General features: G+C 42.8%; 9 protein-coding genes across 12 annotated transcripts; 5 read left to right on the top strand and 4 right to left on the bottom strand.

Annotated features, from left to right (window-relative positions):
* The first annotated feature begins 21,407 nt into the window (after positions 1-21,407).
* On the top strand, positions 21,408-23,016 carry ovca2 (OVCA2 serine hydrolase domain containing). Its single transcript, XM_084029520.1, has 2 exons — positions 21,408-21,777; positions 22,195-23,016. Exons 1-2 carry the CDS (start codon positions 21,624-21,626, stop codon positions 22,701-22,703), a joined length of 663 nt encoding a protein of 220 aa, XP_083885646.1. The 5' UTR covers positions 21,408-21,623; the 3' UTR covers positions 22,704-23,016.
* Positions 23,017-39,060: 16,044 nt separating this feature from the next.
* Positions 39,061-51,328, top strand: smg6 (SMG6 nonsense mediated mRNA decay factor). Its single transcript, XM_084029513.1, has 19 exons — positions 39,061-39,175; positions 40,017-42,402; positions 42,561-42,753; positions 42,893-43,003; positions 43,086-43,192; positions 43,611-43,689; positions 43,903-44,013; positions 44,111-44,323; positions 45,730-45,791; positions 45,915-46,060; positions 46,618-46,731; positions 46,831-46,999; positions 47,238-47,457; positions 47,630-47,806; positions 48,023-48,181; positions 48,355-48,499; positions 48,687-48,949; positions 49,124-49,205; positions 49,298-51,328. The coding sequence occupies exons 1-19, from the start codon at positions 39,085-39,087 to the stop codon at positions 49,426-49,428; spliced, it is 4,959 nt and encodes a 1,652-aa protein (XP_083885639.1). The 5' UTR covers positions 39,061-39,084; the 3' UTR covers positions 49,429-51,328.
* An 8,779-nt stretch (positions 51,329-60,107) lies between these two features.
* Positions 60,108-71,249, top strand: taok1b (TAO kinase 1b). The gene is made up of 20 exons (XM_084029515.1): positions 60,108-60,365; positions 60,538-60,609; positions 60,791-60,892; positions 61,008-61,053; positions 61,185-61,281; positions 61,372-61,485; positions 61,877-61,968; positions 62,340-62,433; positions 62,526-62,607; positions 63,486-63,653; positions 63,850-64,056; positions 64,257-64,394; positions 64,659-64,895; positions 64,984-65,112; positions 65,551-65,634; positions 65,762-65,881; positions 65,972-66,211; positions 66,322-66,534; positions 67,243-67,425; positions 67,543-71,249. Exons 1-20 carry the CDS (start codon positions 60,234-60,236, stop codon positions 68,047-68,049), a joined length of 3,057 nt encoding a protein of 1,018 aa, XP_083885641.1. The 5' UTR covers positions 60,108-60,233; the 3' UTR covers positions 68,050-71,249.
* A 413-nt stretch (positions 71,250-71,662) lies between these two features.
* Positions 71,663-74,272, bottom strand: LOC311026157 (protein ABHD15). Its single transcript, XM_084029518.1, has 3 exons — positions 73,358-74,272; positions 72,784-73,013; positions 71,663-72,673 (listed from the first exon to the last, which is right to left on the bottom strand). Exons 1-3 carry the CDS (start codon positions 74,105-74,107, stop codon positions 71,950-71,952), a joined length of 1,704 nt encoding a protein of 567 aa, XP_083885644.1. The 5' UTR covers positions 74,108-74,272; the 3' UTR covers positions 71,663-71,949.
* A 3,704-nt stretch (positions 74,273-77,976) lies between these two features.
* LOC311026156 (von Willebrand factor A domain-containing protein 7-like) lies at positions 77,977-86,534 on the top strand. The gene is made up of 16 exons (XM_084029517.1): positions 77,977-78,124; positions 78,787-78,980; positions 79,451-79,723; positions 80,556-80,649; positions 80,770-80,904; positions 82,016-82,202; positions 82,287-82,462; positions 82,535-82,647; positions 82,724-82,840; positions 83,181-83,360; positions 83,446-83,578; positions 84,275-84,424; positions 84,754-84,846; positions 84,929-85,200; positions 85,297-85,590; positions 85,733-86,534. The coding sequence occupies exons 2-16, from the start codon at positions 78,798-78,800 to the stop codon at positions 86,129-86,131; spliced, it is 2,799 nt and encodes a 932-aa protein (XP_083885643.1). The 5' UTR covers positions 77,977-78,124; positions 78,787-78,797; the 3' UTR covers positions 86,132-86,534.
* coro6 (coronin 6) lies at positions 86,208-97,204 on the bottom strand. Its single transcript, XM_084029519.1, has 11 exons — positions 97,011-97,204; positions 94,262-94,461; positions 92,025-92,147; positions 89,745-89,874; positions 89,450-89,628; positions 88,972-89,091; positions 88,753-88,857; positions 88,507-88,652; positions 88,088-88,145; positions 87,415-87,642; positions 86,208-87,029 (listed from the first exon to the last, which is right to left on the bottom strand). Exons 2-11 carry the CDS (start codon positions 94,457-94,459, stop codon positions 86,907-86,909), a joined length of 1,410 nt encoding a protein of 469 aa, XP_083885645.1. The 5' UTR covers positions 94,460-94,461; positions 97,011-97,204; the 3' UTR covers positions 86,208-86,906.
* Positions 97,205-97,495: 291 nt separating this feature from the next.
* Positions 97,496-114,694, bottom strand: ssh2b (slingshot protein phosphatase 2b). Of its 4 annotated transcripts, none has more exons than XR_014598453.1 (15): positions 114,459-114,694; positions 111,003-111,046; positions 104,700-104,812; positions 104,384-104,570; positions 104,221-104,286; positions 104,030-104,095; positions 103,634-103,828; positions 103,422-103,515; positions 103,196-103,324; positions 102,814-102,860; positions 102,495-102,641; positions 102,168-102,368; positions 100,857-101,910; positions 98,844-100,418; positions 97,496-98,805 (listed from the first exon to the last, which is right to left on the bottom strand). XR_014598453.1 is itself a non-coding variant. In XM_084029514.1 (14 exons), exons 1-14 carry the CDS (start codon positions 114,519-114,521, stop codon positions 99,120-99,122), a joined length of 3,705 nt encoding a protein of 1,234 aa, XP_083885640.1. In that variant the 5' UTR covers positions 114,522-114,694; the 3' UTR covers positions 97,496-99,119. The 4 variants fall into 4 exon arrangements, 1 of the variants encoding a protein (XP_083885640.1); XR_014598454.1 differs by having other exon boundaries at positions 97,496-98,976; positions 99,030-100,418; XR_014598455.1 differs by having other exon boundaries at positions 97,496-98,978; positions 99,052-100,418.
* A 1,858-nt stretch (positions 114,695-116,552) lies between these two features.
* Positions 116,553-119,417, top strand: nsrp1 (nuclear speckle splicing regulatory protein 1). Its single transcript, XM_084028807.1, has 7 exons — positions 116,553-116,603; positions 117,128-117,212; positions 117,405-117,461; positions 117,552-117,680; positions 117,850-118,057; positions 118,240-118,339; positions 118,445-119,417. Exons 1-7 carry the CDS (start codon positions 116,584-116,586, stop codon positions 119,226-119,228), a joined length of 1,383 nt encoding a protein of 460 aa, XP_083884933.1. The 5' UTR covers positions 116,553-116,583; the 3' UTR covers positions 119,229-119,417.
* Positions 119,418-120,261: 844 nt separating this feature from the next.
* On the bottom strand, positions 120,262-124,864 carry LOC311025312 (calpain-2 catalytic subunit-like; the record flags this gene model as incomplete). Its single annotated transcript, XM_084028163.1, has 21 exons — positions 124,610-124,864; positions 124,424-124,511; positions 124,227-124,342; positions 123,996-124,129; positions 123,683-123,875; positions 123,531-123,605; positions 123,340-123,437; positions 123,185-123,256; positions 122,883-123,040; positions 122,619-122,776; positions 122,451-122,462; positions 122,113-122,315; positions 121,970-122,027; positions 121,773-121,880; positions 121,505-121,562; positions 121,366-121,421; positions 121,129-121,197; positions 120,912-120,990; positions 120,696-120,809; positions 120,540-120,592; positions 120,262-120,288 (listed from the first exon to the last, which is right to left on the bottom strand). Exons 1-21 carry the CDS (start codon positions 124,847-124,849, stop codon positions 120,262-120,264), a joined length of 2,169 nt encoding a protein of 722 aa, XP_083884289.1. The 5' UTR covers positions 124,850-124,864.
* Between the last annotated feature and the right edge of the window lie 4,074 nt (positions 124,865-128,938).

The following is a 128,938-nucleotide window of genomic DNA, read 5'->3' as shown; positions in this document are numbered from 1 at the left end:
GAGCTCCGAGGCAGCCGCTTCAGTCCCCCTCCCACCGCGATGTGACTGATGAAAGCCAGAACAGCGCTCTCTCTCTCTCTCTCTCTCTCTCTCTCTCTCTCTCTCTCTCTCTCTCTCTCTCTCTCTCTCTCTATCTGTCTCTCTCTCTCTCTTATGTTGATGAAGCACTTGTAAGTTCTCAATAACATCATCTTGCACTCATTCACTTATGTCCAATAATTTACTGTTACAATTAAATTACTCTCTTCTTCTTCTTCTTCTTCTTCTTCTTCTTCTTCTTCTTCTTCTTCTTCTTCTTCTTCTTCTTCATCTTGCCCTTAATCTCTGTTTCGCAGCACAGTACAGTGTTGCCAAAGCAATGTATAATACAAGTATAATAATTCAGAGCCAAAAGAAGGACAGTGAATTATTTGCACACTACAAGATGGTATAATTAAAGGGGGGGAAATAAAAAAAATTCCAAAGAAATCTGTTTTTTTTTTTGTAGTTTTTTTAAAGGGAGGGAGAATATTTACAAAACCATGAGACTATTTAATATAATGGTCATGGTATCTACAAGCCCCATAATTACACCATTAAAATGCCACTCAACTAAGTTATATAATATACTAACTCTGAAAAGTACATTCTTCTACTCCACTTTACATCTTATTGGGTTTGACTAAGAGTGTGTCAAATAGTTGTTATATTTATTATAATTATTTTGGTGAAAAACGTATATTTGAATACAGACTACAGCCAGCAGGAAGCGTTGCATTCTCTTTCCAGTTGTTTACAGAACAGTCAGAGTTTGGGTTTGGGTTGCCAGGTTGGTCTGTGTCCACCAGTCTCAATAGCCCGTCAGTCCAGTCAACTCTGTGTCTTTCTCAGAGTCTAATTCACTCTGAAACTGCCCACCGCCAAGTCTTGTTTGAGTGATGTTGAATATGTAACAGAACACTATAACAAAATCATTCCCTCCATGTGAGGAGTCCTGAGAACGGTGCTGATGAGAGTAATTGCAGTTTCATGGGTTTCTCAAATGGCTTTCTTCAGTGGTGGCATGCATGCGCTGATATATTTAGCTGTCTCTGGGGAGCTTTTCTCTTTTCCGCGAGGCATTGCATTTTAATTTGGTCAGAAGAGTTTATTATATATATTATATGTGCTACAGTGGAGCAGAAAATGTTTTTCTGTCATCACATTTTGAGGGCAGAACTGACGCATCCTGTCTTCTCTGTGGTGCCAGGTTTGTCTTTGTGTGACGTCCAGTCTTTATACCCGTCCGCCTGCTCGCTCACTCTCACTTTGTCTTTGTCTCTGTTGTTTATGAGCGGTTTTGTCGTTTTTAAATTGTGACAAGGGCTTGAGAACCCAGAATATATTCTTTCTCCGGCTGTTTACCTCTAACAATCAAACTGATTGTTAGAGGTAAACAGCCGGTCCTTTTCTTTGAATTCAGACCTGTCCTAGTATAAGTATTCATATGGTAAGTGTACTGTTCATAAAGCAACATAACCTCAACAATAAGAATGCAAATTGTAATCATTCGAATGAAATATAGTGTGATACGACTGTGTGTGTATGTGTGTGTGTGTGTGTGTGTGTGTGTGTGTGTGTGTGTGGATGAATGTGGAGGGTTATGTATGAGTAGACTATATAAGGGGGTGTGTTGTTGCTACAGTACATCTGTTTATATCAATTTCCGTCCTTCTTTGGACCGTCCATCAAGTCCTTTTGCCCGCTCCATATTTAGACTTGCTTTGACGTTTCTCAGAATTTATGCAGACAAGAAAGCAAAAAAAAAAAAAATAAAACACAACAAAATCTCCCTGGAGGTCACCAATTATGATGAAACTGTCTCCTCAACAGACATAATCCATATCTTTGATGCCAAAAAGTGTCTCTTTTTTGGCATTTAGAATGTTTGATTTAATTGAAAAGCAAATGCAACATTCATCCTAGCTTCGTGTCAGTTGTCAATGTTGCAAACAAGGAAGGCATCCTTTACAGGAGAGGGGAAACTGGGCCCCATCACGACAGAAGAAACAGATTAACTAAAAATGTAAAGTTGTTCTTGTTTCAGCAGACATCCATCAGACTTCTGAGTGATTTCTAGCTACCTGACAAATGTAAGTCTATTAGCACGCTGTTGGTCTAAGAACTCCTGAGATATCTGGTGTTGTAGCTGCCATGTTCTCCACTATGTTCAGCTAACTTTTGCTGTTTGGCTTTGGGCTGCTCGTTGTGACTCAATGGTCCCCCAGCTTTTGGCCACGCTAGCTGTGTGGCTCTACAGATGGCATGGCAATGTTGGTGGATTGGTCCATGTCTTTGGTCTTGAATGAAATGTCTCAACTACTTGCCATGAAATTTGGTACAGAAGTTCATGGTCCCCACAGGATGGATCCTAGAGGCTTTGGTGATCCTCTGACTTTCCTATGGCATCACGAAGAGGTTCACATTTGAGAGAACCATCTCTCATTCATCACGTGCCGTCAAAATGTCCTTTTGTCCAATGTATTGGTTTATGGCTCGCTGCTGAGCCTTGGTACAACCTCAAAGAGAGTCTTTTTTCCTGGTCTCTGCTGACAAATCTGACTGTAGATGCATTTTAAAAACAATATTCTCCCCATGTAGAAACACTAATGGCAACAATATACTCCATTAGACATGATAGACAGGCCGTTTTCCTCACCAGTACCATAAACATAGAACTTAAATCAAAGCCTTTACATGGAGCAAAACTATGAATTTAAATGCATCAACACTGTAAAAATAATTAGAACACAAACATGTTAATTGTTAAAAGGAGATTCCCTCAAACCTTCTCTGTTTAAATGGGATTTGCACAAGCAATTTGCACATTTGCTACACCCCCCCCCCCCCCCCCCCCCCCGCAGGTGTTTTCAAGTAGTCTGTCTGATTAGACAATACTCACACTTTAAGGTTCTCTATATGGAGCATAGCAAGCATATCTGTCGCCTCCCTTTGCCCCTAAGAGACGGCAGAGCCGACTGCTCGCAGCTAACAGTGCTAACAGCACAAGCATGCAACAGTGCTGACAGAGCTAACCGTGTTGTGGAGGGAAAACTTCATTATTTCTTTAAATAGCAAATAGTTGTTCGCTGCTGTTTTAATGATCCGAATAACAAATGTAGCACCTTTAAATACGTATTTTAGCTCAATTAGGGACCAGGTGATGTCTGTTAACTCTGTGTGCTAATAGTCGAGTCAAGTTTTATTTCTATGGCTCAAAGTGAGAAATCCCAGATGTGCCTCAAGGAGCTAATAAGACTAATAATGGTGAAGGTTGTCCTACCCTGACAGGTGCAACCAAACAGGAGACTGAGTCCAAAAAACATTCCTTTCCCCAAGATGAAGATGTGTGAGTCCTCTCTCAAACACCGCAAAATAATAAGAAGGGAGAAAATACAGATGGAGAGCATGTCTGCAGATCCACACACTTCTAGTGAGTCATAAGTGATGATTGTTATTGTATCAGTCTATACACACTTTTTGGAAAATACTAAACCTTTGTGTGTAGAGAGTTGAGCTTCGTTGGTAACAGCAGTTTGATATCTGTTTCACTGTATATTGCTGTATAATAGAGGGAAATTAGACACTAGCAGATTTTAAAAATCCATCTATAGTAACTGACACTATAGGCTACTATCTGCTCCTAAATCATGTTCCACACTGTAAAAATGAACACATCAGCAGTGCTTGGATCAGTTCCTCAAAGCTCATTCAACTGCTGCACAAATCAGCTTTAAATGGACAAATAATCCTCCAATCAACAAAAAAGAATTGTGACAGAAAAATAAATACTTGCCAATTTGCAAGTAGCCTACTATTTATTGGCGGGCTCTCCTGACTACGCTAGTTTATTGAAACAATCATCAGTCGTGGTATTTATTAGTGTAGAAGAAGAGGACTACAGTATATGTATATATATAATTTGTGTTGAGGTTGCGCTGCGTTCTCTAACCTTACTTAGCCTCAGGGTCTGTTTGTTTGATAGCTACATGATCTGTGGTTTCTCTGAACATTTTAAATTCCAAGCTATTTTAAATGGCCTTTCATAGCATCTGATTAATATGTGAAGAGCGTATCGCTCTCGTATAAAACACTGGGCTACACGTGAAGCGAAGATCTTGATACATATATTTCGATTACACTGAGACAAGTAAGTGTAACGATTGTATAAGTGGCCTAATAAAATACGTTCTACGTTCCTCTATAATTCTAATACTTCTCTGGAATAATTTCCAGCCTTATGGGGCCATAAAAAAGGACTGTCTGTCTGTAAAAATCCAACTCTCTTGTGTCCAGGTTATAAACGTTATACAAGTTCAGCAGCTCATCATGAGCAAATGGGGAAGCGAGAGTGATTTGTATGGGGACTGGATGCATGGTTTAATACATCAATTTTATACTTGAAAGTAATGTGCTTTTGGGCCCTATTAGAATGAATCTGCATATTTTCATGAAATTAAGATGATGACGCATTTGAGGATTTACTGCTGTTATGCAATATCTAACGTGTGATATGCAGTCTACAGTAGTCACACTTCATTCAGATGGCCCGGTATTGATACTCAGTATTAAGTCACTCTAATATGTCATTAAAATGTGTGCAAATTGTTCAGCCGCACTCTTAATTGTGTAAAGAAGTTGGAGATGTTTGAGATTCGGGGGATACATGTGATGATTGGAATATCAGAAATGCAGTCAGGGTTAAAGCTACAGTACATAATTAATTTATGATGATTACATTTTAAAATAAATATGGCATTGAAAAGAATTCTGTGTTATGTAATGTATCTATGAAGTGTAGTATTTTGCATTGGAAAGGTCTTGGGGAATATTATTAAATGAGTGAAAAAAAGTTGTATAAAGGCTTGTGGCTTCAGAAGGAGCCGTGTGAAGTCTGATAAATTGCCTGAAGTGATGTCACGCGAAGAAGCGACTGCCGGGGCCTCGAGACGTTTGAAAATAAAAGAAGTGCGGAGGTGTGGAGTTGGAAAAGAAGTGAACTCACCAGACCTCTGTTGCTGCTCCTCATCTTCACGTGGATGTTTGAGCCCTACAGTGCAGAATGAGTTTGGACCAGCATGATTTATAACATCATAACTAGTTTTCAAAGTCAATCCTTGTCCTACAAGCACACTAGGAGACATCTAAAACTTTTAAAACAATTCATAACATACTAGTGTTTTTTGTTTTTAAAGAATATTCGACTCAAATTGTTATTCCAGGCATATTATTTTTAATATCTTACAACATGTCTGGAGGGAATCTTCCACTTCCACACCTGATAGTTGAGCACCAGCCAGTCAAAACAAACAGATCATCTCATCCATTTATTCATAACCTCCACACCTCCTGTCGACTTCTATTATCGGAGATGAGATCTGCATCCATGCAATTACAAAAGCAGATACATTACCTCAAAACTAAGTTGTACTTCTGTGTGGGAAATCTGTTGGCCAAACATGGTCTTCTTCCTGGTTTTGATGTCATCACCGGTCAGCCACCATCTGTCCATCCAGTCCCTCGTCTGCCAAATGTTGTCTAGTATTATCTACTTACTGGTCATTCTGGCAGGTAACCAACCATTGTTTGGGGATTGTATTTTATGATTAAACCTGGTCGCTGGGTAAATCAAAATCTTTAGTAAATACCAGAAAATATCAGATTCTGTGACACCGTGATGTTTTTATATATTCTCTGGGAGAGAATATATAATATATGTATATATATATATATATAATCATATCGGACTCCAAACTTCTGAATTTGTTTAATTGCAAACTTTTTGTCCTCCCTTTCCATCGCTGCTATAAATGACTTGCTTCCCTTCTTTTTATCTGCTCTTGTGAGGCTAATTTCTTTCCTGACCAGATGAACTGCTCTTATTCTCCGTAAACGTTGCATTGGTCTCACCTAAGCAAAATTAATGCAACACCTAGACATTAATAGACTCCTCTGTCTCGCTCCCTCGCTCACCTTGCAAGGATAGGTCATTTGCGGAGATGATGGACAGGTGACCTGTGCCGGGCGGCAATGACCTCTATAACCTTTTCGTGACCTTTCACGACCTTCTGACCAGCCGATTAATGTCCACCACGTCCTTCTCTGATTAGCCTGAAAATTGGAGCTATTTGGACGACCTTTTCAGCAGAAAGGTCCGCTCTCTACTCTGCTGTCCCTCTTCATACACTCGTACGTCTTTTCCACCACCTTCATTTGATGCAGAACACAACCCACACACACACACACACACACACACACACACACACACACACACACACACACACAATCCACACTCCAATTCAAGCAGCCCATCTCCCATCTCCCCTTTTTGCTTCTGAAGGGTAACATGATGAGGCTTATTGACCACCATGTTGTTAACCACAGCAAATTTGTATTTTCGTTCTCCCATATTTCGCAGTGTCCTCACCGTTGGCTCCAGCCCCAGTGTGTTCTTCAATTACTCTTCAGTTCCTGTAGCCGCATGCTCAATTCATACCCTTTTTTATGTCTTGCCTTGCTTCTTTCATATTGCCTACCGTGAAACTCCAATTCCAGCTACATTATAAAACCGGCAATTCCACAAAGAAGGCAGTGAGTCACTTTGTGAGCCAACCAGGGGGAAACGGAAACAGTTTTTTTTTTTTTTTTTTTATCAAATAGATGAAAAGAAAGGGTGATCAGATTATATGAAAAGACCACCGACGGAGCTCACAATGTACCACCGTCCTCTGCAGTCAATCGATAGCTCAGTTGGACCTAATTTCAGGCGGGAAAGATGCCATAGCTGCAGATGGAAATGTTCAGTAGATTATATAAAGCGGTTTCTATAGGCTAGATTGTAAACCACCAGCAGTTCCTGCCCACACACTGCATTTATTCCTCCGAGACTCAACCCAAATGAAGGAGTTATTTTATCTCCCCAATCCATATCTTTCACTTGTCGTATCGTTTATCTTTCTTTCCCCGTTGTATTTTATCACTGTCTATCTTGTTTTACAGGGTTTGTGGAAATGAGATACAGGGAGAGAGAGCGAGACGGAGAGAGTGAGAGCAAGACAAAGTGGTGTGTTTACAGTGGAGCTTCAGAGCGCCGGTTGGTCCCTCTGGGAGAACCCGGTGGCATTCACCTTGAGATGTGCGCATACAAACAAACATGCTTCTGCTAACACTCTGCAACATGTGACAGTGATTTAAGCAGTTGTGGAAGTCAAATGGGGGCAAACACGTCGTGAAACTACATCTAAAAGGGCTAAAGGCAATTTTATTTTAATTAACTGAGTTGTTCCCTAAAGGGCGGGTCCATTATGGTCATTATTATTCATTTTTTTGAGGTTGTTATATCATCTATTAATTATGTACATTTTAGCATCAAAATGCTATTTACCCAGCAAGCCTTTCTGAGATCATTTGACCATATGACCCGATGTATGTTCCTGCATAATGACATTTCTATATACAGTACAGTACAAAAATGCAATTAGCTGGTCCATCTTAAACACCAGCCCACCTTAACAGCCTCACCCAGCTGCAGTTGTAGCTAACTTCAGGGCTAATCCCTTTTACCTTTAACCAGCAGGTGACAAGCGAGCCACAGAGTTTTAGCATTTATCCACCTAAACTGGACAAACTGCTGCGTTCACGTCTATAACATCACGTTCATCTTATGTGTGTGTTTGTAATGTCACCACCCTCCCTCTTCTATTTGAACATGTTGTCTTCATTTGGTCCAGGCTTTTTGTAGCACTTCATAAATCACTGCTTGCAGGGCAACAGTGTGACAATTAAGGAAGCTGAAAAAAGACTGCTGGATGACAAAATGATCTTACCGGTATGAAAACTGCCTAAAAAAACTAAAAAAAAACCTTGCAAGCCGAGTACACCACCCACTACAGAGTGCAGAGCTTTCCTTGGCAAGCGGCCGCTCAGCACCTCACTGCTCAACACATTTATTCTGCTCATAAACAGCAAAAACTCACGGAGCAAAGCAAACAACTATAATTCACATAACTTCCATCTCCCTCCAGTAATTAGCCTTCCCACCATTTCATCCTCTGCCGTACCGTCTCACAAATTGTTTTAAAGAGCGCAACACATCCTTAACGTTTAGCGTTTTCAAATATGAAACTTCCTACATAATAAGATTATGGTCTTCACTCAAACATTTTAGCAATAATAAGCTTCATGAATTATTCAAAAGCATAGGGATATATAAATAACGTTTAATTGAATACCACAGGGAAATTACAAGCCAGCAATACCAAACAAAACACAAAGTTTCCTCCCTGATAACCTCTCTGTATCCACTGTACATGATTTTCTTATTGTTTTTCAATATCTTATAATATTTAAGTATTAGCTGAAGAACTGGATGAACTTGAATGCTAGTAGGCTAATATACAGAAATGGCTTTCAAATGATAAATGTGTATTTTTAATGTAGCAGTTTGAGGTAATCTATCTAATCTATGCATGACATTTTATTTAATGATCATTTTTTTACTTTTAAAATCTCATTTTCTAACATAGCTAGTAACAAAATCTCCCAAATATATGTAGCAGAATAGAAATATAAAGTTGTAGTGCTGAGCCATAAATGCCCTAAAACTCAAAGTGTGACATAAAATCAGCTTACAGTTTACTGATACTGTGAATCTACCGCGTGAATGCAGTAATTCCTCGGTGCTCATGTAATCCATGACATTCTTCTAAAAACTGTTAGTATGCTAATCAACAATAATCATTGCTCTCGCATCTTTCATGAAGTTCGGCAGCTCATCAATACCAACAACTACCCAGCTGGCTCAGCCAATGTGACTGGAAGCCAAGTCAGGTGAGTTACAATGTGGAAATAAAAATGTGTAGCCATACCAACAAATTACAAGAGAAGCTGAATATTGGCCGGTAAGAGCTCATGTTTCCACTATGTAGCTCTAATTTACATCTCTCTTTTCTTCCTGTCTCACCCCGCCTGTCTCACCCCGTCTCTTTCTGCACTGCTGGATGAAGTGGAAATTATTCAGGAAAACCAAGCCAGCAGCATCTCTACTATATGCAGTCATATAATGCATGGCCACTCCTAAGTTTCCTGCAACACCAGCCCTGAACCTTCACAGACCCAGAATACAGTAGAGAGCATACATTTACATTTAGGGCATTTAGGGCACATACCAAGTGGACTATACAGAGAACATTCTTGTTTTCTGTAGCCGAGACTCTTTAGAAAATTCTTCTATTCTATTCTGTCAGCCCTCCAAATGAGCGACTTCTCTATTTTCACACCGCCTTGTTTTGAAGGCAAGTGGTCATAAAATGTACACGTACGGCAAATTAACTGAGAAAGGAACGTCTCAGTTTTTAGGTCACGTTAGAATCCGTTCAGACGTTGACGATACAAAGTGGTTCATTTTTAAATCGTTACATGTGGTACCTTTTAAATTGGCTTAAAGTAAGAGGCAGTGGAGAGCACATTGGGAAGAGCAGCGTGGGCTCTATATCAGGTGTATAGAGGCTCTGAGGAGGTGAAGAGTGCTGAGTGAGCGGGAAACACACGGTCTTTAGCCTTCTCTTTTGTCAGTTGTATTGACCCGTAGGCATCGGCACCAGATCTGTATCAGGTTTAAAGTAATCAACGCTGTGTTTTCTGTCCAGAGTGCACCGTGAGTACAGATGGATACCAAAGGCTACTTCCAAAGATGGTGCAGACCTTCCAGCAGCGAAACTTTACACAAGCCCCTCCCGGCCGAGGAGCCAATCCCAACCGTTCCCTCTCCTCGTTGTCATTCTGTACTTTTTCTTATTTCGGTGGTAAAGTGAACCTCATTGTCACTCTGGAAAGAATACCATGAGGCAATTCAAATTCGCTCAGACGAGGGGAAGAGCCTGTGGGGAGCTTCTTTTTTTTTTTTTGTCACATATTGAAAGTTTTGACTCATGACTTTCTGCCCAAAAGTGGCAATGGACTATCTTTAAAACTGATTTCAAGAGGGTTGAAGTCCTAAAGCAAGTTCTTTCCAATCCCCAAGTTATTTGACACAAGTCAGAAGAAATAATCCCTCCTATATGCCCTAAAACAGGAAGTGTGATTTAAAATCAGCTTACAGTTGGAATCGATATACGGTGAATGTACTGTGTGCATACAGTCAGTCCCCAGTCTTTGTAATCCATGACATATGACATTCTTCTCCCCAAAGCTACTTGGATCACATAGCACTACGCCCCATCTCGTCTGCTAATAACTAATAATCATTGCTCTCACATCTTCCGTGATGTTAGGCAGCTCATATTGTCAGTGTGGTGTCCATGTATCACTCACATTCAGATGAAAGCAACATATAGGTATAGACTAGTAATATGCTCTATGCGTCTCTCTCCCTTTCCTTCTTTCCCTCCCTCTCTTGTTTTATAACCATCTGACCCAATCTGATAGCAACTAATGAGTGTGATTACTTTAGAAGCTGCTAATAGCTGTAGCTAATCCCTCCTCTGCCCCCTTTCATTTCATTTCACTCCACTCCTCCTGCATCACTCCATGCATCTCTCAGCTCTTTGACTTTGCATGGCATTATTTTTAGATGTATGCCCCCCCCCCCCCCTCCCCCTTCCTCATCACCTATTATCCATCACTAATGACAGGAAGCAACGTTGTAAATGTTTTACTTGAAGTGGAATTAGTTGGCATGCATGTATGTGTGTGTGTGTTGTGAAAGGAAGTGTGTTAGTGTCGGCCGGTTCTCTAAATGGGAATGCTGCACATGAAATCCACCTGAGTGGGAGTCGGGCTGGCTGACCTGTTAATGACAATTTGTCACGCCAGCACCAGCGCCCGAAAGTGATGCTTCACGCTGTGGGAACACCCCAACCCCCCCACCACCACCACCACCACCACCTTTTTTTTCAAATTTGAGGAGGAGTCAAAGTTTTTTCTTTTCATGACCGGCATTCATTTCCTCCCTCTTAACTGCAGACAAGCAAAACGGGACACAGAGTTAAAATCACGTTACCGACAGTTTCTGGTACAAGTTCTTGATGACGTTTTCAAAAAATGGAGGTGAAAAGGTGATGCTGACTGGAGGTCCCCAGAGCAGCCGGCGTCAACACACTGCCAGGAAGTTATGTACTACTAAAAATGTAAATGTGAAGTGAAATACCGATTGGTCTCTTGGTTCTCGTTATTCTCATTCATTGATATCGGTAGTAGAGTCCCATCTGTGTATTCGGATAGCAACATTTCTTCATTATTACTATTATTATTATTTCATTTGTGTTAATTTACATCCTGGAAATAACACACGCTCTTGTACCTGAAGCTCATTACTATTGTGTGTGAGAGTAATGTATCGAACAACGATGCAGCACACCGACGGGTATACAGCAGACATAAACATGTTGGAATGTGAGTTTGTTGGGTGGGGGGGAGGGGGGTGTTAGGTGAGTCATGTGTTGGTGCATGAATGAATGTGATAAGGGGGTGAAAGCAGGGATGCGGAGCAAGACTTCAAAGAGGGAAAGCGGAGAGAGTCGCGTGGAGAAACCTTCTCTCAAGGTTATCAGCCTTTTCACGCTGTCCTCCCATTCACTGCGTGCATGTTCGCCGGCGATAAGGTAAATGAATGTCACATAATGAGCCATGGATACATGTAGACGCGACTGCAACCGACGCAACCCGCAGCACACAAAATACCGGGAAATCCCGCGGAGAAGAGCTGCAGCTCTCACTTACTGAAATGAAATGGGAAAAGAAGTCTCAGACTGAGAAACTTAAATGTAGTTTCCACTTTCATTCTACGACCTGACCTATAAAGTGGCCGGCGCTCGAATGCAAAAAGGACACCATGTGGAGTCGTCGCTGCAAAAATTCATTCCAAAGACTCCCCGCCTTCACAGTGCAGGGGCAGAGCTAAGACATCACATGCATATGAACATGGTTTGTATAGACGGACGTCTTTGTCTGATCGGAAAACTTGTTTGTCTTCAGCACACATGAACACATTTTAAACCTACTTACTCTCCTCTTGCTCCCACTTCTCTGACTTGAACCAGCAATATTATAATATTTCTGTTCCTCATAAATCACCGTGACAGGGAACGGCCACATTACACCTGAGTACAGGAACTCCCCACTTTCTTTCTTTCTTCCCTACCCTTTTATCATGCCTCATTTTATTGCCCACGCTCTCTCTCTCTCTCTGTCTCTCTCTCTGCCTCCCTCGGGGATCGACACATGGCTCCTCATCAGTGCGGGAGAGCGTCAACAGCAGCCTTGTCCCCTGGGTGTGTTTTTTAACTCTCCCTAATTGGCATGTGCTCTGTGACACAACAGTAGGTCTGTGTGCGCTTTCACAGCGACAAAAAAGACCTTTAATAAACCTCCCTAAAACTAGCATCATATCTTTAAGGATTGGAAAAAAGAGCTGAAAACCATCACAGAGACACTGAGATCGTGGAATTGAAAACGCATGCGGGAGCTGCCTTGCCTTAGAGCAGGTTTTAGATCGCTGCCTAACAACCAGGTCCCAGCTGAGCTCTCGGGTAGCTTGTAGACTTGTCACAAGACATTTACCTGCAGGGTTCAGCCATCTGGTCAGCCATGTCTCGTTTTAAACATATTCATTATAACCATTTGTAACCACAATGGGAGGATCAGATATGTAAGGTGACGTGGATAAACCATATCAGTGTTTCTGCATGACTCAGCCAGAATATTCCAATTCATACCATCTACTATTTCTTATTAAGTGCAAATATCTGCTTGCAAAGACTTGAAACTTGCTTGTTACATCATGTGATCTGTATGTTTCTGGAAACCTCTTTTTTGCCACGAGAACAACTGAAACTGACATATTACCACCTTATAAAGGGGTTATGCTCACGCGTTGACAAATACTTTTACATTTAGCAGACATGAAGCAAGGTTTGTGTTTCTGGCTACCTCACTCTTGTTTTAGCTCCACCTTGATTTCCACTTCTGAGACAAATATCTACTTTCTTGACAAGCTCGTCACTCTGGCTCTCTGCTTTGGTGCCTGTGGAAACTGGGTTAATCAGCTGCTGAATCACACAGTAAATTTGGCGTAAAACCAAACAATATGTGCCGTGGTTCAATAAAGACACAGGAATCAAAACAGCTGTAACCCATGGCAAACTATCATATTTTTGTTGACCTATCCATCGACCTTGACCTCCTCCATCTATGGACTCTGGCCCTACAATAACATTACCTGACCTTGCTACCGATCGACAAGAGTCATCATTACTACAGCCACTAATAGAGAGCGTACTTGCAAGTAAACAATAATTGTTTTAGGGCATTTGCTAAAATTATTGATGCTGCCGTCTCATTTCTTTAGATGTCAATAAGACAAATGTATTAAATGAACAACATACAATCATACATGTGCTGTATTTCTAAAAAACTGACGAACCTGGGCTGCACAGTGGTGTAGTGGGTAGCACTGTTGCCTCACAGTGAGAGGGTCCCGGGTTCGATTCCTGGTTCGGGTTCCATCTGAGTGGAGTTTGCATGTTCTCCCCGTGTAAGCGTGGGTTCTCTCCAGGTTCTCCGGCTTCCTCCCACAGTCCAAAGACATGCAGGATCTGTCTGTCTCTACATGTCTCCCTGTGATAGACTGGTTACCTGTCTGTCTCTACATGTCAGCCCTGTGATAGACTGGTTACCTGTCTGTCTCTACATGTCAGCCCTGTGATAGACTGGTTACCTGTCTGTCTCTACATGTCTCCCTGTGATAGACTGGTTACCTGTCTGTCTCTACATGTCAGCCCTGTGATAGACTGGTTACCTGTCTGTCTCTACATGTCTCCCTGTGATAGACTGGTTACCTGTCTGTCTCTACATGTCAGCCCTGTGATAGACTGGTTACCTGTCTGTCTCTACATGTCTCCCTGTGATAGTCTGGTTACCTGTCTGTCTCTACATGTCAGCCCTGTGATAGACTGGTTACCTGTCTGTCTCTACATGTCAGACCTGTGATAGACTGGTTACCTGTCTGTCTCTACATGTCTCCCTGTGATAGACTGGTTACCTGTCTGTCTCTACATGTTGGCCCTGTGATAGACTGGTTACCTGTCTGTCTCTACATGTCAGCCCTGTGATAGTCTGGTTACCTGTCTGTCTCTACATGTCAGCACTGTGATAGACTGGTTACCTGTCTGTCTCTACATGTCAGCCCTGTGATAGACTGGTTACCTGTCTGTCTCTACATGTCAGCCCTGTGATAGTCTGGTTACCTGTCTGTCTCTACATGTCGGCCCTGTGATAGACTGGTTACCTGTCTGTCTCTACATGTTGGCCCTGTGATAGACTGGTTACCTGTCTGTCTCTACATGTCGGCCCTATGATAGACTGGTTACCTGTCTGTCTCTACATGTCAGCCCTGTGATAGACTGGTTACCTGTCTGTCTCTACATGTCAGCCCTGTGATAGACTGGTTACCTGTCTGTCTCTACATGTCAGCCCTGTGATAGACTGGTTACCTGTCTGTCTCTACATGTCAGAGCTGTGATAGACTGGTTACCTGTCTGTCTCTACATGTCAGCCCTGTGATAGACTGTCTGTCTCTACATGTCAGCCCTGTGATAGACTGGTTACCTGTCTGTCTCTACATGTCAGCCCTGTGATAGACTGTTTTGCTTTTGAAAATGGTCTATAGTCAGACATAATATATGTGGTTTGTATTTAATGGACAATAAAATGTAAAATCACAGGTGTGGACCTTCAATTTCACATTTTAAGAAATTCTTAGGAGCTATTCAGAGTTTAAGGTAAAACAAGGTTGCTGAGGAGGTTCCCAAAACAATTGTGAGAAAGAATAATATGATTCTTTGTCTTCACCCCCCTGCGAGCTTCCAGTAAGTTTCCATTTGCTCCGAGCAATTGAAATGCCAGAAGACCTTTCGCCAGAACTTGGACAGCGACGTCTTTCTCCCCGGTCTCTCCGAGTACTGATACACTACCTCTGTGTTCATCCCCTCAATCTTCATCTTCTGTGCCCACCGAGTCCATCCTCCTCCCTCCCTCTGGACACTTATCCTGCTGCAGCTACCTCCGTTAAGAGCTGGTGGAGATTCTCTACACAACCCAAATTCCCTAATATACAATTCTGTAAAAGTTCAGGGCCATTTGTCTCACTGAATGTTGGGCCTTTATCCAAAGACAACAGAAACACACTCTTTTTTTCCCGAGAATATAAGCAACACTAGCAACACTGGAGTCATTGCTGTGTGCTGACACAGCAGCAGGCTGGTTTAATGTTTAATAACATGTGCTGTGGTTACTTGATCTCAAAATATATGCAACATAAAATCAAATACACAAGCAGCATGCAAAGCAGGATGATGCTGTGAGGGTGAGGATTGGGATTTCCCATGTTCAATGTTTGATTCCCACACGTCTGATCATAAGATTTAATTTCTGGTAGCGATGTGGTTTATTCCCCCGTCTAGACTTTTATCAATTTGATCTCTTTGATCTATTTTTTGATGGAAGCCTGCAGCCAAAAGCATCAGGACCACTTGTAATCCACTGAAGTTCTGCTAGCTCTGCAGCAAGCAACGGCCTGAGAATTTGAACAGCGATGCTTCAGTGCATCGTTTTGAAACGTGCACCAGAGAATACTGTTGGGCAGCTTTCTGAAAAGAAACTTCACTGCCGATAAAGAGATGTTCTTGTTCCCACATGTGAGAAAGGATCGTTTGAGGCCAGAGCATGTTTTTCTCTTCTCTGAAGGAAATCTTCACATATTTTTACGACTAATTCTACACTCACATGCCCATAATTAGATTGAGGTTGTTTTTGATTCCCCCCTGCTGTAATTTGTTCTCCTCGATAATGTCACAGTCATCATTCAAGTGCTTTCATCTTACAACTTTAACCCTTTCACAGCCTCGAAATGTTTGGTTGTTTGGCTTCTGGTTGCAAAAAAAAAAAAAAAACAAGATGGCGACAGCAAAAAAACAACTTAGCGACGACCAAACTGCTGAACTTGAGGCTCCAAAACAGCGGTCCGGAAAGGAATCGTCACAATGACTAAGTCGACTTCTAATGTACAGTCCATGTTTTTTATTGTTTGTTCATTGGAGTCATATCCAAAGTGGTAAAATCCACCAGCCTGCTGTGACTCCTCCAGGTTTTGTGCTGGCTGACTGGGAATCTGTCTCGGCCAAGTTGGCTCCCCAAAGTAGTAGAAACGAGAATACGACTCGCACCTTTATCTTGTTCTGCCCCATGACCGGGAGACCACAACGCGGAGAGGACAGGATGAAGGTGCGGCATGTTTTCTCCTTTCTGCCTCTTTGAATTAACTCTAGTAAACACTATCAAAGCATACATCGAACATATGTTTAGTGGCACAAACACACAGATGGCCGGAGTAAATTATGGGCTGACACATGAAGTTATTTTGACCATCTGTGAGAGTTTCAGCAGTCTTTGAATCCTGAATTTTGTGTATCTTTGCTTTGTTGTTTAGTTTATAGTTGTTGTTTTTTTTAATAACTGATGGTGATGAAATTAAAGCCCCTTTTACGCTGCCTTTTCATCGCTGGAACAATGTTTTAAAGACGTGTTGTGTGCGCGACCCACCACCGGGGGATTTAAAAAGCTCAGATCGTGTAAAAGCTGTAAGAGCCAGTAGTTGGTCGTTCGAGTCCGCCATTCTATCATCAACATGCTGTATGTGATGCACAGCAACTTTGCTTGTGCTTGAAGAATCGTGTAAATGTGCACGACGAGCAAAATAAACTCAACTCTCAGTTAAGTAGTTCAGTATAAATGTGCGATTGCGGCATATTGAGGGGGTCTTCTATCTGTGAATATGGTGGGATCTCTGTGTAAACACCTTTAATTTGTATATGGTCCCAGTAGTGGAGGTGAAATCCTGCCCACTATTTCTTTGTGTATAGAGTAGAGTTTACTAGACATTACACATTGCAGCTTTAGGTAAAAATGTTTAAAAGTACAGAAGTATCACAAGTTTAAAAATAACTTATGCAGAAAAATAAGGCCCCTGTGTGTATTAAGTTATACTATTTTTGATTAACTAGAGGTTGTCAAATGTGCAATATTTTCCACTGAAATGCAGTGGAGAAGAAGGATGAAGTAGCATAAAGATGGTACTGTATTCATACCGTATACTTATATACAGTAGTTGCATCCTATAAGTTGATCTGTAGCTAAAATGAGGCTTTCAGCATTCGAGTTTGCCAAATTCAGTATTCCCTCTTTATACACCCATCACAAATCAATGAGCACAAACTGTCTAAAGACTTTCAGAATGAGTATTTACAAAAAAACACATACAAGAGACTGGAGAGTAACCGTGCCGTGAGGCTGAACAATGTGTGTGATATTAAGGGTGATTAAAATTGGCTGCAAAATGAAGCCACGCTCACACATAAATCAAAATACTCCCTGTTCCTGTTATATGACTCATAATGAAGTGACATGTGCCTCATTCCTGCTGGCTGAGTATCATAGTAAGGCTTGTTCCCAAACATTAGGAGTCCCTCCTGTATGTATGAGTCAATCAGTATCAAACCGAGTGTTTCAAAAATACTTCGTCGCTCTTAAATTACACGGCTGCTAATAAGAAATAGTCCGTGAGTCAAACGAGTCAAGAGGAATATTCCAGTGGTTGAAGGGACTACAAATCAGCTTCAGCCTGTCCATCCGTCACATAGCAGTGGTTCTGATTCGCCTAAACGTGGCACTACAGTCATGTTTACTTGCATTTTGCCAAAATAGTAGTCTCACGCCGATAAGCCCGATGAGAAAGCACGTCAAAATAATGACCAATGTGTCACTCACTGACGTTTTCACTTACAGTGAATGACATGTGTCCAACGTCTGCTACCTCACCTGTGACCCGCCTCGTGATGACATCTGCCAACGATATAACAAAACAGCCTTTTACTGCACTGTTTCTGCCCGTGTCCTGATATGAATCGTATCGCTGTGTCCCATAACACATAAACAGTTCCAACAAGCATAAAGGTGTTTTTTTTTCTTCCCTTTTTCTCACATATCGGCTTTTCTTCGAGGGCATTCACATTGTGTATGGCCTACATCGTCCGCTCCACTGAGGATCCAGAGCAGACAGGACATTCGTCATACTCCTCTCTGTCCTCCTTTATGTGCACATACACTTCACAGATCGCATGGCAGAATGACAGGAGCTCTAACGCTCTCGCAGCAGAGGACGGCAGCAAAGATCTGCCACTGGAGGACACAACCTGCGGGCCATTCTGGTTCTTGGCTCTGGCTGTGAAGCTTAACCTGTGTGTCCTCCATGATCATCTGCAGTGAGAATGAATACGGGACTGTCTTGTTGCAGATACTGTAATTCTCCATCTATGTGTATATGGCTGAATGTCCTAATTACAGCATTATGCATGACTCCACTCGCAGCCGTTATTCTTTGCTATTGCTTGCAGTGGATTTGTTTTCTCGTGTTCTCACCCACACACAAACACACACACACACACACACACGCACACACACACACACACACACACACAGGACCGTTCAGTTTGCTGGTAGTAGTTTGCAGCCAGGGAGGTGTGAGGTCTCCTTCAACCATAACCTGAACTTACAGTGCACCACTGCCCCCTTGTGGACTGCAGTGAAACATGAAGGGGACCTCGTTTCACCCCATAGCCATAATTGGTAACTTTTGTTAAATCTTCTTCTTAGACAGATTTGCTACGCTCTCTCTCTCTCTCTCTCTCTCTCTCTCTCTCTCTCTCTCTCTCTCTCTCTGCCCGTAGCCATTCTACAAATACTAATGCAAATCACTTCGAACGTGACAGTAATTTCAGTCGTTGGCGCACCTTTATTCATTATTACACGGAGTCATGTTTATATTTTGGGTGTTTGAAGTACTCCTGCACTTTTAATCAGCCACATTATGTTACAAATGGAATTGGAAATAATATAATCCATTATTCTTTAGCCATATGGAAGACTCATTATTCACCATTCATCTCACATGTTGACAAGTTGCTTCAGTCACGGTTTTGTACACATTTTGATGTATGTGGTATTTTATAGCGGTGTATATGATGTCATGCTGCAATTAAGATAAATAACACCGTGGCCCATGATGAAATGCTCATTTTAACATTTATTGAGTTATATGTCTTATGTTAAGATGTGATGTGCGAGTTATATTGTAATGTTTTACGATCCACGAGTGCTTAGAATGCCGAGTTTTGAATAACAGGAAATGTCTAAGTGTGGAGCTGGGACAGCCAGGGATTAATATGTTGCAGCAGCTAATACTGGAAGGAATTAAAAAAAAAAAGAAAAAAAGATGAAATAGGATCAGTTTGCCTCCACCAGCAAAGGTCTCTCTCTCTCTCTCTCTCTCTCTCTCTCTCTCTCTCTCTCTCTCTCTCTCTCTCTCTCTCTCTCTCTCTCTCTCTCTCTCTCTCTCTCTTGCTTTACCTCCCTGGGGGATGGACACATGGCTTCTCACCAGTGCTGGAGAACATCAACAGCAGCCTTGTCCCTTGGGTTTTTCTTCTTTTTTTTCATTTTCACTCTCCCTAATTAGCATGTGCGTCATGGCAAGGCAACACGTGCGCTGTCTCAGCAACGAAAGACCTTTACTCAACCTAATTGACGGAGCCTCTATGTGAGACCACTCCAGAAACATCATCAAAGAAAACAATCGCTTGTGACGGAGGAGACGGAAACAGTCTCCCTGAATCACAAGCTTGGCTTGAGGCGGCTCCTGAAATGAAACAGTCCTGCCTGCTTTATTATCACACCCAGCTAGGTTAACCCTGACCCTGAGCTTTTTCATAAATGCTCACAAAACATCTTCGTAAACATAGTTGCTGTGCCTCGGTGCCAAATTAACTATTCTTTTTTCATCAGATGATTACACTTTTTCCTTTTCTCATCCGTTTAAATAAAAAAAACACGTTTTCTATTATTGCTGTCAGTGCTTTTGGCCATCCCCTTAGGAGCACTGGCTAAATGCCAACTCCTAAATATCACTCTGAAGCAAGAATATGGTGTATTGGATATTGCCTTCATGTGTTTGTCAAAAGGGAATCTGGATCAAAGATAATGTCTGTATTTTTGACAGAGTCCTTTGGGAGAAGTGTGCTGCCACTGAAGTTGAAAGAGAGTCTGATAAGTGAGTTCCTGTGGCCTAGAATTAGCATTTCACTTTTATCTGCGTTGAAAATAAAGTTCCTTGTCAGTTTTTTTGTGTTGTTGCAGAGAGATGAAAGATTTAAGTACTGAAGGATTTTTTCCCCCCCCAATAGCTGCTTTGTATCACTGAGATGTCGCAGCAAGAGACATTCTTATCCGAGTCTTTGCAGGTCAGCCTCCCAACAGCGAGCAATGAGTCCATCCTCCTGCCCCAGAAATGCAAGCACACGCTGTAGAGCATCAGTCAGACGGTGAAATGCATCTGCTATAAATGTGAGGAGAAGGAAGGAGAGTTTGCCTGATCATGTCACCATTTCTTTTTTCAGAATGGTAAAGCTAATTAGTGTGAATTTGGGTCTTATTGTAAGTCACAAGTGAGAAACTAAGGCACTCGGACTATTTCTGGGCTTTTTGTAGCCTGTAGCCGCCCTTTAATCACAGAGTTTGGCCGTGAATGGCAGCTCCACCAGCGTTGATGTGTGAATGTGTGTGTGAATGATTGCGTGAGAGGTAACTTTTAGAGCGTTTTGTCCAGTAAGGCATTGTGTAAATGCAGTTCATTTTTCATGATGGTAGCGCAAGGCTAGGAAATGCATGTTACAATTGATTTGCACTTTTCTACAGAAATGTGTAAAACTACCAGATAATAGCCATAAAAATACTTAACTTCCTTTTTCAACTTAGAGTGATGTGAATGGCAAATAATGGACACAGGAGATATATTTTTTTCTCTGTGGGAACATTATGAGGCCAAATTCTTCACCTCTGGAAGTCAACCCTTCAGTATATAATTTAGTTGTGAGTGGCCAACAACAACCTGTATTTGATTAGATTGGTTTTTTAGTTGTCTGTTGTTTATACATGGTCATGCTGTTAGGAAAGCAGTATAAGAACGTTTTTGTTTAATTTGGCAATTTGTACTGTATATGATGCTTTCATGTTCTGTTTTGTTATTTGAAAGAAATACAACTCAACTAATCCCATCAGCTCAACTTACATTTTATTCATAGAATAAACTGTTGCTTTCAATATTTTACACACCTCAAACTTTTTTTTAATGTATACTGAGGTAATGTTCACTTGTATTTCACTGTATTCTCATTTGTGTATTCATTCTTTTCACAGTGGTATATACTGTATTGAGAAAAACATTAGTCATGTTTAGCAACAAGGTTTTACTTTGAAAAGACAAAACGGAAGTACTCTTATTTCCTTCCGGCTGACTTCATGAGTTCTTCCACATTCGCTGAACTTTCGGTATTTAAATAGCTAAGCAGCTACGGTCGTTCATTCATCCCGCCCAGTGTGTGTCTGACCAGTGAGAGTCGTGTGCTGTATGACAACGAGTTGTTATATTTATATGCCGCTATAAACGTAACTTCTTTAGCTAGCGTTAGCGAGCTAAAGTAGCTAAGGCTAACCCTTCCATGGCCCCTCTCCGGATCCTGTGCATCCACGGTTACCGTCAGACCGGCAGCTCGTTCCGGGAGAAGACGGGAGCTCTGCGGAAGCTGTTGAAGAAACAAGTGGAGCTCGTTTTCGTGAGCGCACCGCACAGTGTGCAGCAAGGCAGCAGTGACGGTGGGTCGTTCTCTCCACATGCCTCCAAAAAAACACACACAGGAGTGAGTAGAAGTAACTTAGCTGGTTGTAATGGGTGAAATTGAAAGTATAGAGGTGGACAGAAAGAGCTTGCTTTCACTTTCTAGATTACTGCTTTCATTTATTCTGAAATGACGCATTAATAAATCAAGACTAAGGTGCAACCAATTACTGTACTTAATAACGGCGTTATTATTATAACATAACTCATTCATTTCTATCATAACCTTAAATCATTATATTAAAACATGCCAATTTAAATCAAAATGTTGCCTAGTTCCATGCTTTTAATATGAAATACATGTTTCCTAATACGAAGATTAATTTTCAGAGGATGAAATAACTCATCTGTGGGGCCTCCCCGTTTGAATACTTATTTTTCTGCCCTTTGAAAAGCTCCTGAGAAGGCGAGTGAACCCGGAGGTGACGAGGACCAAAGGGGCTGGTGGTTCTCTGACGTCCAGGCGAGGACTTTCAGCGCTCAGCAGCAGTGTGAGGAAAGCCTGGGGCTTGATGAGAGCGTGACCGCTGTGAGAGAAGCCGTGAAGACCCAAGGTCCGTTTGACGGCATCCTGGGCTTTAGTCAGGGAGCAGCTCTCGTGGCCATGTTCTGCTCTCTTCAGGAGCAAAATCTGGAGCCGGAGTTCAGCTTCCGCTTCGCCATCGTTGTCGCTGGTTTCCGCAGCGCATGCAAGGAGCACCAAAGATTCTACAACACTTGTCTGCAGATCCCCTCCCTGCATGTGTTTGGACTGGAAGACCGGGTCATCCCTGACAACATGAGCAGGGAGCTCCTCCCCTCCTTCAAAGACCCTCAGGTCCTGACACATCCTGGTGGCCATTTTGTTCCTGCTGCATCTGCTCATAGACAAGCCTACCAGGACTTTCTGAAGAGCTTCCAGTGAGAGAGGAAATTCACTGGAACTCGAGAGCTGAATAAATAAAGATCAACAAATCTGACTTAAGCTTTGAAAAGGGAAAAATAATGTTGATTATTTAATGTTCAAACAATCCTGTAATATCATAATTGATTCCAGAGTCAATTGACATAAAAATGCCAAATTCAGACTCAAGAGTCATGACCTCTGTTGTCTGGAAGTTGTTTTTCCCCCTTTGATCTGATCCATATTGATCTCTGATCTACCCAAAACAGTGCAATGGCTGCTGTCCTTCTCAGGGAAGATGTCTTGTAACAAACAATAAAATGTATTTAATGAGTTCTGGTCTCTGTTTCCTTGGTGAGCTGTGTAATGTGAAGTTGCCTGGATTGAGACTCTATTGCTAATGCATGACTTTTTCTTTGTAACATATCTATTTGATTTATCACAGTAGAAAAAGTTTGTTTGGCAACTATGAATATCAGGAGATAGGAGTGAATTTACTAATTTACAGGAATAACCATGAATGTGTCTTCCCTTCTCTTTAATATCAAGGAGAGACCTGGTATTTTTAGGTCTGGAAAACACTGCATCATGATTGTGGACATGTATGTCAAGAATTGTATATCAGAGCCACATTAGAAACCTTGGTTTAATAAGTCAGGTTATAAATTACATAAGAGCCTGGCAAACTGCTTTACTGGTGTTGTGACAGCTGAGTAACGATAGAACCTCACACCGTAACAAATAGGTCCTAAAGAGTGTCTCCCTTCGAGCTTATACAATGAAAATGGTTGCAGTCATCTTTACACATCATCATGTGGTTGCCGAGTCATTTTCACCCACATTGAACGAATATATGAGTTTCTGCTGTGTGGAGCGATGAAGACTTGGTGTGCCATTCAGAGGCCGTGCATCTCAACCACTGGCTTTAGGTGCTTTTACTTATATGGAGGCATGAAAGTTGCCCCCTCACACTCACACTCAGATGCACAAGTTCAAGGACATGTTGTTCTTTATAACTGAAGCATGTGCACGTCAGGCTGCACTCCTTCGATTGTTTCCAGATGTGTGCTCTCTCTCTCTCTCTCTCTCTCCTCTACCTCGTTCTCTCCCTCCTTTTCCGTCTTGCTTTCATCTCCCTCTACCTCACTCCGAACTCTCCTCGACATCTCTCCCTCCCTTTCGCATCCCGCTTGTCACGAGCTTTCGGGCGCAACATGCTACGCTGCTATGTGTCTGCGACATTTATGATCTGGAGAGAAATAGTCATCTTCATATCTCCAAATCCACTCTTGATCTGAAAACATCAGACAGCTGTGATGCGTTTGTTTATTAAAAAGGCTATTTGCCTATTTGCTGAGATGAAATTCCACAGTAAAACATCCCACCCCCGCCACTCTCACTCACACACACACACACACGCACACACACGCACACACACACCCACGCACACACACACATACACACACACACACACACACACTGTATCTTCATGGCTATGTGGTGGTCTCGTTTCACCATCAAACCCCTAATATTCAGTATCTCCTGTGCTCCCCTGTGGCCCTTGTGTCCCTCCTAGACCTCACAGTGCACGCACACACACACACACACACACACACACACACACACACACTCATACACATGGTTTTGATAACAACAAATAAAGATGGAGAGTGAGAGTGAGCGAGCAAAGGAAACCATAAACGAAAAACACAGAGGGTCACTCTTGCCAGTAAGTTTTACAACAGAGCCGTGACTCCCTTCTCAGGAATCTGTTCCCCCTGTTGCACAACAACCGGGAAATAATGGAATGAGAGACAGAGACAGATGAGGGTGGAGTTATCCTTCCTCCCTCTCTGCCTCCCCCTTCTCCCACTCTGCCTCTCTCTGGCTGTTGCGGTGAAAAAGGGCACATTCAAGTTTTTCGCCACGCTTGAAGGATCACTTTTTCCCTCTTTCCCCCGGTGGAGTACGGGGGGACGGAGCGGAGGGGTGTGTCAGAGAGCACAGATGGGCTCTATTTTGATTATGGAGCGTTTGTTGTTATGGGAGACGGACGGTCGGAGGGGAGGGGCCACACGGTGAGTGAGTCTATATAAGACTTGGACTTAAACTCCAAAGAGCCTGGTCATCCCATGGCCCAGGCTCACCCAGCAGAGTTGACCAACACCGGCTCGTTACTATCGACTGACAGCTCTCACTGGAATAATCTGTGGTATTCGGCAGAGGACTTCAGATTGTATCACCTTGGCTTCCAACTTTTGGATTTACAAACATTTTTGAAACTATTCACCAGTATTTGTTCCAACACAGAGAAGATGCTGAAGACATGAAGTCTTTTTTTTTTTTTTAACTCGGTATTTCACACCATCTGTGAAAATTTGATTTAAGACCATGCATGTGTGTGTGCCTGCACCGTCGGTATGCAGATGGCTGTGATGTAACATCATGTTGGAGGTTTTCCAGATGTACGGCCTGTGTCCAGTACAACACGGGGTTTAACTGCCTCCCTGCTGCCCGTGTGTTGGTGCGTTTGTGACCCGTGCCTGCGTAGTTCACATAGAAAAAGAAACTAACGTCATGATGTGAGAGCTGGTTGGATGTGTGACGTGTGTTGAGACGTGAAAGAGGTAACCGTGGAGGTGATTTCGAGTTGTCAGTCAAATTGCCTTTTAAAGAACAGAAAAGGAAAGAAAAGCCTGTCGATGTCGGCTAAAGACCTGAAACCACACAGTGGAGATGTGGGGTTTAGTGTGTGATCCCGGCCCAAAGAGGGTGTTTATGTGTGTGTGTGCGTGGGTGTTTTTTTTCCTCCATATGGGTGTGATTTCATCATTTGTTATTCAATGCTGCATACTTCTGATTTCCTTCTGCTTTGTGGTTTTCTTGTTTGTGTGGACGACCTGTCCAGTTGTTATCTTTGTCCAGTAGCCAAGCATAGCATTGTCCCTGTCCGTCCCTCTCACTGACTTCAGACATACCGATACATCGGATGCTCCCGTCACCTGGGAAAACCTCCGGTTAACAAACAGCCACATATTTGATCTCCTGCAAACGTCCTAGTCTATCTGGTTAAAACCTTCTTACCAGATGTCGGCATGTTCAGAGCCAGCGTCGATTGTTGACCGAGGTGAACTGAGGACACAGCCGAGGCCATCTGAAGTTAGGGCAGCGGCCATTTGATGCATGAGGTCATCTGCAGTCGTTTGTCTGCTTGTGTGCTTTGCTGGACGGTTTTAGAGGCCGTGGCTGGGCCCTGGCAAGGACAGCTGTGGTTTGGCTGTCCTTATAGGTGCCTGACTGACACTGTCGGGGTAAATATTAGTCATCCTGACTGTGGAAGAGGGTGGATAAGACGGGGAGAGGGAGAGAGAGAGGGGGGGGGGCATGTCTTGGCGCACATATCCCCGAAACATTGTGAACCCTGTTGTGCAATCATGTTTAGTTTTAGAAAAAAATTATCAAGAGTTTTGGAGTGTGACAAGGGGGGGGTGTAGCAATAATGTCATCAACAGCTTAATCTCAGTCAGGTTTGTCGAGGAATGCTATCCAGACTAAGGAATCTACAAACAATAACAATCAAATATTTTCTGAATGAGTGAACAGCAATACAACTTTCATGTGTGTTCGTTTACGCCAGTTTCTTTCGGCCTTGTGGACAGGGTTGGAGACTGATCCATTCGTATTCATTTCAAATCAAAGCTTAATGAGGTTATATTTAGTAGTGTGTGTGTGTGTGTGTGTGTGTGTGTTTGTGTGTGTGTGTGTGTATTTCAGATAACTTTACTTCTCAGCCCTGAACAGTAAGAGTTTATGTGCTGTTGTTTATCTGTCAGCACATGAACTTTTACAGTGCAGGGAGGCAGAGGATAAACAATTAGTTATCCGGCTTTCTTTTTCTTTTCTTTTCTTTTCTTTTCTTTTCTTTTCTTTTCTTTTCTTCAATCAGCACACAGCAAATATGTTGCCATTTTAAAAGATCACAGACAAATAATTGGTGCGTGACAGAAATGTGATGTTCAAAAAAGCAGTGAAGAGTAACATGGTCTTTTTTCTCAAACTAACTTCTGTGAATCTTCAGTGTCCTCTGTGATGGCTGTGACAACACTATGTGCCTCATATGATTGCATGCCACATAGGTGCAGCCATGATCTGTGTACTGACTTTTTGTGTGCATTCAAGTTGTTCAGTGCAACATTGAAAGGTAGCTTCGTTAGCAAGTATCCACAAAACACAGGCAAATCTTTTTATATTCCACTTTATTAAATCAAATCAGTCACATGTTTTGCTCAAAAGCAGTTTCAACCTGGAAGAAGTTTAACTCTGTATTAAGCAGATGACAGACAAATTCTGACCTGTAGAGGGCAGAATAACTCTGGATATTACAGAGTAATAATTAAAGAAGAGGGGGCCGACACTAGTGCATACTTGTGTGCGTGTGTGTGTGTGCTTTGTGAGCATACTCAAGGAGTGTGTCTGCATGTGTGTACATGTGGGTTAGCCATTCTAGGTGATGTTTGTGTCTGCCTGCAGTTTACAGCGGTGCCTACTGGGAATTCTTGGCTGTGCTGCATTGAAGTGAGGCTGCTCTTGTTTGATAAATTGAGAGGGGAACAGGTGTTAGAGCTGGCTGACTCATCCGTTCAGCATGTGCTCTTTACATTACTGTAATCAGTTATCCAACTGTAAGGAAATCTAATAAAGGACAATTTCAAAGCCATATGTGTCCAGATGTTCATTGCATACTTGTTTTTCTTTATCAGATTACTGTATGTGTATTATTGGTATATATATATATATATACAGTATTCACACACACACAATTCTTGGTATATAATAAGTGAAATGTGCAACCATGAAGAAGTCAGTGTGACAACTTTGCTGCTCCAGATGATACATATATGGGTGACCTTTGACCTCCTTTCTAAAGGTGAGGAGAATGTCAACATCTTATTTAAATCCCAACGTAATTCATGAAATACGTCTAAACTTGTTTTCCTTTCAGGTGTCACCTGCCCCTAACGACCATGGCTGTAGACTGTTACCGTGGTGCTGTTGCTAGAGTAACAATCTAAAGCCACGGTCACCATGGAGACAGCAGGGTGGAGAAGGAACTGGAGTTGGCATGGTAACTGGAAACTGCAAGGTCTCATTGGTTTGAGCGTGGATATTACGCACTTACATGGTGTAGGACTCCCCCAATGCAAGCCCACGCAGATTTCCTCACCGAGCAGGAGAAGAGAGACGGAGCAGGAGAGAAATATCAAACATACATAGTGTACTAAACAGTGTTTCCATTGTGGTTTTTTTCCCTTTAGGTCGACATCGCTACGCCGTGGCCTCGACATATCCATGCTGTCTTCTGCGTGGTGTTTGGTGCATTGCCAGGCTTCAGTAGCCATGACTGTAGACTGTTACTGTACTGTGACACTGTATAAGCAGTAAGCAGTCTAAAGCCAAGGTGCTGATGCTCTGGCCAAGTTAGGAGGACCGGGAAGAGACGGTAAGGAGGACAAACACTCCCCATGTGGAAACCTGCATCAGCAAAAAAAGAGGAGAGGATATAGGTTTAACATTCAGGAATCAAAGCAGACACAATTCCCAAGAGGTGGATTCTGATCAATAGAGTCCTTGTTGACCTGGGGCATCCCAGTGACCTAAATAGTAATCATGGGAAGACTACACAATAAGATGCTGGGAACTACTGCTCCTGCTTTTGCCACACTTGTTCTATTTTCTTCGGCATATGTAGTTGTAGCACCGCCCCTACAACATTATTCATGACCCTCTGCTGTTAATGCAAAAGAATATGCCGCTCACTAAAACTTGTGGTGGAGCAGATACACATCGGTGGATGGGTTTTTGTAATATTTTGAAATATTGCAATGTCAATAGCAGTCCTAGTTTGAAACTATAGTAATAGTAACGATGCATCTCTGTCCTGGTCTCTTGTCAGGGACTGAAAAGAGGGCGGTGGGAGTGGTGCAAACCAAGCCTGAGAAACAATGCATTACTTACAGGGTGGAAACAATTGTGAAATGTTTTATTTTTTCCACAGATGGTACCTTTATTTACAATAATGTTTCAATGACTGAGTTGGCCATCAGCCAACCAACCAATCAATGAACCATCTTAATGTTCTACTGATCAGCCAGACAATCAGTCAGTAAGTAAAAAATATAATGTGACAAATATTCTCCGTCATTCAGCTCATATATTTGTCTGAATGTAAGAGCCTAGAAAACTTCATAAACATGCATTTAAAAAATTGTCAATCATTGGCACGATTGGCGTCACCCGCCCACTGTTTCCCCCTCTCTGGCCTAGTTAGTGTTTCCATGTATGCGTGTGAGATAGAGTGAATGAGGCAGAGCAACAACAAGCACGGAGGGAAAGGAGCAAACTGTTTGACTATTTTTGATATCATGAAACACTGTCACCAATCCAAGAGATGAATAAGAACTTTTTGGGGGATGTTTCCCAGTGAGGTAAAAACAATAATCACCATGAAATTGGGAATATGACAGATATTTGGATGGTTATTGCAATGGCTGTCGTGAAACAACCCCTGAACAAGTCATTGTTGAATATGGGTTCAAAAATCGGTCTAAGGTATTTACTAAAACTTGAATAAACATCAAACCTGACATTCATCCTTGAACTGTTGTGGGTTTCTTTGTCCTCTAACCTGGAGATACACCTGATTAGATTACAGACTTTAGATATGAGACACATCTCTACTTAGTAACGTCATCATGGTACAAATGCTGAAGACTACTGGCACCAATCCAACAGCTAACTCTGTAAGAAGGTAAAAATAATACACAACAGGGGACAAATCCGTCCACTTTTGGGAGTCTGTTCCTCAAACAAACGCCAACAAGCAAATGTCTCGCTTCAACCTTTTTCTTCTTTGACTCAGAAACACGTCTCTTGTTAATGAGTGTGTTTCTGCAACAGGTTCCCTGTCAGCGGTGTGTTTCAGCACCACGGCGCCGGGACAGCGACACAGCGCCGCCGTGGCTCGGCGCTGTTCGCGGTGCTGAAGTGTCCGACAGCGGAGAGGGAACTTAAAGCTCTCGTTTTTACTGCAGACTGTGAAGAGTCAAACACGCCACGTCTTTGTTTAAAATAATAGTTTTGATTTGACATCTTTACGAATTAAAATATATAGATTGTATCTCTAAAAGTCGATCTCTCATTATATATCGGTGCTCTCTCCAACTGAACCGTCTCTGAAGCGGACCAGCTCTGCAGTCTCCGCTCTCAGTACCGGATAGATGTCGGTCAGGCGATGAGCCCCGTCACGCGTCTCACTGCTCAACGGTGCGGTCACGTGCCCGAGGGTTACGGGCATAGGACGTCACGACGCGAGCAAACCAATCGGCTCTCGTCCTATTCAGCCACCTGGCTTATCAGAGCGCGTGGGCAGTGGCTTGGTCTGACTCGGTTTCTATGGCACCCGGGAGAAACTGCTTGACTTGACGAGAAACGTGTGAAATACGCCCGGAATCATAAAAAGTGAGCCGTGAACTTTACAGCAGACCTTCACTCTTGTCTTTGTATTCAAAACAAAAATAAAACACCTCAACATTTCTAATACTTCTTAAGGTTTTAGCATTCTTCTGCATTGTATCAGAAGTCAGGATGACGAGGAACAAGGTGGTTTAAATGATTTGGTTCTGTCTCATATACAATATTCTCTCATAACAGTCGATTAATCTACTCTTATCTCGATATATTTATATGACAATATTCAAATATGTCCGCTTTCTTCGTTCCACTAACGTTGTCTGATCAACGTCAGCGCAACAGTAGCCACAACAATGAGTTGTGAATGAACAAGGGGTTTCATTGACTCGCTCCACCCACTCCTCCTTCGTACTGTCCGCGCACGAGCCTGTCACATTGCGCATTCACACCCCCGCACGCCAGAGGCTCACACTGCAGTGTGCGTGCGCGTGTGCGCGCGCGCCATGCCCTTAAAAGGGCTATAGTAGGTGACTGCGTATCATCTGCAACGTGCGCAAGAATGACGCAGGACTGACTTCACTGGCTGACGACGTCACGGACCAGAGACAGGAGAAAAGAAAAAAAAGTTAAAGGAAACGCCGACCGGAAGTGTATGAAGGGGAGGGGGATGAGTGGGGTGGAGGAGGGGGGGAGGCGGAGGCGCCACACCGGAAGAAAGTGATGGCTATAATGTCATCACTATCACCGGAAACCTCCCGGTGCCACGCGCTCCCGAGAATATAGAGGGGTTTGGAGGAACACCCCCAACTACACCCCCCCCCCCCCCCCCCCCCCCCAACGCACACGCGCATACAACAAACCTGCCTGGCCACAGGAGACGCGCGCGCGCGCCTCCACGTCTGTGCACATGTCGGTGTACAGTGCACGGTGGCATTTGCACATCAGGTAGACAACACCTAGCGTATGGGACCCGGAGCTGCCTCAGTGGCAACCCAAACAGCGTCTACCTGATTCATTGTGACCCAGTTGCAACCTGTACGACAGGTGAACATACATGACAACCGTATATGGTGATACGTGGATACATGTATGTGTACCGTGCGTAATGGGAACAGGGTGAACCATAAAAAAAACATATTGAAGTCGATTTCTGTCCGCAGTTTGTCTTTTCTGAGATCTTTTTTTCCAGGTTGCAGGCTGGATGCTGCCCACACGGGAGAGAACATGAGTCACACTGCAGCAACTTCTAACCGGAGAGTGGAAATAGGAATAGTGTCACTGTCAGTCAAACAGACTATGGGGGCTTTTTTTAGGGATTGGCCCAATATATCCCCCAGGTTGCACTTAATTAGAGGTGATTCTCTCTCTCTCTCTCTCTCTCTCTCTCTCTCTCTCTCTCTCTCTCTCTCTCTCTCTCTCTCTCTCCAGGATTCTCATAAAGTCACACAAAAGATGGTCTGTAATAGGGAATTGAACTTACCCCAGTCAAAGTTCCCCGTGTGGCCATGGCGGCGTCTTGCTGTGGAAATGTGGCCGTATCTTAAACTCGCAGTCTTCATAAACAGGAAACTGTCAGCGCAAATCTGTGCCATGCTGTCTTCGCGCACAGACGCCCGTCGTCCCTCTTCTCCAAAGTCGCTTCCCATACAGACCGGGCTCTCCCATCAACCGTAGGCTTTTTATAGAGATCCCGTAGTAACTAGTAGAAGGGACGGGGGAGGGAGGGGAGGAGGAAAGGCGGCGAGGGAGAGCTCATTCAAAGATTCACCTACACATGTACGTGCGTATCCCACGTCATTGGACGGAGTGCAGCTATTTATAAAGGGGAGGGAAAGTATAGCCTGAATCACTGCGCAGGTCTTTTAAAAGGCAGATTGAAAATAGCATGTTTGTTGTGTGTGTCGCGCTTTACGTTGGGAAGTCAAATATTAAAAGCTCTTGCAGGAAAAATCGCGTTAGACAAAGACAGACTTCGTCATTAGTGAGTGTAAACGTATTTCCATCTCCCTATGCCAGCCTATTACATGATACACTTCATTAAAATTCGCACGGGGTGCATTTCTTGTAGATGGTTTTGCCAAGAAGAGATTCTGTATTTGCTGTCAGAGGATTTCATTGTTACTTCGGTGATGATATCATATTCAGTTCAAGAGGATAGTTTGCTGCATTGACACATATGAATCTGTATGTTTAAATGAGTCAAATAATCTTACTGTTTCAGTTCTCTCTCGATGTCTTCTATTCAGGCTATAATGAGAGACTGTTTCTATAAAAAAAAAAAAAAGTCTGTTGTAGAATATGTTCAAAATGTGATCAGCAATTGACTGAACGATTAGGCGATGAATCACTGCCGCTACCTTCTTACAGTGATTGAAAACGTTTGGAGCAGTGCGTTGATTTGTATTTATTTATTTATTTTTAATATGAATCTGATTCAAAAATAACAATTGGCCGAAATATCCAACCCAGGTTCTAACATACCTGTATAAACCTCGGGATAGATGGGACAAGAGTCGTGCGTAAATCCGCTGTTGAGCTCACAACACAGAGGGGGAGATCTGGGGGAGACCCTCGTGCGTAAAGAAGTATGTCAGACAGACGTAGGCGTGAGCAGTCAGGGTCTCCTGTAAATGAGATGCACTTTGGAATGCAGGACTACAATGCCCTTTTGGGGGCTTCCTCTCGAGTTGAAGAAACAGTCACGCCTGAAAGTTAGAAGTTGAGAGAAAACTATTACGGCCCCGCAATCCTCCAAACACTGGCCAAGTGAGGATTATGATCTGTCTCCCGCACGCACCCCACCTACACACGCTCATTCATCCTCCTGTATCCAGACATGAATAAATTATAGAGACGAATTCCCTCTTACCAACTATGGATTTCAAAAGAAATGATTCTTCAACTCTGAATTTCAAGTCCAAATCAAAGCAAAGATCATTTCAAAGTCTGGAGGGCAAGTTTGTGTCACGCCTCTCCTTTGGCACTTTATAATTTAAAAATGTCACAGAAGCCAACCGGCCGTGATGTGAGGTTGCCCTGGAGAATGTTCAATCCCTTTAAACAAGTTGTAATGTGAATAATTTTCTGATTCTTTTCCTCCCTTCTGTTTCTCAAGGTCATTCAGGTCACACCATTGCACCACCTGTGGTGAAGCTGCCAGGACTCCAGAAGCAATGAATCCAGAGTGGCACGAAGGTTGATTTATATATATATATATATATATATATATATATATATATATATATATATATATATATATATATATATATATATATATATATAATAGACTGGGTTAATAATAAGCAGCTTGTCTCTACACAAGAACTATGATTATTTGCTTATGTTTGATGGACAATGCAGTATGAATATATGTATTGATGTGGCTCACCCTATATGACTTTAAAATGTACATTCATACTAGCAGTCCAGTGGGATGTATGCTTATCGCTTAACAGAAAAAAAAATCTTGCAGCACAGTAAGAAATCAACAATACACCCACAGAGGAAAGTGCAACATTAAGATTGTATTCAGTCGGTTTATTACATTTTGGTCAGTGACACACGCTCAATATTTCTTCCTCTTTTAGAGGAAACTCGCCTCAGAAACTATGACAGAACTGAGAGGAGTGCAAATCTCTCAGCCTTGGGCCGCAAAACCGTAGAATCTCCACTGGCTGCCACCAAACTGGCAATATAAATGTGCTGACGTGTAAGCGGAGGGTAAGCATTATGCAAGTATGTGTACACAAGCATACACAATCCAATATCCTCCCACTACACCCCACATGAATATGCAAGCAGGGGGATGAATGGCGGAAATAGTGTGAATGGAGTACTTCCTCACGTCCCCCCTCCTTAATATTACACCGGCCCCATAGTGCCATAAACACACACCCACACACCGCTCCAATATTATATTTTACTTATCTTTTCAACATCTTTTCTTTCGTAATTTTGTAAACATTAAAACCTTTTGCCTCTTGTTTTGACACCAAGCAATCAACCCTCAGGCCGTCTGCCTTCGACTCATATTCCGCTTGCCTATATGTCAAAGTTGGATTTTGAATCAGGATGCTCATCATTTCCTGTTCAAATCTCTCATCTGCCTGTCATGCCCAGTTGTTGGCTCCTTTTCTATCTCCTCATCTGTATTCCAAACAGAGATTGCAGTCAGATAAGAGAGAAAGAAACATAAAAAAAAAAATCATCCCTTCCATACACTCATCTCTCTCCTCACAACCGCCTACCTTGCCTTCCCACCTCCCTTTCTCCCATTCTGACTCATACTGAAATCCCAGTGAGCCTACTCCCCACCCACCCCCCCAAACCACCCCTTCCCCTGCCCCCTCTCCCCCACAACACCCCCTCCACTCTCATTTGTGTTTTCTCTCCCTTTGATTGCCAAGTTGGCTCGAATGCAATGAGCAGGGTAAGAGAGAATGAGCAAATGAAAAAGCTAGAGAGGAGCAGAGGGATGGAGACAGGGAGGGAGGGAGGGAGGAGGACTCTGTGCTGCCAAACGTGCCCGTAATGAGGATTCTGTCAAAGGAGAGCAAGGGAGGAGTGTGTTTGTGGTGGTGGTGGGGTGTCGGAGTGAGACGGAGTGAGATGGAGGTTCTGAAAGAGTGGGTGTTTATTAGTGAAACCCCTCTCGCCCCCGCGTCGTTACCTCTACTGTCTCCGTGCTCGTCTTTGCCTGCAAGATTTGTGAGCTCGCGAACCCACACTCACACACACAGCAGCAACTCCACATCCACCCACACAAACACACACACACACACACTCACACGCGTGCCTGAGCAGAGAGAGAATTTCTGAACCCAGAAACTTTGAATATGTGTGTGTGTGAATAAGGCGGAGAAAGAAACATGGATATAATGACACGCGTACTTCCACGGCGACATGTGTTCCTCAGCTTCTGGAAGCAATTAAATGGCTCCAGCAAAATTGACTTACCTGAGATGCACATGACGAGATTATTCCCATGATTTCATTACATTCACAGAGCATCTGTGGCAGAGGATGCCTACATGGGCTGTCCTTTTGCAAAGTCATACGCCGTCTCGTCTGATCTGCTGCAACTCCGACTGTGACTCACACAGAACTTCACAACATTGTGCCAAAGTCATATGCTGAATGTAATTAATGTGCAAAGACAGCTGTATGTGTGTATTAGGGTGTACCAGTGTGGGCTTTCATGTGTTGAGGGGGTGGGAGGGGGGGGGGGGGGGGCAGTGTTTGAGTGAGTGAGTGCATCTGTTTAAATTCAGCATGAGGATCATTGGAATTCTTCAGTGCAGATCACCGGGGATGTTTAAAGTAGCATGTTTCTGTATTTATGTCCACACCATGTCCTAATATTCTACACTCATATCCTGGTATATTAGTGTGTGCTGCGTATATAACCTAGTGGAAATAAAGCAGGAGTTTCCATGTAAGTGCATGTCTCAAAATCAGCTGTAAAAACCTCACTGACCCGCTTCATTACAAACTCACGCTGTGTGCAATCAATTTAATTTTGTTCCAGTACCGAATACATATAAGAAAAGAATCAGTTAAAACATAACTTTTAATAGGAATAACACTGGAGGCTTCTCTTTGAACAAAGCTTTTGTTGGCTGCGGCCAAATATTGATCGAATGCGCAGAACTTTATAGTGAAAATCCCAACTGAGGTTGCAAAAGATACCAAGTTGAATTTTGGCAGAATGTTCAGCATAAGAACATATATTATTTTATGGAAAAGTGAAGCCACTGAAAACATTTGGAGTTTGAAAATGTTACTAAGCTGCAATGAAGAGTTGGAATAAGCTTATCCCGAATGTATCCTGAATGAGGCCATGTGGATAAGATGATTTTAACAACACTGAAGCTACTATTAAGGGTCGAAAAGGTGTTGTTGTTAGTGGGCAACACAGTCAGGAGCAATGAAATACACTCTTAGTCTTTGATTAACGTCTTTAATAAAACTTTTATGGAATGAGGTCACAAATTTACAGTCTTCCACTGCTAAAATCTGTGTTACATTCTGCCTTCTTTGTTTAAAATGTGGCTCCTCTGCACTGACGCGTCACTCACAATGTCTTTTTGTGAATTATACATTAAAACCCAGTTGAAATGGATACACTCCAAACATCTAGTGCCAGCAAATATGCGTCACGCAAGTCTTTCTGTCTGTCTCTCCTACACACGCCTTCTTCATTTCTGGCTTTCTCACCACTCGTGTGGATCCCATTTCAGTCCTCCCCACTTTCAACTCCCTGCCGTTTTCATTCTCGTGTATTTGTTACCCTGCTTTTGTAACCCCTGCATTTTCAATCTGCTCCATCCTCAACCACGGTGTCCCGCGATTGTCTCTCCACCTTTCTCCGCTGATTGTATTCACCCGTCGGTCCTCCTCCTCCCCTCCAGTCATCTCTAACAATCATCTCCTCCCACCTCCCAGTGTCCCAGTGGGGAGAGAGGGAGAGAGAGTGAAGATGAGATAGGGGCAGGAGCCATCGAGATATGGAGAAACCCCCTGGTGTCAGATATTCACCTGCAAAAACTCCCTGCTTCCCCCGCTTTTTCTCATCTGTATTCACAGTCTCTCCTCCCGTTCTCTTCTCCTGCATCATGCCTCCTCACCTCTCTACCTCGCTTCCTTTTTTCTCTCGGTCTCCCCACCTCCCTTCCTCCCCCTCTCTGTCCTTCTGTGTCTCTTATCATCCTGCATTGCTCCACCTGCACTGTGGTGCAGCACTGACAATCAGAACTCTGCACACATACACAGAGACACACAAGCACACACGGACTCACGCACACACGGGGAGACACACGCCCACCACTTCCGGCAGCCCCCCCCTCCTCCCTCCCACACCTCTTCACTGCAGACACGAAACACTCCACAACCCCTGGTGTGCCAGCGCTTCATCAAGGGACGCCACTAGCGCTACATCAAAACAGCATTCTACATTCATACACAATGTGACTTATTGTTTATACCACATACAAATAATCATCATGACAAAATGAAAAACGGATGCGGAGTTAATGAGTGGAGTAATGATAATCATACAAAATCATGATCTACATGATCGACATGACATCCTAATTTAAGTTTAGTGCTTCACATAAATTAATTAATTACACAGTTTATGACAAACAATAATGAAATAAGACAGAGTAAAAAAAACAAAAGCCTTGAAATTGAAACCTTTTTTAAATAAACAGAAAATGTAATAAAAAAGATAAATAGATGCTCTGTAAAATTGTGTAATTAGTCCAATTTTCTCTCTCTGTTGCCTGCCTGCTTTGTGATTTCAGGGTAAACTGTGATGCGCAAGTTAGGGCAAAAGTAACTTCTATACACACACAGTTATATGTGTAGACATATCTGATTACTATGCCAAAGAAGTGAACCATCCAGCACCTCGCATGAATAATTTAGTGACACGATGAACAAGCGTGTATGGAAAAATAGGAGGTCTGCTGCAGATGAAGAATCATGTGTGGGAGATTTATAGGAAGGACACGAGACTCTGTCCCTTTAACTTGGTGTTGCTAGGGAAATGAAGCTGTTTACTCTAGCATCAGCCACACCGACGATGTCGGCCTGAACTCTCCACACATCCTCCTCATACGTGCATACATGCATGAAGCCTCCCATGCACCCGTATACCCATGCACTACACAGTGTGTCTGTGTATGTTTCTGTAATTTGTTTCTGCAGTCTCACAATTCCCCTCCTTGTCCACTTTGTCAGTTTATAATTCATGAGTGGAAGACATGAGAGGAAATACGTGACAAGGACGAGATATTGTACTATTTTCACATATAGATGGAAAACAAAAGTAGATGGGAGAAAGTTTGTTGTTGGGCCAATCCAAAGGATGATAGGACATTCTGGCTAAAAAGTAGAATAAGTCATCAATCCTGACATCTAGTGGCTATTGTGTAGACTTGATGGTTAGCCTACACATACTGTATCTGTCTGTTTCTTTATATAATGTGCAGACCTTTAAGGCCCCTTCCCCCAGTCCTTATATGTAGGTCAAGACCTAAGTAAGAATTTATGTAATACATGCATTTTGTCAGAATGTAACAGAAAACATTAATTAATCATAGACTTCATTATTATTTATCGTAGACTTAAATAATATTTAAATAATTTTACATGTATAGGTAGGAATGTAATAAGGGCCGTTACAGATAGAACAATTTAGCCTGGTGAACGACTGGGAACACTTTGGGCAAACATGAACAACTTTTTATTTTATGAAATAACTGTACAAATAGATTTGTTGGCAAGATATTGTCCCTATTTGTTAATCTGCTCTTTATAATAAATTGATTTCTGGTAGAACAAGCAGCATAACATGTTTTTTTAGAAGATGTTAAAAATATTACTGATTATACAAATAGTATATGATAATATCGTAAGTAACAAGAGATTGACACAAGACAAAACGAGCCTAGAAAGAATATACAGTCGAAAATTAAGATTATAGTCACAGTAAACAACAACAAAAAATACTATATAGAAATAAATAAAATAAGCAGGCTAAAAGAAAGTATTAAGTATTAAGTATTTACAGTATTTTCTGTTCAAGACTAATAGCCTACAAACTTTTTGTATCGTCCTTTGGTCTAAAAATGACATTTGTAACGTTATAGGGCCTAGAAGTCACACGATAGTGAGTTAAATAATAATAGTATAATAGTAACATCTTAAATGCAGAACTCTTACCTATATGTTTTGTGTAATTTCGGATAATGATAATGTTATCAAAGTAAAGGACCGGAAACGCAAACCGGTTACGTTTAATTGCAAGGGCTTCTTACTACATTACCCATGTGCCTTCGCTGCGATATCACCCGCTGAATAGCTGGCTTTGGTTTGATCCAGCTGAGCCACCATACTTGTTGTGTTTGTTGTTTTAGTGAAAGCAAAGATGGCGAACGAACTGGACAGAGTGCGAATCTCAGCTGCGGAACTCAGAGCTGTAACGTCGAAACCAATCAATATTACTGACTGTCAGAAAGGTAAGAGGAAGTGAAGTCGATACTGGAAGCAAGACGTTCGTGAAAAAGGTCGATACATTCAAGCGAAGGAGTACTCCAAGTTCGCTGAAAAGTAGCCTTCGGAGTTGCTAAGTTTGTAACCAGCTAATGTTGTTAGCTAGCTAGCTATCCGCCTGTCCATTCTTTGATCCCGCGCGGTTTTGAACGCCCCCTTCAACCGAAACGACACCAACCTTTTATGTGCGGCGATTTAACTCGATTTCTTACATTCATACTCTAATCATATTTTACCTCAAGTACATACGTTTAATTAATATGTACGTAATATTCGAATGGGACGATAACGTTGCGCTACGTTAGTTATCGTTAGATAATAAACTGACGTCAACTAGCGTCAACGTTACAGTTTCGTTTTCTACCGAAGAGAAGACATGGTTTATTTAAAGTCGTTATCTAAAAAGTAGGCAACTGTAAATAGTGTGTATTTCATGTTGTGGGAAGTAACTTTAAAGCAAGTTTATTTACTTCTCTTTTCTTTTCTTTTTTTTTTTAACAATTCCATTAAGATGCTTTGTGATATTTCCAGTGACTTGGTTCCAAACAGGCAGAACTAGTGTTATTGATATATTGATAATTTTTCTTATTGTGAACAAATCCCACTTTAAGAGCCTGTTATAGCTTGCCCTTCTGTGCGATACCCCACCATTGTTGTCCAAAAACGATTCAAAGAATACTCATTAATTAGACAAACCATTGAACTGGATGAACTTTTCTTTCACGCCAAATGCATATTAATTGCAGCTGAAAATGATCTTGGGTCCCAGACATTGATTAATTTGTTTTTGTGTTTTTCTATCAACAGAGAAGCAACAGGAGCATCCCGTACACAAGCAGCAGAGGAAGTGTGAAGCAAAGCGCCCTGAACTACAGCGCTACCAACCCGTAGCAGGACATGGACGGTGTCACCGTGACAGTGAGGAGGGAGAAACTTATCAAAGTGATCCCCCGGCTGCTGATTCACATGACCATGATCACCCACCACAGAGTGAGAAAAGGGGTGCCTCTGAAAAAGTTTTAGAGAGACATGGATGCACAGACGGTGGGGCGGGCGCCGACAAATGGGAAGAAGACAAGATGAAAAGTGTTGGTAATAACACTCAGAACTGTAGAAAGGGCAGCCATTCGCAGCTTAAATCAGAAGCAAGTCACGAGAAAGGCTCTGTTGAAAATGATAGAGAACACCAGGAACCTGCCGGAGCTGCTAGGCCATCAAGGAAGGCCCGCAAACCAGACCGAGAGTTTTATCAACCAGGCAGTCGGAGGAATGTCGGGGGAAAAGACTCTGGAGTTGAAAAAGAGCAGGATAAGCCTCCTCCTGGGAAGAATAAGCAGAAAACTGAGCCAGAATCCCAGTTGAGTACAGGGGAAAAGGAAGGGATAAAAAAAACAGCCCCGCAGAAGCAGGAAAGGAAGGATAATGAAGTAAAAGGTCTAGAGGGAAATGTAAAATTGTCTAAATCCAATGAAATAAACAGAAAGCAGGCAAACCAAGATTCGGAAAAAAAACCATTACCCTCTGATGCATCAGTGGAGAAAATTACCAGCAAAGTAGAAAAACTAACCATGAAAGAAAAGGCTAAGATGGAATGCGAAGGCCAAGCGATTGGAGAGGTAGCTTGCAGGAGAGAGGAAACGACTGTTAAAGAAGGGAGAGACCATGGGAGAGGAACAAAAGAGGAAGATGAAAAGGTAGAGAAGAAGCGGGAAAGGGGAAACCGCAGGAGAAGGGGTGGGGAGGAAAAAGTGAGGAATCAGGATTCCAGGAGAGGAGAAGATGAAGCAGGCGGTGGCGGAAAGAGCAACCAGGGGAAAGCTGAGAAGGAAAAGGACAGGAGAGCTGCCGAAGCAGATCGGAATAACAAAGCAGGTAAAACAGGAGAGGCACACCAAAGCAAAGGAAGAGAGAATCGCAAAAGAGGAGACAACAACAACAACCGGTCCAGAGACGCTGAGAAAGATGCAAAGACGGAAAGAAATGCGGACAGGGCTGTAGAAAGAGGCGATAAGAACAAATCCAATGCAAACATCACAACACCGACCTCAAAACGCTACTCCAAATCAGATATCCGGCGCTCACGGAATCGAACTTACAGCAGTAGTTCAGCTAGCAGTGTGACCAGCCTGGATGGTCCTGGACTTGGGATGGATGTGGAGAATATCAAGCATCCGTGCCTGGAGCCTAGGCACAATAACAAAGAGGGGATGGCTAATAGTGGAGATAGACGAAGGAGTCATTTAAGAAGCTGGACAACCAATGGGGAATCATCTACAGAATCACATGAAGGGAGTGAGATGAGTGACTTAGCAGAAGATAGGAGGAGAAGAGTTGGGGAGGAAGAACTAGGCGAAGAAAGGAACGGACGAAAGGGAAACAAAGTTGGAGGTCGGGGAATCCTGAGGGTTTCTCTTGAAAAAAAGACGGGTTTTGCAACAAATAGTGGGTCGTCGCAACATCGCAAGCCAGTCATGGTTCCTCGTGGCAGAGGTGGAGGTATCCTAGTGCTTCCAGCCCGCACAGACATCTCTCATTCACCTGAGGTTGGGCAAAGGCTTCTTTTTGGTGGAATTAGGGGAGGAGGAGCTTGCAGGAGTAGAGGAAGCAGAGGAGGAGGAGTGAGACGACTCTGGGATCCAAATAACCCTGACCAGAAACCTGCTCTTACCAGCACCCAGCATTTATCCCTCCAACAGCCTATATATCTTCAGACGGGGACTGGATATGGACAACTTCACTTTCTAGACACAGACGATGAGGTATCGGGCAGTCCTCCGGTCGGACAGGGAGAGCATTTTCGATCCCAGCAGGCTGCTGCCATTGCCTACTATAAATTCCAAAACTCAGACAACCCTTATTGTTATCCCATGCCCACCAGCAACGCACATAGTCCAGGGGGGACCACCAATCAACGCTATCCATATCCTTATCATATGGGGCCATATCCAATGGCTACCCCTAACAGTATGTACGTGGCTCCTGGTGTGGGTCAGTTCTCTGGGAGTTACAGGGCAGCAGGAAATACCCAGTCTGGTGGAGCTGCTAGTCTGACATTTGAAGAGGCAGAGCAACAAGCCAGAGGGGAGCTGGGGAGGCTGCTGAGGGCTGCGGATGCACAGGAGCTCCAACTCAGTAACCTGCTGTCCAGGGACAGAGTGAGTGCTGATGGACTCGATCGTATGGCACAGTTCAGGTGAGGATGGGGGGGAAATGTTTGTGTTTTACTTTTTTGTCTTTTACTTGTTTGGCTATCATTTGCCCCTTTTGGAATAATTAATAATATACTCAACAGAACTGAGTCAGTAAACGTATTGAGAAAGCATTTTTCTGTTATGCTCTCCTGTTTTCTAGAGCTGACCTTTTAGGGCTATATGAGCAGATAATCCTGACCGACATCGACTACTCAGACGCTCAGAACGTGGATCAGGCTTTGTGGAAGAATGTCTTTTACCAGGTCATAGAGCGCTTCCGACAACTACTCAAAGACCCCAACTATGACAACGCCCCACATATTAGAAACAAGCTGCTCACGCTGCTTGATGAGGTAAGGAATGTGTGGGAAAGGGCAGGGTTTCACAAAATAAGGAGGTTATTGCTACTAGCATTGAACATCTACAGTAAGATCCCTAATCTATTTATATTTTCTTTACTTGTCAATTGTGGTCATTGTGTGTATTTTACAGGGGGCACTATTCTTTGATGCGCTGCTTCAGAAGCTGCAGACAGTGTACCAGTTTAAGTTGGAGGATTATATGGATTGCATGGCTATCAGGGCTCGGCCGTTACGTAAAACGGTAAAGGGATACTCAACATGTGCACGTAACATGGTTGATTTGTCAAATAATGCATCTTAAAATTGAATGTGGTCTTTTTCAGGTTAAGTATGCACTTATAAGTGCTCAGCGCTGCATGATCTGTCTGGGCGATATAGCGCGTTACCGGGAGCAAGCCAGTGAGTCAGCCAACTATGGCAAGGCGCGCAGGTAGGCTGCAACTCAAATATTCTCTTGTATTGTGAAATCTTTTCCACGCATTCAAGGGTGCTGGATTTGTATTGGCATTAAACATCTGTTTCCGACTGAATCAGGAGGCTACAGTGTTGAGATCTGGTCACTCTTGAGTCCCAGAATAAGTGGTCAGGAGTTGGAAATTCCTGTACAAGTCTCAATATATGACAGCTTGTTTAACATTCCCAGTCTTGGACTCGTTTTTTCTGAGATGCTACCTGCCTTATAACATTCTGTAGACAAAAAAACATCCCTACCATAATAGAGAAAGCTTTTTCCTAGCTGTGTATGACCTATAAGATGCAAATCATTTAAAGTAGCAGTACAACGTTTTGCAAAATCTTCCAAAAGTTTCTCTGATGGCATCTCATGACTACAACTTTCATTTTTGTAGCTGGTACCTGAAAGCCCAGCAGATTGCCCCCAAAAATGGACGACCATACAACCAGCTGGCCCTGCTAGCAGTATATACAGTAGGTGTTTCTTTTAAGTAGACATGGAAGGTTGAGTGTTGGATTTTAATTATGTACCTTATTTTTGTGTTTTGTGACATTCCTCTTGATATGTGCCTGGAATAATTGAAAAATAGAAACCAAGAGTCCTGGCCTGTTCACATCCACCCGGTGTGTGTCCTTTTGTAGGCTACCTCTTTTCACTTACTCTCCTTTCACCTCTCATATCTACAGAAGCGGAAATTGGATGCTGTTTATTATTACATGCGCAGCTTGGCAGCTTCCAACCCCATCCTGACTGCAAAGGAAAGCCTGATGAGTCTGTTTGAGGAAGCTAAGCGCAAGGTTGGACACAAACTTCCATCATTAACTTGTTTTTTTTCTTTGACCAAAAACTTTGGGCAGCACAAGGGCTTCTTGTTTACAGACCTTGTTCTTATAGGCAGAGCAGCTTGAGAGAAGGAGGAGACAGGAGCACGAAGGAGGCTCCAGGGGCCCCGCAGTAAAAGGAAGAGGAAGAGGTGCTGATGGAGCACGTGTGGAGATTTGGATTCGCAGCAGCAGACAAGCAACCCCATCCTCTCAGAGAGGAGGTAGTGAATCCAGCAGAGACTCTGAACAGGATGGAGAGCTGGGCAGTCTGAGCGCTAGTGATGTAAGATCTTTTCTTTCTTTTGTGCTCTCTTCCATACGACCATGGACATACTACCATACATCAAATGCCTTTACATGCACGCACTCAAAGACACTGCTCTCTGTGTGCACATTTTTTATACATATTTTTATGTAGTTCTTTCCTCTTATTCCCTCGGTCCTTAACATCTCTATTTCCGTCATCATTTTATTTTTATTACCTTTTTCAATAATCTTGTTGTCATTGTTTTTAACTCCCTCTTTGCCCTCATTTAGTTATTTGGCCCTCAATTTTACTTTACAATAATTCACAGTGTATGTATTAGTGGAACAGGCTCTTTTCACAATTCTTTATATGAAGTAATTGGACATCCATCTATTCATTTTGTAACCTATTGTGTCAGTTGCCATAGTTGCTTTTGAGAGGATGCAACTATGGATGGATTTTCTAGGGCATCTTCTGTCAATGCCTCCCAAGTGACATTGTGGCAAATATTGCAGATAGCCATGAGACATACAATCTCTACTGGGTTCTAGGTCTTTCTGGTGATGTCTTCCCTGGAGTGTGAATCGAGGGGCAACCAATTTTATCGGATGATTAAAGCTGGATACATATCACTTTAATGTGTGGTGGTTCTGATCTGATTTATGTTAATTTCATGTGAGTTAATGATGATTGGTTGCTGTCAGCAGTGGGGGATTTTTGTAGTGAAAAATCACCATTTTAACTTTTTGAGTACAACTTTCTTCACATGCAGTGTAGCAGTCCCAGTGATAATTCTTATAGCACTTTAAAGTTACAATATTAAATATTTTCTTTTTGTTCTATTTAGTGGCACTTGTGGTGATAAGTAGTAATTGCTTTCACTATGATGATTTCACTTCCCGGAGATTGCTGCTTGTGATTTTAACTATGAATGTTGCCAGGGCTTTCATCAGAGGGCCGTAGGTTTAATTACCACTATGTTACCAATTTGGCGATCGTGGCTTAACAGACATTTATTTAAATATGATAAAAATATATTGTTGATTGTTATCTTTTTAAATATCCTACACAAATGCAGAAAGTCACTATGTTTGCCATTTCCATTTAACTTTATTTGCTTTTCAACCGATCAATTTTCTCTCTCCATAGTAATTGGTTTCTGTTAAGTATTTGTCATATGTCCTGTTGGAAGAAGCATTTTGAAGTGTATCGATTCCTTACACCTTCAGTAGCCTTCTGTTGCCTCCCACCCCAATTGTTCCAATTCTCTTGTGCGTTAAAATATTGACATCGGCTCCAAACTTTTCCTTGTGCTTCATCACTGTCACTGGATGAAGACGTGTTCACTTGTCATGTGCTGTGCCGTAGGGCTTGTAGCTCAAAAAAACTTGTTAAATGGCTAGCAATGCTTTTTTGTTTCTGCCTTCTCTTTTTTCCCACAGCTCAATAAGAGATTCATCCTGAGTTTCCTGCATGCACATGGAAAGCTCTTCACCAAAGTGGGGTGGGTGATGTCTCATGTATTCCACCTCTTAAGCTTTTGAAGGAATTGCTTATTTTGGTGTGTTTCTTGCGTGTTTGCTATTTCTGTATTTTGTAAATGAATGTGTGTGTCTTGCCTACACAGCATGGAATCATTCCCGGGAGTGGCGAGCCGTGTTCTGCAGGAGTTCAAGATACTGCTCCAGCATGGCCCGTCCTTAATGGGCTTCACGCACATGCTGCAGATCATCACCATCAATATGTTCACCATACACAATGCCCACAGCAGAGGTGATGCTGCACACACGCACACCATTATTTTCATATCCAAACAGCAAATATTGCTTCAAAGCTTTAATGCCAGCAAATCAGAATGTTTTAAGCAAGCCAGGGTCTGGATGAAGCCCCCATTGCAGCTGATTCAGGTGCTTTTTTCAGTTAGATGCTACAGCCCACCAATGAGTCATTGGCTACTCTCCTATACAAGCATCCTTCCTGCTGAAGAGTGTTGCAGGGCCTGTGTGCCCCCAGTAATGTGGAAAGGAGTCTCTCTGCAAGACATTTTTGTTAAGAGTAATGAGAAAGTTTGAGTCACCACAACCACAAGAGGTCCTTGAGCATGCAGCTGTACCTAGCCATACAAAATATTATGCCGTTCGCTGCAGCAGATTACGGACACAGAGGTGCACTTTCGTTCATGGACACAAGCACACATGCAAGTGATTGCATGATTCTCCTGGCAGAGATAATAGAAATATACACACTCATGCTGGGTCTGCACACAATTCAGTGGTGATATTGATAGTGTTGAGGAAGTGCTGTTTCAAATTCTTGTCTCTGTTTGTCAGGTGAAGAAGGAGAAGTGCGGTCCGTTTTACAAGAGCAGAGCACTGCCCTGGGTCTCGGCATGTTCGCACTACTGGTGCAGCGCTGCACAGAGCTGCTCAGGGATACTCCTGCAGGTACGCACACACAGTACCTGTAAGATGTTACTCTTCACTCCCGTTTTGCTGTTGCTAGCATTAGGTGTTGCATTTTCAAAACGTCTCTTTTTGAAACAGCTCCCGTGGCAGATGGAGAGGAGGAGGGTAAAGGGGAGGAGCTGGAGGGTATGGTGAGGGTCTCTGCCTTCCCATTGGACCTTAAAGAACTACTGCCAAGTATCAAGGTCTGGTCTGACTGGATGTTGGGACAACCAGAACAGTGGAACCCACCACCGTGCAGTATGGAGTGAGTGCTTTAAACCTGCAGGCTGGCCAGTTCTCATTGGTCAGACCTGGCCACTTTCGGCGATGGAAACAATTTGTAAAGACAACAATGATACCTGACCATATTTATATTCTACTATCAAAAACACTTTGTAAACTGTTGTTTTTAATGGTGCTATATAGATAAAGTCATTATTATTACTTACTACTTTAAAATACTCAGTCCTCATCGTCAGTTGTGTCTTTTCCTCTCTATCAAGTGGCAGCCCTGATGTCTGGCAGTGCTTGGCTGACCTGTGTAATGTGCTGGCTCGGGTGAACCACGAGGAAGTCCCGCTGTACAAAGCCGACACTGAAGAAGTGGAGGGAGATGAGGAGTTGACTGTGCTGCAATTGAAGGAGGACCAGCTGCTGGCTGGCTTTGTACCGCTGCTTGCTGCACCACAGGAGCCTTGCTACACAGACGGACACACTGACATGGTGAGTGGAAAGGTGTATTTCATTATAATCTACCATTGCAGCCCTGGTAAATGCTTTCACTCCTGTGGAATTACTGAATATTCTACTTATCTTTCTTCTTTCACCTTCAATGTGCCAGGTTGAACATGTACCCCTAGTTGTCCACTTTTATACCTCCATTCTCTTCCCTTAGGCAATTGCAGCGGATTGTAAGAGAGTGACGGTGCTGAAGTACTTTCTGGAAGCTTTGTGTGGACAGGAAGAGCCTCTGTTGGCCTTCAAAGGAGGCAAATACATCTCTGTGGCGACTTCTCCATCCAACCACTCAGTGGATACAAGGATCAGGCAGGATTCTTTAACAGAGAAAGAGGTGACTTACTTTCTCCTCGTTTCTCTCTTAGAAGCTTTCGTCTTAACTTAGCTCACTTGGTTTTTTGTTCATCTCTAGAGCACTCTATTCTTTCAAACTTTGTCTGACAAATTGTGTAAATTTTAATCTTCATTGCAGTTCAGCAGAGGATGTTAAAAAAAGTGGAGTCCAAACTGCTGAAAATGTGTCCTAACTGTGTCTGTGTCCGTTTGTCAGCCTGATGATGTCATAGTCGAGGCAGAGTCATCTCTCTCTGCATCAGAAGGAGATGAGGAGGCGGGAGACAGTGAGAATGACATAAGACAGTTGAAGGCGAGACACCACGCACTCACCAACAAACTGGCGGAGCAACAGAAGCGCAGGGATAAAATACAGGTAAAGCAGATATGAACCTTCATAACATTAGATATTCAAATCTGTATATTAACTGTGATGGTGTTTGTCTGTATTTCTGACATTTTAAAGGTTAAATGAATAATGAAAAGGGGATTGAAAAAAATTAATGAATGATTTTGAGTGTCTAATCAGATTTAACGTGTGTGTTCCAGGCAGTGCTGCAGACAGGCGGGCAGTTGGAGCTGGAAGTGCGGCCCCTCTTTTTGGTTCCAGATACCAATGGATTCATTGATCACCTGGGAGGGTTGAAGAGACTCCTTCAGTGTGGAACATACATAATAGTCGTGCCACTCATCGGTAAGAAGGGAATTAGTATGAGTACGCTCTCTAGTAAGAGGGATGAAGAGGATTAAATTGTGATGTTGTGACATGTTTAAAATGATAAGAATGCCTGATGTGTTTAGTGTTCTATAGAGAAACAGGACATCTTTGTTTATATACACTCATGGTGTTTATGTGTTCTCTCTCTCTTTATCTCTCTTAGTGATTACTGAGTTGGATGGCTTGGCTAAAGGCCAGGACAACTTTGGTGGAGGACTGGGGTCAGGAGGACGCAGCACTGGCGGTCGTGGCAACTATAATGTTAGTGCAGCCCATGTGCAGGCTGTGCAGGAGAAGGCTCGGTTGGCAGTGGCTTTCCTAGAGAAAGGATTCGAAGCCAGGGAGCCATACCTCAGAGCTCTGACAAGCAGAGGAAATCAGCTCGAGTCTATTGCCTTCCGCAGTGAAGACACTTCTGGACAGCAGGTGAAAGTCTAAATATATCTACCTCAAAATCTATTTGAATTTTATTACGTTTTGTTAATTTGGTTTCAAATGCAATGAAATAAGGCTGTTCTTTTTGCTGGGACGCAATGGCTGACTGATCATGGAGCATTACTACTTGTTTTTTATGTGGCTTAATTTTCCATTTTGCCTCAGGGTACCAATGATGATGTGATTCTGTCCAGCTGCCTCCACTACTGCAAAGACAAGGCAAAAGACGTCATGCCTGATAAGAGAAGTATGTAACATTGTGTGTCATTCTTTCAGTGTTCAGATTCCCCAACACATGCAAATATGTAATTTTTTGCATGTGTCCCCCCCCCCCCACAGATGGGACAGTGAAGCTCCAAAGGGAGGTGGTGCTCCTTACAGATGACCGTAACCTGCGTGTCAAAGCTTTGACCCACAATGTCCCAGTGCGAGACATCCCTGCTTTCCTCACCTGGGCCAAAGTGGGCTGAACCAGGTTAAGCTGGAATCAAGGGAACCCAACTGCTGAAGCCTGCTTGCCACTCAGCCACGAGAGAAGACACACTTAAGCAGAGAAAGAAGAAGAAGAGGAGTTAACAGGGGAGAGGAAATGATGAAGAAAGCGTAGAACCACGTCATCTGAAATACAAGCAAATATAATGAGAGTAGGGTGGTTTCAGTGAGCTTTTTCCCCCTTCTGATGAAGTGTGTGTGTGTGTGTATGTATGTGTAAGATCAGTGAGCTTCCGCAGAAAGTGGCAGGGAGACTTGACAAGTCTCAGGAAGGCCGGACTGGTAGAGAGGAAACAGGTAAAAAAAGGAGTGATTGCATTTGTAAGTTGTCTGGTCCAGCTTTGAGTCTTTGTGCCTAGTTGGTGAGTGTGTACTCTGCTAGCTCTGTTCAAATGTGAGGCTGATGATAGAATGAGACGGAGAGAAAGAAGGAGAGTGTTGGTCATTTTATTAATTCTAACAACAGTAATAAAGGCCATCACACACTTCTCTTTGGGTCCAGTCTCGTGGACTGCTTTTGCCTCTACAGCAGAGCTGAGATAAAGGTGGAGAGAAGCACAGTCTTTGTCAGTACAGTAGAATGTGGCTGGTTGTCGTGAGGGTTAATTGAGCCCTTGTGCAACTTTAGTACCTCCAAGCAATCGCATGAAGCTAGAGTATTTCCTGCTTCTCAGAAAGAGCTCAGTGCCTGTTTGGTGACTTAGGTTGTTCCTCCAGCTTGATGCTATTATTAAGCCTGGGTTGTAAGGACATGTTATGGACAAGTCAACAAAATAAAAACATCAGTTCATACTTTTTTTTTTTTTTTTTTTTTTTTCGTTACTTGAGACATTTGTGTAAAAATATTTTCCATTTCTCCAATGTTTCCACTTTGGAGGCCATCCTTCCATTTTTGTAGCTTCTCATAATATGCATCTGCAAAGTTCTTTTCCAAAAACAACTATAATTTTATGAATACAAATGTTTTTTGCAGATCTGAGAGCAAAGTTTTCAGTTTCAGAATATTCTGCTAGGTTCACTATTCTATGGGATTTAGCTCTTTGAGAGAAATTTCACCCCTAATTTGAAACTAAACAATATGAAATTAAGATTTGTTGATATCCATGATGTTAGAACTTTTGGTCCTTCATATCGACTTGCAGATGTTATTATCGAGTACTATTGGTAACTCTTTCAGTTTCTTTTCATCTTTACACTTGATCTTTTGCTTTTCAGTTCAAACCACTTCCGCCGTTTCATAACGTTTTCAATCACCAGTTCATGTTTTCCTCTTCATTTTGTGATTTTCTTTCTCTTCTCCCTTTCCTTTAGTTTAAATAAGATATACCACCACAAACTACAGCCTGTTCAAGTTTAAGCAACACCTCATTGCTTCATTATCAGCAAACAATAAGAAGATAATATTTGTGTTTTTGCTTGCTCTGTATCGCTTTTGGAGATGCAGTCAGAAGATGCTGAGTTATGGTATATGTCTGTACATTTGAGATGGTGTCTAGATGCTGTGTTCTGTAATGTTCTCTTGTTATGTTGCATCATACATGATTCATCATTCACTCTTTGCAGTTTGATCGTATGGATTTAGAATAATACTGTATGTAGAAGTGGCTACCCTGCTTTGTTTTTGTCCTGTACCCTCTCAGCTACAACATTCATCAGCAGTTGATGTTTAACTATTTGTCCTAGAAACGTGTTGATTAGTTTTTTTCAGCCCCTCTGTTCTAGTGCTACTGTAGTGTTATGCGAACTACCGTGTTAAGGGGCTCTGCTGCCGTGTTTCAGTGTTGGTGCAAATGTAGTCAATACATAATCAATTTAACACGCATTCGGTTTTCATCTTCGATCATTAAAAAATATTTGAAGCCATGTTTTTTTTCTCCTCCATTTATGTGCAAATGAAAAATGTCATACTATTGTAAAAGCTAACAATGCCTCGTTATATTCAAGTTCCCAGTTAAGCCAACAGCATGCAGGGCTCTGAAACTGAAGCAGTCACTTCTGTGCCCCTGAAGCTGTTGTACAAAAAATAGATTCTTCATATTCACATTCACTTTGATCTTAGAGACATACACAGCCAGATCATCAAATCTTACCATTTCCACTATGTTTTAGAATCCCTCAATTTGTGAAGGTATTTGGATCATTAAATTAACATTTTGACTACAATAAATAACCTTGGATAGAGTTGAAATATTTCTGAGTATAACAATTAGTTTTATACATGCAAATGTTGATATGATAGAAAAGAATAGAATATATTAGCCCAGAGAATAATTTAAAAAAACATTACAGGAAACAACAAAATGCTTAGCCTATGACAACCAAATCCACTCTCTCCCTATATATTTATATAAAATATGTGCATCTGTGCGCCCTCGTGTGGTGGTAGAAGTAGATTACAGACAGGAGTGATGGGATCAAGGAACCAGAATGGTTATGGGGGGGTTAATAAGCATAATCTAGACATGTTTTAAAATAGAGAACTTGATCCGTCCGGTCCTGATTTACCCTCAGTGCACAGTGAGCACCAACAAGCACACAAGTCAGTGCTTGGATGCTTCCTACTATTCACTGTTACATGATACAGCCCACGCTTCTACAACAAGCAGCTATTTATGATCTTCTTGTCATCTTCAGGGAGCATACGTGAAAGAGAGCTGCTTCTTCAGTGTTTAACTGTTGAAAAAAAAGCACAATCATCAGAAATGTATATTTACTTCTAGTTTGAATGAACATCTATGGTTATACTCTGGGATCCATGTATTTACATTACATTTACACATATGTCTCTGTGTGTGTGTGTGTGTGTGTGTGTGTGTGTGTGTGTGTGTGGGTGTGTGTAACAGGGACAGAAAGTTCTGCCGCCTACCCATCCATATCATTTGCTTCATTGTACTTCTGTGCCTAGATACAGACCACACAGGCAGGACCCGATTCCCATCATCATGACAACAGGGCTGCCAAGCAACCAATCAAAGCCCTCCGAGTCCCATCCTGCAAGCCCATTGGCTTCTCAGCCTTGCAGCCTGTTGTGGAATGCCCATCTTTAACCTCTCTGCTGCCATGCACACAGAATATATCCTATATTTTATCGATGCAGATTACAGCTACACGTGTAATCCTCTGAGATGTTGTGTCACTCCTGTGCTGAACTTGTTTTTCATGCTAGAACTAGAACCTCTTAACGAAATGTAAATTAAGGCCTCAGAGACACAAATGTATGCCGCCTTCATGTAAACATAACAAGGTGAAGGGATGACAAGTGTACAGCAATGGACTTGCATCAGTTGTCAAACTGTTTGGGGTCAATTTAACCTTCTATATGGCATAATCTGGCATGTGCCATACTGTTAAATCATAGGACGTGGACTGTAAGGTACATCACACACCACATGCCTTCAATGGTTTCAAAGTGTACAAACTGTCAGGTCACTCAGAGGATCTAATCAAAGTAAGTGATCATCCCCTGCTATGCAATGCGTGTTGTGGTGTGATAAAGACAACACACCCATGCTTGCAGTTGCTGGACGGTACAGCAGCACTTAACTCTAAGAATAGGGAGGGGGCAACATCTGCCCTGTAGCATCTACAGCTGGACAGCATCGACGAGCCTCTTCAGAAGTGACACACGTGTACTCGTCTAAATTAAAGCCGGCTACCGCTACGACTCTTTGCTTTTTCAGATTCATTCCCTCCTTGGTTTCCCTCACGGTGGAAAGGGAGGCGATTCTCATCGCCGCCATTTTTAGGGCAACTGCCTAGCGAGGAGAGAAACTTTGCTAGCTACTGCCCAACGTTAGCAGCTAGCTAGTTAGCCGATAGCATTTCCCGCATACGAGTCCGCTGTGACAGTTAACGCTTGACAGCCGACACTAGCCAGCCCAGGGCAGCTTGATATCACCAAACCCCGCGCCCGACCAGCCTACATGACAAGGACAACGGCTGTTGCTCAAGTGAGCAATTTAGTTAACGGTAGACGTGAAGTCAGCGTGACTGAGTATATTGGTTAGAGCTATTAATGTTGCGCTTAGATGATCGAATTAGCATTGCTAACTTACTAGCTAGCGAGTTCACACTTTGATTTCTGTGAACTGCATCGCCTAGTCTGTGATTTTGGCGTCAGTCACTTTACTCTGCTGTGTCCAGGGCGACTGGATTAATCAGCCATTCACACCCCACTCCTCAACCTGCGTGGATTCATTTTAACCAGGTGAGTTGGTCGCTAACTTGAGCTTTTTTTTGTTGTTGTTATTTTTGCTAACGACTGTCAGGTTTGATCTGAAACATGCTGCAGTGGATTTGAACATAGGTTAGCTAGCCAACGCAAGCTAACTAGATTGGTTGCTATTCGACAGCTAGCTTTAAGTAAAAGTTGCTGTCACAACTTGCATGTTGTGTCGCAACGACAGATTTTAGTCTGCTTTTGCTGGGTGACTTCGGTTGTCCGTTGTTAGCATGGAGGTGTTTGTTATGAATGCCAGTGGAGCACATTATAACACTGCGGGGGCTAGCGAGCTAGCAGAGGGGTTTGTTGTACACAATGTTAACGGATTGCTTTGCCTAAGAAGGGTTAGCTAGCCACGTTAGCCTGCTAATCCGCTTTATGCAACTATCGTTCCAAGCAGTGCCACTCCCTCCCGTGTGTTTATGTTCATTGTGGCTGTAACGTTATCTTAAGTGGAACTGTTTTTGGAAGTGTGCGTATCTGCAAGGGACGTGCATACTGTCTAAACAGCTAGCGGTGTAACGGTAGGTGACATTGGTCAAATCTCTTTCTATGTCTGCCTCACGCCGATGTCCTGACATTGTGTTTACAGGCAGCATTAGCAGAGGAGGGTCTGAAAAGTCATTGTGATTACTATTGTGTAAAAGACAAGGGGAGCATCCATCTGCCGCTAATGGCTGTTTTTTTTTTGTGCACAGACGTGAGTCGCATTCCTCAGTTCTGTGTGTTGATATTGCGTAACTCCGGCTATCACTCAGCGAGCTAATGCTACTCTTCTTCTTGGCTTATCTGTGACTTCGTCGCTTAATGTATGCGTGACACATTGCATCGGCTACACAAAGACTTTTGTCACAACACTTTAAAAATGTGGTGAAATCAGGCGTAACGTCAGTGTCGTGGCAACAAGTTCACCGTTCACCGAACCGAGACACGTTGCGCGGTGTTGGAGTGGTTTGTCAAATGTGTGTCCAATGGTTTGATGGCTGACCAAACACCTACACGTTTTACGTGTCATACATACTGGCTGTTTTTTAGTAAGCACTGCAGTACGAGCAGTCTTTGTTGGTGCCTTTAGACTGCGCTGAGCAGACTGACCATGGATTTAATGCATGTACGACCTGTCCTCTGACTCTTCTCACAGTTTTCCCACTAGGCTGCCTGTCCCTGTTGTCCGATGTTCTCTGTAACATGTGCAGACCAGTATTCCTTTCAGTTGTTAATTTATGCCTATGCATGCTTGTCAAAACAACAGTGCATGTAGGCTGGGACAGCTCCCCTTCTTTACTTTCAACAAGGACTTCTATCTGATGATGAGAGGTACGCAGCTGTTATTGTGGATATCTCACTGCATGAGCAGCCCATGCAAAAGTTGTGTGTCAGTGCTGAATATGGGCACACTGCATAATGGATTTAAGTGTCTCCCAGGAAAAAATGGATTAGACACTGGAGCAAAGCCTGCCCTGCTTGCTGAAGTCCAGATCCAAGTCGGTCAGTGACAGACAGCCACTGCAGAATAAGTGCTGGTTTCCCAAATATGATCCACTGCAGTACTTGCACTGTAACTTTATTTGTTTTTGATTTGAGATATGTAATGCACTTATGAACAACATAGTATGACCCTTTTTATAGCTTTCTGATTATAATGCCACAGGGCTTTCATTGTATTTAATCACATTTTTATCTGGCAAACGTAATGGCTAATCAAATGACAGGGGTTTTAGGTTTTAGCTGTTTGTTGACTAACTGAACTGACAGTGACATATTACATGGCAGTTCAAATAAAGTGAGATAATTAAGTTACGGTCCTCTTCCTTAAAGGGAGTCCCTAAACAGCTGCTAGAGATCTATGATTGGGGCTGGCTGCTGAACATTTGGAGGCATATTTGATTTGTCAGACTGAGAGCAAGAAGAACCGGGGTAAGGGGGCGACAGGGGCATATGTAAAGGTGCAAGATATGAGATTGTGAGCATTTGGACTGCTGTATGGCATTCTGTATGGCTCCCAACATGGCGATGCTTGAGCCAGCAGTTCGTAGCTAAAGGTGCTAACAGCATTAACCGTACAAACAGTGTTTACCGGAGGGGGAACCGGACGGTGGTTGCTTACACTGTGTCTTTTCTGTCGGGACATAGACAGCTGTGGCTGCTAGCAAGGGCTAAGGTCGCTAAAAGCATGTTCACGATAATGCCACCCCAAATAACGGCACCCTTGTTGAAGTACAGCACCCATCCTCCTGTTCCCCCTCAGTTAAATGCTGTTAACTCTGTCAGCACTTTTTTTGTCATTGTTTGCACTGTGAGCACTATTGGCACCATTAGCTGCAAGCCGCCGACTCAACCGTTGCTATGTTGAGAGGCAATACAAATACTCCCAATCTCATTTTAAGCACCTTTCAATCAGTTTTAGTCCCAAATGTTAGACATTTTAGAGATGTGATTTTTTTTCCAGCTTTAGCTGCAGCTTAGTTTGTTACTCTTACATTCAGCCATGCTTTTGTCTGATTTTGACAAACCTTATCACTGAGATGACCTTGTAAACTTGTAATTTTGGATGCCTGGTTGTCTTGTTGAAGGTGCCACAGGGAGCGTGTCTTTGTTTGTGTTGTTTTGAGTTTGTCTATTGTTAAGAATAAACTTGGTGTGCTGTTGACGTTTGGGACATTTATCCCAACAAGAAGAGTTTAAATGGAGCTCTGTGAGTGAAATGGAATGGGTGAAATCCTCTTAGTGTTAGTCTTAGTGTAGTCACTCCATTCCTCTCCCCTTTCGCCATTGTTTTTACAGTACCATAAGTCGGGATGTGTCGTTGTTGACATTGGGTAGCTAGAGAACTTTGACTTTATCCACTCAGTAAAAAAGCCACAATCTGTAATCAGTCTAGGGAGCAGGAGCATGGACACCACACCCTCCATCTTGGGGGGATAGAAATGTAGTGCGTAAGCCATTTGAACAACAGCACACATGTAGGTCATGAAATTAACATCGTCTCTGAACAAACAGATGTGATGTTGCAGTGCAGTAATAATGGACATTTGGCTGATGATCTTTGAAGCACCCATGTCTTCCCCTCCAATATGGAATTCAATGCCCAAATTCAGCATGTTTAGTATTGTGAACATTTTAAATTGTATTGTTTATGCAACGTTGAATCATTACAATTTTACAACAAGCGACTAAGAAGTATTTCATGTGGACCGGTTACATCTGGCTGATACATGATCGTTTAATAAGATGTATCCGCTTGGTGCACTCCCTACTTTGAATTATTTAGCAATCCAACATTTAGCATCTTGCTGAAGGACGTTTTGAAAACACGTATATGGCAGTACACTGTATACGTAGCATATTCTGTGGAGATATGCATGTGTGTGAAATGAAGCAAATCAAAATGACTAAAGCATCTCTGCGCTTCAGTAAAAATGTTTTAAACGCCCTGCACACCCACACATGTGATATCAGTTATTCTGAGCTTTCTTCTCAGGTTGACATTTAAGGTTGAAGCTTTGCTGAGGTCAACCATATGTACCCAAAGGAATCAAAACGGTGCACATTTCCTGTGTTAGCAGGTGCAGCAAAACCAGGAGAGTTGGGGAGCTGCCAGTCAAGTACAGTGTGCACAGACGCGGCGTAACCAGCCGAAATAACTGAAAATAAAAACTATAATTGTTGCAAAATAAGCCCCGGGATGAAGCAAAAACAAGTGATATCATTGGAGTCTCATCATTTCTGATGGTATCAGAAATAGTTTTATGTAATTGTTATGGATTTAATACCGCAAAAACATACAGGAACTGTGATGGATGGATGGATGTCTTATGCTGGGTTTGAATCATCTCTTCCTTTGTATTCTCACACATCATTTCTCTGTATTTATACATCAGCAGACAGAAGGACTGCTCCTCTGTAGCTGACCCTGAGTAGCTAAGAGAATGTAACGATGGGGATCAATACAGTATTTGATTATTTATCATCCATCTCCATTTCTCTCTCTCTCTCTCCTTTTCTCTCTCTCTTCCCCTCCCCTCTGTGACACCCCTTGCTACTCAGCTTGGTGTACTGGCTGCCTCTTCATTAGGCTTCTTGGTGATTTTACAGTGCAGAGGAAATCAATTCACATAATACACAAAGAGAGAATCCATTTTCTGGAGCAGTAAAGCAAAACAAGTTTTGGTGCATTTCTTGAACACACTGTTTCTTTGTGATTTTGTGTGTGTGCGCGCGGGGAGAGAGGGAGAGAGGGAGAGAGGGAGAGGGAAAGCGTGTGCATACATGGCTTGCAGTCTAGTCCATCTCTTTCAGATTCAGTCTTGTGACTTGGTCGTCAGTGCTGTTTCAGTGTGTGTGGGTGAGAGGGGGATAAATACCTTATTGTATCTGTACACAGTCCAACTTAAGTCACTGTATTCTTGTTTAATTATTATTAGAGAAGAAGAACAAAGCACTAATAACAATCCCCTTTCCAATACCTAATCAATCATCCAGGGAGTTTATATACTGTATATCATAATGTATGTTCTATTACTTAACAATATTATCTTACTATTACCAGTCAATAAAACCATCGCACATATTGAACATATGAAGAAAAGCTGCTCTTGTTTCCTTAACATATTTTTTATAATTGGTTATGCTTTGTTATCTCCCCCTCCTTGTCACAATTATTCAGTTTCATTAGTCAAATTAACGAGCAAAGGTGCATTTAATTTCAGTTCCCCTTTTCATGACTAAGTTATCCATCTCTTAGAACATGACTCTTTATGATAGAAAGGTGCGATGAGGGTGGAGGCGCTCCACCAACGAGCTACGAGATTTTTAATACAAGTGTGACTCCTTCAAACTTATTAAAGTTTTAGTTAAAACAAAACAGTGAAGACCATCCACCACCATTGTCAAAAAACAGAAACGAGAAAAATCAAAACAGTCAATAGTCTTTTGTCTGTTTGAATTTTACCTGGAGATTTGAGGACCAAATCGTTGTAAATAATGTAGTGGTGGTGCAGAGTAATTACAGGTGAAACACATGGCCAGGGGGGAAAATGAAGTGAATAGTCCTTTTCAAACACACACTACCAGAAAAAAAGCCCACACCTCAGTTAACCCATTGTGCATTTACAATCAAGTATTTCTCACACTAACACTGAGGGATTGAGCTGTTAATATACTGAATGAAACATTTCTCTCATATGTGCTATGTTTACCTTTTTATAGTATATATATTTACCTTTTATTGTATATCTCATCTGCATGGTTGAGACTTTTGCACCTGGTACATTTGCAGAGATTCACACTTACTTGTTCCCAATGTTCTCAGTCATGCTCAGTGTATTTGTAGCCTAAAAAACAAGCAAACCGGACATTTTTTTTAGCTCCTCTCCAGCACAATATTTGTTGTCCTTGAGGGCTGCATATCTTGGTATACAAGTTTCACTCTCATTTTTTCCTCAGTCAGCTGGATAGCTTTTTCAGCAGGACAAACCTTGTGACATCAGCAGCCACTAGTGCGGTTTGGGTACAACAGGCTGTACTGATAACTATAGCAGGCTTGGTTAGCGGGGCTGCAGACCCAAAGATAAACCGAAAGAGGCGGCTACCAGCTTTCCCACTGAGTGTCTCTATAATAATATACACGTGGTGTTGAGGTGTGAAGGGGGTTGCTGCCAATTTCTGACTGGCTGAAGAAGAGACAAGGAGCTGAGATTAAATAAAGTGAAGGGACACTTACATATTGGTGGTAATTTTTGAATAGGAAAAGTGCAAACTAGAGGAGAGGAGAGGGCTTTGTACATTTCCTTTCCATTCTTACATTGGAGCAATGCCACTTATATAACACAGTGTATAGTAATCTCCATTATTATGACTCTTTGATGTTAGTGTTTCTACAGTTAAACCCAAGGAAATACCTTTTAGAAGTTTGCAGTATACGGTTAGGTACAAAACACATCATATGCATACAGATACACTCAAAATACAAAATGTTGCATAGACAATAATAATCCTATATGCATGGTAATTGAATTAACTCGAGCAAAACTGGTGCATCCACTTCAGCGTACACAGTAAAATGTGACCCCAGGTCCACTAATTGATCATCCAATGCAGCTCAAAACCTCATTACTGGAGGCCACCTCATAGCAGTGGACATGAAATCGATCCTTGAGCTGGGATATTTGCATTGCCCAGTCATTCCAGTAGCTTACAGATCTGCAATAATTGCTGAAGCAATCTGAACCGCTGCACGAGTGATGACTCTGCAATTAGTAGTTTATGTTAGGGTCAGCACTTGAAGATCTGACTCTGACCTTTCTGAGGAAATGTTGTATCGCTCCCTTTAGTCGGTGTGGCCACAAAATGTGTGTGTGTTTTATCTTCCATGCTAACACTTCTGTCTCTTTCTCTTTGTCTCCCCTTCTTCTCCCCCCTTCTGTCCCTCTCGGTGTCCATGTGCTGGTTCCTCCGACCAAAACCGTTACTGCAGATGAATCTTCAGCTGCTTTGGCGTAGCTCAGCACCCAGATAGTCCCGTCCCCTTTGCGTGGGTGATAAGGGACTACATTAACCAGGATGCCCTCCTCTGTAAGGGCAGGGAGCCTGAAGGACCCAGATGTCGCTGAGCTTTTCTTCAAAGAAGACCCAGAGAAGCTTTTCTCTGACCTCCGAGAGATTGGCCATGGCAGCTTTGGCGCTGTCTATTTTGTACGGCAACTACATCTTCACACTGACTTTATAGATTATAGATGTTAATCAGGGATATGGTTGAAAAAGGTCTTAAAAAATGACATCCTTGATGAGAGAGATATACAGAGAATTTGACGTGCCCTATGTTACAGGTGAAATGTGTACTGACGATGCACGTTTTGTTTCCAAGGCACGGGATATACGCACAAATGAGGTGGTGGCAATCAAGAAGATGTCCTACAATGGCAAACAGTCTAATGAGGTGAGCAGCAGATGGCAAGCAAGACACAGGACCTTGGGTTTTGAGGAGTTGTAGCGTTTGTTTACTGACAGGCAGCATAAACAGCATCCTACATTCGCAGCTATAGCGTTACCATTAACTTCATTCCACAAAGGAATCATTACTATAATATGTATAACACATATTGGCTTAAAATCAACAGAAATGGCAGGACATTATAAAGGAGGTGAAGTTTCTCCAGAGGATCCGGCACCCAAACAGTATAGAATACAAAGGTTGTTACCTCCGTGAGCACACAGCATGGGTAAGTGACCTTTTAATAACAATTTAAAACTGAAAGATTATCTAATTCTGCAGCGTGTCAGGGCCTTTATGTGTCCATACATCGCTATTCTTGACCTTTTACCTCCCGTTCGTAGCTGGTGATGGAGTACTGTCTCGGCTCAGCCTCCGATCTGCTAGAAGGTGAGCAGATTGAACCCTTCCACAAGAGATGAGATGCAATTCTGGCTATGTGAGCTCACAAAGATACGTGGACATTGACGTGTCTTCATCAGCCGTGTTGATTCCTGCTCAAACTGTTTTCCCTCCTTCAGTTCATAAAAAACCTTTACAAGAAGTGGAGATCGCTGCCATTACACATGGTGCTCTGCAGGGGTTGGCCTACCTTCACTCCCACAATATGATCCACAGGTAAAATATTTTTACACCAATATAACCTTATATACCTTATATCGCCCGTGTATTTTCCTGCTCACACGTGTGTGTTTCCCTCTCACTCAGGGATGTGAAGGCAGGTAACATTCTGCTGACTGAGCCTGGCCTCGTCAAACTGGCAGACTTTGGCTCTGCTTCCATTGCCTCACCTGCTAACTCCTTTGTGGGAACGCCATATTGGTAAGGGTAAAACTGAAACAATGCTTTGTGTACGTGTTAAATGTCGAGCCAGCTGCTTGAAGAAGCGTTGATCCATGAAAAATGTTGACTCTAAATAGCATTTCCACATCTGCACACAAGTTTAAAGCAAACCTGCTAACATATTCAAATGCTTTGCTGCTGCGATTGTTGGGGACAATGGATGCTGAGGATTCAGATAAAGACATCTTCTTCAGGATTGTATACTTTATTTAGACCTACCACTACTTACTACTTGGATGACTCATTATTCCAAAGAATGACGTGAGAGTGTCTTTTAGTTTGCAGATGAACATTTTACTGTTGAGTTCCTTTTTATTTGTTCTTCTCTATTTCCCCACATTAACTTAACTTTCTCCTCCACTTCCTCCAGGATGGCTCCGGAGGTGATTCTAGCTATGGATGAGGGCCAATATGATGGGAAGGTGGATATTTGGTCCTTAGGGATCACCTGTATAGAATTAGGTAGGGGCCAGTATGTGTGTATTTTTATCTTTTTAAAAATTTATATTTTTCTATAAAAATGAGTGTCAACCAGTGGTCCAAATGTTACCAAATCCTGGCCTGCCCTCTGTTCTAAACACGTTTGCTGTTGATTGACAGGTCTTTGAGTACATCGACTAAAGGCAGTAGTAAGATTGCATTTGGTGGATTTGGTTTGATTTAATTTTCAGTTAAAACAGTAAAGTTCATGAACTCAGCAGCACAACCTATCTTTTTTCAGTTATCAAGAAAAGGCAAAACATGTTTTCATCTGAAACTTTAATAACATATGTCCAACAACCTATGATTTAATGAGAAGGAACACATACTTACTGTTGCCATTTTTGTTCCAGCGGAGAGGAAACCTCCCTTGTTTAACATGAATGCAATGAGTGCCTTATACCACATTGCGCAGAATGAGAGCCCCACACTGCAATCCAGTGAATGGTGAGATGCCATGTTGCACACACGCATGCATATCAGTGCAAAACGTATATATGTTGTATCTTTTGCACCTAAAATTATGTTTCCTTTTGCAGGACGGATTACTTTAGAAATTTTATCGATTCTTGCCTTCAGAAAATCCCCCAGGACAGGCCGCACTCTGACGACATGCTCGGTGTAAGTGGACGCGCACATACTGTAAACACTGCCCCGCAGAAACACAGAGCGGGGTCAGTGTGTTAAGATGGGGAGATTGGTAAATCCCTCTGGCAATAAACCTCTCTGTGTTCTTTTCCCCCCCCTTAAGCTTCTATTATGATTCGCTAATCCTCTGCTTCCGGATTCACGTGCACACACAAGACCAGAACATGTCCAGTCACACACACAGCTTGGTTTTGTTGAAAAAAGACAGATGTAATTACTGTAGAGATGTGACTTCTTCCTCCACCATTAAGTAACTGAGCAGCTGTCACTTAGCCCACTAATGGACTCCCTATTACTAATGGAAGTTGTCCTTTGGGTATGGAAGCACTGAACGCTGTCTTTTTTTAATGTCATGTTCCAAAACAATGCTTGCTCTTGAGCGAAACACGTGTTGCAATTTCTTTTTTTACTGCTTTTCAATGTGAGTGTCTTCAATTGGACTTCAGCCCAGACTTCCTTCCAGTAAAGTGCATGAAGAATGATGCCAATCTTAAGCAGAAATTTTTAATGATTTATTTGTCTTATCAAAGTCACTTTTGACAATCGTCTATCATCTGCGTATTCCACCGTTCTACACAGCATGGCAAATGTTAGTCATGTTAAACACGCAGGCATAAACACAGAGTGACAGTGTGAGGTGTCTTGCCTTAATAGAGGCGTTTGTTTCTGCAGTTTCAATGCATCCATCCACCAGCTCCTTAAATCCAGGACTCCTCATAAGCTCCCAGTCATTCCAGACACCGCTTTTAGGGTTGAGAACAGTTTTGTCGTTCTTTTTCTTCTACTTCTGCTGTTTCTTCTGGGGCTTCCCTATTCATATGTTCTGCCTTTTCCCCGTCACCTTCCTCCAGCATGCGTTTCTGCAGCGTGAGCGTCCAGATTCCGTGCTGATGGATCTTATTCAGAGGACCAAGGATGCAGTGCGAGAGCTGGACAACCTGCAGTACCGCAAGATGAAGAAGATCCTCCTGCAGGAGGCCCACAACGGACCTACAGCAGAAGCCCCTGATGGAGAGGAGGTGTGTGGACGTTTGTATATTCAAATCAAACTAAAGCAACTGTGTCAAAAATACATGTGCCACTTTCAGAGAAAATAACCGAGCATGCATTGGTTTGTATGTATGTCTGTCTCTTGGTCTTTCTTGTGTTCTCTCTCTCTCTCTCTCTCTCTCTGTCTCTCTCTCTCTTTGTCTGCTGTTTCCTCTCTGTTTCCAGGAGCTGGAGCCGGGCGGAGGTCGGACGGGAACAGTGAACAGTGTGGGCAGCAATCAGTCCATTCCCAGCATGTCCATCAGCGCCAGTTCCCAGAGCAGTTCTGTCAACAGTCTGAACGAAGCGGCCCAGGACAGCCGAAGCGAGCTGGACCTGATGGAGGGAGACCACACAGTCATGTCCAACAGCTCCGTCATCCACCTCAAACCGGTAGGTAAAGTGACATGGACACACACACACCCATTTAGAGAAAGTATTGATTAAAGTGTCGTTTATAACAACAACTGTGGCTCTCTTCTGTTCTGTCTTCTTTCTTTCTCATCTTATCCAAAACCTTCCAATGTTTTTTTTTCTTTATGCTAAATACAGTTGCAAAATAATATGTTAATTCCGCTGCCTTATGTCTCCAGGAAGAAGAGATGGAGAGTTTCTCTGGGGAGCCGGCAGCCAGCAGTGAACCCTCTGAGCCCCAGCCAACACCAGCTCAGGCTCCGAGGAAGCACTACCGCAACAGAGAGCACTTTGCCACCATACGCACAGCGTCACTCGTAAGAACACACTCCTCTATGCATCTCCCTTCTTCTCCCTGATATAATTTACTAAATTAATTTACTAGTGGCTGTATAAATGAAGATATTGTGTGCTTTATGTTTGACAAAATGTTCTAAAACATTGCTGTTATACCTACACACTGGTGTGGGATGTCTTAATCGTTAAAACACCAAGTGAAATTCTTAAATTTCATAACACGTTTCGAGTAATCCGATTCCAAATGGACCTCGCTGATCCTCTCCCGCGTCCACGTCTTGCAGGTGACCCGTGAGATGCAGGAACACGAGCAGGACTCGGAGCTGCGGGAGCAGATGTCAGGATACAAACGCATGAGACGGCAACATCAGAAGCACCTGATGGGCCTGGAGAACAAGCTGAAAGGGGAGATGGATGAGCACAGGCTCAGGCTGGACAAAGAGCTGGAGAGTCAGAGGAACAACTTCACCCAGGAGATGGAGAAGCTGCTTAAAAAACACCAGGCGGCCTTGGACAAAGATGTATGTAGACGAAGGAAAATACTGTGGTCTATAGATACTGTGATATTCACTTTTTTCTGTCTCTTCCTCAATATTTGTGTCGGTGTAGCTGAAGACGTTTACCAATGATGAGAAGAAGTTCCAGCAGCACATCCAGGTGCAGCAGAAGAAGGAGCTCAGCAGCTTCCTGGAATCACAGAAGCGGGAGTATAAACTACGCAAGGAGCAGCTCAAAGAGGTACCGCAGTAGAACCACACGATTACTTCATGATGCCCGTTATGATTTACCCGAAATCACCTAAACATACATAATTAGGTGTATGCTTTGACTTGTTTAGGTGTGGGGTTGAGGTAAACAATGGAACCAGCTCTATTTGTAGGAAGCGTGGAAATGAAATAATTTCTATTTAATTTTATTTTTTTTAAAGTTTATTTTAATGTTTGTGCTGGGGTTTGACAATATGTTAGGCCTGCTGGTTATTTGTTTTGATTAATGTGTGTGATGAGTAGAAAATTGCAATAATACCTCACAATTTATTTTTGAAAAAGGGTTTAAATAGTTTATCAATTAAGTAGTTGTAGACTTGTAGTATTGGTAGACTTATACATACATCCATATGTGTGTGTGTGCTCTATTCAATATAATAGCTGAAACTAAATAACACCTGTGTGGCAGGAACTGAGCGAGAACCAGTCTACCCCCAAGAAGGAGAAGCAGGAGTGGCTGTCCAAGCAGAAGGAGAACATCCAGCACTTCCAGGTCAGGAACCCCCCGACTGTGTATATATATATATATATATATATATATATATATATATATATACATACAAGCCAGTAAATTCACACCGTCTGTAGAATCTGTGGCATGAACAAATCTTGATTCCCAGGCGGAGGAGGAGGCCAACCTGCTCAGGAGACAGAGGCAGTACCTGGAGCTCGAGTGTCGGCGGTTCAAACGCAGGATCCTCATCGCAAGGCACAATGTGGAGCAGGATCTGGCAAGAGAGGTACGAAGTCAACCAGCCACCACCACCCACCCATGCTTTTCATTGCTGTCACCCAGCACGTTCTCTTCTTTTTACTCTTTTTTATTTAAGGAGCTGAACAAACGTCAGACACAGAAGGACCTGGAGCACGCCATGCTGCTCAGGCATCACGAATCGATGCAGGAGCTGGAGTTCAGGCACCTGGGGACCATCCAGAGGGCGCGGGCAGAGCTGATCCGGACCCAGCACCAGACGGAGCTCACCAACCAGCTGGAATACAATAAGAGGAGGGAGAGGGAGCTGAGGCGCAAGCATGTCATGGAGGTCCGACAGCAGCCCAAGAGCCTCAAGGTGTGTGTACATTATGGAACTTACACACACTCTGATAAAACAACTCTTGACCCCATCAGTCAGACTCCTTCACTCAACGTCTTCATTTCCTTTACTTTAATCTTGTGTAGTCAAAAGAGCTTCAGATTAAGAAGCAGTTCCAGGATACCTGTAAAACCCAGACCAGGCAGTACAAGGCCCTCAGGAACCACCTGCTGGAGACGACGCCCAAGTCAGATCACAAGGCCGTCCTGAAGAGGCTGAAGGAAGAGCAGACCAGGAAGCTGGCCATCCTCGCCGAGCAGTACGACCACTCCATCAACGAAATGCTCTCTACGCAGGCCGTGAGTATCTGAGGAGAAGGGCGTCGTTTTAAACTCACTGTTGATCAGGACCAATCATCATTTAGAAGTTTCAAGTATTAATGCCAGTACAATAGCAGATACCAAAACATACAATATCAATACATCACATCAAGGAACGGAGTTTTTCTACATGACCCTTTGATAACATCCAGAAGCTAAACTTCTCATATGCATCAGTGTTTAATTTAGTCTTAACACAAAACATGAAATGTTTAATTTAAGAAGATTTAAACAAGAATCCTATGTAGCTCATGATGACAACTTGCTACACTATAAAGTACAGTAAGTATTTGTCCCAGTATATTACATCCCAATGTGAAGTCATTAAATTTAACAATTTATGTTAAGTCAAAGGATGCCTTCTGTTAAACATTCTGTTTTTCTATTTATTAAACGTAACAAATCATGGATTTGTTTCTTCATCTGTGGTCAGACATGAATGCTGTCAAATATGAGTATATGTTCATTCTAAATTGATGATTATTGTGTCAGTATTCGTTAGGACAGATGGAAATGAGTTATTCTGTTTTTATGGATCCTGAAAGATCTTCTAGGATATAAAATACACTTTGTGTCACTGACATTGGGCCAAAAACAAACACGATGTTGCTTACCAAGAAGGACATCTATACATCAGTGTCTCTGTCTATTTCTGTCTTTCTTTCTCTTTTCCTTACCCGACCTCAGCTGCGGTTAGACGAGGCTCAAGAGGAGGAGGGTCAGGTTCTAAGGATGCAGCTGCAGCAGGAGCTGGAGCTGCTCAACGCGTACCAGAGCAAGATCAAGATGCAGACAGACGCTCAGCACGACAAGGAGCGGAGGGAGCTGGAGCAGAGGGTGTCTCTGCGGAGGGCCCTGCTGGAGCAGAAGGTAAAAAGACGCCCTGGACATTGTCTAGTGTTTTCTAGGAAGGATGTGTGTCAATACATTTTGGAGGGAAGCTTGTAACTTTTTTTAAATATTTGTTCACTGTGTTTTTGCCTGCAGATTGAGGAGGAAATGCTCGCGCTGCAGAACGAGCGTTTGGAGCGAATCCGCTCGCTGCTGGAGCGCCAGGCCCGAGAGATCGAGGCTTTCGACTCGGAGTCCATGCGACTGGGCTTCAGCAACATGGTGCTGACTAACCTGGCTCCCGATTCCCAGGGAGGCTGGGGGGGAGGAGGTGGAGGTGGCCACGGGGCTCAGGGGGGAGGCCACTGGCCCGGAGGAGGTGGAGGAGGAGGAGGCGGCCACCATAGTCATCACCACCAGGGGGGCTCCAGCTCACAGCAGCCCTGGGGTCACCCCATGCTGGCTGGCGGCCCGCCGCCCTGGAGCCTCCACCACCCCGGAGGAGGGAATCAGAGGGGGAGCGCGGGGGGCGCAGGAGGGGTGAGGAACAGCCCGCAGGCTATGAGGAGGACGCCATCAGGGGGGAGAAATGAACAGGGCATGAGCAGGAGCGCCAGCATCACCTCTCAGATCTCCAACGGATCCCATCTGTCGTACACCTAGGACACACACACACACACACACACACACACACGCAACATAAAAATTGTCTTAAAGTAAAATCCTTGTGCACCGAGGTGACACTACGTAGACACACACTATGCATGCACCGCACATGCTGACACACATTGCACAGTACTGGGTTTACCTCATCCCAGTCCCGTCACCACTGCTCTCCTACATCAGTGTTCTGCTAGCAGCAGTCTGTGGAAACCCAACGGTCTTGAGACTAATCCAAGATGGCGGAGGGCCATATACAGTATGCCACAGTGCAATAGTGTCATTTTTACTGTAGCCTACAGTGCTTTTTGTTTTTTAATGTGTGTTGCCATGTTCGTCTCTGTTGTCATAGACCCAGAGTAGTATTATCATATTATCTACCACAGAGTTTATTATCAAGAGTTTGTTTGCAGTATGCTGCTTCTGTACATACGTGGGGTCAGTCCGATGCTTTGTCGTAGCATCGCGGAGAAACCGTGCATTCAGTGTGCAATTTCTGTTTTTAGAATCGTGTTTTAAAGATGCGTTCTCCCAAATCACTCACAGCTTGAGATTGAAGCACAGACATCCTACTGATTTAGAAAGTTTGGAAAGAGATTACTGTTTATGTGCAGTTACAGCCGAGTGAGAAGGCAGAAGGTAATATAATATATTATATATTTATATATATCTCATTCCAGCCCTAAGAAGCTGAGAAGCTGATCCTCCACTAGAGAGTGCACTGTTTTACCGGAAGGAGTTCCTTTGCTGTGAGCAGAGCTGCAAAGATGCCAAAGTTAAGGGTGCAGAGTCAGATTTGTCATTAGAAACTTTCCACGCCAACATTGTGTTTAATGAGATGTCCGTGGAAGTTCAGGTAATGTTATGCGGCCAAATTAGGTGGATTGGAGGAGAGAAGGGAGTCCCATCTCGTGCCCGCTCATCCTCGTTTGTTCGGCTCTTGGGTTTCCGCAGACGTCTTCACCACTTTCCCATCACGCCTGCCCGGTGTACGGCCGGTCTGAGGGACACCGTGGCCTTCTCGGCCCACAGTCCTCATGACGCGGATGCGGTTTTTCAGCAGCACCTAACCTTCTACTTGAATAGGATCCAGACTAGTGTTCACTCCTCGCTCGTTTGCATTCTCTGGTCTAACCTGGCACTGTATCAGTGAAAGCCACGCCCGTTGGTCTACCTCAAGAACACTCGAGCAGAGCTTCACCGCAGGGTGTCGTGACTCGACCCAGGCCTTCACGCACACGGCATGCTAATCAGATTTACACGCACACATTAAGTAGTTGTTGATTTGCATTCCCTCATCAAACAGTAAGTTCCTTTGCACACTTGATTGATGAAAGTGTGTCATTTATTTAACGGGACATAAAAGAGTTTTTAAAAATAAAAAATTGGAATCTTTGAGAAATAATGCACTTAGCAGTTGGAAGCTGAGTTGGCTGTAAATGAGAAACACACACAGGGGAACAATATCCATCTCAGTTGCCTAAAAATGTCTGTGCGTTTTGAATAAAATAATAAATGAACACATGAAGGGCCTAAAGTGACACTGAATGAACAGGGAGCGTGAACGAGGAGCATCACTAGCCCTCTGCTGGTTGGTGACTGCTGAATGTCTCGTTGGGTGGATGGGCGGTGATGCTGTGATCTCCGCTGCCATGCCCCTGCAACCTTCCCTGGTCCGACATCCCACTCTGTCTCACCCCCGGTGACCCCGCCGTCATGTTCTGACCACCGACCTCCCTGATTCCCTCCACCTTTGTTTCCTCCCCTCCTGAGCTGGTATGATCTTCAGCCCTCCCCGAACTATTTGCTCTTTAAGTGAAAGAAAAGATGAAGAAGAAAATATATATATATGATGTGTAGTATTATATAAATCTATAAAAAAAAAAGGATTATTGAGATAAAGGTGGAAGTCTTATTGTGAAATGCAGAGATAATGCATCATATGATTTTCAGAAGGTGGAATGTACAGGAAACCTGTTAATATTGTATATTTTTTAATTTGAAAATATGGAAAAACTAATTGACAAATCAAAGACAATTATCTAGTTGTGAGGCGGACGCGGCGATGTGGTTTTAGATCAGCGGCATTCAAATGGACGTTGGATTTACAGCCGCTGGCTTTTTACCGTCTTACTTGCAGCTGCGACAGATATTCTGTTGTCGTGAACGATAACAACGCAACTCTAGGTCTGGTTGCCTCGAGTAAATGGCAACTTTTTGTTTCATGCTGAATGAGGTTGATTTTGCACATCATTTGAAATCTAGTTATTTGTAGCCTCTGCCTGAGCAATGGCTATATTTTACTGACTTTATGATACCCAATATAAAAGACTAAATGTGTCTATTTAGGATTTTAGAAGACTGGCCTGGAGTCAAGATTATAACAACTTCTACAATATCTGGCTGCATAAAGAATATTTAGTGCACTCCACAACAAAAGTTCTGTTTAATATCTACAAAAAGGTAAGTCTTAGATGTTGTGGGGTTCACAGATATGATTTGGACAAAGAATTTTCACACTCCACTGAAGTATTTGCGTTTTTTAAAAACTTACCGCCCTTCACTCTGCATTTATCATCTTGTTTTTCTTGGCTGAGTTCAGAAAACAAGAAGAAAACGCAGAACGTGGCGGTCCCACTCTTTTCCTCAGCCACTATGCCGTTAAACACAACATCATATATCAACCCATATTCCGGTTCTGTCGTGTTTTTATTTCATTTTATGCCAGGAAAGGGTCATTTTATTTCCAAGATGATGTCAGCAGGGGGCCAAATAAGTGGCAGATTGTTTGACCTTCTCTTGTGTTTACTAGAACTCCCAGGTGTTTTGCGAGGCGGTCGGGGGCAGAGTCTAGCTTTAGACCTTGGTCACTCTGAACTGGATCAGTTGCACTGATTGCACAAGTGATTGACCAGATTAAAGAGTCTACTGTGATCCCCCTCGGTGTCGCTAAGGGATGGCTGCCATTGGTTGGAGGTCGGCGGGAGGCAGGGTTACGTCTCTGTACAGTCTGTTTATCAGTATTCCCTTTATCTCTCCTGTCATTTGGTGGATCTTGCTGTTTTATTCTCCGTAGTCCAGAGACCTGTATTAAACTGTATTAAATTGTATAGATTGTGCAAAAAGCTGAATGTCGCATAGCAGAAGAGAAAAGCTATTCCTTACAGATGACAAAGTGATTTAAAATGTCTAAAAGAAATTGAGATGCAAAGTTTAGGGGATAAATGTAATATTTTGTTTGTAATTACTATTTTTTGTTGGAAGAGGGCTACTGGATAAAGAATCATCTGTAATAAAGTAATTTTAATATTTCTTTCTCGCATTGTGTCTGTGTGTGTGAGCAGCAAGATGGCGATTTAAAGCTCAAAGAAACAAAAAAACAGCTTAAACTTAACTTAAATATGTATTTTATTAAATATTGTTTGTCATAAATTCCCGAGGTATTATTTCTTAATTTATATACTTTACTCATTTACTTCATTTTGCATAATCTCTCTTTTGTAGGAGCCTTTAAACCTCTTGCTTAAGTTAGACATCTAGATACATTTGTTAAGTTCTATCCATCCATCCATCCATTTTCTACCGCTTATCCTGTATTTAGGGTCACGGGTTGTTAAGTTCTAATTCATTTAATTATTTTTGGAATTTCAAAGAGTGAATTTTCAAGAGTGAAGCCTGAGTTCTCTGAGAATGTTTTTCTTTCAGTGTCCTCTTGATGCATTTTACTAATTTGTCTCCGTAAAGGTCGGATGGAAAGTCTTTGCTTCCATCAGCTGTCACTGTCCTTATTTAGCTTTCATCTTATTTTGTTTAATCTTAAAACTCCACCTACAGCTTTAACTTGAGAATGATGGGAAACCCCCAAATATTGTCCAGTTCTGGTTCTCCACCATGTCTTCCTCCTCAGCCTGTGTAAGACCTCTTCCAGGTGAAGCTCCCTTCCTCTACATCCACACTGCTCTCTTCAGGCGGCTGCTGTCTCTGTTTCATTGTTACGTTGGCTCTCCTTCTGCGAGGGGGAGCCGCGTTGCTGGTCCTTCTCCTCTGCCTGGTCTGATTAAATTCTCCTGCTGGACCATCCGAACTCACCCGACCCCTCTCCTCCCCTTTCAGGAAATCAGCCACCACTCTAAAGTACTCCAGCACTGCAATATGACTCCAGTTACTCTCCTCCACTTCATCCCCAGCCCTCCCCCCCTCCATCTCTTCTCGGCCGTCCAGAGTGAACCCACAGTGCCCTCCTCTGTCCGTCATCACCAGAAGGAAATAAGGATTGCTCTGGAAAAGGGGAAGGGGCAAAGTGGAGGCCGGCGGGAGGAGAGGATCGTCACGGCTGCGTATGCAGAGCACAGGGACAGCCACCTCATCTGCGTCTCTTAGTGGTTCGTTCCTCTCCCAGTAGTTGTCCCAGTCCTTAGGTGGGTAAGCCCTCTCGCCCAGGGCCCAGGCCACTGAGGGAGCCAGGCCCCACGGGGAATGAGATCCTGAATTAGAGCCTGTTGGGGGTCTGGGGGCCCTCCGCTGAAGCTGGGCTGAAGGGCAGAAGAGAGTCTTCTCTAAGTCCCTGAGGGAGGAGCAGCTGAGGGCCTGATCCACATCCAGGACTTCTCTGAAGGAACTTGCATATCTTATGAGACCATGTGAAGAAATAAAAAGCTTTTTATGATCCTGTTCAATATTACTTTCTTGTTATTACTACTATAAATACATTTTCAATTTAGTTTTAATTTCTCTCACCTACTGAGCTGCAGTTTCCGGTGGAATAAAACCCACCAGCGATAAATGGGAGGCATGGCTGTTTCAAACCACAACTGTCCCTGGAGTACAGGTGAGATGGCTGCAGCCGCTTTCAGGTGTGAGCTGGATCCCGATTCCCCCAAGTAGGAAAGAAGAATCCCTGAGCCCGAACCCTCAGTCACTGCAACCATGACGGAGGACGGGTGGCGGCTGTGGACATAAGCTACTGCCTGAAAGGAGAAGACATCAAATATTTCATCACTGTCGGGTAAAATCAAGTCAGAGAATAAATAAAATGTCAATGTAAACAAATTTGAAAAAAAATTCTGCAAATAATTAGAATAGTCCTTTAATTTCTATTGTTTTATTATGTGCTGACACATAAAGAAATAATGAAACGTCAATTCCCAGAGAGCAAAGAGGTGTCTTTCAAGTGACTGAAAGTGATCAAAATGTGCGGCTGTTCTGCCCAGCAATTAATAATCCAATTGTTTCAGTGCATCTTTACACTATCTAAAAGAAAAATGTATAATATATTTTTTAAAAGCAGTGGACACCTGCCATCTTACTACACCTGCTCAAGATCAGCTGGGTCTCCAAACTCAGTCAGTCGTGCTGTAGTCAGCGGACACCCTGCTGTGCCCCGAGCATGAAATACTACCACATAAAAGCCCTGACGCATGGCCTGATGGCACAGCACCTTTAGGTGGGGGGTCATCCCTCCCCAGGACTCGGGTATGAGGAGGAGGACAGGAGGCGTCTCAGTGAAGCAGCCTAACGCCTTTCCCCCTGACTGATGCTCCTTCCTCCCCTCCCACCTCCTCCTCCCGACCACCTCACCCACTGGTGTCCCCACCGCCCAGTCCAGAGCCACAACACCCCCATCTTTCAGTAACAGATTCTCTCTGGTGAACTGTAATGTGCCACCTTGTTGTCCACTTAGCATGCTGGACAGAGTCTGGAGGTGGGGGTCTCCCCCGGGCCAAGAGGCCAGTTTCGGCCTTGCCAGAGAGCCACAGTGCCGGAGCAGATATTTGGCCAGTGCAGTGGGTTTGCAGACGAGCCGGGGACCATCTGAGGCCTGACCTGACCCAGACAAAATATCCTCCCCTGGTGATCCGGGCTCCCTGGTCCATGCTCTTATATTACTGTCCAGCGGCAGCTCCAGGATCAGGCAAACAATCCCCCAGAGTCTCCAGCCTGCTGCCCTGACGGCCAGTCCCGTCCAGCAACGGATGCTTGGCCGGCGCAGAGCCAGAGACAGCAGCAGAAGCAGCAGTGATGGGAGCAAACAGAGCAAGTCGTTCCATACAGGCGATGCCATTGGTGGAGGAATGGAGGAGGTTGTAGTTTAACGTCAAATCCAATGTGTTCTCTGTGAAGTGTTGCTGGGATTTCCTCAATCACATCTGACCCCCATACTTTACAAACCCTTTGTTGCTTCATGTGCCAGTGATGGATAGTCCTCTTCTTTCTCCAGCTTGTTAAGAGTAAAAAAGGGAAGTCTTGAACAAAAATACAAAAAGAGAACTGACTACCGGTTGTCTCTGAACTCCTGCTGCCCCACTTCCCCGCACGCTTTCTCCTCCCTCCATAAATCATTTACTGCAGAGTTCAGATAGACACTGAGCAAACACAGGCCACATAAATCTGTCCCGTTAGTGTTGACGTGATTACAGTCGTTGACCTTGTCAAGTCTGGAGATCACGCGCAAATATCGTTTGGAGTGTTGATGCAGCAGTCCTTGTAAAGTGTCCTTTGACAGTTTTATTACGTCTCAAACTGTGTGAGGAGGTCTTGAAACGAATAGTCCATTCTCAGCCCTTTTTCAAGTTGGTTCGGGAATATTGTCATGATTTGCAAAAGTTCCTTCATCACAGGCCATTTTTAGGATCGATGCAATTGTGATTGGGTTTTTCTTTCACTTTGAAAACGAATCGGATGCAACGATGTGTCGCTGAGTATTGTCCTCTGGCAATAGTACATATCATCATCATCGCCTTTCAGGTATTTAGCAAAAACAGGTTTCTCACACAATTATCCAACCAACTTATGACAAAGACACAGACACACCCTGTATATTCACATGTTAAGAAGCATCACACATTTCCATGGATCTATCTGTAGAGCATTAACACCTCACCGAATCATATTTGTTCGATACAATTCCTAAACGGGTCAGATAAGAGGTGCCACTGCCAATACATCTCCCAGAATGCTTCACACTGTTCCTTTAAGCCATGCAGGGGCTATACAGAATATTTGGTGTCATTATAACATTTTCTTTAAAAGTATATGTTATGGTTAAGACAATGTGCATGTTTCAATTAAATTATCATATTAATAAAGGATCATGAATTCATATTTTGAGTAACACTGCTGATGTTAAGTTGTGGAATGATATTGTTGATTGAATGATTATATTTCTTTGATAATTAAACAATTGAACGTTTAGCGTCTACTTTTTATGCAGGTGATAAGAAAGCATTAATGATTACACAATAAAGCAAAAAAAGACAATGTCGCCCACTGGTCTTTTTTGGAGGAAAGGTTAGTGGCAGCAGTTGAAGGAAAGAAATGTGACCTAGCGGTGTTTACATTACATCAACATCTATATTAAAGAGAGAACAAAAATGACTTTGATTTCCCTGACCAAGAATAAATCATTAGAGCTCCCTCTAGTGGAGGAACAATTCACTAAAGTAATGTCGTTACAGACAGTGACATGGCACTCAAATTATGCAACGTCTGCCGTTAGTGATCAAACCAGAGCAACAAGAAAAAAGCACCTCAACTAGGCATGTGGTTTTGGTTGGGTTACATATTATCAAGCGGTTTGGTCACCTCGCCTGGTGATAAATAAGTCATAGACAATATGATACAAAACAATCCATAGCCTACAGCATGAAACCTCAAAAATGATTTCAAAAACCCCAACTCACATCTCAGGAAAGTATCACATGTCAAAACAAAGTTTCACAGTCTACTACTTTGGTCCAGAAATAGCTTAATGGTCATTGGATGGAACTTTTATAGACATTTATTGTCCCCAGAGGATAAATCCTACTGACTTTAGCACTTTGATACAAACAAATCATGGGGGGGGAAAAAAACTATTTCAACTCTCCTCCTCGTTCTTTGCTTTAAAAACATCTTCTAATAAAATCTAAAAAAAATAATTTAATCAACCAAAAATGTACTTCCCCAATACCAAGTCAGAAAGGAAGTTTCCTCAAGGGGACTCACTGCAGGTGACTTCCTGTGTAACTGGAGGACACTGACGTAGCGGTAGGTGGGGTTGAAGAGGATTCGTGGTGGAAGGCAGACTTGGCAGCAGCGGTGGAAGAGGGTGAGTGGCGTGGGCGAGTGGCGTGGGCGGTCTGATGTGGCAGTAATGGGTCTGCTGGCAGGAATGCAGCAACAAGGGAAAGGACGCTTAGGTCAGGTTGGTAAACAACACAATTGTGTAGAGAGAGAAAAGGAACACAAGAAAACATAAGGGATCTGAGCCACAGTCGTGGCCATGACAACCCCATCAGGTGTCATGTTTGTTGTGGGTGACAGTGTGATGTGGTGTCCTGTATCTCTGTAAACACTGTGACATGATGCTGGCAGATGAGGAGCGGTGTCCCACATGGTGGTGGTGTCACATGGGCCAATGGAAAGAACATATTCCAGCAGAAGCTCACTAATTTGCAAGTTATCTCTGATGTATTTAAGGAAATATTTGTTTGGCTGGTAACAGTAGTCAGGCAAGCAGGAAACAGATGCTCCCAGCCAAGAAATAGTCACATGACATTGATTTACACAGCGAGATTGTCCTCTTTTTTCAGACTTTGTGTTAACCAGCTGCTTATGTTTAAAATACAGACATGAGAGTGGTATCACTCTGCTGATCTAACTCTGCCAGAAAGCAAATATGTGTTTCCCCACTATTAAAGTACTACTAAATTTAAAGGGATACTTCAGGGATTTATGCACTTCCAGGGAGCAGGGAAAAGAAGAAGGATGCAAATTTGAGATCTGAGTTTCAGTCCTTAGCTTCAAGCACCTCCGCACCTTTCAATTCAAATCTTCCTGTTCACCGATGCACCAGCCAAAGATAAACAGCTGAAGGGCACAGACTCATAGAGCGCATGCAAACTGTGGTGAATTACAATTTCTTGACATATGTTTTAAAATTTCAATAGAATTTTTTTTGCTTTTGTTTTTTTCTTGTGATTGATGATTCTCCGTGTACAGTACACACTGCTGCATTGTGCTTATTGGTATAATTGTATCAAAAATAATGGACAGATAATTGTCTGTTGCAGACCGAAAACATTGTAATTTTGTTAATAATCCCAGGAATTTTTTAGAAGATTTTATTTTTTGTCACTTTTTGCTTGCTGTTGCTTTAAGCCTTTTCTGATTTGGTTGATTTGAGTTTCAGTTCTTAGCTTCAAGCACCAAAAATGTTGCATCCTACATTTCCCATAATGCAGCTCAAAACAGTCATTAGACCCCACCTGCCTATACTGCCATCTTATTTCAAACCATAGTTCAATTTTGTACAATGGCTTTTTAATTATGACTATCAAGCCTAGGCTAAGCGAATTATATTATATGGGTTATGAAACTGAACTTCATGTTAATCAGTTGAGTCCCTCGACATTTTGTAAAATAATTCAAATCCAAGTTGGCATTACATGAACATTTACTTTGTTTAGTAATGTTGTAGGAGGTGGCTAATCATCCTGCTTTCGTGGTGTTTGTGGACAAAATACAGAGAGTTGAGTAGCTGTAGAGATGAACGGCTCACACATATCAGATGCTGTCAGTCTAAATGTGGTTCTAGAGGAAAGGAGGTTCTCTGTGGTTTACTGTTGTCAACAGTAACCTTAAAGGATCTGCACAGTATCTGCCTGCATCGTTTGCCTTTGAGTGTGTGTGTGGCTTAGTTTTGAATAAAGCTCTTGCCAAATGAAGACATGTGACATGTGTCACCCAAAAAGACTCATCAACAACTTGCAAGTTACCAGGTCTAGTTCAGTGTCGGACTGTTCGCAGGTTGGGCAGGTTGGGCAGGTTGAGGAGTGACGGCTTTAGGGTTGGCTGCGTTGTGTCTCCTGGATACACTGTACATTACACTGTACAAAAGTTGATCAGAAGATAATTTGAAATTCATAGATTCTGTCATTGTCAAGAGTGAATGATTTCCAGTGCCGCCTCCATTGGCCGCACACATGAAATCATACCTAAGAAACAAGTAGAACGAGTCCTGCGTGACCTCACCCCGGAGCACAGCAGAGCAGCTGCTGACTCAATAATGATAGTGTCCGGGACAGGATCAAGACCTGAGGTACGATACTCTTAAACAACTCATACTTATCAGTAATGCTATACATATTCAAAAATTCGACAGTCAAAAATTGGATCAGGTTCTTTTGGATTTTTTATTTTTTTATTTATATATAATACTTTTAGTCAGCTTTGCTGGCATATACAAGAAATAAAATCTTATCAGTAAACATGGATTTAGATATTTTGATAGGGATAAATGAATTGCTTTAAATAAAAATAAAATACCTTTATAATATGAGGGCGAATTAAACAGGATATTCAATACAAAATAGAGATGTAAGACTGTGTGCTCGATATGAAAAATCCAGTCTGCATAGAGAAGCTCAACACAGCGAGGTGAGTGTCGTTGGACTGAAGGTGCTCCACTTCATCAATATTATGTTTTTAGAGTTTGAGCTCCACAGCAATGCTTGTATTATAATGATGTTATGATCATATCTAGAGAACATCATCTATTTTCTTTTACATTTTAAACCAAATCTCTAAGTTACAAAAGAGGAAGTAAAACTAAAACAAAACTGCAGCAGATAACACACCTTTTAAGAATGTCGTCAGACTAAAAAAAGAAAATATGAAAGGAACAATAATTGGCATGCAGTCTGATGAACCACTGAAAGAAAAATGCAAATGACGCGTGTCTATCTTCTAACCGCTCGACAGGTTGAGGAGTGATGTCTTCAGCGTTGGCTTCAGCATTGTGTCTCCTGCTCATGAGCAGTGGAGCTTTGGGATTTGGGATCTTGCCGGGAAAGTCTCTGAATCACCTGGAAATCACAGAGAAAGCGCTTTTAAACGTCACTGTGCAGGTGTGCCATGCTTTGGCCCAAGCCGATGGGACCGTCTTCACTTTCCCTGTAAGAATCCCTTTCTATGAAGTTTTCTTTCTTGATATTAGTAATGTAGACCGGAGATCTTCAACAGGGGGTCCATGACCCCTAGGGGGTCCGCAAAGTTATAGCAGGGGTCCCCGAAATGATTTGATCCCAAGCTTTCTTCCAAAATTTGAAATATGTCTAAAAATGCACATTACCATGAACTATAATAAGCAAATATAAATCTTCCTGTTTAGTCAATTTTATGTGGTGAAATTGTGATGTAGAAATGTCAACATAGAAGTTCTGTAAATATATATTTCTGTCGACAATTATAATTTTAATGGATTAGCATTGTATACATACATTATTACAAACTACTGTTATACATGGCATTATAGGCTGCTCTACACATTCTTATTGACCGGTTCCATTAGCCAAACAGTTGTATACGATAGGGGGTCCCTATAGGCCTTGGAGGTCCTTGGCCTGATGTGAGTGTGTGCGTCTAGGCGCAGCCTTTCACCGCAGGCGCTGTTGCTGTGGCCTGCGGCGCACCGGCGTCGTCCAAGAGTTTCGTCCAAGCCATCAGATCCATCACACTGAGGAATATACGCGTGGACATCCGTCATGCCCTCAATGGAAGCTTTCACTTTGACGACGAACTGTTCGCTGGAGGAAGGAAAATCATCGCTGAGGGACTAGTGGCCGTCAAAGCGAGCAACAAGCGAGGCAACTTCGAGACAGCGAGGGAGAAAGTTGGAGAGATTTTACATCCCTTACAGGTATCCATCAATATGTTACGGAGCCCTGGAGGTGACATGGGTGGGGTTTTTTTTTAACTCGCGCGTGCGACTATCTCGCACGTGCGAGTTATTATCTTGCATGTGCGATATATTAATTTGCAAGTGCCAGTTGTTGTAGTAAGTCGCACGTGCGAGTTATTGTATCTCGCAAGTGCGACTTACTATATCGCACATGCGAGATAATAACTCGCACGCGCGAGATACAGTAAGTCGCACGTGCGACTTACTATATCGCACATGCGAGATAATAACTTGCACGTGCGACTTACTGTATCTCACCGCACGTGCGATATAGTAAGTTGCAAGTGCAAGTTATTATGTTGCATGTGCGATATAGTAAGTCGCACGTGCGAGATAATAACTTGCACGTGCGACTTACTGTATCTTGCGCGTGCAAGTTATTATCTGGCATGTGAGATATAGTAAGTCGTACGTGCGAGATAATAACTTGCACGTGCAACTTACTATCTCGCATGTGAGGTATAGTAAGTCGCACGTGCGAGATAATAACTTGCATGCGTTATTATGTCGCACGTGCAAGTTATTATCTCGCATGTGCGATATAGTAAATTATTATGTCGCACGTGCGAGTTATTATGTCGCATGTGCGATATAGTAAGTCGCACGTATGAGTTATTATCTCACACGTGCGACTTACTGTAATAGATAGTAAGTCGCACGCGCAAGTTAAAAAAAAAACCACCCATGTCACCTCCAGGGCTCCATACGATGTTCTCAAAAAAGCTGTTTTTGATAGATTGAAAGAAAGTGGGCGGATTAATAATCCTTGTCTTCTTCTGTAAATTTGAAGGACTTTTACAGTCACAGTAACTGGGTGGAACTGGGCAACACACTCCCAAACTCCAACCTGCTGCGATCAAGCAGCAGCATCGGTAACATAGCAGGTGAAGACGTCTGGCCGTGATGCCAACAGACAACACTGAGGAGGAATGGGGTTTGCGTGCGATTGCAGAGAGGTTATTACGTCATCAAAAATTTTTTTTTTTGGGTGAACTTTTTCACAGATAAAAGCAGGGCAACGTGTCGCAACTGTGACGGAGACGACTGCAGGAACAACATCTTGGATGACGTCATAGCAGAGAGCGTGCTGACCTCTGGATACTTTGGTATTGTGCCTTTAGTCTCAACCAAACCAACAGGTAAGTGATTCCTTTCATTCACCCACCAATGTTTTTTAACTTTCTTTTTACATAAATTAAGTGTTGAGGTGGTAAAAAATTGCCAGAAAATAAAAAATTTAAAACTTAATTGTTTTATTCACGTCCACTGTATTGGCCAACAGGGTTTCTCAAACGTGCAGTTTTCTAATGAAAAAATTAGTAAAAATGAAAAAAATGTACCAGTCCTGACGTCCAGTACAGAGTACACTTATAAATGAGCTGTTTTTCAAATCAAAATAAATAAGCTCAGCTCTGAAAACTCACTCTAATATCCCTGAGATGTTTAGTTACTTGAAACAATTCAAATATAGCATTAATGTTTGAATTATGAATATCATGCTTACCTTTCTTTTTTCATAAAATGTGCTTGTTTTGACGGCAGCCATTTTGAAAAGACAGACACAGGCCAGTTGGCAAAGTCGCAACTCAACATGTGCTGTCATTTGAAAGCCCCAGTTGTCCTCTTTAAGGAACAACAGGACTTAATACAGTGACATGCATATGAGAGATGTAAGCAAAAACGTAATGTCTACTAGAGTGGACAAACATGAATTGCTGGGTCTCAGGAGGATTTATAGCCTACTCTCAGGTTTATAACTTGTAAAGCGTCTACGTTTTTAAGTTTTGCATTCCGTCTCAGTAATGCTGCAGCAATGATTCAATATCCTATTAAAACAGATGCAAATATTTTATTTAGTTATCCAGCATTCACAGCCTTTAAAACATAACATAACAAATTCAACGGCATGCGCAAATTTACATATTTTTGTCAAAAAAATAAAAAATATATAATAATAAAAGCAACCTTTCATTTGGTTTCTCCTCATTCAAACTGTTGCAGGTGAAAACTTATCTTTGCATCCGATTCTAAAGTTTTCTGTCAAAGTGTTGTGCCCACAGTGTCACATTATCCCCATTTTCCACGTCATGGCAGAAACTTTCTCTAAGTGCTACACAACGTCTGATGCCAAAAAGAGAACTCTAGAAATAAAAGCAAATATTTAACCACTAGAACACTCCTCAGAAAAATGACTTAAAAGGAAACCTGACGCGTATTTATCATCAGCCTCTCATGCCGTTTGTTGAAAAGGAAAATGCAGTCATGGAGGAGCAGTGGATCAAACCAGCTCCATCGAGCCGACAGGCGGGATCAACAAAGACTCTCTCGAAGCCGACCACGGACACCTCCACACCAAAGCAGCAAATATGGCGATTGCTGCAACCAGTGAGCTGCTGGAGGATGTTCGAGGGGCAGCTGGCAACAGACAATTCCTCCAGTATGAAACCCCTTCTGCATGTTGCAGTTATTAGGAGGTATAGAGGTCATCCGTTTGATTTGTCCTTCTCACTCCATCCCTCAGGATGATGGGAATCTCCAAAGGATCCAGTAAAGCTCTTTGTTTTGTGATTGACACCACAAAAAGCATGAGCGATGACATCGCAGCAGTGAGGAGGGTCACTTCCTTTATCATCGACAGCGAAGTGGGAACAGAGAACGAGCCGTCGGTTTACATTCTCGTACCTTTCAACGATCCAGGTACGACTCTTTTGGACACTACATGTGTTGTTGTTATTCGTCTTCATCGAGGTGTGTTCTTGTCAACCCCAGGTTTTGGGCCGCTCATAAAGACTACAGACCCAAACGTCTTCAAGAGTGTCATTAATGCCCTATCAGCAGCCGGCGGAGGAGACGACCAGGAACTGAGTCTTTCAGGGCTTCAGGTGCTGTGATGTGTTGCTGTTACTGCTTCAGCCCAAAAGCTAGTTCATGTGTCAACAGGCTCTCTTTCTCATACAGCTGGCTTTAACCGCCGCACCTTTCAATTCTGAGATCTTCCTGTTCACCGATGCACCAGCCAAAGATAAACAGCTGAAGGGCACAGTCATCGGACTCATAGAGCGCATGCAAACTGTGGTGAATTACAATTTCTTGACATATGTTTTAAAATTTCCATTTAATTTTTTTTGCTTTTGTTTTTTCTTGTTATTGATGATTCTCCACGTACAGTACACACTGAATTCAATTCAGTTCAATTTTGTTGATTTAATTTTCACTGCTGCATTGTGGTTATTGGTATAATTGTATCAAAATAATGGACAGATAATTTGTCTGTTGCAGACCGAAAACATTGCAATTTTGTTAATCATCCCAGGAATTGTAGCTTTTTAGAAGATTGTATTTTTTGTCACTTTTTGCTTGCTGTTGCTATAAGCCTTTTCTGATTTGGTTGATTCCTGTTTTTACATTTTTTCAGGTGAATTTCATGATTTCTGGCACAACGTCGTCCAATCGTGGGAGAACCAGGATAGCAGAATCCGAAGCCCAGCTGTACAGAGACCTGGCTCAGGCTTCAGGAGGTCTGGCTATTGAAGTCGCAAAAAGCGAGCTCCCCGTGGCCACCAGCATCATAACGGAGTCCTCCAGCTCCTCACTGGTAATATCACAAACATCTCAGCAGTAGTTAGACTGGTCCGTCTGAAGATCTCACCCATGTCATCTGGTTCATGTTACCTTCCCAGGTGACCCTTCTGCAGGCAGCCAGGAGGCCAGGAAAGACGGACACTTTCTCCTTTATCGTTGATGAAACGGTAACAAACCTTAGAGTTTACATCACTGGGCGCTCCATCACTTTCACCGTCAACAGCCCCACAGGTGATCCTGCCTCATTAGATCACATGTTCTCTCTGTATGAACCATAGAGGCAAGGCATTCTCTTTATTCTGTCATCATCAGTATGTCATGATGCCATCCTAAACCACATTTTACACAGGTTTTTTTTTATGGAATTTGGGTGATTGCTTTATTTTACATAAAAACATTAAATTCAGCTAAAATTTGGACAAAAATCTATTTATTTCAGTGGAATTAGTGAATTTTATTCAGAGATTTTATGTGAACATGTTTGCGTATTGGTGAAAATAGAGAGAGGATGCTGTGTAAAAACTCTGCAAAATATTTATTATATTATATTAAAGTATGTCATAAAAAGTCTTAGTATCGTGTGTCTTAACAATTCCATTCAAATGTAACAGTGTCATATCGCAAGAACAGCTATAACATCGTATACCGTAAACATTTTTTTTAAAAATTAATAAATTAAAAAGGTAATCCTAAAGTATGCCTTTAAAAAATGTTATGCCATAAAATAGTATATGTCACAAAAAGGACATTATTAAAATGTTTTTAACAATATATATATATATATATATATATATATATATCCGATGTTATTTAAAAGGTTATTAATAAAAAAAACATGGTAGGCTACAGAAAATCATCTATCCTCATGGCACATAATTAATCCTTGTGGCCGTTTCCTAACAGCTTATTATTGATTTTTGTTTGAAGGTGAAACACAGCAAAGCACAAACACAGCAGGAGCATTGATCACTGCATCCCAATCAGTGGGAAACTTCAAGAGTCTGCGTCTCAAGAAACAAACGGGACTGTGGAACATAACAATGGTGTCAACTAATCCCTACACGCTGAAGGTCATAGGTGAGACCACCATGATGTCATGAGAGCACACAATGAATCAGTCTCATCACTCAAAGATGTTCATTTCAATAACTATTGAGAAGTATTTGAGATACCGGTTTACCATGAACATATTGTAAGTTAAATGGTTGAAAATATTTGAACACTTTGTTATTTCAACAAAGATACAAGACACATAATTAATAATACAGCCCTTCACGCCAAGAATCATAGAATATTTAGTTGATCCAAGATGATAAAACCATCTAAAATGCTAATCAGTCGTAACCCATTTCATTTGGAATACTTCTCCAATATCGTGTTTCAGTTTTGTTCGACTTTATTTGCAGGTCAGAGTCCTGTTGACTTCCTGTCTGACTTTGTGGAGGCATCACAGGGTCCGTTCACAGGCTATGATTCTCTCGACACACGTCCCAGAGCTGGTAAAGAAACTGCTGAGGTGTGAATTTGATGATAGGCTGAAGCAACCTGACATCAAGTCAAACAGAATTTTTTCCTTTAAAGGTGTGAACGGAAGCTTGTTGGTGACTTTAACGGGGAGCGACTCCGCCACGGTGACAGAGGTCGCTCTCGTTGAATCATCGTCGGGGTCGGAGGAGGTCGCACGAGTCGTGGAGCCGCAGGGGGGCGGAAACTTCTTAGTTCATGTTGACAGGATGCCGTTGGTGGAGTTTGTGGTGCGGCTGAAGGGGCGGGGTAACGGCACCAGAGCTGCATCGATAGTCTTCCAACGGCAGTCATCCGTCAACTTCAGGGCTTCCAATCTGACTATTACTGTGAGTACTTATCCCAGACAGGGACATGGCATCAGACGTACCAATGATAAATGTTAATGTTCACTTAAATGATGGCCCTTCTCCCTCTGTGTTTAGGCCGATTCAAACAGCATCTTTGTACCAGGAACCCCATTCTCTGTGCCCTTCTCCGTGATGAGCAACGGAGTAGGAGGGAACTTCACCATCCGAGCCACCAACAGCCGACGTTTTGACTCGACATTTCCAACCAGTTTAGTGCTGGAAGCTGGAACCCGCTCTAATGGTACGGTGACCATGTCAGCACCCCTCAACACCCCGTCTGGTACCGACGTCACCCTGACCATCGAGGTCGAGGCCCCGGGGGGTGAAGATACAAACTATGTTGTGCTGCGATTCTCCATCGTTAACACGGTAATTCTCCCACTAAATAATCCCTTTTACTACTTTCTATAGGTCTGTAAATTCCTGGAGTGTCCTGGGAAAAACCCTGATGTAATGTGTTTCTATATTATGATATATGAACATCTATCTACTTTTTTTTCTCTCCTCACAGGTGACTGATTTCAGGGCCCCAGAGTGTCGGCTGCTCAGCCTGCAGGCCAACTGCTCTGACACCTGCAGCGGATCCACGTGGGAGTTCTCTGCTCGGGTGACCGATGGGGCTGAAGGGACGGGCGTCGAGCGGGTCAGCCTCAGTCGGGGCAACGGGACCATGAACACCAGCCTGGACGCCGACAACGGGAACGCAACAGTGTCCTACCGTTCGTCTTGCTGTTCGCCTGAAATGGAGCTGCTGGTTGTGGATCGGGTGGGTAATGTGGGCACCTGTTTGTTCTCTTTCCGGGACGATCCACCAGCTGCTTTGTCCGTGTCCACCAGAGTCACTCACTCCCCCATTCTCTGCCTCAGTATAGTGGTGTTAGTGCTCCATGTACTGACAGAACTCCAGTGACTTTATGTCAAAGTTTTAAATAGTTAAACACATTTTTTTCTGTGTGAGCATCACTAACAGACAGAAGAGGCAGACATTTTTTAAAAAACACTGTTTTTATTGTTGTCATAATGTGTCTAATGTATTGTCCTTTACAGAGCACAAAACGCTTTGCTTTTCACATTTTGCTACAAGTTCAACAATCCTTCCTTCCTTTTATCACTATTTACATTTTGAAAAGTTTTCAAAGAGATTTAATAGACTGGTCAGTGATCATCTGATACGGAGGGTAAATACATGTGCTGGGTGTGTGTGCTTGGTTGACGGGTATGTACCATTTCAGGCAGAAATTAGATTTTTCTTGGATTTGGTTTTTGCTACGTTTTGTACGCCTGTCCTTTTATGATAGTATTGCATTGTCAAATTTAAAAAAGTGATAACAGTGTTAACTTTCTTCAGACCTTTAACTCAACATGTCCCTCTAACCTACAGCCCACTTTTATACTCGTCTGGTTTTTTACAAATCACTGTAAATGTGTGGATGTATTTTTGCTCTAGTATTAAAGGTACATTATGTTAAAACTGGAATGATGCAGAATCAACCGCAAAACAATTCCACTCCATACGGATGTAATAACATGATCCACATTCACATTCTTACACATTGGCATCTATGTAAGGGGCATCACTGTTGGAATCTTTAGGGGAGTGGCTCCTTTACAATTTAAGGGAAATTGGTTTATTTAAAGTCACACAGAATTTAGACCAGTTCTTCAGAAGTTGTGTTTCATGCATGTCAGTCGGTGCCATTGGTGTACTGGGAAAGCTTATTCTCCAAGTCACAGATTCGCTTCTCCTGAGACAAAACTGTGACCTTCAGATTCTGAATCTCCTCCAACAATCTCTCAAGCAACTCAGGCTGGACAGAAAAGTGGAGAGACGGGGAAAAGGAAAACGGAAGAAGAAAGGGGGGAGAAAAGACAGAGACAGGGAGGGGGAAATTAAGGATAAAGAAAAACAGAGGAAAAATAGGTCAAGGACAGTGAGCAACTAGGAGAAATAAACTGAAACAAAGAAGGGAGCGTTGGGAGAAAAGTACAAATAGGAGAGATAAACAGAAATGTGTTAAACGGAAAGACGGAAGTGTGTTCAGATTACAGGATGCAAAGCTAAAATAAGTCTTGTTTAAAACTGAAACTGTGCAGCATAAAGTTACAAACATCAACACATAAACTACAGCAGTAAAACACAAGTCAGCTTTGGTACACACACACACACACAATACGATGCATGCCACGACTTACTGGCAGACTGTTGGTGTCCAAAGTGGACATGCTGCGTCTGGTGGTGGGTTTGGATTCCAGCACGTTCTTCTTTGCCACTTTGAGCTCTCGGCTCTTGGGCGGCACGTAGCCCCCCCTCATAGACACCAGAATGGGATCTTCATCGCGGCCCTCCAGCCACTCTTCAGCCTCCATGGAAGGCTCGGCCCCTGCTGTGTCCGGGTACAGGTCGTCCTGGAAGAGGTCCGACTGTGGAAGAGCGTTGGTAAAGTGAATAAAAGACAGACAGATGTGGTTTTGTGTTGTTGTCTTGGAATGTGTTGAACAGCGGTTGTTTTAGCAAGGTTGATAACATTTTTATTTTTATTTAAAATAAAATAATTTGTGTTTTTCTAGGAGGATGAGTGGAAGTATTAACATGATTTACTTAAGTAAAAATATACCACAATAAATACTCCACTACAAGAAAAAAAATTAAACATGTATTTTGGAAACAATAAATAAAATTATATCTGCATCGACATAAACAGCACTTGAAAAAAAAAGTACAAACTAAAGATAGTAGTAGTGGAGAAAAAACGTACAATAGTTCCCCCTGAAGCAGGAGAACGTGAAGTAGCATAATATGGAAATAAAGTAAAAATACCTCAAACATGTACTCAAGTACAGCATTTGTGTAAATGATCAAACTCACTTTTCTGGGCACTGTCATTGTGATGGGCTCACACTTCTTGTCAAGGAGCTTGAATAACCTAAGAGGAGTGAGACGAGACGGAGCAGAGAGGAAAGAGCTCCATCAGTTGCTTTTGTTACACATGGGTTTGTCTTTTCCATCTGAGATGAAACATGGACTCTGAGAGGTCATGGGTCAGGAATGACGAGAGAGGAAGAGAGTCAAATACATTAAGACTGGTGCTCAATATGCAGTTAATGGATCATATCTTCAGTGATGGACACTGTAATAACATCCATATTTGTAAGTGCCATTAACCTTTACTCTGGATGGTAACACCTAAAACATGAAAATGACTGTAAAGAGGACAAAACACCACTCTCATGCAACATCTGTAGCCTTTACATCCCGTCAAACGATGATGCTGATCAGTATCTCACCTCGCGATCTCACATTTGCTGACGTCCACACCCCTCTTGGGCATGAAGCCCATCCCCCTCTGGGGCTCCTTACTGCTGAAGGTGCTGAGGTAGTGGACATATGGCGGCTCGTCCGTGATCTCAAAGTAACGGATACTGCTGTCGCCCTAAACACAAACGCAGACAAAAACGGATCATTATTAAGGCTGAAAATACAATACAGTACATTCACAGACACGACTAGAACCAATGAGCCAAGGTCGCTACCTTTCCACAGAGGTAGACCATGTTTGCGTCTGGATCGTAATATGGTAACAACACTCCGTTACTTGTGTCCAGCTCCAACAGCGCAATGGGCTCCTCAAAATTTGTCTGCAAAAAAAGGTTAAAAAATAATAAAAAAAAACATGAAGAAAGCTGCCGATTTGAACGTGAGCGCACTTTTTGATGTGCATGAACCACACATGAAATGCAATTGTTCAATACCGGGTCCCAGAGTCCGAGCTCTCTCTGACTCATCCTGGTGAACCCTGTGGTGAAGATGTTTCCATCTCTGGTAAAGATGGCTTTCATTGGCCGGATCCCCTCGTGTGGAGCCAGACGTTCCTGTCGGTCGGCAGGAAGACAGAAAAGAGCTACTTTAGTACTCTCATATGTGTTTAGGAGGCCAGTTAGCTTAGCTTAGCACAAAGACTGGAAATGGTATCAAATCCATCTCTAAAGCGCACTAATTAAAAATCATATCAAATCCATTCAAAAACCAGAAGACGTTACTTCACCCAGCCAAGAAATAGTCATATATTACACTGTGTTAGAGTGAGCGTTGCATCGATCCTCTCATCTAACACTCTCTCTACAATGCACTCCTAAAATGCTGTTTAGAGCTCAGACGCTGATGTTATTGTATTAGAATGAATTATACTGTGAGGTGTGAATTCATTAGTATTGTGGTCTACTCACTCACCGCAACCACCTCCCTCTTGCGGGGGTCGCAGACGCGCAGACGTCGGTCCTTACAGGTGGTGCAAAACAGGCTGCCGTTGCGGTTCCAGCTAACGCTGTAGATCAGGTCTGGGTGGTCGTCCATGGAGATGAGGGGCTCGCCTGTCCCCACGTTCCAGATTATGATCAGATTATCACTGCCTGGGGTCAGAGCAAGAGATGGCATCAGTGTGACATATAAGACTTTCAAGGACACAAGGGTGTGTGTGTGTGTGTGTGTGTGTGTGTGTGTGTGTGTGTGTGTGTGTGTGTCCTACCCGCAGTGAGTAGTATGTTGCGTGCGGTGGGGTGCCAGGTGACGGAACCAACGCGCTTGGAGTGTCCCTCCAGGACCACGACGGGGTCCGAGATGGGGCGGGCCAGTGAGTGATCTGGGATCTGCCACACCTGGAGATGAAGGTTTCACCAGAAGTGTTATCTGTCCAGTAGTTAACTTGATGTGTAATCCATTTAACCCATTTAATCCTCCTGGTCATATAGGTATTCAATATTAAATACACCTTGATGAAAACAGATGAAAGTGACTTAAAACTGTATGAGAGTGCAGTATTTCTAACACAAACATCACTCACCCATCAGGATAGTTGGACAGGTCCAAATCATGTTTCCATTAAATTCACTGCTCACTGACATGGATTAACTGCTCATTTTAATTGGTTCATAAATGTAATTTGTTTTGCTTCATCGTCAAGGTGACAACGGATGACACCCGACCACTTACAGTTATACCTTGAAGTGGATGAGAAGTCCGCGCCTTCACTTGAAAAGTTTTCCAACTTTTATGGAGTCAACAGTGTTTCACAGCTCTTTGTCAATCGGTTTTATTTGTCTTTGTAATATCTTGTCAAGGTGACAAGGGATGACACCAGATACCGACCATTAAAAATGTGTAATTTCTTTATTTATTCTAAATACATTTTTATTCTATTCTGTTCTTTCTGTTTTTATTGATATTTTGCCATGGGACTAATAAACGATTATATTACTTTACACACAAACACAGAAAACAAAAGTGACCGCAGGAAAACACATTACTCATTCACTTCTCATTACTTCTTTCTAGCAGTTGCTGAAATGATCCCTTTTGAATTACACCAGACACTGCAACTACTGGTTGATCCACATATGCTCACACACACACACACACACACACACACACACACACACACACACACACACACACACACACACACACACACACACACACACACACACACACACACACACACACACACACACACACGCTCTAATGAGCCACATTAGATGACACAATGATCCATCTCTGTGAACTGAGCAGAATGACATCACAGTTACGACCTTTATGCTCCACAGCGGCAACCCTGCCAAGACTGGACAGCTGCAACTGTCTGTCTGTGAGCCGGACACAAACAAAGCACACACACACACACACACACACACACACACACACACACACACAGGCACTCAAACAGCATCCCAGCAGCTGTTGCCATAGGAGGAGAAGCAGTGATTCGATCATGCGATCGCACAAAGATTCCTGCGTCGTTGCTGTGAACAAGTGTGGGTGAATCTGTCCTCGGTGACAACTGTGCTGATGTACAGATACATGCTGAGTCAACAGCCATGTTGTAGTTGGTTCTCATTGTTTTTTCCTCTCACTGGTTCTCATTTCCTGCTTTTGTTTATGCTCATGTTGTAACTCGCTACTGTCATGATGGAATACAACTATTTCTATCGTGTTCATAATGGCAGGATGTGAAAAAATACATTGCATGAACACTTGGAATTAAAGGAGGATTACAGATCTGCGATGCCATAAGGGGATTTTACAATCACTTTATTTGTCATTCACAAATGATAAAGTAGTATACGTTATTTGTATAAATAAAAGTTATAATATTTTACCTATCTCTATTTATTTCCTGCAGTCCAGGGTACACAGCGCCCCCTGCTGATGAAGCTTCAGGGCCACAGATGTATCACAACCAGGTTTAAAAGAAGAGCTTCTGTTGTCCGTCTTAAAAAATGAAACCCACCTTTCCCGCCTTTATACAGCTGGACGAGCTGATGAAATCCTAATTGCCTTCACTGTCATACCTAGCTTGTTATTTAGTGCTGGAAGACATGGATGTCACAACAGGGAGCATGATGTATTTATTTTGTATATAATAATTGATGCTTTTATCCTCAACCTCGCATTTACAAACACACAAGCAGCTCGGAGCAGCAGGAGCAGCACGGCGGCGGTACAACGACGAGGTCAACAGAGTTATCAAGGACACAACAAGATGAGCAGCCTTATGGAGAGATAGAGATGAGACGGAACAGATGGGTGGACAGTAAGACAGGTAGACACACTGATGCCTTCACTGACTCACCGCTCCCATTTAACAGGCAGCCAGACGTGATAAACTCAGCCTGCGGTGACCTCCGGGGCTGTTATCTGAGTCACCGGACAACAAACTCCTCCACATGCATTTGCAGCGTCGCTCTCCCACTCAGAACTTTTTTCCACACACAAACACACAAACACAAACGCACAAACACACTGTCGTTACCATTGCAGTACAGTCCTCGGAGCAGCTGGCCAGGATGTTGTCATCATGGGGGCACCAGTCGATATCGAGGACGGGTCCAGAGTGGCCGATCACCAGCGGGTAGTTCTTATCCACACGACCCGACTGCAACACAGCAGCAGTGAGAGGGTCAGGACTGTAACCATTAACATTCATCCATCTTTCAAAGTCAAAAACAGCAGCACTGATTAAGTGATTTGCAGGAAATGTCTAGAGATGAAGCTTAAAACCAGACTAATAGCATTCCATTGCAATTTAAATCCAATTTATTTGTTTAGTATTTTAAGGATTTTTTCTGGTCAAATTGTTTTCTAAACTACTATTTATTTCCAAGGTGATGAAGATCAGGTGATGTGGTCCAAAACTTGACCATGTGGTAAGATTATTGGTACAAACATACAGTGGAATAGTCAAACTCTGAGATAGAGACATTGAAATGCTGTTGAAACAACCAGGGATTTATCTTCTTAGCCCTTAGCGACCCCTACACCTCTTACCCACAGCTTACTGTAGGCCTATTTTAAGTGTTAAACATTTTCACACAAGGTCCCTCTATAAGAGAGACTACAAGATTATATATTAAGTCAAGGCCCACATTATAGGTATTGTATTGTAAGTAAGCCAAATGTAGCAAAAACCTTCAACATTCACCTACAACCTTATAAAAAAAACTTAAAAAGCAAAATGGTATTCAGGAAACAGACAAAAACAAACATTTTAATATGACGCAAAATCACGATGTCACATCTATGTTATTCCATGTTTTCCCATTCCTATGGTGTGAACATGTGTATCAACTTTTAAGATCTCGCTCCCTCCGCACACACACAAAACACCCTCCGAGAGAAGTGTATTTATAGCGGAGCGACGACGAGGCGTTGAAAGGGGAGTTTTTCTTGTGGCCTGTTGGGGACTCAGAGGGGGGAGATGGAGGACAGAGAGCACGTTGGCGTGTATTAATAGCATGTCTGTTCACCAGGACTCCAGTATATAAGCACATCCATTTCCCTGTGTCTCCAGGAACCCAAAAATAATATCTGACTGCCAACATGCTGATGAATCTCAGCAGTGACGACCTTGTTACATCACATTTCTAAATTATTTATCTCACGAAGAGAAAGATTGTTCATGATATTCTGTATTGTATATATGTATATGTCCAATTATAACCATGATATAATGTGGGCTAAAACTGTTTAAATGATACAATTCTTTACAGGCTCCAAACACCGTACTAATATTTAAAAAACTACAGTATTTTTCTCACTGAAGTCAATCAACTTCTCAGTTCTCATAATGCTGGACTGTGATTGGCAGTTGGTGTTGGCGGCTCGGCTCAAAAGAGACCTGCTGAGTGAGCGGAGAGATCTCACAGGGCAACTAATTACTGAAGACTTAGTAGGTATTTGGAGAGTTGGACGACAGAATCATTATTTTTATCGTACCAAACCAAACCTCACAGATATTTTCATAAATGCATTAAATGTGGTGTATTTTACTTATGGAGCACAATATTTCGCATGATACTGGATTGAAATGATCTCACTCCACTTTAGTTTTGATTTTCTGATGTCCATAGTGTATTTTAAAGTGATCTCGTTATCATCATGAGGCTCTATGTCACACTGACTCATCACATTTTTACCATCGCCCCTCCCAGTTTTAATTAGATTCAACTGATTAACTAACCACGGCCTTCAATCAAGACCTCGATGAGTTGGATCAGGTGACGTAGTGCTGGGCTAAAACAAAAACCTGCACCCACACTGGCTCTTAATGGAAAAGACTGGACGCTCCTGTCCTAGATGGAGAGTGAGAGGACCATCAAAGTCCATAGGGTGTATCCAATGGGGACCGTGAATATCTGTACAGGCGATCCGATGATTATTAGCTGAGATATTTCAGACCTGCATTCCATCCATATCCTGATGAAATGTATAATCTTCCCAAAGCACATCTCATTACTTTAACAGTTTCACTCCACAGCAAAATGTTCTCCTCTCATATGAAGAACATTTCATTTTTAATATAACATACTGGGCTCCAACATGCTTGTCGAACAAAGACATGAAGTAATCCAAACAAAAAGCATAAAAAATGAGCACATGTAGGACCCATTAAATCAGGTAGAAACCTAAAAAAATGAAGCACTGTTTTTGGAATAATCAATATTTCTTCTCAGTGGAACCCAAAAAGGTTTCCCCTTTGACCTCACTGACCTTAGAGAGGGGCAGTACCAGGAAAGATCCTCCTCCGCTGGATTCAACGATGACTGCCAGGAACTTTGGGTTGACGGCACAGAAGGAGCTGTCCCACGTCACCTTGGAGACACGGATGTCATCGTAACCCTGCTCAGCCTTCACTGTCTGGCCAAAGACGTGGCGAAACTTACTCTGCCGCACAATGCTGCGACTCATGGCTGAGGGAGGGAGGACGTAAAGATGATGGGAGAGGATGCGTGAAGAAGGATGGGGGGGGATGAGAAAAAAGGGACACATTTTTACCCATGAAACCAAACATAACTAAAACAGCTATAACTACATATTCATGCTGGGCCAAAGTTGCCATGATACGATTCATTTTGTGATGGTTATACAGGGGAAAAAACAAGACTTTCAGCTGAACCAGATCTCAGCCAACCAAATGCTGTCTGTGACCACTGATTAAAACCTACTTGTTATCACAATACTACGCTCTCTGCAGTCTGTTCTTTTCATTCTCTGCCTCCTACAGCAAACAGTCTGTCTTTGTCTTTGTCACTGAGGCAAGCTGTTGAATATTGTTTATACATGATGTGTTCTTATGAGCAGCTTTCTGCTGTTTTGGTATCATTTGTTTTCAAGCGTTAAGATCACGACTAAGAAACTCTATGGCGCTTTCAAGACTTATTTTGAAAAGTGACAGGGCAACTCGCTCTTCTTTGCTATTTGTTTAGTTTAGATTGACATTCACAGATACAACATTTTTTACGTTTGTGAGAACATAAGAACTGAATGCCTGCTTTTGTTTTCTTCTTCACTCACTCACTTCACTATTCACTACACTGACTCTGTTAAATATTTGAATATTTGAAATATATATGAAATGGCCGAGATTTGAGGGGCTTCACCCAACCTTCTGCTCGTGTTTGTTGACTGACAAGTGTCCGAGGCAACCAGCCAGACAGACTGTAATCCTCCAAAACACAGGAGATGTTCTATAACAGTGCCTGCCATCAGTGCAGATATTAATAGGTGATTGTCCCTCCAAACAATATGTGATTGCCAAACATCAAAGACCAACACTAAGACATAGAGAAGAGAAGAAAGCCTGCGTGTGACACATAAAATGCCAATACACAGCACAGCAGTTACATTCAATTTATGTAGTTTAAAATGTATCTAACATACACTCCCAGACTGCAATGACTTACATAAGGCCAAAATTAAAAACCCTAAATCTAGAAGTAGGTCTGCACCGGTCCCTGAAGATGTCTGATTCATGCAGAGCGCCCTCTTGTTTTATGGATTAACATCCATTAAACAAACAGATACAAGCATACGATGTCTGATTCTGGTTCAGGCCTGTGACCCAAATCCTGCTGCTGATGAGGATATCTAACCTTCACACTAGAATCTACGACATTTAGCCCAAAGACGGTGAATATATGACTCAACTGAGAGGACAGAACCGGTTTCTTTCCTGGAAACCCTCTGTTGTCGAGAGATTTACATTCCAGTGACCCCTCCAGTTGGACCAGCTGTGAGGCATTTCAGGGTTCAGTATCTACATATTTTTATATACATATGAGTGTGTCAGTGTGTGTGTGTATACATACATACATATTTCTTTAAGCAATCTTACTTTATTTTTTTAAAGTACCCCACATAGCTGTCAAAATAAGATGTTCCATCAAAACTACACTTTTCTTCATTTATTTGAAAAGTAGGCTATCTGATGAAAGAAAAGTATTCATTGTGATTTTAAAAAGTATTTTATACATGAATGAAAAAGATCTTAAAGTTCATAAGAATCGATTAACATCTCAAGAGATGTGTTAAATGTCATACCAGTGGGTTTGGCTAAAACCAGCAGGCTGCCTTATTGAAATGGGGTATAAGACTTTAATCATTCAACGATTTAAAAGCAGGTATGAAATATATGCTCTGATTAACAGTAGGCCTATGGTAGGCCTGAATTTAAAGGGCAGGTGCGCCCATTTAAAAAATGCATACATCTTACTAATTTGGTCTAAGACTGTCCAAGTATATGAACAACTCTCTCTCTCAATTCTAAACAACAGAGGGCTCAACCTCACATTCGTGATGTCATCGAGTATAACTGGCTTGAGAAAGGTGCTCAATATGACATGGAGATGGGTATATTATAAACTACAATAAACTAAGGTTATTCCAACAATAAAACAATAATATAACAACATAAATGAAGGCTGCATGTAGGTGGCGTTCCCCTTTAAGTCAGACACTCCGACGTGTTGCTTTAATTCTGCCTCAGGTTAATGAGCTCGCTCTCCTCTGTCGCGCATGGCACCACTCTGGAGAGTCGACACAGAGCGAAAGAATGACACTGCCACTTTCCTAATATAGCCATGACAAACTGCGCTGTCCCACCCGGGCCGGCCGCTCCTCCCACCCGCCGGCCGCGTCCTAAATAGTCCCAGAATGAAGGAAGCGCTTTGACGCTAATGAGGCGCACTGTAAATTTAAACGACGCTCACACAAACACATGTGAACGCGGGCTGTGGGGAGGTGTGAAAGAGAGAGAGACCACCATAGTTATGTAGCCTACAACGTGCTCCTTAAAGTCGCCCACAGCTTCACATCATAATGTACCGACTGGCTTCTCTGTTTTTAAAGGATTTCCAAAAGTGTGGACGCACTCACAGCAGCGCAGTAGAGACTGACGCACCTCTCACCCCACTGCAGCACCGACACACATTAGGAAAGATAGTCCGCGGGACTGGCTCACCTCAGGTTTTGGGGAGACCCCTCTTCCCTGACGACTCTCACGGTGTCTTGTTTGCGTTAGTTTTACTCCTCCGCCTTCTGCTGCTTTTATTCCTTATCAGAATATTCCCTGCGATCCGGTTTTTCCTGGAGTTGCGGAGGAGACGCACTGGACAACTGCGTGACGCTCCTCGGCAGGGAAAGAGAGGGGGAGAGTGCCGGGGCTGAGCAGGGAGAGAGGGTGGGTGGGTGGGTGCCATCTATTTTGGAACAAGCTCTCAGTACGGGGGAACGTGACACGCGGAGGTTCCAGAGGGTGCGCGCGCCCCCGGGGGTCGGGGGTCTCAACTGTGGCAGACGGTGGGACAGACGCGCGTAATACAACGTGGCCTGTATAAAAGCACAGAGGTGCCAAAACCTTAAAATACACGCTAAATTCCAAAGTTTAGGTAAGCTTTACATTAAAAAATCGTATTAACTTACAAAGACTCACAGCTAAACACTCAGTATTTTCCATTGTTTAATGGTCACAGTTGAAGCACATAATATAAAAGAATATTTACACAGTTTAAAATAAAACAAAAATATCAGGTTTTTGACAATAGACACGCATACCCAACAGCTGCTACTACCCAAGCATGCTCCCCAAAAGCAGCAACCAGATTTAAAAAATAAAAAGCCACATTAAAATCATAAAGGGAGTAAAGTGCATGTATGACAGCGCTCCCTGTACAGACATTTCTGATAGACTGCAGAGAAGCTTCACTTGCCAGTCACAGGCACACTCCTAAAATGTGTAAAAAACAACAACAAAAAGATAAAAATTAATAAAAAAAAAATTAAAAAAAGTACACACCCACATAGGAAAGTTGTGCTACCCAGTCACACTGACACAAACCAGATATAAAAACATGTACAGTTCCTAAAATGTCAACACTCACAATAAAGACCTTTACATCCCAAAGAGAACATAGCTGAAAACTCACAAATATACACTCTGCTTTAAATTCCCAATCCCCAAACTCACCCCACACAGTAATACATACGTAAAATGTCTAGTTTGAGTGGCATCAGAACTGTGAGAGGACATGAGAGAGTTTCCTCCAGCGCATCCAATGGCGACGCTGAAATTGTTTCTGATTGAGACATTCCAGGAATCCAGAGCGTGACGTTTATGCAGGTCAGATTTGGTTCACACCGAGTGAGGTATCGTGTAGTCAAAACAAAACATAAATAAAATCAGCATGCCTCTTCTCTTTGTTTCAATAAAACGCCTGCACAATTATGAAGCTATTTCCATGGGATGTTCCTATCACCGGCTCTGGATACACCTTTCTTTTTGGGGGAAAACAAACTCAAAAATGTACTTTGATTGATGTTATTTGTCAGTTCTGCCAAATAAATCAAAGTTAACCTTGAAATGGTCATTTTGCAAGTCTATGTGAGTGTTGAGTTGATGGGTAGATTAAGTGACCTGTCAGATTGTACTAGTTTAGCATTTTCACGGCAGCTACCCAGTCCAACCAGTGACTACTATCGACGAAGAGACATGAACGCAAGAGAAGAGGAAAACGGGGGCTACATTCACCCAACATCGGGTTGGACTATTCAATAAACCAACAGCGATCAAGTAAATACCCAGTTCATGATGGTGGAACCAGCAATGATGTACAGAGTGAATATATGCAGGCTCAGGCATTATTGACATTTGAAACAAGTTATTCATGTTTGCTGCTTTTTGAACGACTCCTTATTCCAAATTTGGTTCGTAGATTTGATTTCAAATTGACCGGACCCTTCATAGCCTTGTCACTATTCTCACGCTGAGAAAAGTATCGCATATCTCGGATTTCACAGAGGCCCTCGGCAGATCTGCGGAACGTGTGGAAAACATATCCTTTAAGGCAAGAGGCATTGGTTTGTTTTTGCTGAATAAATCCAACGGTATGCACTTGATTTCCAATTCTCACAGCTGCGCATGATTCTCCCTCTCCACCACACACACACACACACAGACACACAGACACACACACACACACACAGACACACAGACACACAGACACACACACACACACACACACACACACACAGACACACAGACACACAGACACACACACACACACAGTAAGGGTTACATGGTGTGGTAAAGGGTGCTAGCAGTTCTTTTCTTAAGCTGCCTCAGGGGGTGAGTCCTTCCATATTGCTGCCTCGTTGCCATACGAGTCAGCTCAGGCGAATGCAGAGCATCTTGGTCGGAGTCGGGAAGTTCTCCTGCCTGCGGACTGGATGACAGGGAGACTCCCGTTGAGGTTTCTCCAGCTTCGGAAACCCCCTCCATACCACTCCCGAGGACTTCTGGCTGTGGGTCGGCTGAGGATGGAGAGTTGTGGACCCGTTGCTTCTTGGACTCGTCGCTCGCCGTGTGGATCAGAGGTGCTGCCGAGGACAGAGCTACAGTGGAGCGGCTGAGCTCCCACTCACTCAGGTCGTTGGCGAGCAGCTCCAGACAGCCCAGTTTTGCCAGAGAGGCCGAGCGCTTCATCATGGAGGGAGGGGTCAGTCCAGCCTGACGAAGCCTCGCTTCCACCTCTCTGACCCTCTTCTGGACGCCGCTGCCTCGAGACGTCCCAGCACTGAGGCCAAACACCTGGTCCACACACCTGGCCTTGGACGATCCCTCCATGCTCACCTGCTGCAGGAAGGCACCCAACTCGCACAGAGTCTCCCACGTCTCCCTCATGATAATGTCACCATGAGGTCTTTCTGTGGAACAGTCCCAGTCTGTGCTCGACTCCAACTCTGTAATGCCCTCCAAACACAGGAAGTTCACCGAGGCAAAGGGCGAATGGACAGAGCGGTGGAAAGAAGAGGTAGAGAGCAATCTAGTATCAGCAGGCTGGAGTTTGTGTCCTTTTGTGCTTCTATCTGTATTTTCTAGTGCCCTGTTCTCAGCTACATTGCCACTCTCCCTTTCAACTGGTCTAATCTTATCGCCATCCTCCTCCCGCTCTTCCTGCACAGTGCTAGCTTCCGACACCTGCACGCCAACTGATACGTCCTTTGGATTGGACACTGCCGCAGCATGGACGCTGGGTTGATCCCGCTGAGAGCACGAGCTTCCAGAGAGGGACGGTGGAGATGAGGAGGGCGACGGAGTCTCATGCTCCTGTTTCATTTTTTGCTCCAGGTGTCGCGTGACACGCCGCACGGACCCCCTCGTCCAATCGCTGTAGAGACCGGCAGGAGCCGCCTCCTCCTCCTCTCCTTTGTTTTTCACTTCCTCTTTAACATTCTCAGCTTCTTTCTGTGATAAAACATCTCCATCATCCACTTCCTGCATCGACTTCCTCTCTTCCTGGTCCTTGGGGCCCTGAGGCTCTGAGTGCACTGCAGGCTTCAGTCCTGTGACCTGCACAGGGATGATCATTTCCTACAAATAAAAGGGAAATAATAGAAAAGATTGTTCAAGTTATAGGCCAAACGAAAGTTCTGATATATCCATCGAGTTAATAAAAAATCAACAACATTAAAGCTAAATTAATTCTAATGTGATAGACACTGCGTAGGACATTCCACTATTTGCCACTAGGTGGTGCACTGCACTCAAAAAAACAAAAGCTAAAACACATTTTGCAGTTCAACTTCTGTGAGTTCAATTTACTTCCACGAGTTTGAAAAATTACAATTTTATTGAAGGAAGAATTTTATAGTCTACATAACATTGGGCATTTTACACAAATTAAAACATCCACACACTTAACCCAAATTAAACTTTCGTCAGAACATGAAAACAGCCTGAAAGATGCTCTGAAGAAAGTCTATGTCACCCGAAGCTCAACATGAATTAATGTAAAGTGTTTCGCCTTACCTTTCCTTTCCCCTCCTCCTTCCCCTCGTTAGTGGAGACCTCCTGAGGCAGTGGTTGTTGTTGTTCCTTGCCACAACTCTTCAGCTGGGGCGACTGCTGCACTGCAGCACAGTGACTTTTACCATCTTGACTCATTCCCTTGAACTTTTCTCTGGCACTGAAAAAGTTAATGTGATCTGCGCTGTGGCTGAGCAACACCTCGTTGTCCTGCGGAACGGCACAGGGGTCGCAGGTAAAATCACTAGCGGAGGGAGGCTGAGCAGCTAAGCCATCCAAAGACGAGTCGCACATCTGTCGGTCACAGTCTGTTTTTTTGACAGGCACTGGTGCAGACAGACAGTGGGGTCCAGCCGGTTGTGTGCTTGGTGTTTGTGTCGTCATGGGCACGACCATCGGTTTCAATACCGGCAGAGAGCAGGACGTCGCCTGCTGTTTGACGACCTCTTCTACACTGATTGGAGTTGGGGATGGTGCAGGGGAGGGGGGCAGGTCGTGACAGGATGGAGGCGGGTGAGGCTGGTCCACCAAAACACTCAGCGCAACAGTCACCACGTCTGCCTTTTGAGGCTCAGGCACCACAGTGGCAGCGCTCGGCTGGGAGAGAGGAGGTGTTGAGGGCCGCTCCTCAGGGTCGCATAAACCATTGGAGAGTGGAGGAGATAACGGAGACACAGGGCCAGCTGTGGACTCGGGACGAGGGGAGTCCGATTGGCTGGATTGGATTATAACAGATTGAGAACGGGCCTGGCGGCTTCCAGCTCCAGCCTTGCCTGATGGAGCCGCCGCCCCCTCAAAGGATGAAGAGCTGAACTGATTGGAGTGGATACCAGTATCAGGCTGGCTAGTGGAGTGCGTTGCTTTGCCAGTGCTGGGTGAAGTTCCCAGCGAATCCAGCAGTTCTTTCACGGAGGGCCCAGCCGCGCTGCCGGCCTGGTTATGGGGGTCGGAGCGACCCAGGCTATGCGGTTGGGCATGAGATTTAGACAGTGGCTCATGGTGCTCAGACAGGTCGCTGTCGGAGTGAGAACGCCACAGTTTGTTGTGCCTCTGCTTGCTAAGGAAGGGGGAAAAAAACAGAAAAAACAACCTTTTATAATCTTTTCACATCACTTCTATTACTTTCATGCAAACATATGAATAAACAGGAAACAGAAAAATATGATGCCGATATGAAATGCGATTAAAAGCTGCACTAATTCATATTTTTTAATTAACAATGGATCAAATTACTACCTAATCAGTTGTTTAACTGCATTTTATACTGATGGATGGTTTTATTTTATTTTTAATTTTATGTGTTCATGTGGCTACCTGGCCAGCAGTATGCCCTGGTACTCCTCCAGCTGTCTCATAAAAGAGGGGTTAGGTTTGGTCACAGCTCGACGCTCCTTGACATAATCAAAGGATTTTTTCAGATCCCAGCCGTGCTCCTTCATGGCGTATGCAATCACGGTGGCTGCAGAGCGACTTATGCCCATTTTACAGTGCACCAGGCACTTGGATCCAGCTTTCCTGGAGTACATTTGAAGAAAAAAAATCAGACATATCAGCCAATTATTATCAACAGTTCTGTTATACATAGGAGGAGAAAAAAGCAGATCAGAAGAAAAAAAAAGAGAACAGTGGTAAGAAACTCACTTGGCTCTAGTTATAAACTTGTAGGTCTCGTTCCAATAAGCCAGCAGGTCAGTGGCCTCTTCATCGTAAACGCGGATGTTGTGGTACTCAAACACACCGGGGAAGAAGTTATCAATCTCCCTCGTTACATTCAGGATGTACTGAACCCTGAGGGGGAATGAGACATGAAGGAGAGGAAAGAAGAAGCTCAGAGAGATGATTGGCGGCATTTGGATAACAGACTGACAGAATATTACAACACAAAATGTTTAATTTAACAAAAATAATCTACTGAAGTCCTTAGTACAGCTTGTGTTGTTGTTTTTGTCCCCTTCCTTACCCGCTTTTCTGTAACTCCTCCAAATTGGATGCATTCCACTCCGATCCCTGGAGGAAACAAAAGCAATCTTCAGACTAGTTCAGAGCATTTAAGGGAGTATTTCATAATGTTTAAATCCTGTTGCAAGGCACCCAGTGTGCCCTTCAAAGCAAACTAAGTAAAATATTCTGATTTTGCCTGGTTTGCCAGATTGAGCCTGACGTAAAACCAATGCTCAGACATTTTACTTCAAAGAACTGATGCCCTTTCCATTGTTAAGTGTTCTTATGAAATAATTTGTGATCTAGCTGTTATAGTAGTTTCCCATCCCGTAGACATCAGTGTAACGAGACCAACACTAGATGCAGCAGTGGTTCTCCAGAGGTGTTTTAAGGCAACCTACCAAGAAAACATGATCGAAAATCTCCGTAGGACTGTCCATCTGGCCCAGAATGACAATCATCTCATTGTCGATGTACTCCTTGAACTCTCGCAGGTTGCACGTCATGTGCATCTCCAGCTCTGTCCGGATCTACGGACAACAATTATTGTTTGTGAGAAACCCAATTTGTGGCAATAACTCTGTGATGGATGCATCTTCAATTCCTACATCTGAATCACTGACTCACCTCTTTGCAGGTGACATTCTCAAGGTCTTTCTGCATCATGATCTCCCTCAAACTGGTTTTGATCTGACGCTCAGTCAACTCTCTTCCTGTAGGTCTGCAGAAACAATACATATGTATGATCATTATTGTCAAAGGAAATGTTTTTTTTTTTTTTTAAAGTTGAGGAAGAAAATAAAAAGGAAAAACAAATTCCACAGGATAGAAATACTTACGCGTTGGAAAAGAGTACGGGCGAGTCGGCGCGGTGCGACTGCACGTCCTGCATGGCGTTCCACTCGTTGATGCGTGCCTGGTCGGAGTAGACCCTGCTTTGATAGTAGCTGACCCAGGTGAGGAACAAGCTGCCTGGGAAGTAGTTGTGACAACGAGCCACGTCGCACGCTTTATGGAGTGACTGGAGGGCCGACCTGTGAGCGAGTAATTGAGAGCGAAAAATCAGATTTAGAGTAAGGGGATGAAGGGGAGAGTTTGACATGACAGTTCAAAAAACTTTTGAGTAAAAGGAAGGGACATGCTTTAGATACTAACACTTGCAAACAATAAACAGGGCGGGTTTAGATACTGTTTCCGTTGCTACCAAGTTGTGTGATAAATGCAGTGTGACTCACCACATGGCCTGCACAGAAACGGGCTTGAATACATGAACTGTGCTATCAGTTGACACACTGAAACCCCTGGGAGGAAGAAGAAAGGAGAGCACAGAGAAGCTTGGTGAAATGACTATTATTATTATTTTTTAAAGCAGCCTGGAGTTCAGTATGTGTTAGCTGTGATTAAAACACGTCTGATATTTTCTTACCCATCTCCGTCCAGATGTATCAACGTGTCGCTCCATAGAGGCAAAACCATCCCTACAGAGCAAGAGCTGGGTGGGGGGAGAGAAGATATGTCTCCAGGTTACAACTTAATGCACAGTATCAAACAGACAGGCAAGACTGCGTTTGTGTGTGTTACTCCGTTACCTATCCACAGGGCTGAAATCCATTCCCAGCACCACGCTCTCCTCCGTGTCTTGGCGACCATTGGTTGAGACCACCACCATGTAGCGGGTAATCTGAGTGTGCACGCTCTCCAAACGAACCGCCAGTTTGATGTTGTCCTCTGGTCTGAGGAGGGTGAACATGGTTTGCAGATGCTGCTGGATGTCTCCTGGTTAAGATAAAAGTAATGATGAAGAGCTGCAGTCGAGCATAATTGTCAGCTTTTACCTTGTTTTTAACAACAGCACAATTAATGGTGAATTGTTCTTGAGGGAGAGCTTTTTTTTTTATATCTCACCTGCATGTTTGCTGCGCAGCTGCGAGAAGCGAGAGGCAGATGATGGAGAGGAGCCATTTCCTCGAGGTAGGAAGAGAGCAGCTCCTTTGACTGTCAGGAAACTTTCACTGATGCTGGACGGATGGAGAGAAACAAACAAAATGAGTGACAGCCTCTCAATAAAAGCAATAAGATTAATACTAGAAAGTGACTTTTTTCTGAAGTCTGACTTTTTTTCTCCGAGAAAACCAAATTTGATGCCTGCTTACATCAGCTAGTCCTTACTAATTTCAACCAATAATATGACATCCATCAACCTGTAACTTCTTTATGAAAACATCTGCTGAATACTGAGTGAGGGATTTTGTCGACTAAGTTGCGCATGTTTCAATAATGGGGATTTAATCTTAGAAAACACACATGACATCCTGTACAAACAACATATAGAAGACAATAATGGGAGAGAACATGTGCCTTAATGAGTATAACACACTTCATTGTGCGGTTTACAATAAACAGCAGCTGGTTCCAATAACGTGCTGGCTTAACTGGACATGTTCAATAAAATGACGCACAGAGACAAAAACAAAACCCACTTCTCTTTTCCACATGAATCAGCAGATCTACCTGCAGTCGTTATCTTTGGGGTAATTCCAACTTAACTGGCTGAGGCTTTGGTACTTTAATATGGTGCATAACTGAACAACTACCTGGCATGAAACATTCTCAGCTAAGTGACTTGCTGCTGCTGCTGCTGCCTAAACAATAGTTTTAGCGAAACCACTCGTAGATCCAGTCACTCCATACTGAAGGTTACGATAAGAATAGGTCAAAACAGGACTATCAGAAAAAGGAAGTCCCATTCGGTCACAGTCTGCCGTACAAAAGGAGAAGAAGGACAGCAGTAATAACAAAAGTGACAAACAACAACAAAATATAGGGCTGTTGCCGAAAAAATAAAATCCTGATTTTCTTCTCTCAAAATCCGATTTTCGATTACGATTATTTTGTGAAATGACAAAAGGCAAAGAAATTATTTCAAATATGCTGTTTTTTATTGAACATTTTGCAAGTAATTTGCCCATTTGGGATTTGAGTGCAAACCTTGCTCTTATTAACAAAAAATCCCTCAAGGGATTAATATAAAGAACAATTAATGAACTTCTGCCATCTGGCTTTGCTCCATGTTATCTTCTTGTAGACGTCTTGTAAACAACAATCTTTCTTCCAATGAACATTCACTTTTAAGCCTCTATGCCGTCCTCAGGCCTACAGATGGATCAACAGCAACAAACACTGAGTTGTGTGCCATCCTAGAAGAACCTCAGTCCTTTTCCTTGTGAAGGAGGGTGACAGCTGACATCGCACCCTTTGACCACAGCATGAGACAGATGCACTTACACAAGTCAACTTGTATCAACTTGGTTGATCAAACACATACACAAACAGCCAATGAATGCCATTGCCAGCATTTGTTTTCTTAAACCACTAAGCTGGTGGATTAATCAGATCCTATGATTCATGAACAATCTCCAGCAGGTAGACTGTGTGCCTTTCCTGCTGTGCCCCCTCAAGATCGTCACATCTGAAGAAAAACAACACAGGGCACCTGGCAGACAGTTCACATGGAGAAAAAGGAAGGAAACCTCTTCCTGCAGCCACCGACTGCTGATGCTGTGCTGTCACATCCTTCCCTTGAAGTTATCATGAGAAAACCACATGCCTTGTCAGACCAGATCACTGCAACCAAATACAAATGTCCAACCGCTCACTGATACATTTCTCTAGCATGGTTCATTAGGCATCTCACTAATCAGAATACAATATATAATAATAGCCTACAACTGCCATTCATAGTTATGCTATTTGTACACAAAAAAACCTGTGGCTGTTTGCACATTTTAAACTTACAGCTGATAAACGTCCCTCTGAGAGATCACGGAGTTCTCGGTGAAATACGGTCTTATCTCGTCCGCGCAGCACGCGCAGAAGCAGCCGGGCGATGAGCTCCGTGGCGCGGTCGTGACACCGGGAGGCATCGGTGCTGTGGTGGCGGGGCGCACGGAAGCGGGGTGCAGCTATCGATGCTCGCTTGTGTGGTGTGGAAGTCACTTCGCATAAACTCTGGAGAGGTCTCACTTTGATGTGTTGTTTTAAACGGACATCCCGAATTTAGGGAATTACTAAATCGTTATCCAACACGATAAAGCGCGGTCGAGTAAAATACGGAAAAGCTATTGACATGCGTTGGTCCATGTCGCGTCTCTTTATACCTGCTCTCAATGTGATACAGCTTCAACAGGCTGCGGTAAAAAAAAAAAAAACGGCCGCGGGAGGGGAGGAGACACACGGATGGTCCAATCGGGGACTACAGCCGTCCGTCGCAGGCTGTATCGGGGGTGATTAGTGCCACAGTGAACGAGAGGGAGGGAAGCACGACCGTCATTGACAAAAACATGACTTTGATGGAGCAAGAAATCAAGAAAGTTAATTCTTTTGAAATGGCATTAATAAGAAGAATACCATGGGATTGTTTTACTGTCATTGCATTCCGATGCTAATGTGACAAACATGATTAAAACATCAGCCTCGAGATGTTTTTGCAATTCATGAAGGTTCCCTTGTACCTCAAGTCCCAACTGTTCCTGATGCAGCCTGGGAGAAAATATTACACAGACGACGCAGCGGATATTTTAAAAATGACAAGTCAAAAGACCTGAAAAATCTATGGTGCAGTGCATCATTATGGCAATGCTCCGAATTGAGGTGATGAGGCAGTACCTAAGATTTCTGAGTTGATTAAGAAGCTGATAGGGTGTGGTGATCATATATGAATGCCCTTTGAAAACAATTATTATACATTCGATGTACATTTTTTCCATCAGGTGAGTGGAGACAGGGAAGAGAAGGTAAAGTCGAGTTGATGACGCTCATTACTGTCTAAATGTAAAGACAACCAGGCGGACATAGGAAATGTATAACCAATATGCACTTCATATTTCCGGAGATAGTCAGGAGAGAATCTTCTGCCAGTGACATTTTTGTCCTTAACTCTCAACCCTACTGACGATTGTCTCTCTTCTCGTGGCTACAACAGCATCAGAAACCTGGTAACTTAGCTTCCATGACAACGCTCCTCCTGATTAAGCATTAATTACTCCCCATACCCAGAGAGGCATCCTCCGGAGAGTGTGGGCCACAAACTGATCACACTTGTTTTGTCTGTGAGTTGTGTAACCAAGTCTGTAGCCTTTATGGAAAATTCTCAGAAGAGTCACCTGAAACCTATATGTGCTGCTGCCTTCAGTAACAACAACAACAACAACAACAACTAGGGGGAAAGGATTGAGAAACCATAAAGGAGACATTGGGGGACTCACGACCTATGGAACAAGGTGACCTTAGACTTGGTTACGCTGCTTGTTGATTCTTCGTGGTTGCAATTTCTAGGATAGATTACAAACTGGGGGTGAATCTGCGGTCATCAGCTGACAGGCCATTCATAACACAAAATAAACAACAACAACTGCAGTGGTGTTTTTCTGTTCGGCCCATCTCTGATCTGTGTAATACTGCATAAGTGTGCATGAACTGTATTTGTACATTTATGTGTGGTCCTTGAGTCCGTGGGATATGACTTTACAGACACTGACCTCTCAGTGGCTGAACATATCAATGTATTTACTCTACATGGTGTGACATTTAACCATTTATGGGGGAAAATAAATTAGCAGAAGCACGTCAAGAGTTCAGTACAGGCATAAAGACTGTGAATGTTTAACAAGCGGTGAAAACGATGCACCAATGGAACTTAAATAATGCTTAATCTGACAGTTACCCAATCAACACCTCGGCGTCCTGTTCATCTCCCCACGGTCCCACACAGCCTTCCGTTTCTTGTCATGGAGGTTCCTCCTCTGACTGACTTTCTTCTCACACTCACCCCCACAAATCACTTCCATCTCTTGATCCCATCAATTAACAAAATCTGTTGTAAAGGTCTAGCTAGGCACCGGCCTGACCCATAACCTGTTCTCCAATCCAGTCTGTGGATTTTCCACAACCCACATGGTTATGTTTGCAACGTTGGACCCATCTCTCAAGTTTCACCTCACTGGTCTCTCATTTGACTGAAATTCACACCGTCCAGTGACAAGCAGGGAAGACTTGTGTGGTTGTTACGTATATGCAGACAGACACCGGACACTCTGTCGCTGTTATGTCTCCTCGTATACAAACACACAGGCGGTCACCTTAGTGATTACAACAACACATATATTATACACTAGGAATATTCAGTACTTTATCACATTATCTATCATTATTACATTTCTATGGATTCAAAGCAGACAAACACCTTCAAAACAAAGACGATTGATGAGCATCTTGTATGAATTATGCACAGAAAGGAATGATTATGTATGGTCTAATAAATCAAACAGAGAACATACATTCAGAGACACACAAACTAAACTGCAAGGCAAATGGGGGGAAAAAAACAACTATAAATCCGACAAACAATTCATGATTCCACTTTGTTGCATCCAAGGAAATAGTTATGTGAATTATAAGACAGGAAATAAGCATCATGATAAGTTCCTCTTTTTCTCCCCCTGATTCCATTCAATGACGTTGCTGCTTTTGCTGATGTCACTACTCTGCTGATGTCACCGACTGAAATGAGCAGCGCTGCAGCCTTGCTCATAGAGACGGACACGCTGCATCACTAAAGCCCTATTACAGTCTGAATGAACGTCACAGCAGCAGCTGGCTTCTACGACACAACAGACGTCAGCAGTGGGGAACATTAATTCAGTATTTCAGTGGGAAGGCTCCCTTTTTATTGACACCCTTTTTGCCAACACAAATCAGATCATCAGGTTAAAGAAGCGGTGAAATGTATAATAAATTACAGTGTCCCTGTGTTGGAGGTTCACCATTGCTCAACAAGATATATATGCTATTTTTTTTTTTTAAATGACACAATACAGGTGCCAACAAATAAAATTAGCTTCATAATGATCATGTGTAATAAAACTGAAATCCATCACTAGCTATATCTAGCCATAGGTGAATGAAATATCTCTACTATGTGATATCTTCAAATAATGTTTCACATTAGGGACGTAGGCAGGCAGTAACCCAGAGCAATAGGACTAACTAGCAACTATCATTTTAACATCTAACAACGCTCCACTATCATATCTAACAAATTACCATATCTCCTTAAGTCAAGACAATGCCCAGCGGCTAGGAACTTGATATGTCCATTGGCATGTCCATACAACTAACAAGGTAATGGTGTTTTCCATGAGGGACCCTGGTTTTTGTTGAAACCACCACAATTAGCCAAATATGTATGTCTGTATGAAAGGGAAGCATCACTGGTCAAATAAACGTAGGACTTCTACATAAAATAAGACATTTAAAAATAATATTAGTTTACAAAATAACCAATACCTATCAAACAAAGACACACACACACACACACACACTCTGTGTGAATATAGATTTCACTCCCAGCTGCACAAATACAGAAAGCCCTCTCAGTTGGATAACACAGAGCTCCAATGACCAGACAGACACAGAGGCGCTCTGACTTTGGGAGGGGCTACCAATCTGCTGCTGAATCCCCTGACCCACATACACAGACCCGACTCACAGGGAGCCTTCTGCCCTCCAATGGACAGCTAGCGAACCACAGTTAATCACCTCATAGATGAGAGGATTTCAGGATTTCATCTGTTATTAAAAGGGCCAAATAAAAACAAAGATGGAAGCAGGAGTGTTATTGCAACTAAGGTTCACTGGTATCATGTGTATCTAGAACAAATAAACAAAGCAGGCAGTAGAAGGAAATTGCTGATTGCCGGTGGACTAAAACCAGTTGCAAATGCGGTCGAGTGAAACAGGATAAACCAGATTCCAACTCCAGTTCAATGCCAGAGGCAACAAGGGACAGCAGCGGATTGTGAGACCACAATAGCACAGCAGCTCACTGTATCAGTAAAGGAAGGAAATCCTGCAGGGTCAGACAAATTTAATGATTAATCGTCAAGTGCTTCTTCGCGTTAAGTCTATTTTCGACAAGATCTAACTGTATCAAGGTCAGAGGCCAGGGACAACAACATATAAGGGCCCTCTGTTCAGACACTTCAGATGAAGAATGTCACTGTTACTCAAACTACTAGGTTTTGATCATCTCACTGCACATCATTTTTCTGGGTAAACAGGAAGAGGGTTTTTTTTGGTCACAAAGGGGTAAAGTTATGACGCTGTTTCTGAGATGGAGCAGGTGATGCACAATATCAGTCAATATCTTACCTCCTTGGCTGAGAGCGGCGATCATCCTCCCCACTACCGGACTCCTAAAGAGATCGAATGAGAAAGTTACATTCAGTAATGTGTAAGTATTGCACAATAATTGGACTTTCAACAGCTAAGCTGAGGCACAAATTATACAATTGCATAATTATATTATATATTATAGTTATAATATAACTATGCAAAAACCCAACACTGTAATAGACATTTTATTGAGGAAGTTTCATTTATTAGCTATCACTATTAAAAGCAATCTACATACTAGACTTCAAAAATCACAACAAAAAATGTTAAATGGTTTAGCAGAACTACATAAGTTCCACTTGTAACAAACAAGTCGTGAGCCAAAATGTAAATTAATAATAAAACTGTTCTATGTTAGGTTAAGAGTAGCTAGTGTATTTTGACACACAAGCACACACATATACAGGCCCAAACACACATTAAAAAGGTACAAACAGAATTCAGTATCAGAGAGCAGCCGTGCAGACAGACAAGAGGGAAAGCAGAGTCCAGCTTCAACTCAGTCTGTGCACCCTCCAGGAAAATTACCTCAGTCTGTTTTTAAGGTGTGGCTGGTCAGAGAATACAATCCACGCCATAACATGCACACTCAAAAACAAGCGCGGGATGAGGAAGAGAGAATAAAGAGACAAATCCGAATCACATTGTGGAATATGAAGCTTTGCTAAATGAGAGGGCGGATTAGTGGCTGATTAGCACCTGGCACTAATCTTGCAGGGCCTCGTATGCAACTTGTTTACACTGTAGGCTTTTACCCCGAACCACATTACAAAACCATTAACAGCTTCATAAATGAAAGACGTGGATTACAGGTTGATGAGTACAAACAAAAAGATGAACTTGTGCAGAGCTGCCTCATTGTGTTTGTTCTGACTACAGTTGGGATGATATGGATGAAAATAAACAGAATTTACTGCCAGATCTTGTGACTTTTGCTGAACCTCTCTCAGTCGCATTATTCTTAGCAGGTTTCCATGGTGGATTCTCTGACTCAAAAGCACAAGCGATACTAAAACCAGATCTTGTGGATTACTGGACACCTCATGTAAAGTAAGTGATGCTGGAACCAATGTGTCCAAAAAGGTTTCTGCATTTGTAATATTCATTATTTTTTGAGCAACACTCAGGATGAGTAAGGTAATGTCTCTGAAACAAAAGTAATTAATTTGTACTGTAAACTACGTAGTAGTGGCATTTCTTTCAGTTCACTAGAATGGACAGGGATTCAGCTGTTGTGTCCTACATCGACCAAACTTTGTTTAGAGGGGAAAACACACTGAGATTTTACATATATGAAAATGTCAGAGGATTTTTTACAAAGCTTATGGAAATGCGTAGCCTGAATGTGCCGGCTGGGCAGTGATCTGCAGGGACACGAGAAAAATCTGTTCTGTACGGAGAGTCATAAGTTACAGCGTCTAGAGTCAGCAGGTTAAAACTTGTAAAGGCTTCTCCCCAAAAGGCAAAACGACACTGTGTGCGTTTTTTCGACAAACATCCTTATTATAAAGCAAACAAACACCAGTGAGGCTGGACAGGTTCAACATAAACTTCAAGCAAAGATGAAAAAAACAAACAAAAACAACAACCAAGCACTCATCTCATGAGAGACTTTACACACACATCACATGACAGGAAACCAGACATGTCTGTGCAATGCGTTATCATTCTGTATGTGATCACGGGTTGAACTTGAAAGCATATTTCCACAAGAAAAGGCTTCACATTCTTCACCACCCCGGTCTGCCTCACCTTGCTTAATTACACGTATATGCATATCTTCTTCCTCTACTTTTATGGCTCCTGACGTGATGAAAGATTCCCCCGGCTCACTATCACATCTCTAACACACACGATGAGTCAAAGGAAAAACTATAGCCAACACGGAGTTACTTTGACTTTGTGCTCCGTGGTACTTCCTGCTGCTGATGTTGACAATATTTAAATGAATCTCATATATTTTGAGTCGCTCGGGAAAACGGAACAAATTACCTAAAATGCCTACAAAGAGAGACAGTTATCATCAAGCCTCACAGAACCTTTTTTACTGAGAGGATACAAACGGTATCAATGCCACAGTACTCAAGAGATTGTTTGTGACTGTTTCTTGGTAAAAAATAAATGAATAAATACTCAACAGCAGTCTGTAATTTGGGACATAGTGGGGGGAACTGTTAATCTTCTACTGGGTCCAACTGGCAAGGAAACAGATTAAGCAGTCTTCTGTTCTGATTTTATGTTAGGGTTGAGCAATAATATACTAATACATACTGCGAAGCCAGATAGTTGTAGAAGTTGTAAACAATTGACGATTTTGCTATAACTTTTTTTATTGGGTCCCTTGGGTGTCTTAGCTTCTAATTTGATTTTTTAAACTTGACTTGTCAGGTATCTTTATTTTAAAAAAGACACGGCAGTTTAGTAATTTATTCCAAATACATATCAATGTGCCAATTTAAAAATTATACATAAAAACGTACTACTGGATATTATCAGCGATATACCAATGGAGACATTACTTAAAATAACACAACCAGCACAGGGAAGTAAAGCAGATCAACGTCACTTAATGTCACGGCAAAAAGCCTGTATGTTACTTCCTGGTCGTCTAGTGGGGTTCACCGCTTCTGTAGAAACAAAACGAGCAGAGACTGGAAACAGGAAAACCACCTGCTCCTTTGCTTTATATGGGCTTACCCCAGCCTTCACCACACTCACAGATAGAGAGAGGGGAGACCGGATGAGACAGGCAGACAGGTAGATGTCTCGGGGGGAGAAGACAGACACGTCCACAACCGTGTTTACATACCATAAGACAGCGCACAACAATAACGCAGAGTAAATACCCGCCTTCATGCGTGTCACAAGGCGCTTATTACGAGCGGAATGCGTGACACGTTTCTTGGTAGTAGCTAGTAAACCAGCTAGTAAACTCCATTAGCCAGCTAGCTGTTTGATTTTCTGTTACACCGCCTAATAACACAGCATGATTCCCACCACGCTGATGAAAGTCTTGGTTTCTCTTATCTTGGACGGTAGTAGCGAACTGCCACTTGGACCTTTGAACGGGCGGAAATGCTTACAGGAACCATGTCAACAGTAGAGGACAGTAAATAAAACACAAACAGAAGGGGAGGCTTCCCTTTGCTCACAAGCTAACGTTGCTAACGGAATTGTCTTCTAAAAAAGCAGCATCACAACATTTCCAAACACGTTTACTTAGCAGATACTGATAATGTAACCGAAAAAATGATGAGCGGCTATATTTCACGCATGCGCAGGAGTCTAAAGGCAAGGCAATTTATGACAGTCGGCAGCTGACAAAAAAAAAAAAAAAAAGACAGCGGAAATGAAGCCTCGGATCGCCTTCGATAGCGAAGAGATCTGGGTTCGTTGGTAGCGTTCGTGGGGTCAAAGGAAGGCGACTCTTACCGAAACGCAGGGGCTGGAGCTGGTGCTGGGGGTCGGTGAACGCTGCACGGTAACCAGCGCCATTCAGCGACCGGGAAGCGGACACCTGAGATGAAGCGACAGCGGCGAGACGAACATAATTGATTTGAGGGGGAGAAATCCCCGCTGAGCCCGGCTTGTTGGTCTTCTCTCGTTTTCCCTCGCTCTTTCTCTCTCCGGCCGTAGACTATTTGACTACTCCCCGGCTGTTTCCTCTGTCAGCGCCACTTGCGCATGCGCAACTACCCGCAGCTTGTCAATCCCGATTAACCGTATGTGTGCTGGACGTAAACAAAGCAGCTATGAGAAGTGTCTCTCAGTCAAACAATAAGCCTGCTGGGTACTGACTTAGTGGTGAATTATGTTTTTTAAATTAATAAACATTGACCTCCATCAGTCAGACAAATACATTAATTACATTCAGAATATGTATGTCTTAATGGGTGCTCTATAAATGAATGATGTCTTAAATCGATGCAGCATCCTGCTCCTCCGCCCCTCTCACTTTTAATAGCTCCCATCCGTGTTGCCAGATCGGGCTGGTTTATCCCCAATTGAGCAACTTTTGATTAAGTTGGTCTGGTTAATGAAAATCTGGGCTGCTTTTGTCAACGTTTGACTGGTTTTTTGAAAATATTGTGAAAAAACTGCTTTATTATTCTGAAAAGACTATGTATTTGCATAAATTACACATATTTACCGAATATTATGCATCCTATAATGTAATGCATACACACTAAGTCCAGAGATGTGGCCAATTGATTCAAGTGTTTCCCAAATATAAATGGGGAACACTTTTTTATTTTATTTATTAACCTTTTCAAGTATTAAAACGTTGGTCAAGTAAGTTCCTCAGTCATTTTCTTTTCAAGTAAAACTTTGAGTTTGAGTAACACATCTCAATATTATATCCCTGCATCAACCTCCAGAGTCAATGTGTCTAAAGGCACAGATCAGGTGCAGGTGTACACAGGTCTGGGTTCAGGCAACATTACACAACAATTTAAATAATTATTGGCTTATTGTCATCATCATTACACAACAATAGTAAGAATGTGCCTCTCAGTTATTGATATTTGAAAAGGGTATTTGTTCAGTTCTAACTTCATCATAGAGTCTATCCATAACTCCATTCATCCTTCTGCCAATTTACCTACCGGTATCCATTTATCTACATGTCCCGTAGTTCATTTTATCACCACTCCATCTGTTCAGGTGCACGGCTCATCCGTTCATCCATCCATCCGGCAGTGTTGGTCATTCTGTTTGTACCAAAAGGGATTAGCGGTGAAGCTAGAGATGAGATGAGATGGAGATTATGACAGAGGTAATGGTGTTTCGATTTAGAGTCACTCAGAGGGGGCAGTGGGAATTCAACGCTGCGGCATTAATCACAGGTGAGCCACATGCTCTCTGATCTGATTAAAGAGAATGACTGAAGAACAGAGCAGCTGACGTCATTCAAAATAAGATAAGGTCATATAACATGAGCGAATCACATGAAATGAGAGCAGTTTCTTTGCTCTTATAGGCAGTAGCCACCGCCTGTCCTCTCCGGTAAGAATAGGACACTCACGTATCTTTGGTGAAGCCTTTGCTTATGTGGAGTTGCAGGACCATAATAAAAAAAATGCATGTAGATCTATTAAAAGCTTTGGTTTCTAGTCATTGTGGTGATTCAACAGAAGACCGGTTCCCAACCTGAAGGTCAGGAGTGAACCCTTCAGTCCGTCACTAAATCAAATGAGATTACTTTAATAGGAAATACGGACATCTAAATTCTACTACACACAATTCTGTTTCATACTTGAATCTTTATTATTATTATTATTATTTTAACAAGAATATTAATTAAATCTGGAAAAGAAAGTCTGCACATCAGCTGACAAACACATATTGACTTAAAATTGCCCAAAACATATAAATATTGGTCATTTATGCATGTAGCTATATATTCATATGGCTGCTAAAACGTAAACGTGGCCCAACTTGTCACGTATGCATGAAGCCATTAGCTATAAGGCAGAATCTGTTTAATAGATAATACACGAGTTTACTAAATGATTGTGTCGAATCTGCGGTTAACTTTCGCAGTCAGAAGAGCAAGATGGCGGCCCCTGCTAAACAGTAAGTTGCAAAGGAGCGACGCGATTGCGTTACTGGGTGAACACCATTACATGCGGTTGTTTTACTTGGTCGTGGTGATTTTAAATAACGTAATGTACAGTAGCAGCCGTGGTGTTATAGTTCCGGATGTTACGTGAAAGCGACGGTTCGCCTCCTGCTGCTAGTTAGCCACATGCTAACGTTATGCTAACCTCGCTCAGAAAACATCGTTAACGTTTATAAAACCGGGGTCCTTTTATCAATAACAAATATAGCTGCTCGTGCCACTGGGGAATGGAAACAGTATAGCTTCAGTTAGCTTTTTGCAAATTGCTGATAATACGAGTTATTGTCTATTACTGAGATAAACTTGAATGATGAGGGACAGTTTGTTTCTAAATGCAGATAGTTATCCTGAAGATGAATAATAAAAGCCCGTGCATTTGTCCCCTTTCCTCACATGTTTTACGACTGGCATGTGAATACACGTATATATGATTTAGGATGACCGGGTTGACGAAGCCTTGTTTGCTGGCTGTCCACAGGTACGGGCTCATCTTGTCCCAGAAGAAAGGAGTCTCCAAGAACCTTCAGAAACACTCGGTGTTTGAGGATGACTCGGATGATGAGGTGGGCAAACGTAGTTGTTGTAAGCATGGCATTGTTATTTACAAATCACTGCATGCCATATCTGGTATTTTCACTTTTATGGAAAGTAAGTCTATTTCTGTCAAATAAATAATTAAAAACAACATATCCAGGCATCAGTTGGCATTCAAGCAGACTTCTTCCCACGTATACTGAATATGTTTCGTTCCTCAGACCACAGTCGGGGAGAGTCTGCAGAAAGAAGCTGTCAAAAAGAAGATGATGAAGCAGGTGAGAGGAAGAGTAAAGAGGCTCAATGTGACTTCAGTCCACTTCATGCTAAAAATAATTGTAATCTCTCTGCTCTCTCTTGTTCTAAAGACGCGTTTGGAAATGCATAAGGCTCTGGAACAGGACAGCACTGTATATGACTACGATGCTGTGTACGATGACATTCAAAAGCAGAGACTTGAGAGTAACAAAAAGATTCTGGGGGGCGCTGACAAAAAGGTAATCTCATTTATGTTGAACAGCTGCATGTGTCCGCATTTCAGAGTGAATCTAAAGGTTAGAAAGTTCTGACTTTGTACCGGTCTAAGAAAAAGCCAAAATGTGAGCTTGAACATTCTGATTGAATATTAACATCATGTGTTTTATTGTCCGTCTGTCTTTATTACAGCCAAAGTACATCCACCAGTTAATGAAAGCAGTCGAGGACCGAAAGAAAGAACAAGAACGAAGGGAAGAAAGGAAGATCCAGAAGGAAAGGGAGGCAGAAGGAGAGCAGTTTGCAGATAAAGATGCTTACGTTACCTCTGCCTACAAGCAAAAACTGGAGGAGCAGAAGGAGGAGCAGGAGAGAGAAAATAGACAGGCAGCGATTGAAGGTTCGACAACTGTTTTTAGGCTGTAGGCAGATACAATTTTGTGTAATAAATTGTATTGTGCTCCTTCCTTAGGGCACACAAAGCATGACTTGTGGAGGATATGTTGTGGAAAAGAGGCCACTTCATATGAAACAATGTAAATTATTGGTTTGAACTACTTTACTTTTCTTTTTTTTTTATAGCGGCTTTGGATGTGAAGAAACAAAAAGATCTGAGTGGCTTCTATCGGCACCTGCTGAATCAGACTGTAGGAGAAGAGGCGATACCGGATTCCTCAAACAAGTCAGTCATAGCTCCACGTTGCTCGCTTATCCACAAGCACATAAGCACACATCCATCTTTGAAAACTATTCTAACCCTGTATTTGTAATCTCTCTGTTCCCACAGAACTCAAAACTCAAAGGTTTCTAAAGACACAGAGAGGACTTCACCTGTGACCTCATCCATGTTCCAAGACAAAACCCCAAGTTCATGCAGTGACAGTGAGGAGGGGCATGAGCAGAAGACTGGATTTAGTAAGCCTGGGGCAGGCTCTGCCCACTCAAAACGCCAATATAGACAGAGGTCACCTTCATCAGGGAGCGGAGAGGACAAGGAGAGGGACAGACATAAGAAGAGCCACAGGGATCAAGACAGAGACAGAGACCGAGGACGGGACAGAGACAGAGATAGAGACCGAGACAGAGACCGGAAGGGAAGGGATGCCAGACACGGAGGAAGAAGAGACGACAGGGATAGAAGGAAAGACAGAGAGAGAGGAAGAGACGACGACCGAAGCCGAGGCAAGGATACAGACAGGGAAGACAGGCATGGGAAGAGGGAGAGGAGCCCGAAGGAAAGAGAGAGGGATAAGAATGGGGAGAGAGAGAAGAAGAGGAATCCAGAGGAAGAGAAGAGGAAGGACAAAGATCAGGAAGAAGAGAAGGAGAGGAAGAAAGACGAGAAGGCAGTGAAGGGGGACAAAAAAGAGCCAGAAAAGAAGGAAGAAGTTGAGGAACAAAGTAAGGAAAAAGAAGACGAACAGAAAGAGGAGGAAGAAGGAGAGGAGAAGGCCAACAAGTTTGTAAAGCGCAGCACGGATCAGACCGTGAGTTCGGCGAGAGACCGGTACATGGCCAGACAGATGGCTCGCTCGGCCTGTAAGACTTATATAGAGAAGGAGGAAGACTGAGAGAAACGAACATCCCTGAACTGCACACAATCTCAATACAGTGGATAAGACTAATGTTATTTTATGTCCGTCTTTATCAACGAATCCCATGAAAACATCACAAACCAACACTGAGTTAATGTCTTCTTCTGTCGATACCTTCATGTAACCTAAACTCATCGTTTCTCACTAAATAAATACACCTTTAAATACTTACGTTTCAAGGCTCATTGATGTATAAATATTGCTTTTGTTGGGGATTATTTTCAACCTGGTGCTTTAGTGAGTAATTACAGCAACAGTGGAGGTGGAATTGACTCCAAAAAGTAATGTATAATTTAAATTGGAATTAATATGTCAGCTTGTCCTGCACTGTGGCTTACTGATGTAATCATTTTGGACAACAGTAGAGGCAGAGGGGACTCAGGTTTTGACTACACAGACAATTTATTGTTGGTTTTAGTCTTTCTGTGGGATTTGTTGTCAAGAAAAATATTGCCAACCTTCTGACTCAATAAGCTGCAGTGGACAGATTCAAACAGCAGAGTGCGCTCACAGTCTTCAGTGACGACCTGGACAACATCCTTCTTTTGGACTTGAATCGGGGGTTATTGTTGTATAAAAATAATGCTGATTTATAAATATGAGTTTTGGCAGAGTGAACCTCACAACAAAAATTAGTGTATATAGGACATTTTATCTTATCGCTTAATTCTGAAGAAGTGTTGAACTACATGTGAGCCATTGATGTTGTGTTTGATGTCTTTTTGTTTAACTCCTTTTCTTCTTTCCAATGTAGTCAGAAATGAGTTAATAAACTGATTTATGCTCCACAGTTTCTTCTGTTGCTGCCTGTTTGTTCTGCCGTCCAAAAAGTGTCAAAGAATTGAGATTTGTGCTCAGAAATCGAAAGGTAACGTTTATTTCACAGTTAGATGACAGAAACGTGCTACAGCTTTACAGGCGTTGCACAGGAAGACATGAATTTTGATTTGGGCAGCGTTGGTTTGCAGGAATCTTCTCGTGTGTGTCTCCTGTTCTTCTGTGTCAGCTTCTAATTGTAAATGGTGAAGTTGGACCACTGAAACAAAAAAGAAGAGTTTGTTAGTATCACCGTTAAAACTAGTCACACCAACCGTGCACAACAGGAAATAATAGTCTAATACTTCATTATGAGTACTTTTTTAAAAACTTTTGTTACATAATATATGTAATTTATAATAATTACATACTTAAGAGACATTGTTAATGCAGCATAATTTGTATTATCATATTGTGTTATTGCTACTTCTGCAGATGATGTGAATATTTATGCCATCTAGTTAGACTCGCCTCACGCCAGGACATGTGGATCACTCCGTCTGTTGACTTATCATTGAAAACATCTGGAAAGAAAACAAACCACAAATATGTTTTTCTAAATGCAACATAAGTTCTTAAAAATGGTGCCAGTCCTCTAAAGGAATGTGATCGATGGTTGTCACTCACTTGACACCTTTTCCAGGCGCAGCATGAGAGTGATGAAGCTCTCAATGGAGATGGATGACTGGTCCGAGTACCGGAACGTCGCCATCCTCACCATGATGTCGTCCATGTCCATTCCTGGTGAGACCGTTACAATTGTGAATATGAAGCATGTTCCCCTCAATTATATTGCGGGAAGCTTTTTATTCTGTTTTAATTATATTTAAGTTGGTAATTTACCTGCAGCCTTAATTGCTTCATTGAGCTGATCTCCAGTCAGCGATCCAACCTGGTTCACATCTGCACGATGGAACTGTTTCTATAACAAAAAAAAACATTTACCAACATTTAGAAACTAAGTACACTTTAAACATGAACGTCAGCTTTTTGTATTATTAACTACAAATTAATCTAATTTTGAAGTAGGCCTACTGGGTAAATATGTTTGTTGCATTACCTGGTATTTGGTAATCTTCTCCCAGAGAGTCGAGAATTCAGTGAAGGTCATAGTCATCCTTTGGTCGACCTTTGCATGTTAAGGGTGACTCATCCAAACAGATGCAATTTTAACAATTTAACTGTGATTTCATTTTGTCGTTCTGGCATGTTTGTAGGTTTATTAAGATAAGAAGAAAAGAAAAAAAGAAGAAAAGCAAATCATGTTGAAACATCAGAATTGTTCTGTTGAGGATACATCCACCATAGTGATCATGCTCCTGCAGGTGTCCAAACCAAAGCCATTCCATGTGCCTGTGGATGGGTAGAAACAGAGCAAGATATAGTGCCATGATTCACAACAAAGCAATTAGTGTTTTGAACATTTTTTCACTCACCGTGAGGGAAGTTGTCATTCAGGAGCTTCTGGAGCTGCCTTGCTTTCAGTTCCCCATACTGACAACAGAAAGAGGGATTGAAATCAGGGAAAAGCAGATGGACGAGTGTAGAGCAGGGGTCTCAAACTCAAACGGTCTTAGGGCCGCTGATGGTATTGTCCTCTAGATCATTGGAGGGCCATGCCAACATTCTCCTCTCCCTTCTACTTCACGACGATGTCAGTCAGGTTTGAGACCCCTGGTGTAGAGAGAGAAAGAAATCACACACCTGATCAGCGTAGCGGCTGAACATGGTACGGATGGGATTTCCTTGGGTGGCGGCCTCATCGTCCTCCATGTCCTCTTCATCGTCCTTGTCGATATTGTTGCCTGGTGGCTAAACACGACACGTTAATAGATCAGACATGAAATTGACAAACTCAACTTGCTCTCTCTAATTCGTACGTATGCACTTTTATTCCCTACCTTGGGAAGAATCAAGTTCTCCTCCTCTCCGTCTGCGGTTTCGTCGCCGTCGTGGGGGCTGGATGGCACATGGACACATAATCACGTTATTAAAGGTCTCCATTGGGACTTCCTGTACATGTCAAAGATGGTTAAGTTCTTACCTGATCTTAGTCTCGGTCTTGGAGTAGATGGTGAGAACGAAGTCTGCGACCATGTAGGGTTGGATGGTGGAGGGAATGATGACATACTCTCCAGGCTTCAGACTGTGGAGCTCGATCACATCCCTCTCGTAGGTGTAAGACTGGATATGCTTCATAGGTCTGTTTCTTTTGAAGAAGGTAGACCTCAGGGTTCCTTCCGGTGTCTGTGCAGAATGTGAATTTTGTTTTCATGTAATGAAACTGCTTCCTGTGCATTAAATTGCATTATTCATTCATTTATTTATTTAAACGTTAAATGCAGAATGTGCTCTGTGCAGAGGTGAGATGTTTGTTCTTACCCCTGCTGGAATCTGTTGGATGTGAAATGTGAAAGAAAAAGTCATGATACAGTCTTTAAACACCAAAAGACAATGCCTGTTTCATAACTTTTATAATTGCTAATTGGTATTTTGTATCATTTAATCATTGTTTAAATATATATTAGAACCCAAATTTAGGGTACAAACCTTAAAGATGCTAAGTCCAATTGGGTAGTACTCTATCTTTTTGCGTTTCTGCTCCTGAGGTTTCTGCATCAGAGAAATGGCGATGTTTTCGTCTGCCTTCTCCTCCATGTCGATGACAGTCACCTCCATGCGGAACTGAGGGTTCGTCGCGAAGGAACCTACAGCTGATGATGAAGGAAAACGCCGTCAGATGACCTTTATGGCGTTTTTTTATGTTTGCACACAAAGAAAGACGACATCACAAGATAGAAGAATGAGTCTCACAGGTAGACAGGCTGCCGCCTGCAGAGCTGCCTGCTATCCAGCTACCGTCATAAGTCATGGATTTCCACTGGCAGGTGAAATCGCCGTCAATGAAATTGGGGGTCTCGCAGCAGATGGACATCATCTTGTAATGCTGGCAGAAGTCCTCCAACTCCATCCTAATAGACAAATATATATACATTTACACAAAACCAAGGAAAAAGGCCAGTTGTAAGCAGAGTAGTTTTGAAATTATTTCACAAAAAAAATTTTTGAGGAGGGAAGTACATTCATCATATCTGTTGGTGAGAAAGCTTATTTACCAGAACTCTCCATCGTTGCGGTCAAAGCACTTTTCCCGATCTTCTGGGCTAACTCTGTTCCACATGTCAGACCTGAGCACAAGAGGAAAGTTAATATCTTTCTCCAGCTGGAGTGCAGTGTGTGTCGTTATGACATGAAATTTAAAGTAGCCTACTTGTCACTCCACTTTCCGTTCCACTCCTTTTGACCCCAAGGGTTCAAGAGACGCACCAGCCTCACTTTGGAACCGTAAAGCATAATCTGGGGACGAATCCAATAAATGACAAATCAGAAACAAAATCTTGCTGGCAATTAAACTCCAAAGGCTTTTATTTGAACCCTTCTCTTGCCATACATGACATTTACCTCGGTGGTTCCTGTGATAGAGTAGGCGTGTGCATCCACGATACCGTTGTCTGCAACGGTGTTCACCAACACACCCTGCAACAAAGAGAAGAGATACATCACACCATTGACATTTAGTCATTTATTTTGCCACTCAAGAAGTAGCTTCTTACCCCTTTCTGGGCAGTCCCACAGCAAATCATCGACTTGCACCCGGTGGCTCTGGTCAGTGAGCTCCACAGCTTGAGGTCATGGCCTGTAGTGTGGACATCCTGGAGTTCGTAGGTCATGTTCAAGCCTCCACTGAAATCCTTGCAGGCCTCCGATGGCAACCCGGTGCTCATGTCTGCGTAGGAGCCGCACACTCTGAGGGAGACAGAAACATAAGACGTCAATGCAACGCTGCCTGTGCAGGTCATGGACACCATCCATCCGTGTTGAGGGTTTAGTTAACGTATACGACGCTGAGTGAGCTGGTTTTCGTACTTGGCGTATGCTTTCTCCAGCAGGGGAACCCAGAACTCATTTTGAGTCTTGGAGTACACAGACAGCAACTGCTTGTAGCGTGTTGGCAGGTAGTCATCAATGACAACATCCACCCACTTTCCGAACCTCCAGAACTGACACAGAAAGGACGAGGAAGAATTACAAGTTAGATCCGGGAGTGCATGGTGAAAGCATCGTTTTAACACACTCATGTATCATTTAATCTGTTACCCTGAAGTGGAATATCCCAGCGTAGTCCTCGAAGGTCTGGTCCATGGGCACAACTTGCACAAACAGACCTTTCTGGAGTGTCAGTGAGGAAAGTGCAGCCAGAAACCAGCAGTTACCTGTTGCAATGAAACAAGCAAATCAAACAATGCCACATAGATCACATGTATATAATCAAGGTATTCGAGATCCTTGCTTACCCACAATGCCTTGACCAAAGTCAAAACGTGTGGCTCCTTTGATACAGAAAGTAGGATCATCGGTGACGTTTTGTGCCTTCAAGATGTCCTGGATGACAAAAAAGAGGAAATCAATCAGATGTAGACATGCATGTAGAATCTACAACGTGATGCTCGTAAGTAAAAACGTATTATAAGGTGTTTTACAGCTGGGCGAAGCCACTCCACTTCCAATTCCTGGCGATAGCTCAAATCAGCCAAGTCTCCCAGAGACTGGTTGTTAGGTGGGAAGGTGTTGTCCACAAACAGCCTCTGTCTGCGGACGTAGCTGTCTTTCAGTTGAGCGTAGTCTTGGTTCTTGAACTTGTCAGGGTTGGAGGGGCTCCCCACGCCGCCGTCCTGGTAACGCATGTTGATGATAGAGGCGCAGTTCCCTGATTCAGGCATGTTGACGAGAGGGCTGGAGACAAAGTCTGTGACACAAGCAGAAAGAGGAACATGAGAGAATTCAGAATCTGATGTGAAACGCTGCATCTGGGAGATGGACGGAGACAGTTACCTGGGAGACGGCTGCAACCAACTGCTGCTTCTTTAGAAGAGAAGTGACTTGGAGGTGCCCGGTCTGGTCTCTGCAGCAGCAAACCCCTGGCTTATATTCTCAACATTTTACGTAAAGCAGGAGTCTGACCCGCCCCCCAGAATGTATAGAAAAGCCAAAATGACAGGCCTACATAATTGTAGGGTTTGAACTTGTTTTGTTTTTTAACGTGCATGTTTTTTTCCTCATTTTTTCACAGTCAGTTCATTGAACATGAACAAATTGTTGCTGTGTCCAACTTTGAATTAAAAAAAGGGACTGTAAAAAAAACAAAACAATAAAAAAGGCTGTCAAATTAGCTAAATCTGTCATAGTCTTTCTTTGAACATACATAAAACAAACATCTTCAGTGACTTTGTCTCATCAAATCTGCCTTGAATCATTTTGAAACCAAAACAGTCAGAAAAAAAGTTTATTGACAATGCTGTGCCATGTAAAAGTGTACACCTAATTTTTTTCGAGGTTAGGTCTTTGGCACAAACATGCAACAACCATAAATAGGTCATATTAATGATCAGGGCTGATGTAAGGGATTGCATGTTCAGTGCCCTGAAATAATAGCTACCGAACCGTTGCAGGATTCCTGCATTAAACAATGTACCACACTCTGATAAGCAATTCAATCAGACACCGAGCAGGAAGCGAACATACGTATTGATTTCACCGTACATTCACACCTGCGGCAGGAACAAGGTGTGCTACATCGGCAAGTTCTGTCAAAAATCTCTAGGAATGTCCCTTATAGTTAGATTTTCTGCTCCTGCAGGTTTAGAGTTGCCCTCGAGACAAATCATGTCTGGACAGGACAGACTGTATGTATGCCGGCGTCATACGACTTACAGCCCTGCTGCACTATATGCAAATAATCAGAGGGCTACATGCAAATAATCAGAGGGCAGAAAAAGCAGTCAGCACAGAAAGTACATATCAAGACATATCAGTGCAAGATGCAAATAATAGGAATTCTGTCATTCTTTTTGGACAATCAGGTGTCTGGAGCTGTGCCAGACTGTTTGTTTATGTTTATGGCCCTGATGACAAGATCAATAATGCTGAACCAAGGTCAGAAAATACTGATATTTTAAATATATAATAAAGTCCATCTCTACGTTTGTCTCTATATGTGTGGTAGACTGGTGACCTGTCCGCTATAGCACATGCCGCTAAAAAGAAAAGAGAGAATCTAAGCTTGCTATAAAGTTGTCAACCACTTCACAGTATACACAGTGTGACAGGATCAGCTGACCCTACCAGATACATGTCAGATAATATACAATATATATCCCAGTGCACGGGGAATCAAAACATCACATAGAAATCATTTGGTAATGATGTGTTTGTTGTAGATGTAACTAAATAGATTTACTCAAATACTGTATTGACAAATTTGAAGTGGGAACGTCTGGTGGAACCCTCTGTCAGGGAGGTCTTCAACTCCCACCTCCGGGAGAGCTTTGACCAGATCCCGAGGGAGGCTGGGGACATCGAGTCCGAATGGACCTTGTTCTCTGCTTCCATTGTGGACGCGGCTGTTCGAAGCTGTGGCCGTAAGGTCTCCGGTGCCTGTCGTGGTGGCAATCCCCGAACCCGTTGGTGGACACCGGAAGTAAGGGATGCTGTCAAGCTGAAGAAGGAGTCCTACCGAACCTGGTTGGCTCGGGGGACTCCCGAGGCAGCTGACAGGTACCGGCAGGCCAAGCGTGCTGCAGCGCGGGCGGTCGCTGAAGCAAAGGTTCGGGTCTGGGAAGAGTTCGGGGAGGCCATGGAGGAGGACTATCGGTCGGCCTCGAGGAAATTCTGGCAAACCATCCAGCGCCTCAGGAAGGGGAAGCAGCCCTCCACCAACACTGTTTACGGTGGAGGTGGGGAGCTGCTGACTTCGACTGGGGATATCGTCGGGCGGTGGAAGGAATACTTCGAGGATCTCCTCAATCCCACTGACACGTCTTCCATTGAGGAAGCAGAGGCTGGAGACTCGGAGGTTCATCCACCCATTACCCGGGCTGAAGTCACCGAGGTAGTTAAGAAGCTCCCCGGTGGCAAGGCACCAGGGGTGGATGAGATCCGCCCTGAGTACCTCAAGTCTCTGGATGTTGTGGGGCTGTCGTGGCTGACACGTCTCTGCAACATCGCGTGGCAGTCGGGGACAGTGCCTCTGGACTGGCAGACCGGGGTGGTGGTCCCTCTATTCAAAAAGGGGGACCGGAGGGTGTGTTCCAACTATCGGGGGATCACACTTCTCAGCCTCCCCGGGAAAGTCTATTCCATGGTACTGGAGAGGAGAATTCGGCCGATAGTTGAACCTCGGATTCAGGAGGAACAATGCAGTTTTCGTCCTGGCCGTGGAACACTGGACCAGCTCTATACCCTCCGCAGGGTGCTCGAGGGTTCATGGGAGTTTGCCCAACCAGTCCACATGTGTTTTGTGGACTTGGAGAAGGCATTCGACCGTGTCCCTCGTGGCATTCTGTGGGAGGTACTTCGGGAGTACGGGGCCGGGGGCCCTCTGCTAAGGGCTGTTCGGTCCCTGTATGACCGGAGCAGGAGCTTGGTTCGCATTGCCGGCAGTAAGTCAGACCTGTTCCAGGTGCATGTTGGACTCCGGCAGGGCTGCCCTTTGTCACCGGTTCTGTTCATTATTTTTATGGACAGGATTTCTAGGCGCAGCCGTGGGCCGGAGGGGATCTGGTTCGGGAGCCACTGGATTTCATCCCTGCTTTTTGCGGACGATGTGGTCTTGTTGGCTCCTGGGTCATTCCGTGTCATTTCATCAAATGCCTCCCACCTGACCATCTCAGAATGTCCTGAAAAAATTCAAGTACAAAGACACACTTGTTAATAGGACAAATCCAAAATATTAGGTCTCTACTTTCAATAGTTTTCTCATGAAACATCATTCAATGAAGGGTAGTTTAGACGGTTTTTGGCATCATGCTCTGAAAAGCCATTTTTAAACGGCAATATCTAGAAAACTATCTCACCTGTGGCCTTCAAAATTTCTACAGTGTATATCTGTTACTAAACGCCTCCAGACATGGAATATCAGGGGTGTAGCTCAATGATAACCTAGTATGGTAGGTACTTAAAAAGGGGCTTGTTGAAATAAAGTAGTACATTTGAAGGATGGCTGAGCTCCCATTTTTGCAGATAAAAGACTTCTATCACTTCTGCCTCTATCTCTGGTGTTAGCTTAAACATTCTACAAAATATGGTTTCTCTCAGATGATTAGTTTCACAGATATTAAGGCTCAAAAATGGAAGTAAACACATCTTTGCCCAACTTCAGAGTCATATTCCAAAAAAACTGACAACACGTATCAGGTCCAAACTTACTTTTTTTTTAAAGATCATATTCTTGTTAAAATCATATTAAAAAATCGGGAGGGTGTTTTGCCTCAATTTGTCGCAGTGATTTTTTAAAATCCTGATATTGGTGGGGTTTTTGTGGCTGGTTTTGGTACTGCATGTCCTAACGGCCTACTTGTAAACATCACATGAGGGCAATTCAATTGTGCTTTTTATCATTTACCAAATACTTACATGTGACTAAATGCTACTGATAAATTTAGCCTCACGAAAACATTAAAATGGATCACAGTTGTAGTTACAGAGGCAATACGTCCTTGAATGTGAGTTAAACATGGTGAAAGCAGCTTTTAAGGTCTTAAACCATGAACAAACATAGCAAAATAATGAAGACTGTACATTTTGTCATACTTTAAGTACATACATTACACAACCAAATCAAATAATAATCTTAATTTGAGCATAAATATTTTACATTACAGTACAAAAGTCTCCAAAGTGCGATATTGAATAACAGTTTGTCTCTATGCTCACTATGAGGGATCACACATTTTTCATCTTTTAGATCCAATTCCTTAGTCACATTCATTAATTTGGCAGTGACTTTACAAATAGTCTAATGTACATCTCTG

The sequence above is a fragment of the Eutrigla gurnardus genome (assembly GCF_963514095.1).
Source record: "Eutrigla gurnardus genome assembly, chromosome: 15".
In the NCBI taxonomy this organism is placed as follows: domain Eukaryota; kingdom Metazoa; phylum Chordata; class Actinopteri; order Perciformes; family Triglidae; genus Eutrigla; species Eutrigla gurnardus.
This window is presented reverse-complemented; position numbering and strand designations above follow the sequence as displayed.

What these genes read in the sequence shown, in the direction of transcription:
- ovca2 (XM_084029520.1), top strand. Translation starts at nt 21,624, where the DNA reads ATGGCCCCTCTCCGGATCCTGTGCATCCACGGTTACCGTCAGACCGGC. An exon ending in GCAGCAAGGCAGCAGTGACG is followed by an intron (nt 21,778 to 22,194) that starts GTGGGTCGTTCT and finishes CCCTTTGAAAAG; the next exon opens with CTCCTGAGAAGGCGAGTGAA.
- smg6 (XM_084029513.1), top strand. Translation starts at nt 39,085, where the DNA reads ATGGCGAACGAACTGGACAGAGTGCGAATCTCAGCTGCGGAACTCAGA. An exon ending in GATCGTATGGCACAGTTCAG is followed by an intron (nt 42,403 to 42,560) that starts GTGAGGATGGGG and finishes CCTGTTTTCTAG; the next exon opens with AGCTGACCTTTTAGGGCTAT. An exon ending in CCACCACCGTGCAGTATGGA is followed by an intron (nt 47,000 to 47,237) that starts GTGAGTGCTTTA and finishes CTCTCTATCAAG; the next exon opens with TGGCAGCCCTGATGTCTGGC.
- taok1b (XM_084029515.1), top strand. Translation starts at nt 60,234, where the DNA reads ATGCCCTCCTCTGTAAGGGCAGGGAGCCTGAAGGACCCAGATGTCGCT. An exon ending in CCATACGCACAGCGTCACTC is followed by an intron (nt 64,395 to 64,658) that starts GTAAGAACACAC and finishes CACGTCTTGCAG; the next exon opens with GTGACCCGTGAGATGCAGGA. An exon ending in GGGCCCTGCTGGAGCAGAAG is followed by an intron (nt 67,426 to 67,542) that starts GTAAAAAGACGC and finishes TTTTGCCTGCAG; the next exon opens with ATTGAGGAGGAAATGCTCGC.
- LOC311026157 (XM_084029518.1), bottom strand. Translation starts at nt 74,107, where the DNA reads ATGGCATCGCCTGTATGGAACGACTTGCTCTGTTTGCTCCCATCACTG. An exon ending in ACCCAGCTGATCTTGAGCAG is followed by an intron (nt 73,014 to 73,357) that starts GTGTAGTAAGAT and finishes TTCTCCTTTCAG; the next exon opens with GCAGTAGCTTATGTCCACAG. An exon ending in CGGAAACTGCAGCTCAGTAG is followed by an intron (nt 72,674 to 72,783) that starts GTGAGAGAAATT and finishes TGGTCTCATAAG; the next exon opens with ATATGCAAGTTCCTTCAGAG.
- LOC311026156 (XM_084029517.1), top strand. Translation starts at nt 78,798, where the DNA reads ATGTCTTCAGCGTTGGCTTCAGCATTGTGTCTCCTGCTCATGAGCAGT. An exon ending in TGAGTCTTTCAGGGCTTCAG is followed by an intron (nt 82,648 to 82,723) that starts GTGCTGTGATGT and finishes TTTCTCATACAG; the next exon opens with CTGGCTTTAACCGCCGCACC. An exon ending in CTTCCAATCTGACTATTACT is followed by an intron (nt 85,201 to 85,296) that starts GTGAGTACTTAT and finishes CTCTGTGTTTAG; the next exon opens with GCCGATTCAAACAGCATCTT.
- coro6 (XM_084029519.1), bottom strand. Translation starts at nt 94,459, where the DNA reads ATGAGTCGCAGCATTGTGCGGCAGAGTAAGTTTCGCCACGTCTTTGGC. An exon ending in CAACATACTACTCACTGCGG is followed by an intron (nt 89,629 to 89,744) that starts GTAGGACACACA and finishes CTCTGACCCCAG; the next exon opens with GCAGTGATAATCTGATCATA. An exon ending in TGGTCTACCTCTGTGGAAAG is followed by an intron (nt 88,653 to 88,752) that starts GTAGCGACCTTG and finishes GTTTGTGTTTAG; the next exon opens with GGCGACAGCAGTATCCGTTA.
- ssh2b (XM_084029514.1), bottom strand. Translation starts at nt 114,521, where the DNA reads ATGGCGCTGGTTACCGTGCAGCGTTCACCGACCCCCAGCACCAGCTCC. An exon ending in CCCGTACTCTTTTCCAACGC is followed by an intron (nt 103,516 to 103,633) that starts GTAAGTATTTCT and finishes TTGTTTCTGCAG; the next exon opens with ACCTACAGGAAGAGAGTTGA. An exon ending in GAGGAGTTACAGAAAAGCGG is followed by an intron (nt 102,642 to 102,813) that starts GTAAGGAAGGGG and finishes ATTCCCCCTCAG; the next exon opens with GGTTCAGTACATCCTGAATG.
- nsrp1 (XM_084028807.1), top strand. Translation starts at nt 116,584, where the DNA reads ATGGCGGCCCCTGCTAAACA. An exon ending in TAGACAGGCAGCGATTGAAG is followed by an intron (nt 118,058 to 118,239) that starts GTTCGACAACTG and finishes TTTTTTTTATAG; the next exon opens with CGGCTTTGGATGTGAAGAAA. An exon ending in ATACCGGATTCCTCAAACAA is followed by an intron (nt 118,340 to 118,444) that starts GTCAGTCATAGC and finishes CTGTTCCCACAG; the next exon opens with AACTCAAAACTCAAAGGTTT.